Here is a 123,046-nt window from a genome sequence, read left to right as displayed (position 1 = left end):
TGCCCCCGTAAAAAAATGAAAATCAGTAGGATTAAAAGAAAGCCAAAATAAATATTCATCATCATCATCATGGCTGCATTTTCAGTATTGGCCGAAGTAGTCGCTTGTCCACTAGATGGCGATCGTTGCAGTGAGACGTAATTTTGTTGGAAGTTAAAAGTGGGTTGGAAAAAACAATGGACGCTTCATACAAGGACTGTAATTTACCGCAGCGAACATCTAATAAGGATAGGACGATGTTCACATGAAGTGTAATTCCCATTTCTTCTTGAAGCCGAAATAAATCTAAGGATGTTTCTCGGACATGCTTGGTTTTTACTGCAGGTACGTTAATCTTGTAATATCAATAAGGACCTAGGTAATGTTACCGTTAGCATTGGTTGAGTGATGGAGGCATTTGATTGATTGCATTTGTAGAAAACTATAAATGCGGTTATACCAAGCAAATTGATAGCAGCACTGTTTGTATCTTTCGACTGTCATTTATTGCACGTGCTACAAAATCATTCTGTGCAATGGAAGATTTACCAACGTTACACGGTCTGATACAGTTTTGCCTATACATGCGTGAGACTGAGGCGCCTGTTTATTTTGTTTTTAAGTGCGTGCAGGGTGTGAGAGGGGAATCGATGTGCTTTGATTACAGCTTGGTAGTTGTAGTCTGTGAAATTAAAAAAGCACGTGTGTGTGAAGTATCCAAACAATGACACCTTCATTTCATTATGGCTGCTTTAGCAAAACACCTTAAGCTACTGTGTAGTGGGTCCAATTTAGAAGTGGCTACTTCATTCGCTTTCCTTGACTCATGGAGCTGCGTGAATGTTATTACAACTTTTCAGCCCGCGATATGACAGTTTAAGTCCGCTTTGATACTGTAAAGTAAGCCATTGGTTTCAAAGGAGATTTTATTTGTGTCGCCAGCATAGCCTATTGACAATTTATGTTGTCAATAGGCCTACCTTATAATCCTACCTGTAGCTTAGGGAAGCTAACAACTTTCTATTAGGATCTAGTTTGTTAGTTACCGTTTTGTCATAACTTCCTGATGCATTTTTGCATTTAGAATAGCCAGAGCGTGTATATCTCAATCGGAAAATTAAACAATATCGGGTGCCTATGGACTAGGCTGGGTGAACCCAGCCTGATCTGCCCGCTATTTATTTTTGATTTCTTAAAAGATTGAGCTTGGTCTGATGAAAGCCAGACTAGCCATGGACCTCAGTTAAACAATGCAAGGGAACATGAATCAGCCTATATTTGCACTAACAATAACGGACAAAAGCTTTTCAACTTTGGCCCGTTAAAATGTGTATGAACAGCGACGCATTTCATCAAGGCCCATTTGGACATGTCAGTTATTTGCACCACTGGTTAGATGTAAAACAGCATTTCGTTTCAGACTAGGCTACTGTTACTTAATTTGTGCATTAACAATAACGTTTCAGACTACTGTTACTTAATTTGTGCATTGACAATAAAGTATTACATGAACTAAAGATGACTAAAATCTTTGTAAATGTAGAAGAAGAAACATTCACAAAAAATCCATCCATCCAAAAATGACCTTTGTTTTTGATAGCTGTTGAAAACGGCATGGAACTGACAGAGATGTTTTTGTTTATAAATACATAAAAAATAAATAAATAAATAACATTATGCTGATACCTTTTGCTTTTCCCAAATACAATGTAGCCTACAGGTGTAAGTGACCTTTCATCAATCCAGTTGCAATAGATGAACTGTGATGAACTGCCCTACTTGTGATTGTTTAGAGATTTTAAAGGTTTTATAACAATTCTACATCTTCTTTGGCTATTCTACAATCTACTCACCTTTTCAGCACCAGTAGGGTACTTTCTGTGCAGCCGCTTTTACACACACTCAGGCATGCCAAACAAGCATACACAAAAGTTTCAAGAGTGGGGGATGGAGTAAAATATGGAGACAAATTGAAGTGTGATTTATTTTCGCGGAACGGATTGTAAAAGTTGTGTAATGATAAAGACAACAGAAAGAGGGAAAATTAGTTTCACAACTAATTATGGTAGCTGGCAACACGATTGGGCATGAAAAAGCATCCCAGAGAGGCAGGGTATCTTACTGTAGGAGTGAATATGGGTATTCCATCACTCTGTGTAAACCTGTGTGCACAAATTATGAAACAATGTAATTCTATTGTTTCTTAACATGAAGTTCATCTACAGGACATAAAACATTTAGAGAATCCAGAGAAATCTTTGCAAACAAGGGGGATAGAGCTGAAAAACAATATTGGATGGCCGTGGTCTTTTGGACCTCAGATAGCACTGCATCAAAACCAAACCTGTTTCTGTAAAGAAACTCATTGTATTGGATCAGGAAAACCTCTGATAACCATTGTCTATGTGCACAGCTTGATCAATTCAAAAACTTTAAAACAGGGGTGCCCAACCTTTGTTGAACCAAGATCTACTTTTAAAGTTGGCAGTATCCTGAGGTCTACCAAGCCAAATATAAAACCATAAGCAGTACCAGTACTTAGATAATATTTAATATGCACACAATAAATACAAAAATAATCCAGATAATATAGTAATGTAAACTCATGTCCTGGGTTTGTTTACTTGTGGATCCCTCCCTTGACGTCCTTGTTTCATTTCATAGTAAACAAGAACATGAACATATAAATCTCAACTGAAAGTGTAAACATAAATACATGTCATGGCAGCCCACAGTGGGCTGCATTGTAAAACAGGAGATTTTTTTTTGAGTCCAGTGTGTAGGTGTGATACTTCAGTAATCAGTACATAGTCCAACAAGTAGCTGGATGGCTATAGTATATAAGCTTACAGTAACAAATAATAAAATAACTGTATTTATTATTATGAGTCCAGTGTGTAGGGTGAACTCCGGTAAATTGGGCCACTTTTTAGCAAAATTTAGAAAGAGCCATACAAATATTAATAAACAAATGTAAAACCCCAAAACAGTTTTGTTTCACTAAATGTACTTGTTGGCTATAATTCTATGGTAACAGTGGTTCATTTTGTCAATAGATATATTTTTTAGAAGTGTTTAAATGTCAGATGCCTCCTTCTGGGCAAAACAGATCACAATCAGGTAAAATGAGCCGCATGTTAGATGGGCCAGTTGATAACAGTCCACTTCTCCTGGCCATTTTCTCTGCAATGTAATTAAATACATTTTGAATACATCTTATACACACTCAACTTACTTTGAGTGTGTGTGACTAGCCTATGATATGCTATGCTAAGCTAGCCTATGCTAGCCCATGATATGCCTATAGCATGTCTATTTGTACGTGCATATTATAGGCCTACTACATCTTTTAACTCACAAAATAGCTTTCAATCAAGTGTATCTTCTTAAAAATGGCCAAATTGTTGTAGAAAATCTTAAAATATTGAAATAAAATTACTAAAAATGCGTGGCCCATTTTAGCTGAACGTGGTAGCCTGTTTTACCAATGTGATTTCAGCTAGAATGGGCCGTCAAGTCAAATGGAATTTTAATGTATTAAGGTTTTGCACCTACGTCATAATGTCATGTGACCGTTTGTTTACAACTAGAGTGGTAGGCAAGAATGGTAGGCAAGGCACTGCAGAGAGTGGTAGGCAAGCCTACAACAGTCGGGTTGCATAGGCTACACATAGTTACAAATAGCTTCAAAATTGAAATTTTAATATCAAATATTGACCGGGATGCCGACCACTTGTGTAGGCCCTAACAGTTGGTTTTACAATAAGAAGCAAAAAGGCTTAATTTAACGACCGTTTAGCCTACCTATCCTCATGGTTGTGGAGGATGATCGTTAGCAGCTGTGAAGTCTTTTATTCTCAAGATGGCCTAATGGTGTAGCCTACTGCCTACGAAGACGTAGGTTAAAATACAACTATCTACAGTCATCCAAAAATGAATTGCCAGAGATGCTATGAAGGGAAAAAGTGCAGCATTTCAACATGGCAAGATTATTTTTACCGGAACAGTTTGTTCTAATTTGTCTCGTGAAATTCGTGCTTGTGGACATCAATCACCTATCTTCTGTCCTTCTATTTCAAGTTATCATGAGTGTCATTTGATTATAATCACAAAATAAATGAAAACAGAATAGGCTTATGTGCTATAGCCTACAGCTCAGTTAGGCTAACTCCCGTATGTCAAAATAAACTGATTTTTGAGCTGAACTTAACACAGCAACCTCAAACACTGTTGAACCTAGGCTACATGCTTCAGTCATGTAAGAAATAAGCAGTTTATGAATTATCTTTACCCGTTTAATCAAGTCCACATGACTAAAATAACAGCATATGGGCTGAGCTAGCATAACAGCCTAATATAGCCGATGCTGCAATGAACTAGTAAAAAAAGTTTCATACAATTAATGAACTTTATCACTCACATTCTGAGTTTTTCTGGGTGGTTATATATCCATGCAGATCGTCTTCAAATGAGTCATCGCTGTTTAGTGCGGCAGATTAGTGAAATAATCGTTCACTTTGTGATACAAGCATCAAACTTGGCACAAATATTCTTTGGGACCCACTTTATACAAAAAGCACATTAGCCATGCAAAAAAATCCAATATGGCCGCCATTTTCCAAGATGGCCACCATTGAAAGCCATTATACTTGGTTTTTGACTTGGATTAGGATTGGATAATCACATTTTGATGATCTTGATATCTAAATATAGGTAAAAGGGTCTGGACTTTCTAATTCTACGATAAATTGTCAAAGAATGTGTTAAATTGTGAAGATAGACGCAATTAATGGGAATCATAGCACATTTTAGTACTAATTTTAGCATAACTAAATTGTTTTTTGTTAACATATGTTGGTTAGGTTACTTCAGCAGGGGCAGGGGGCTAAGTAAGTGCATGTTCAGCAGGGGCAGGAGGACTAAGTAAGTGCATGTTCTTTTTTCAGTTTAATATATATGTACTTTATATTACAGGAAATTAGCAGGGCTGGGTTGGGAAATGATCACTAGTTTAAACTGACCTTCAGCCGGGGCAGGAGGGCTAAGTTAGTGCATGTGTTTGTTTAAATATATGTAACAGAGGTCGTAATTCGTCCACCGCTCATGGCCCTCGAACCCGCAACCTCAACACACACCGGCATGGGAGTCGAACGCTCTAACCACCGAGCTAAAATCCCAGGCTTCCAACTCAGCGGTTAGAAACGTTCTTAAGGTTAGGGGTGGGAGGATTTACACACGCAACTAGCATGCTAGCTCAGTTCGCCTCCGTTACACTCACCTCCCTAAATCCTCACTCCCATGATCCGGGTCTACGGCACCACTGTAACAGAGGTCGTAATTCGTCCGCCGCTCACGGCCCTCGAACCCACCACCTCAACACACACCGGCAGGCATGGGAGTCGAACGCTCTAACCACTGAGCTAAAAGCCCAGGCTTCCAACTCAGCGGTTAGAAGCGTTCTTAAGGTTAGGGGTGTGAGGATTTAAACGTGCAACTAGCATGCTAGCTCAGTTCGCCTCTGTTAAATATATATATATATATATATATATATATATATATATATATATATATATATATATATATATATATATTACCTCAATATAACAACAAAGACTAACAGGAAATGTGTGGGAAACAGAGATAGGGCTCCAGTAACGTCTAGTGATGCCTCTGCTCTGTAGCTACTGTAGCCATATCAGAATGTCTGCATTACAAATTAATTTAATCGTTGCATTTGCAGGCACACAACGGATTACACTCAAGACTAATGCGGTACCATTTACATCTTCCCAGACATTCAATCTTGACACATTTAGTCAATTGTTGACAGCTCTCAGCAATTGGTGGGAGTGTCATCCACACTACTTGCCAAATGTCACCTTCTTTCCTCCAACCCCAGTTGGCAGGACTCTCCATATTCATTTGATATATACTTGCCTGAACCCAGATACAGACAGCTTGATAGGTTGCACACTTCACATGCTTAGCAAGAGATGTCCTTGTTGGTGGAATAGCATCATAGGACCTCTGCTTCCGTGCAAACAGGTCAAGTCTTGTTTCATCAACTCCATCAGCAGTGCTGTTCTTGTTGTACATTGCTATGACAAACTTCAAGTGTGCTGAGATCCACATCATCTGTTACTGGTGGGTATTGACTGAGCTTCTCAAAGACATTAGACACTTCAGGGCACACTCTCATTGCCAGGCAGTCCATTTGCCTCTACTACGAAAGGCTAACACAACATCACAACCAGTGAGGGAATGGACAAAAAGCATGCCATCTGACAGACTTACCATGACCAAATTCAATCCACAGTTCCTCAAAGCCTGCATCCCGTAAAGTCCCAAAAACACTGAGTGCAATAGCAAGAATATCCGTGTCACAGGCCTTAATCAACACAGATTTCTTCTGTTGCGCATGTAACGGACGCCAGCTACCTTAGCTGTGTGTGTGGAACGTTGGGAAACCTCACTCCCCGACGTCTTAAGAGTGCTGCTGGCATGCGAGTTAGTAGCCTGGGCTCAATTGTCAGCACGCTCGACTTCCAATCCGAGGTGCTGCTGTTCGCAGGTTCGAGTCCGGGCGTGTGCAGGGCTGAATCGCGCAGGTTCAACACAACGCAGGTTATACGCAACTGCATGAAGGGCATGCAGAAAGATTCTAGTGTCAGCCTCTTCATGGTTACAAGGACTTACGCCTTCCAGGCTGTCAGGTTTATGCAAAGAACATTTTCTTCTCTGGTCACAATCACCACATTGTCTGGACAGCAGGTCACTATTAGGTAAGCTAGAAACCCAAAAAGTTCAGTCTTTTTCTCATTGTCTCGCAGGAAGCTTTTCCAGTTAGGTGGTACTTTGGTTTTGTCAGACACTCTACGTCTGCCGCCCTGCCTCATTTTGATCTTGTTTCAGCCTTCAGACTGGAATTGCAGTAGACATCAAATACGATGTCTGTACTAGCATACTTTGATAGGCATGTACCTTTGGAATAACCTCTTAAACAGCATATTCTTCAAATGTCACTGATGCCTTTGGAGACAATGAATAAACAAGAGAAGACTCATCCTTTGTCTGGACGAGAAATAAGAGTTTCCAGAATGTTGACAAGCTTCGACTTCTGACCAATGTGGAGTTTCCCGGATCCGCTCAATGATGCAGGGAAAGACCGGTTTTCATGCTTAAAGAATTTGCTTCTTACAGTCACCTGTACCTGAGTCTGACTCTTGGCAAAAGAAGTCAGTGTTGTTCTTTTTAATTGGTTTGTAGAAGGAAGCCTAATCACCCAAACCATTGAAAAAGTCTGAAAGAAACCTTACCTTTCTCAAGATGAGGGCCAACAAGCTCAGCGGCACTATGGTGTGCAATGGCTTTTGACTCTAGCGTGAGAAGATCTCTGGACTCCTAAAAAGGGTTGCCCAAGTCCTTCATCACACCAAAACAACTTCTGGCACCACCATCACCTTTGACAATTGCATTGGCCTGTTCATGGGCTTGATCAAAAGCCAATCCAGAAAACTCTTTGTGGGTCTTGTGGACGACAAAGTTCCCTTGCTGAAATTCATTGGCCAACTGAGGATGTCTTGTAAAGAGACCATGTCTCTAAGGTGTATGGAAAGCCATCTAGCATAGTTGACATTATTGTTTGCAAAGAGGAAGGGGATGAGTGCAGACAATGATTGACAATACAAAGTGAAGTTTGCTTTTCTGAAAGACCTGATCAAAGAGATCACCAATTGCATTGACATCACAAGCTCCCAGAATTGAAACTGTGGACTCTTCATCTGCCTCTTCTCACACCAGTCTTCCCAAATTAAAGAAGTATGGCCTTGATCGATATTTGAGAGAGAGAATAAATGATTTTCAAGTGAGAAAGAGGATCAACGATATTCGAGAGTGAGCTTCGATAAACAATTTTCGAGTGCAGTCCAACTATTTCTGGCCGCCATCTTGGGAACTAGCCTTGAAATAGATTTCTTTCTTTGCACCATTTATTTTGCCATGTTAAAATACATACAAATTGATGCCTAGATCATGTAAATACGTCCAGCCATTAAAGTTCTACAGCATAAACGTTTTTCTTACATTTGATGTGGCGGCCATCTTGAAAAATGGCCGCCATGTTGGATTTTCAGGTGGCTAATGTGCTTTCCTCAAAAAGTAGTGATTATTGATGCCAATTTTGGTGCTTGTATCACAAAGTGAACGATTGTCCTGGAATATGGACTTAACCTGCCGCACTATTATGTTATAATATGTTACAGGATTCATGACTTTAACGACATTAATGTTACATGATGCTGACTGACGCTTGCTATGTAGGCTACCGTTTTAACGTCTGCTGAGTCTACTGCCTACCAAAACCTGTCGCTGTTCAGTTCAAGTTAAATGATCAAATATTGTTTGATTTTGTGTCAACTTTCAGAGGGAAGACGTGTTCCTTTCTGGCCAAATTTCACAGCTTCTAAGAAAGTCTATCGTCTTCGTGTAAACCGAGTTTTGAACAGAGAAAAAAACTTAGGCTACCATAGGCTGCCGGTTCTCCCATAACGTTATCGATAGGCTACAGATCAATGCACCAAATCAGGGCGATTTTAGCGGAATAACGTTCCTGTGACAGGCTATCAAATAGTGAACAATGGGATAACGTTTCATCATCACCTTTATTGATGCCTGAAATGTTGACATTGCTGAAATACAGAGATGTACTGAGAGGCAGCTGCAGACAACAATGTTCAATGGGTTCAACTTGCCCATTGCCTACCAGGTGGATGTAAACAAAGCTATAGAACCTAAAATACGTCACATGAAAAACGTATAAAGTGCTGTCAAACTCAGTGGACATCTTTTTAGGTTGTGATACTTCCCTTCTAGCAGTAGATTCCAGAACTCTCCATTCTTGCCATGTGTTGCCCTGGATTTGATTTCAATGTAATTTACTGTAGCAAAGTGAGAATCTCATCCTCAACAGCAGAGCTCTCCAGGTGGAACAGTAATACTAATTTTAAGGCAATACTATCCACATCGAACTGAATGGAAAACACATATAGCTGGCAACAGCAAGCTCGATGGATGCAAAGTCATTAAAGCGCCTCTCAAATTCTGACAAGATTGTCTGAACTTGCTCCTCATAACGTGCACTGTCACTCTGCACAAAATCTTTGCCCTGACGCTGAAGTTCTGCCTGCATGTGAGGAAAGTTCAGCAGGTCAGTGTTGCAGCCTACTTGACATCAGTTGTAGCTTGCTTTTAAATGTGTTCACTGAACTGATCATTATATGTTTGTTTAAAATGGACTGAGGTCTCCTATTGCTCAACTGTTAACTGGATGTTAAGATGTGGGCTGGAATGACTTGTCTGACTGATCATGAAAGCAAAATTTTGAGACACAATTTTTGACAATGGCTACAAGTGATGACTGAGATGAAATGCAATGCAAAATTACCAAATGTTTTGGACATTTATTAAAGGCAGATAATCAGTGGCGGTTCTAGACTCAATTACTCCCCGGGCGAGATCCCCCCGAGCCCCAACAACAAAAAAATCTTTTTTTTCAAACAGTCATTTTTTATTGAGACATTTTAAATGTCATTTTAAATGTAATTTTTAAAGCAACAACAGGCAATTCTGCACAAACAAGCAGATGGCAAACAATGAGATGGCAAAATACTGCTTACAGCATTGCCAAATGACAATGAGGCAATTCTGCACAAAACCGTATTAGAACTTAAATAAATACACAATAGGCCTATATACATAAAAGTGGCAAATATAACTTACAATCAAATATAAAAGTAGAACAGCAATAATATTAATAAATATTAAATAAAATCACACAAATTTGAAAATATTCACTATAGACATAAAGTGTCAAATATATAGGCTTATTCACTATAGACATAAAGTGTCAAATATATAGGCTCACAATAACATTGCAAAAGATTGCTTACAGCACTGTCAGCTGACAATTTTGACAACTGTTTGCTGCTCAACAAATCAATCAGCTCATTCTGTATATGATGGCCCAGGTAGCTGTTGACTTGCTGTTCCTCTTTCAACACGGTCAAGGTGACCTTTCATAATGGAATCAAATCTGGCCATAAGTTCGACCTCTTTGAGAAAATTCCCATTTGATGGTGTGAACAATGTTTCTGTGTGTCCCCTTAGAGCCAAATTTCGAACTGCTAGTGACTGCACAATAGCAATGAGACGTGTCAGCACTGCTCTCCATCTCTTCCTCTCAGCCTCCAGAAGTGCCATCTCCTGCTTATCAATAGTTTTCCCACTTCTTAACCTCACTGCCAATTCCTTCCATGCTTTCATGCAATTGAGATGTTCTGGACTGTTTTCATGTGATGTGAGATAAGAACTTGCATGTTTCCAATCGGACAATCCTGAACTTATTAAATGAATGTTCCTCTTGGAAAACAATTTGCAGCAGAAGCAAAAGAGGCTATTGTTCTCCATGGAAAATATCAGCCAACTTCTTGCCATCTTTTCACCACTAACTAATGTCTTTTTAAAATAGTGGTGGTGGCAACTTCTCCCATCACTTTCACTCCTTTGGAAAACAAAATCAGGAGGCAACTTACAGGGTCCTCTGCGAACCAGTTCAGTCCGAATCCTGTCCGTCAGAAGCGTAGGCCATTTAGCAGGGTCAGTTGACAGAGGCTCCTCAGCAGTGGGGCATTCAGCTCCAGGCATTTCTATCAGACAGCATATTGTCACATTACTCAAAGCACACAGCAGAAGAACATAACTCATAGCCCTACTAAGAAATTATCAAAAATCTTATGACTACATTAAATTACTTGTTCTTGTTGCCTAGGCATACCCCCACACACACACACACACACACACACACAAGGAATGAGAGAGAGAGAGAGAGAGAGAGAGAGCGAGATGTAAAAACCCACCTGAAGGCTCATGCTGAGGAGAAGCAGACGTAGAGGGAGATGTTTGTGGAGACATGGATTGGTGCTCATCCTCAAGGACAGGGACCACCTCAGAAGAGGCCTGTGCATCTGATGAGGTTGATGGCTCCTCCTCATCCTGTGAAACAGGGGCTGTGGGTGGCTCATCTTGAGCAGTGGCAGAGGATGCTCCAAAGTATTTTAGAAGTGCCCCTGAAATTGCAATTGAAATTGTCATTAAAAGACTTCAGGCTACAATTTAGCTCTTATACAAAACAAAACATCCATTGATAGCACATTTCATAAACATGCCCTGAGGCCTACATGCTAAATGCCTGCTGTCATATTAAATTAGGGAGGAACAATTTGTTCTTTGGCTACTACTACTAGGCTACTATGCTTTGCACTCATGTTGCAAATGCCAAGTGTTCGTCTTTGAAACTAGCCTGCCTACCTACCTTGGTTACATGAAAATTGCGTTGTCTAAACAGCAACGTTAACCAAAATGATGGAAATAAATAATCAGAACTTTTGAGGTTTTGACCGTTTTGTTGCAAAGCATAATCCATCTCATGGTGAAATTAGTTGTTGTGTTTGTTAAAACCGAATTATTATTTTATAGGCTAAGCATAGGTATCATTGCAAGATGGCTAACAAACGTAAAAGTTATACTAGGCTAGGCCCTATCAATTAACATTGACGTTAGCCCTTCACTCATGACATGATACTGTTATTATTAGGACATTACATACCTTTATCCTTTGCTCGTTTCTCCTCTTCTACTTTTCTTTTTTTTCGGAACTGGGCACCTAATGGCTTTGACCGCTTTCTGTCCATCTTGTTTGGCACTCGACAGTCGACAACAATCCACAAATTCCCATGATCCACTCGCGACCACAGTCAAGACCAAACCAATTCACCTGGGTGACCTCTTAATCGTTTTGTCACTTATTTTTATTAGCCATTTCACACAGTTAATTAAATGTGCAGGAATCATAGGTCTGCATTCATAACATTATGAGATGTGCGTTGTTTGGAAGAAAGTCAAGGTGTGACTGATTTTAGCCCACTAATAGACTGTTGTAGGCTACTATACAGTGGATCCCCATTCATCCCCCCTTTCCCGTTTCATTAAGGAGACCCAGAGGTGAACTGTCCCCCGCAAACCCCTCCCTTCGCCCCTTCCTCTGCACAGTGCAGTAGGCCTACCTTCTGAGCAACATTCCCTAACTCCTCACACAAGTGATGGATACTAGAAAATCGTTTTGCGACGTTTATTATTATTATTCTTTTTTTTTTTTTTTTTTTTTTTTAAAGCGCTCGTGCCGCCCCCTACAAGATGCCGCCCCGGGCGACCGCCCGGTTCGCCCGTACCTAAAACCGCCACTGCAGATAATACAAATATATATTGATGAACAACAGCGCTGAGTATGTGGGTTGTATACATGAAAAATTTGCCAAATCTTCTCTACCAATGCCAAACAGCTTATTCTGCCATTGACTCGTTTGGTGGATTGGATGATTGAAGAAACAAGACATTGGCAATCTAACAATTTATTCATTTCACAAACAGGAGCCTCAGTAGCGTGTGGAAGAACCATCTACGTGCTGACAGGGTGAGGAAATGGTCTTCTTGGGGTGTCGTCTTCTTGGGATGCCCACTTCGCGGCCTGTCTTTGACATCCCCCGTTATATATGGAACTTGGTCTTCAGTTTGTAGATGGTACTAGGGCTAACTCCAAATAATGCTGCAACTTGGTTTTGCAGAACACAAGCTTGAAGTTGCCCTATCGTAAGGGCCCTATCCAGATCATTCAAACGCAACATGCCGATTCTTGTAGCAGACACCTGGGGGTACCAGAAGCTCAAAACAAGTGTCAATAGCAACAGCAAAATAACCTGTTGGGCAATGGCAGAGAAGATTTGGCAAATTTTTCATTGGCGCAACCCACATACAGTACTCAGCACTGCTGCTCATCCCACAAATGCATGGGGCACCATTTGAAAGGGAAACAGGCTTTACAATGGTATACGATTTATTGCCAAAAAGCATTGTTACCACAGAGAAATAATCTACCAAACACAAATGTCCTTACTTTTTGTGCTAAGTTTATAATAACATGATCAGTGATTAGCTTCTAATAGTTAAAGAGCCCAATATATAAAACCTTATTTGTCCCAATGTACCTGACTTCACCCTAGTGCAATGTACACAATAGTATACAGTAGACCATCACATCAATCAAAACAGAATATGACACAATATGCTACATATGCATAACATGATGCTACATTTATTATGTGTATACAACTAAAGTGCAAACTAACCAAGGGTGCAACCTTGGTATAACCCCCTCCATTTTTTTTTATTCTGATAGAAATGTGTCTACAATCACTGCAAGCAAATTGCTCATTTTCAGCACTGACCTTTTTTGAGACACCAGCATCCAAGAGATGACTGTGTGTATGATTCAGTGCCTATTCACATCTCAATCTTGCACAAAGAGATGGCTGTGTCTGAGGGGTAGAGTGTGAATGCTGCGTACAGTGGCTGGTTAAAGGTGGTGTACTTTGTGTCCAGGAGCAGTAGGCCGTCATCAGACGAGACCCTATAGAATGACACCGAACCAGTGGGCCAGTCCAGAAACACCCCAACCCTATTGCACCCAAAGGGGGGGAAACCGATCTCGGTCTTCTTCTTACCATAGTACACAGAGTAGCTGTCCTTGTCACAGTACAGTGCCACTGATTTTAGATTGTGTCCTAGCACAACGTCGTCCCCACCTCCTTTCCTTCTGATGTCTTTGTAAGCCAATCCAATGGCAGCTGTCCCAGTCCACTCGACCTCCCAGTAGCAGCGTCCGGTCAGAGGCTCCCTGCACAGCACCTGGGGCCAGCAGTCAAAGCGCTCTGGGTGGTCTAGGGAGGGCTGAGCAGACGTCCTAGTCACTCGCTGGTTCCGTTCAGACAATGTTAAGTTTTTATGAGCCGTGTTGGGGTCTAGATGCAGCTTGTAGAAATCTGTAGAGAAAGTAGTAGAAAGTTTACTGCTAAGCCTTTTGGAAAACACACACACAACTGTATTATAGCCTACAGCAGATGGGCTATACATATAGACACCTGTGATTAGCTGCATACCCAGATCTATAATCCTGATCCAAATGAAATACTATGATATCAGAATGTCAGAAATAAATTAATGCATTGCCTGCCTTTTAGGTAGTTGGCTTGTTAGCTACCATTTTTGATGATACAAACATGTGAAAGAGGGACAAGCAGACAAACTAACTACCTTCAATGACAATGTTGCTGAGGTTTGCAAAGCAAATCTGTTGGCTGTCAATTAGTTTGCTAGTTTTAGACCTATTATCAACACACAGCATACTTACATTTCCGTGGTGCTGGCAGCAAACGATACCTTCCTGCATGCTTCACACTAAGAAAAGTTACATCAGAATTAAGATGAAGAAATGTAACATTCATGACATTAACACAACTTCATCAACTTATCTTGTACGTATGGCACATGATAAGAGACATACATCTGGAATTACTTCTCACAATGTGCTTATGTTGGAGCACAACCATTTCCCTTTTGAGAGGACTGGTATCATTGCTGACTTCAACCTCCAGATCAAACTGATGTTTCTCTATTGCAAACCCAGGAGACAAAATAGACTATATTGACAGGACATACTTGAGCATCTCCAGGGCACAGTCAGGATCTTGCTGTTTAGCTGAGAGCTGCTCCACCCCAGAGGTTCTTGGGTAATTGTAGCTCAGGTCCAACTCTTTTAGGTGAGAGGCATTACAGCTCAGTGCTGCAGCTAGGGCTTCAGAGCCTCTGGTCGACACACAACATGATGATAACCTGAACCAGAGACAGAAAGGGGCAGAGAGCATCAGATAGTTTTATCCGTCATGCTACTATAAATTCTCCCTTTCATCTTATCACAAGGAGTGTACCAAAGTGTATGCTGATTCTGTGTGAGTGATTCACCTCAGTATGTGTACTTTACAGTTCTGATGACTTAAACCAGCTGTGAGGTGTTCCAGTCCTGAGTCCTGTAGGTCATTGTCGCTCAGATCCAACTCTCTCAGAGCTGAGTTTTCAGACTGGAGGACAGAGGCCATTACCACACAAGATGCTTTTGTGAGGTGACAGCCAACCAAACTGCAAAAACACAAGTCACAGTTTTACCTGCTGTAAACCTGTAGGCAGGGCTGTAGTGGAGGCTAAACGCAAGTAAACACAGTTTAGCCACCTCTGAAATTTGAGTTTATTCACCTCTTATCAGTTTATCCACCTCTCAAAGCAGTTTATTCACCAATTGCAACTTTTAACATTCAAATATCACACTGTATTATCCACATTTACATTATGTACACTCATCAACACTCAAGGAACCATTTAATACCACTTGTATCGTTATAAACTTAAAGGACAATAACCTCCTTAGTCCACCTTACCGTGATCACAGAATTCATAGTTTACCCATCTCTTATTTTACCACTACACCCCTGCCTGTAGGTGACTTCCTGTCTCAAAAGAGACATCTTTAGTAGTAACATTGTCTGAGGTTATGAACCTCGTGGAATAAATGAGCCAAAGGTTGATCAAATTAATTTTTAATTAATTAAAAATACTTCTCTATTTGTTGTTTTTGCTGATTACCTGAAATGCTTAGCCTATGCCAGTGTCCACAAAGCTAAAGTCAAAGTGAAGTGACAACACAATTATATGGTATTTTTCGTGTCACACCTGAGTGTCTGCAGTTTGCAGTGAGGACTCAGAAGCCCTTGAGTGAGCAGCCCAAGGCCCGAGTCCTGCAGGCTGTTGTAGCTCAGGTCCAGCTCGGTCAGTGGTGACCCCAGTGACTGCAGACTAAGGACCACTGTCTCATAGGCTTTCACTGTCAGTTTACAGCAGTCCAGCCTGTAGAAGGACACAAGATGGTCAGATTAAGGATTGTAAAACAATTTAAATGACATGATCAACATGGGCAGCATTAAACAGTTCTGTTAAAACGTTTTAAACACCCCATAGACGCTTTGGGTCAGACACCCTTCTTCACTGTGCATGATTTAAAAACTTTATAAGATTATGGATTGGACAGTTGGTATAATAGCTTTACTTAATGCTCCCATTTTAATTTGTCAACATGTTTTTCTAGTTTAAACTAGATGTACCGCATAGCGGTACAAAATATGACCGCCGCTCAGTCCTGTACATCCGTTCCGCGAAAATAAATCACACTTCAATTTGTCTCCATATTTTACTCCATCCCCCACTCTTGAAACTTTTGTGTATGCTTGTTTGGCATGCCTGAGTGTGTGTGTGTGGGCTGCACAAAAAAGTAGCCTACTGCTGCTGAAAAGGTGAATAGATTGTAGAATAGCCAAAGAAGATGTAGCATTGTTATAAAACCTTTAAAATCTCTAAACAATAACAAGTAGGGCAGTTCATCACAGTTCATCCATTGCAACTGGATTGATGAAAGGTCACTTACACCTGTAGGCTACATTGTATTTGGGAAAAGCAAAAGGTATCAGCATAATGTTATTTATTTATTTATTTATTTATTTTTTTATGTATTTTTAAACAAAAACATCTCTGTCAGTTCCATGCCGTTTTCAACAGCTATCAAAAACAAAGGTCATTTTTGGATGGATGGATTTTTTTTGTGAATGTTTCTTCTTCTACATAAGATTTTAGTCATCTTTAGTTCATGTAATACTTTATTGTCAATGCACAAATTAAGTAACAGTAGTCTGAAACGTTATTGTTAATGCACAAATTAAGTAACAGTAGCCTAGTCTGAAACGAAATGCTGTTTTACATCTAACCAGTGGTGCAAATAACTGACATGTCCAAATGGGCCTTGATGAAATCGTTAAGCTAGACTGTTCATACACATTTTAACGGGCCAAAGTTGAAGAGCTTTTGTCCGTTATTGTTAGTGCAAATATAGGCTGATTCATGTTCCCTTGCATTGTTTAACTGAGGTCCATGGCTAGTCTGGCTTTCATCAGACCAAGCTCAATCTTTTAAGAAATCAAAAAATAAATAGCGGGCAGATCAGGTTCACCCAGCCTAGTCCATAGGCACCCGATATTGTTTAATTTTCCGATTGAGATATACACGCTCTGGCTATTCTAAATGCAAAATGCATCAGGGAGTTATGACAAAACGGTAACTAACAAACTAGATCCTAATAGAAAGCTGTTAGCTTCCCTAAGCTACAGGTAGGATTATAAGGTAGGCCTATTTACAACATAAATTGTCAATAGGCTATGCTGGCGACACAAATAAAATCTCCTTTGGAAACCAATGGCTTCGCCTTACAGTATCAAAGCCCGGACTTAAACTGTCATATCGTGGCGAAAAGTTGTAATAACATTCACGCAGCTCCATGAGTCAAGGAAAGCGCGAATGAAGTAGCCACTTCTAAATGGGACCCACTACACAGTAGCTTAAGGTGTGTTGCTAAAGCAGCCATAATGAAATGAAGGTGTCATTGTTTGGATACTTCACACACATGTGCTTTTTAATTTCACAGACTACAACTACCAAGCTGTAATCAAAGCACATCGATTCCCCTCTCACACCCTGCACGCACTTAAAACAAAATAAACAGGCGTCTCAGTCTCACACATGTATAGGCAAAACTGTATCAGACCGGTGTAAAGTTGGTAAATCTTCCATTGCACAGAATGATTTTGTAGCACGTGCAATAAATGACAGTCGAAAGATACAAACAGTGCTGCTATACATTTGCTTGGTATAACCGCATTTATAGTTTTCTACAAATGCAATAAATCAAATGCCTCCATCACTCAACCAACGCTAACGGTAACATTACCTAGGTCCTTATTGATATTACAAGATTAACGTGCTTGCAGTAAAACCAAGCATGTCCGATAAACATCCTCAGATTTATTTCGCTTCAAGAAGAAATGGGAATTACACTTCATGTGAACATCGTCCTATCCTTATTAGATGTTAAAACGCGATAAATTACAGTCCTTGTATGAAGCGTCCATTGTTTTTCCAACCCACTTTTAACTTCCAACAAAATAACGTCTCACTGCAACGATCGCCATCTAGTGGACAAACGACTACTTCTCGCCAATACTGAAAATGCAGCCATGATGATGATGATGAATATTTATTTTGGCTTTCTTTTAATCCTACTGAATTTGTAATTATGTATCGGCCGCTCTAATACCGATAGTATGTGGGTGCCTGTGTGTGTGCATGTGTATATGTGTGCACCGCCATTTACAGGCCAATGAGTGTACAGTCACTAAATGTACACAACCTAATTTTTTAGACCCCCCATGGATGAAATTCTCTGAAACTTGGCATACCCCCGAGAATGCCAGGTCAATCATACACATAAAATTTGGTGCAGTTCTGAACATCTTAACTGAAGATAGGGGGCGATTAAAGCAGAATAATATTGCATTTTCATTTTTACGGGGTGGGGGTGCAAATCACAAATGAGTGATTATGAGCCAGGTTGATGTGGGCCCTTGAGACCAATATACCATAAAAGATTCTTCATCCTCAGTGCCACGGTTCAGGTAGTTATTTAGGAAAAACTGTTTTTTTTTTTTTTTTTGGTTCAGGGGCCCAGCACGGGGTGGGGGTTGGTGGTGGTCGAGAAATGAAATTTTTCCGTAAAAGTCTAGTGGGGCTACATACCCACCAAATTTCATGTACCCGGTGGTTCGTGTCCCGGGTATCAATGACCAAAAATTCAGGGAGTAGATGACGGAAAAATTCTTGAATTGTGTGCATGTGTGCGTGTACAAATTTATGTTTATGTGTGTGTGTGTGTGTGTATGTGCGTGTTTGTGTGTTTTTGCCTGCGTATGTGTGTTTGTGCATGTGCATGCATGCGTACATATGTCTACTGTGTGAGTATGTGTCATAATTATGATTACTGTAAATGTATGTGTGTGCGTGTGTATCTGTTTATGCACATGTGTGCACATGGAATGGGTTAACATGACCCCTGGAGGCAAACATCACGGAAAAAATTGGTCATCCTAGGCCCTACAGTTCTCAAGATATTCACAGAGAACTGTGTCCCCTACCCTCCTTTCGGGGTCCAGTCCAGCGGGGGCTACAGATCAAAACGAAGAATGACGGTTCCATGCTATCCATGTGGGGGTACATGCCCACCAAGTTTTGTGTACCCGGTCTTTCAGTGTCCCGAATCCTTGTTGGTATGCGTCACTAAATGTACACATAAATTATTTTATTGTAAGGCTCCCCATGAACGAAAGTACACAAAAAACTTGGCATGCATTCGGAGGGTGTCATAATGATCCTACACTTTTAATTATGTGCAGTTTTGACCTTGTCAGCCAGAGATATTGTGATGAAAACACCTAATTTTTTGCTTTTTAATTTTTAACTAGGTGGCGCTATACATGAAATAAGTGGTAATGGGATGGGTTGACATGCCCCCTTAAGACCAACATACATAAAAAGGTGGACCTCCTAGGCCCCACGGTTCTCGAGATATTCACAGAAAACTGTCTCCGGCCACCTACAGGCCAGTTGGTGTATAGTAACATAAATTAATTTATTGTGTGGCCCCCCATGAACGGAATTCCACAAAACTTGGCGTGCATACAGAGGGTGTCATAATGATCCTACACTTCCAATTTCGTGCAGTTTTGACTATGTAAGGTCACAGATACCTTCAATTACAACACCTCATTTTACTTTTTTTGTGTTCAACTAGGTGGCTATATACATGAAATGAGTGGTTATGGAATGGGTTGACATGGCCCCTTGAGATCAACATACAAAAAAAAAATGGTCCTCCTAAACCCTCACGGTTTTTCGAGATATTCACAGAAAACTGTGTCTGCCCTACCCTCCTTTCGGGGGGTCCAGTCCAGCGGGGGGGCTACATATCAAAACGAAAAACGATGGTTCCTTGCTATCCATGTGGGGTTACATGCCCACCAAGTTTCGTGTACCCCGGTCTTTCAGTGTCCCGGGAATCATTGACGAAAATTTGGGCATGCGAAAAAGAAAAAAAAGAAAAAAAAAAAAAAATCTGACTAAACCTATATGACCGCCCGCCAAGCTCTTGGCGGTCATAATTACATGACCTCAAAGTACACTGGGTATCACATTACTGCTTTCCATAGGCAAGTTCAATTGTTTAAGCAGAAAAAGAAGCAGCCTTGTGCAAAATAACCACTGAGTGGTTAAATGTATTGAAGAATTAAGGGTTGTTCACACCAGGACCAATAACTATAACGATAAAAAGTTTCCACACGGACCAATGCTAAGGAAAGTCTCTATAGTTTCTATATTTCTATAATTTGATGGTTTCCGATTGACTGTCAGCTTTTTACCATTCTCAAAATCACTCTGAAAGTGATCCCCAACGATATCGTTCTTCATCATTATAGTTTGCGTATGGAAGTCTTAACTGATATTAACAAGAACGATAATTTTATGTCGTTATCGTTATAGTTATCGTTCTTGGTGTGAACGGCCCTTTGTGCTTACGGTTAAAGCTGCAGTCAAAGTACCGTGCTCCCTCGTTATGACCGCCCGTTTGCGGCGGGTCATATAGGTTTAGTCAGATTTTTTTTTTTTTTTTTCGCATGTCCAAATTTCCGTCAATGATTCCCGGACACTGAAAGACCGGGTAGACAAAACTTGGTGGGCATGTAACCCCATATGGATAGCATGGAACCATCGTTTTCGTTTTGATCTGTAGCCCCCACGCTGGACTGCACCCCCCCGAAGGGAGGGTAGGGCAGACACAGTTTTCTGTGAATATCTCGAGAACCGTAAGGTTTAGGAGGACCATTATTTTTTTTTGTATGTTGATCTCAAGGGGCCATGTCAACGCATTCCATAACCACTCATTTCATGTATAGCGCCACCTAGTTAAACACAAAAAGTAAAAATGAGGTGGTGTAATTGAAGGTCTGTGACCTAACATAGTCAAAACTGCACGAAATTGGAAGTGTAGGATCATTATGACACCCTCTGTATGCACGCCAAGTTTTGTGGAATTCCGTTCATGGGGGCCACACAATAAATTAATTTATGTTACTATACACCAACTGGCCTGTAGGTGGCCGGAGACAGTTTTCTGTGAATATCTCGAGAACCGTAGGGCCTAGGAGGTCCACCTTTTTTTTATGTTGGTCTTAAGGGGGCATGTCAACCCATCCCATTACCACTTATTTCATGTATAGCGCCACCTAGTTAAAAAAATTAAAAAGCATAAAATTAGGTGTTTTCATCTCAATATCTCTGGCTGACAAGGTCAAAACTGCACAAAATTAAAAGTGTAGGATCATTATGACACCCTCTGAATGCATGCCAAGTTTTGTGTACTTTCGTTCATGGGGGCCTTACAATAAAATAATTTATGTGTACATTTAGTGACGTACACCAACAAGGATTCCCGACACTGAAAGACCGGGTACACAAAACTTGGTGAGCATGTACCCCCATATGGATAGCATGGAACCGTCATTTTCGCTTTTCATCTGCAGCCCCCGCTGGACTGGACCCCCGAAAGGAGGGTAGGGCAGACACAGTTCTCTGTGAATCTTTTATGGTATGTTGGTCTCAAGGGCCCACATAAACCTGGCTCATAATCACTCATTTGTGATTTGCCCCGATAAAAAAATGAAAATCAGTAGGATTAAAAGAAAGCCAAAATAAATATTCATCATCATCATCATGGTTGCATTTTCAGTATTGGCGAGTAGTCGTTTGTCCACTAGATGGCGCATCGTTGCAGTGAAACGTAATTTTGTTGGAAGTTAAAAGGGGTTGGAAAAAACAATGGACGCTTCATACAAGGACTGTAATTTACCGCAGCGAACATCTAATAAGGATAGGACGATGTTCACATGAAGTGTAATTCCCATTTCTTCTTGAAGCCGAAATAAATCTGAGGATGTTTATCGGACATGCTTGGTTTTTACTGCAGGTACGTTAATCTTGTAATATCAATAAGGACCTAGGTAATGTTACCGTTAGCGTTGGTTGAGTGATGGAGGCATTTGATTTATTGCATTTGTAGAAAACTATAAATGCGGTTATACCAAGCAAATGTATAGCAGCACTGTTTGTATCTTTCGACTATCATTTATTGCACGTGCTACAAAATCATTCTGTGCAATGGAAGATTTACCAACGTTACACCGGTCTGATGCAGTTTTGCCTATACATGCGTGAGACTGAGACGCCTGTTTATTTTGTTTTAAGTGCGTGCAGGGTGTGAGAGGGGAATCGATGTCCTTTGATTACAGCTTGGTAGTTGTAGTCTGTGAAATTAAAAAGCACGTGTGTGTGAAGTATCCAAACAATGACACCTTCATTTCATTATGGCTGTTTTAGCAAAACACCTTAAGCTACTGTGTAGTAGGTCCCATTTAGAAGTGGCTACTTCATTTGTGCTTTCCTTGACTCATGGAGCTGCGTGAATGTTATTACAACTTTTAAGCCAATGATATGACAGTTTAAGTCCGCTTGATACTGTAAGGCGTAAGCCATTGGTTTCAAAGGAGATTTTATTTGTGTCGCCAGCATAGCCTATTGACAATTTATGTTGTCAATAGGCCTACCTTATAATCCTACCTGTAGCTTAGGGAAGCTAACAACTTTCTATTAGGATCTAGTTTGTTAGTTACCGTTTGTCATAACTCCCTGATGCATTTTTGCATTTAGAATAGCCAGAGCGTGTATATCTCAATCGAAAATTAAACAATATCGGTGCCTATGGACTAGGCTGGGTGAACCCAGCCTGATCTGCCAGCTATTTATTTTTGATTTCTTAAAAGATTGAGCTTGGTCTGATGAAAGCCAGACTAGCCATGGACCTCAGTTAAACAATGCAAGGGAACATGAATCAGCCTATATTTGCACTAACAATAACGGACAAAAGCTCTTCAACTTTGGCCCGTTAAAATGTGTATGAACAGTCTAGCGGCGCGCATTTCATCAAGGCCCATTTGGACATGTCAGTTATTTGCACCACTGGTTAGATGTAAAACAGCACTTCGTTTCAGACTAGGCTACTGTTACTTAATTTGTGCATTAACAATAACGTTTCAGACTACTGTTACTTAATTTGTGCATTGACAATAAAGTATTACATGAACTAAAGATGACTAAAATCTTATGTAGAAGAAGAAACATTCACAAAAAATCCATCCATCCAAAAATGACCTTTGTTTTTGATAGCTGTTGAAAACGGCATGGAACTGACAGAGATGTTTTTGTTTATAAATACATAAAAATAAATAAATAAATAACATTATGCTGATACCTTTTGCTTTTCCCAAATACAATGTAGCCTACAGGTGTAAGTGACCTTTCATCAATCCAGTTGCAATGGATGAACTGTGATGAACTGCCCTACTTGTGATTGTTTAGAGATTTTAAAGGTTTTATAACAATTCTACATCTTCTTTGGCTATTCTACAATCTATTCACCTTTTCAGCACCAGTAGGGTACTTTCTGTGCAGCCCAGACACACACACTCAGGCATGCCAAACAAGCATACACAAAAGTTTCAAGAGTGGGGGATGGAGTAAAATATGGAGACAAATTGAAGTGTGATTTATTTTCGCGGAACGGATGTACAGGACTGAGCGGCGGTCATATTTTGTACCGCTATGCGGTACATCTAGTTATTATATATGAATAATCTATCATGAAATGTGCTTTGCTGGAATTCTGCTTTAATAGATAAATAAACATTACAACTCAAAGTCCTACCGGGCCTTCCTGCACCACCGGACAGCTGGCAATAGTCTTTTGCGGCCCTCATCTGTGGTGATGTACTGCCTCAGATCTAACTCCTCCACTGCCTCCTCGGAGATCAGGAGCATGTATGCCAGAGCCGAGCAGTGGGCTGGAGAGAGGCACTCCATGCGCCTCTCAGATCTTAGATACTCTTGGATCTCCGCCTGCATGCTAAAGTCCCGTAACTCAATCAAACAGTGGAAGAGATTGATACACCTATCGGGCGAGAGGTTCTGCTGCCTGAGCTCTTTAATGTAAGTGATGGTTCTGTTACGTGTTTGTGCCTTCAATCTCTGGTCCATGAACTTTTTTATGTCCAAGGGTCGGTTGCGTGTGCCTTTGAGCAGGTTTTGTAGGAGCTTCTGGCTGGGGTTGAGCGCAAGTCCCAAGAGGAAACGGAGAAAAAGATCCAGATGTCCATGTTCGCTCTGTAAAGACTTGTCTACTGCAGCCTTCAGCAGGCTATACAGTTCCATATTCTTATCGGACACGAAAACATGAAAGGACTCCAGAGCCTCTGTGTTCTTGGTGACAAAGGAGTGGATCACAAAAAGAGCTGCTAGAAACTCCTGAACGGTCAGATGCAGAAAGCTGTAGGTTCGCTTTCCATGACCGATCAACTCCTCTTTCAAGATCTCTACACATAGCCCTGAGAACAAAAAGGCATCCCTTGAGTTGATTCCACACTCGCTCAGATCCTCCTCATAGAAGTTAAATCGCTGACTCTGTAGATGCGTGAAGGCCAGTTTAGCCAGCCTCCATAAAGCCTCTTTACTGGACTCTTGTGATTGTTGTCGTGTTTTGATCTGTGAGATGATAAACTCTGTGAAGAGTTCAGTCAGGGTACTAGGGGTGTCCTTTTTGGACTTTTTGTCCAAGATCGGCTGGAACATGGTGGCAATGAGCACACAGAAGACAGGGATGTGGCACATGATGAAAAGGCTGCGTGTTGCCCGGACATGGGCAATGATTTCATTGGCCTGCCTTTGGTCTGCAATTCTCCTTCTAAAGAATTCCTCCTTCTGTGTGTCACTAAATCCCCTGAGTTCTGTCACCTGGTGAATGTACCGTGCAGGGATCTGATTGGCTGCTGCTGGCCGTGAGGTCACCCAAATGAGAGCAGTGGGGAGAAGGTGACCTCGGATAAGGTTGGTCACCAGCACTGAAACCGAGGTTACCTCATTTACATCACACACCTCTCTCTCCAGGAAGTCAAGGCAGAATTTAGACTCATCCAGGCCGTCCAGGATGAACAGCAGTTTGCATTCCTTGTAAAAACCCACATATTCCAAGGCTTGGAGCTCTTCAAAAAGCTCCAGCAGAAGACCATGGAGGCTATGTTTTTCACCACACACCAGGTTCAACTCACGGAACGGAAGCACAAGCACGAAATCCACATCCTGATTGGCTCGCCCTTCGGCCCAATCTAGAATGACCTTCTGCACGGACATGGTCTTCCCAATCCCAGCAATGCCTTTGGTCATGACGGTTCTAATGGGCCTCTGCTCTCTGCGTAGGGGCCTGAAGATGTCACTGCAGTTGACCACCTCATCTGCAGGCATTGCCTGTGTCCGGTGCAGCATTTCGATCTGCTGGACCTCGTGCTCTACGCAGATTCCCTGACTGTCTCCTACTGTCATGTGGAGCTCTGTGTAGATGGCATGGAACGGCACAGAACAGCTGGATTTACTGGACCCTCCAGACAGGACCTCAAACTTCTTCCTCAAACTGGCCTTATGGTCGTCTATGGCTGTCTGTAAGTCTCTGATTTCTGAAATACAACACAGAGAAAAATGGCAGGAAATTACAAAGGCTACACTGCTTCTCCTATTGCTTAGATTAAAGATAACTACACATAACTACTTCTGAACTGTGTGTGTGTGTGTGTGTGTGTGTGTGTGTGTGTGTGTGATAAAATGCATTAAAGGATTATGTTTGTGCACAGAAGTCACTCACTTGCTGAGGTGTTTTGTGAGGGGACTCTTCTAAAAAAACAAAGACAAAAGCATGAATATGAAACCGTTCTAGTTCCATCTCATGAAAGTGATATCAAAGTTTTCCACATCACTTGAAGTCTGAACCAATCTGGATGACAACTACCTCATAACTACATAATCTTACCCTTATTTCTACTAACTACCCACCCACCATAAACATTCAACATGAGCTAAGAACAAGACATCACTGGCCACTGCAACGTAAAGGGACTTTCAGGCAAAATATGCTGGAGAGACAGTATTTCTCTTGTTTTTTTTTTAAACTTTTTTATTATTTACATTTCAGAAATTATATTTTGATGAAATCAGCCTAAATAATGTACGACAATATTGCAGGTTTCATATTTTAGTGTTAGACCTAAACCAGCACCATTTTCAGGATTTGTTCTGTAACCATGGACACTTACTCTTCCTGTGGGATATGAGGAGGTTGCTGTATGGACCCACAACTCCAAACAGACAAAGAGGACAGACGTCTGCCAAAAACATGAAATACAAGACAAACACAGCTTACGACACAGCAAAGCACCGTCAAAAAACAAGTTTGGCTTCTGGCTTTATCTTAGTAACACTGTAAAATGGACACAAACATAGTTGTAGCCATAGCGATGCTAGTAGGTAAGAATCACTCTCAAGAAGGGACAGATAACTGGTAAATGATAAACAAAGCCACAGAATACACAGAAAATAAGCTCTTATCAGACGTGAGGATGTTCAAATAACAATTACAAAGTGCAGTAGCTGATATTATGTTACCTTAAGACAAACTTATGTTTACATATAGTTTCCACAGTGACAAGTCAGCATAGTGATCTTGTACCTGGGGTAATGTTGTGATGTTGGTTGGTCAGAGTTGAGAATCCTTTCCTGGGAGGTGTCACTCTCTGTAGATGTGTGGCTGGGACATGGTGAATGTGGCCTATACCTAGAGCGCCTAACACAGCAAGACCAGAGAATATATGAGCACTAATCACACAGTAGCCCACAGAGTTACACTGACAAACTGCACAGACTGATCAACACAACCAGGTCTTATGCCCATAGAGTATTTATAATGAGCCCATATTTCCATATAGTATTTATAGGGGAGTATATATAATTCAGTGATACAATATTTTGATGCACTGAAAGACATGAAAAGACATGTACCATATTGATTTATTTGAGCATAAAACACTATTCACTGTGAACTTATAATGTCCTGTAAGGAGGTTTCCCATACTAACCTTTACACTAAAACATTGTTTTTAGTGATAGTGTTTTTGCACTGAAAAGATATTGGTTTCAATAATTGGCATTATGATATGAACAAACCTTATCACAAATGACACCATGTTGCATAACCTCAAACCACTTCACTAACACAGGCCTCACCTCATGGAATAGGGTTCTGCTCCCGCTCCCTTGCTCAGAGGGTCTTCCACTTGCAATCTGATATTACAGAGACAAGCGATTTCAGTACAGTTTTGCCCATTAAGAACACCTTAACAATATGGAGTTTTTGCGCAATATCCTCAGACTTACAATTGCTAACTTATGTGAATGTTGTTAAGAGAGAGAGAAACACACAGCCCTCACCTGGTGATGGAGGGTCTCTCTCCTAAACATGGAGGCTGTTCTACTGATTCTTCAGACTGTGCTGATACACAGCTAGACACTGATGGTGATCGTCTTCCTGCATGCACCCTGTCAAAATCACACTTTTACTGCATGGACTGAAGTAGTGATATGCACGCCATGTTTGTATTTGGGTTAAATAACATAATCTCCAACTTAACAATATTTCACTGATCTTGCAGATAGTTTTGAAAAACAGAAGGCGACTTATCTACATGTAGCTTTATGAAACCTCAGAGTAGCTTGTATAGGGTGACCAGATGAGAATGGGTAAAATTCGGGACGAGGTGCGGGGGGATTCATTTTTTTTATTCCAAAATTGAACTGTCTGACTGTCAGTATCATGTGAACTCGAAATTAGAAATAATAATACATCAAGTGTCATTATGAAATGCGCTTCTGTCCAGAAGCCTCGTTTCCTAGCCTGTGACTTGAGATGCCTTTGCTGCTCCGGTCCGGGTTTTCCTTCTGCCTTGGCTTTTGGTTGACTGACAAGGGAGGCGTCCAATCACCTGTGTTTGATCTGCTACACCTGCTGCCACTCTCCTCGTCTGTCATGGCTTTTAAGCCATGCCATGTGGAACACTCTTTGCCAGATCGTCAGGTCTTTCAGTGTGGATTCTTGCGTTGTCTCATGTTCTTGCTGGATTTACTGTTTTTTGACCAAGGCTTGTTTTTGGACTTTGTGATTTTTGCCTGAACCTTTTTGGAAACCTTTGCTTGGACTTTGCTTGCTCTTTGTTACCGACCTCTGCCTGTTCTGACATGTGAGTCTTGCCTAGCCCCTTTGCTTAACTGCCTGCGGCCTACATGTGTACCGAACTCTGCCTGTTTTTTGCCACTCTGGAGATCTGCTTGAGCCCTGCCTATACTGCTGCCTGTGCTTTTTTTTTTCACCTACTAAGTTGACTCTGCCTACCAAGTGGTTTTGCCTGGCTGCCTATTTTTGTGTTCTTCAACATTAAAACCTAATTAACCTTTTAATCAGTTTCTAAGTCTGCTTTTGGTTCCACAGTCCCTTACCTGGCCTCACCGGCCCTGACCACTTCAACATCGAATTAAATCTCCCCGTGGCAGCTTAAATAACAAATTGTTAATTATTTTATTCAGAAACTGAACTGTGTGACGGTATCATGAGAACTCTAAATTAGAAATAATTGAGCTTTTTTTTTTTTTTTTTTTTTTTTTTTTATCAACTCATGTCATTATGAAATGCGCTGCAACTTCGAATCAAATCTCCTGGTGGCTGCTTGCGCGTGCACTCATGAATGAAAAATAGCAATACGTGTTTTCAAAATTCGCGCCTTGCCACCTACGTAGGGCCAGTAGTTGCCTACTGCTTAGTTGTCGCTACCTTATTTTGTGTGTGTGTTCTATCAGACAATAACTACTCGAGAGTCTGCTTTTTAGACTTTGCTCTAATTTTCGGGACAATTGGGGCAGGATTCGGGACAACTGCTTGGCTATCGGGACTGTCCCGAATTTTTCGGGACGTCTGGTCACCCTAAGCTTGTAGCTTTACAGGGACCACACACACACAGCCCTTACCTTGTGATTGAGGGTCTCTCTCCTCAAACATGGAGGCTGTTCTACTGATTCTTCAGACTGTGCTGATACACAGCTAGACACTGATGGTGATCGTCTTCCTGTACGCACCCTGTCAGAATCACAGTTAACTTAAAACAGTCCATATGCATGGAACATTCACTCTTACTAGTGTTAACGTGCACAAGACAGAGTGATCTTCCAACTGTAGTGATTGTGTGGACCTGCTTGTCCAAAGTGGATAATGTTTACACACGTGCGCGCGTGCGCACACACACAGCCCTTACCTGGTGATGGAGGATATCTCTCCTAAACATGGAGGCTGTTCTACTGATTCTTCAGACTGTGTTGATACACAGCTAGACACTGATGGTGATCGTCTTCCTGTACGCACACTGTCAGAATCACACTTTCACAGTTAACTTAAAACAGTCCATATGCATGGAACATTCACTCTTACTAGTGCACAAGACTGTAGTGCTTGTGTGCACCTGCTTGTCCAAAGTGAATAATGTTTTCAAAAGAACACGCACGCGCGCACACACACACACACAGCCCTTACCTGGTGATGGAGGGTCTCTCTCCTAAACATGGAGGCTGTTCTACTGATTCTTCAGACTGTGCTGATACACAGCTAGACACTGATGGCGATCGTCTTCGTGTCCGCACACTGTCAAAATCAGTTTCACAACAACATCCATAAAATGCAGTTATGTACTATGCCTGCGCCCTTGCAATACAGCGACTTTAACACAGTGGTCAATACAACAACACTGGCTTGTCACAACTCACACCACATGTATCTCAGTGTTTGTGTGTGTGTGTGTATTGTATGTGTGTTTCAATAAACATTTAAATTCATACCTGGCACTATCAGCACCGTCACATGTTGAACATACTCTTCCATCTTTTATATGGAGCTCTTCAAAACGTTGCTCTATGGACATGTCACTCTGACCAGAGCAGCTGGATGATTCCGATACATATCTTTGTCTCTGAACACTGAAACATCAGAAAGGAATGAAAACACAATCAAATTACATAAGTCTCACTTCATATACTAGAATACTACAGAAGTCTTACTTGATGTAAGATTAAAACAAATGTTTTGAGTCATTCAAGCTTTGTCACTTCAGTTAAGATAAGTTGACTAAATTACGCTGTGACCAAAACACAATTTTACTCTTCTTCAATTTGATATAGAACACACAGCATAAGTGGGGTCAGAGAATCACGGGAGGAGTCAGGATACTACCTTATATTAATTTTATTACAATTATATTACCTTAGGGTAATGTCAGGGGTCCGGGTGGGCTGAATGCGCCACCGTCTGATTTTCTCTTTCCCCATTCTGATGGTCCAGCAACACCAGTGTAATGAAAAAGAAAATAATAACCATTTTTCACCTCTCCCTTTCGGTCTCACGGACAACAGAATTCATGTCTCCCCATATCAACTTTCTGTTTTCACTATCAAGCAAAGACACTTTGGACATACCGTGTGGTGTCAGTGGCAGGTTCTTTACTGAAGTTGGGCGGCTTTTCAATGGAGTCATTGCTCTGCATAGATGCATAGCTGAGTGTTGAACCTCTCCTATATGTCTGGCCTCTGCAGAACAACGTTGACAAATCATTGTGAACAACACACGCAATCTACAGTAGACTTGATCAGTACACAGTTCAGTATATCTCAATACACCAAATCTGTGCACTAGATCAATAAGCAGTAAGACCTGAGTCTTGAGTTGCAATTCTAAAAGTTATTTCAGTCTATCTGAAGGTAACAGACCATATTAATTACTAGAACACTACAGACCAGAAAGTGCCCTGCATACACTTCTGAGGCCATTTTAAGCAAAGATTTTGCAAGATTCAGCCATTCAGGATGTCTACCTGTAGAGATATGGAATGGAAATATCACCATCAGAGACAAAAATGCACTTTCCAAGATTGTGAATGTGGTCAGTAAGATAGTGGGAGTGAAGTTTGTTAGTCCCACCGAATATTGTAAATTGTTATTATTGTATAATAATAAGCAGGTGTTCAACAAAGCTATACAAATTTATCAAGACACAGGCCATCCCCTGTATTCTGAATATGTGCTGCTGCCATCTGGCTTGCGTTTTAAACCTCCTATTGCTTTTAAACAGAGGTACAAAAAATCCTTCATCCCCTTTTCTATCCAAGTACTGAATGCACTCAACAGGAAAATATAAACTTGTCCATTTAGTGACCCCACCCCCACCTCATATTCTTCACGTCCTCCTCTTATATCTAACTTATTTAATGACTTTTTATCTTGGTTTTACTGACTCATCTTTTTTAGGCATCGTCAGACCTATTTATCACAACTAAATTATTATTTTGTGCATATCTGTCTGTATTGTAGTGTGTTGTATTGTTGTGTGGTATGTGATCCTGTCTGCAATCAAATTGCCCATTTGGGACAAAGAAATAAATTGAAATTGAGACATCACAGGGTCATCACTAAGAAACATAAAACAGATATTTGTATTGTTACCGACTGCCAAATAAACCCCAGACAGTCTTGCTGGAAGCTAAAAACTGACACATAGATACGCAGAGATAAATTATAGTTTCACTTAACTGGTTGTATGTCTAATGTACTAAGCAGACTTAAGGTTATGTGCAGAACTATTCAGAACCAGAGTGATCACAAACCCTATTCAAATTCCATAGAGATCTGTTATGACCAGACCGAGATAAAACACAGGGGTATTATGTACACTTTACTGTCATGTTCACCCCAGATAAATAGAGAGAATAGAGAGAGCATGAAAAATATTTTGTATTTTGTAATATTTTATAACATCTGTTTTATATACACCACCTCTCCAGCAATTGACAAATACTGAATGGAACTGAATAACTTTGTTATTAAAGAAAATGTAAATAAAACACCATAAAATGCAAGGATCGCACTAATCATAAGAAAACAATAAAATAACCAATCCAGATCTGGTGCGGGAGACAACCTCTCTAAAGTTAGAAGACTGCTCTACAGAGACATAACACTCCACAGACACAAAACGAATAGATGGAAATCTACAAGAATGAGTGCTAGACATTCACTAGTGGGGAAGGTCATAAGCTCTATGCACAATAAATGTATTAACACATATTTAGCAGATGAACTTTACACGGCTCTAAACCACACTGCCAATTTCCTATTGCTCTCACCTCTGATCGACTTGGACTCTCCACTCTAATTCTCCACGGTCTGTCCTCGAGGTGCCTGTTGTCTTCCCTCTTTCCCCAAAGACATGTTTCCTACTGGAGTAAACAACCCCCTCCTCTGTGTCTCCAGGAAGGCTGATCTTAGTGGGAGTCCCAGACCCCACTTCTCTGAGAGAATCAGCCAGATCCATTTCTCCTCTCTTTCTCCACAGGACAAGGACAGAGTCTCTACAGTCTGCAAACAGACACATTGTAAAGTGAATAATTGAATAACTTTTAAAACCAGGAAGCTGTGAAATGTATTGCTACATAATTCTATTATTGTGTCCTGTCATTATCATATGACATACAAAGATTTAAGGATTCGAGGATTCACAAAACATTATTGAATAGAAAAAGTTCTTGATTTAGAGGCTCATTGGGATTTGGCTACACTGAATAAACTAAACAAAACTTTGTAAGAAGTTTACTAACCATTTTCCAAAAACAGACACAGCAAAGACAAAGACAATACAATTATATTGATACTTCATCGATGCATATTGTCATGAAGCAACATTCCAAACAAGAGGCAACATCCCAAGAGGCAACATCAATATCCCAAGATGCCCATATCTAATTTGACATCATGTGAATATATTAATTTCAAAATAAAACATAAACAAATTAGATAAACTGACCTTTTTTATATTTCCCATGAACCACAAACAAAAATCACTCAATCACAGTAAAGATTCTCCCAATTATCAATGTGTTAACCAGTCAATGAACCAAGCTACTTAATCCTTCAGAAGCTCTTAATGTACATAGTAATGACCAAATAGCCTAGAAAACTATTAAAAGAAAAAAGATCATATATGCAGTGATCTGACTGAAAAAATATCTCAGACTTGTCTACCAGATCATCTCTTTGTTTTTGCAGCAACACACATGAACCCATTCTGTCATTCCAAAGAATCAAAACACAAAAGGTAATTCTAATAGAGACATTAGTAGGCCTAAACTAACTATGATACAAAACTTTGGCATCTTGACAACCCATAATTAAGATGATCTCTTTCGAAAAAGGACAGCCTCAGCGATCACTGTGAATATGAACTTAGACTGTTTCCCAAAGTTTGAAAAGAAAAACGTTTTAATTTCCATATCAATAAATTGAGCCCAGTACATGAAACAACATTTGAGTGGTTACGTGTTCAATCAACACGTCAATATCAATATGCTGTGAAAAATTATCCGATATTCTTACCTCAACCTCACTACTACCCACTATGCCATTACTTCAGTAATAAACCACCTAGGAAACAAAGATATAGCGTCCTTACGGAAAGTGATGTCAAAAGTGAGAACTTTGAGCATGCACACGCATGGGTGTGTGTGGGTGTGTCTGTTTGTCTGTCTATCAAAGTGGGAGTACCTGTGGGAATGTTTCAGGAAGTGTTGTATGTAGACAAAAAGAGACAAATGTAAAGAAGAGTTCAGTGAACCGATATCCCCTGCAAATTTATATGACTGTGAATAATGTAGCTGTGCTTCAGGGACCAACCTTTGGTCTAGCAGGGGGAAACAATCCTGCTGAAACCTTAAGGTATAATGTCAGATAACTACAAAAGGTTCCAGAGATAGTAAGACTTTGACTTTAGACAAAAGTGTGCAGAAATTAAAGCAAAAGCCTACCTCAAGTCCCAAAGCAATTTTTAACAGCTTCAAGATGAATACAGATGACCACTGCATTACAGACAGACTAAAGAGAGGTGCACTTCTCTTCTCTGGACATATCAAAGCAATCACCTTATCTCTTAAAACTAAGAGAGTACTGACCTACTGGCAGTTCCACTTGTCCCACTGTAGGCCAGGCCTATATTGAGTAGGCCTAGCCTACTTTTCATTCTTGTTCTTGTTTTGATAAAACAAACAATTTGACAAAATTCTGCCAAACTTTCCAAAATAATACAGCATGTAGGCCAATATGTTGGGATGTTGCAGGATAGGCGCCAACCAATGATTCTGAAGTGCTATCCACTACTCTCCATTCTATCTTAGGTTGGAACTTTAACTGACCAGGAAAAGGATTCTACACACAGTCACACATTTGTTTCTGTGATCCACAATGAGCTATTGCTGATGTATTTTTTCTGTGACAAGCTACCCACAACACCGTGTAGGAACGTTCAGTTGTAGTCGCTGTTTTACACGGAAGGTATTTGGTCGAACACATAAAATGTGGCGTGTGTTACTGATAATTTGATAGAAAGCAAGGTTTTTTTTTTTTTTTTTTCCCCCAGGAATTTCCCCATGCTTACTACGTAGTCTACTCTTTTTGAAATGGAGAGCGATGTATTAGATGCTCTTGATCAACTTGGGTAAGGACAAGATAGGTGAACGCCGACCTGCATGATGTATGCGATGCATGGTTGCTGCTGAGTGTGTCCTGATGACTGCTCATGTTTACTAGCTGATAAGGCAAATGCTAGTTTATGTTAAGATTGGCTAATTGTGGTATACACAGCAAGAGTTGTTGCTGTTAGGCCTACAGCTTGCAACCTATTCATTCTGTCGGTTTTAATTATTGCTCATTCGCGAACTGACTACTAGGCCTATTCCTTTCTTTGACCGCCATCATTATTTTTTGCATAATTGGATAAATGCCTGACTTATTGTCTTCACTAACGTTAATAAAGTTAGTCTCTTTAATTTGCCTGCAGATACGATGGACCTCTCCTTGACGAGAAGGCTTTGTCAATGGCATCCGAGGAAGGCTTGTCATCAACCGAGTATGTCAACCTTTGTGTCTGGTTGATGTCCCGAATGAAACCCTCTCAAGAGATAGATGCACCCCTGATTTCACGTAGGCATTCAACGTAATCGTTAAACGATATATTTGTCTCCTCATTTTTCTACTCGTGTTTCATCAACACATGTACTAAAACTCCATATTTGTACAGGTGGAGATGGCTATCACCTCGAAATTGGTGCGCTACTGAAGGAGATGTCCTGCCCTTACATTGGCATTGTCTCTGAGTTGTTGGAAGGGAAGCTCAGCAAGAAGAACGATTGCCTAAAGCTCCTGCGTATGTGTTGTGTATGTGTTCGAGTTTTACACAAAATATACTTTTCCATTGCTGTAAGTACTAAATGTTAATTCTGCTTATTACGCAGTGTATTTGGCATCTGAGCTGCAAGCAGCACAAATAGTCCACAGCAAACCAGTCAAGCATGTAGACCATGAATTTAAAGACTCACCAGCCAGGGATATCCAAGCCATCTGCAAAACACTGCAAATGCCACATCAAGACGCACATGAAAATGTCTTTTCCATAATAGAAGAAAAGGTGAGATCAGAATTTGTAATGGTTATCAATGTCACTTCGATGTTACATGGGAAAAATCTTAATGAATCAATGTTTTTGTTAGTGACATTTGGTGCTCTGTTGGGTAATACATCATTATTTTTGTAATTTCAGATTAAATCTTTGCTTAAAGATGTCCCAAAAGATCACATTGGAAAACCAGTATTCAAACATTCTTTCAGTAATGAACAGTGGGTACGACTACGCTCTACTTAAGAGGCATACCACATATTATGTTTTAGTTCCATTAAGCACTGATTTGTTTTCATAAATCATTTCCTTTTTCCTGTTTCTTCAGATGAAGTTGGAAAAGATCAATGCGCTTCTTTCCTCTGAGTATCAGTGTCGTCGCAGAATGCTGATTAAACGGCTTGATGTCACTGTACAGTCATTTGGCTGGTCTGACAGAGCAAATGTAAGATCTGTATTTGAAAGTGTGTAGACTAGCTTGGAAAAGCAAGAGGACATTTTTCATGCACCAGAACATGTTCCTTTCTTGTCAAAGATCTTAACTAGAGCACCAGTTATTTAAACATAATGGTGTTGTTTATTTTTGTCAAAGGAAAAAGTTGACTGTATGGCAAGAGCCTATCAGCCAAAGAGACACTCCTTACAGCTGAAGTCCTCAATAGATGTGGCTCACCTTCTCGCTGCAAGAGAGGATATCTGTAATGTGGTGAAGACCAGCAGTGGCTCGTCACGAGAAAATACGGCATGTGCCGTTAACAAGGTAGGTTCTGCCACTGCTGAATTTGATCACGGCTGTCTACTCTTTGCAGAGAGAAGACAGACCTGGAAAACTATGTAGAAATGTTTACAAGTTGTCTAGTTGCTGGTGGCATGCAGTGTGTTGATGAAAATATTAGGCAACTAGATGTACCGCATAGCGGTACAAAATATGACCGCCGCTCAGTCCTGTACATCCGTTCCGCGAAAATAAATCACACTTCAATTTGTCTCCATATTTTACTCCATCCCCCACTCTTGAAACTTTTGTGTATGCTTGTTTGGCATGCATGAGTGTGTGTGTGCGGCTGCACAGAAAGTAGCCTACTGGTGCTGAAAAGGTGAATAGATTGTAGAATAGCCAAAGAAGATGTAGCATTGTTATAAAACCTTTAAAATCTCTAAACAATCACAAGTAGGACAGTTCATCACAGTTCATCCATTGCAACTGGCTACATTGTATTTGGGAAAAGCAAAAGGTATCAGCATAATGTTATTTATTTATTTATTTATTTATTTATTTTTTATGTATTTATAAACAAAAACATCTCTGTCAGTTCCATGCCGTTTTCAACAGCTATCAAAAACAAAGGTCATTTTTGGATGGATGGATTTTTTGTGAATGTTTCTTCTTCTACATAAGATTTTAGTCATCTTTAGTTCATGTAATACTTTATTGTCAATGCACAAATGAAGTAACAGTAGTCTGAAACGTTATTGTTAATGCACAAATTAAGTAACAGTAGCCTAGTCTGAAATGAAATGCTGTTTTACATCTAACCAGTGGTGCAAATAACTGACATGTCCAAATGGGCCTTGATGAAATGCGTCGCTAGACTGTTCATACACATTTTAACGGGCCAAAGTTGAAGAGCTTTTGTCCGTTATTGTTCGTGCAAATATAGGCTGATTCATGTTCCCTTGCATTGTTTAACTGAGGTCCATGGCTAGTCTGGCTTTCATCAGACCAAGCTCAATCTTTTAAGAAATCAAAAAATAAATAGCGGGCAGATCAGGCTGGGTTCACACAGCCTAGTCCATAGGCACCCGATATTGTTTAATTTTCCGATTGAGATATACACGCTCTGGCTATTCTAAATGCAAACATGCATCAGGGAGTTATGACAAAACGGTAACTAACAAACTAGATCCTAATAGAAAGCTGTTAGCTTCCCTAAGCTACAGGTAGGATTATAAGGTAGGCCTATTTACAACATAAATTGTCAATAGGCTATGCTGGCTTACACAAATAAAATCTCCTTTGGAAACCAATGGCTTACGCCTTACAGTATCAAGCGGACTTAAACTGTCATATCGTTTAGCGAAAATGTTGTAATAACATTCACGCAGCTCCATGAGTCAAGGAAAGCGAATGAAGTAGCCACTTCTAAATGGGACCCACTACACAGTAGCTTATGGTGTTTTGCTAAAGCAGCCTTTATTGAAATGAAGGTGTCATTGTTTGGATACTTCACACACCGCGTTTTTTTAATTTCACAGACTACAACTACCAAGCTGTAATCAAAGCACATTGATTCCCCTCTCACACCCTGCACGCACTTAAAACAAAATAAACAGGCGTCTCAGTCTCACGCATGTATAGGCAAAACTGTATCAGACCGGTTAACGCGTTGGTAAATCTTCCATTGCACAGAATGATTTTGTAGCACGTGCAATAAATGACAGTCGGAAGATACAAACAGTGCTGCTATACATTTGCTTGGTATAACCGCATTTATAGTTTTCTACAAATGCAATCAATCAAATGCCTCCATCACTCAACCAACGCTAACGGTAACATTACCTAGGTCCTTATTGATATTACAAGATTAACGTACCTGCAGTAAAAACCAAGCATGTCCGATAAACATCCTCAGATTTATTTCGGCTTCAAGAAGAAATGGGAATTACACTTCATGTGAACATAGTCCTATCCTTATTAGATGTTCGTTCTATGTAAATTACAGTCCTTGTAGGAAGCGTCCATTGTTTTTTCCAACCCACTTTTAACTTCCAACAAAATTACGTCTCACTGCAACGATGCGCCATCTAGTGGACAAACGACTACTTCTCGCCAAAACTGAAAATGCAGCCATGATGATGATGATGAATATTTATTTTGGCTTTCTTTTAATCCTACTGAATTTGTAATTATGTATCTGCCGTTCTAATACCGATAGTATGTGGGTGCCTGTGTGTGTGCATGTGTATATGTGTGCACCGCCATTTACAGGCCAATGAGTGTACAGTCACTAAATGTACACATAACCTAATTTTTTTAGACCCCCCCATGGATGAAATTCTACGAAACTTGGCATACCCCCAGAGAATGCCAGGTCAATCATACACATAAAATTTGGTGCAGTTCTGAACATCTTAATTGAAGATAGGGACGATTAAAGCAGAATAATATTGCATTTTCATTTTTTACCGAGGGGTGGGGGTGCAAATCACAAATGAGTGATTATGAGCCAGGTTGATGTGGGCCCTTGAGACCAACATACCATAAAAGATTCTTCATCCTCAGTGCCACGGTTCAGGTAGTTATTTAGGAAAAACTGTTTTTTTTTGGGGCCCAGCAGGGGTGTTGGTGGTCCCCGGGGACAAAATGAAAATTTTCCGTAAAAGTCTAGTGGGGCTACATACCCACCAAATTTCATGTACCCCGGTGGTTCGGTGTCCCGAGTATCAATGACCAAAAATTCAGGGAGTAGATGACGGGAAAAATTCTTGAATTGTGTGCGTGTACAAATTTATGTTTATGTGTGTGGGTGTGTGTGTGTGTGTGTATGTGCGTTTTGTGTGTTTGCCTGCATATGTGTGTTTGTGCATGTGCATGCATCGCATTATATGTCTACTGTGTGAGTATGTGTCATACATTATGATTACTGTAAATGTATGTGTGTGCGTGTGTATCTGTTTATGCACATGTGTGCACATGGAATGGGTTAACATGACCCCTGGAGGCAAACATACGGAAAAAATTGGTCATCCTAGGCCCTACAGTTCTCAAGATATTCACAGAGAACTGTGTCTGCCCTCCCTCCCTTCGGGGGTCCAGTCCAGCAGGGGGCTACAGATCAAAACGAAAAATGACAGTTCCATGCTATCCATGTGGGGGTACATGCCCACCAAGTTCGTGTACCCGGTCTTTCAGTGTCCCGGGAATCATTGACGGAAATTTGGGCATCTTAAAAAAAAAAAAAAAAAAAAAAAAAATCTGACTAAAGCTGCGCGGCGGTCATAATAATGTGTAGGTTGGAGTTTTAGACCGTCAACAAGACTGGAGTCTTTCAAAAGTGCTTTGCTTTACAAAAATGTCAACAAACTAGTGTGAGGCTTCTACAAAAAATGTCCATTTTGATTCTTTGAAGTTGTTAAATGCTTGTCCTAAATAATACCTGCCTTAACACTCTAGTCTACATGTCCCTCAGTGTTACTTTCTATTCCCCAGGTCCTGATGGGCAGAGTGCCGGACCGTGGTGGGCGTCCCTCTGAGATTCAGGCCCCACCACCAGAGATGCCTCCCTGGCAGAAGAGGCAGGATGGGGGAGGAGGAAGAGGTGGGAGAGGTGGTGGCTATGGAGGAGGGGGTGGTGGATGGGGCGGAGGCCGAGGTGGTGGTGGAGGAGGATGGGGTGGAGGCGGTTGGGGAGGGGGAGGGGGTGGAGGCGGTTGGGGAGGGGGAGGGGGTGGAGGCGGTAGGAGTGGAGGAAAAGGTGGTTGGAGCCATAGTGGAGGTGGAAAAGGCTACTGGGGCAAGGGAGGGTATTAGTTTTATATTTCAGTGCATTTTTTAAATAAGATAGACACCCAGTCTCAATATGAACACTAGGTGAAACTTGTTTGAAGTGAAATACTTTAACATATACTGTACATGCATTGTCATTTCTCCTTTTCAATGCGAATTTGAAGTAACTGTAGGTATTAGATGGCTTGAATTACTGTATTATATATTTTTTCCATTTCTTATGTACGTACCACACATATTTGCAGTATTTTAAATGCTTGAGAAGTGACCCTGAATGGCTTAATAAATTCCGTTAATTAAATGTTTTAAACATTTGTTCCTCACTGGGCTCTGATCCTGCAACCATGGAGGATTTTGCTCTTGTACATTTGCATGTCAGCCCCTTAGAGACACTTGGACATTTGAACATCAAAAGTGTTTCTACGTCCACTGTCTAAGGCTTGTAGGTATTCATGAATTCACAAGCAATTGTTCATGTGTTTAAATACATGTATGTACATTTTTACTAATATAATTGACATTTTTAGGGCTATGAGAGACAAGTTGACCTCATTCTTCAATGAGCATTTTTAACAACCTGGGGGGAGGAGAAAGAAGCAAAGTGTGTTGAGTTCTGGTGTATTTGCAGTATGTTATATCAACACAAGGGTCTTACTAGCCTAAATGTTACTGGATGTAGACCTCCTTCATTAGATAAAGTGGGATGAATGAGGTGGATGAAGTTTGAATAAACTCCATAGTGAGGACAGTAGTTCCAGTTCGGTGTTTTGATGAGGAGTACTAGCTTTGCAAGAAGGAAGGCAAGTGTCTACTCAGTTGGTGCTCTACAAGAAGAGCTGAAGAAGTCTCATAATTGTCCAGTAGATGGCAGACGAGGGTTAAAAAAAACAACTTAAGGACACCAATGAAACACCACAGTCCATATCTGCAAATATTTATTTTTAGCAAAAGTTTCTTCTAAATAAATTTGTTTACAGTAGAATACCACTTTGTTCATTTGATAATTTGTACATTGTTTCACATCACTAGTGTGATGTTTAAAGCTGAGGATGTTTTTATAGTGTAACAGAATCTTAAATCAAATACATCACAAGGGTATTTCACAAAGGAGGATCTCTGTTGGAGTTCAATAGCGGTGCCAAGTGGAGCACAGAGATCCAAAACACTGACCAAAGCCAAAGGTTGCATTGGGGATCCATTCTGCCGTTATCCAAACAACTCTGATCCTCTTTGGGGAAATACTCCCTTGACCTTAGCCAAAACTCTACAGTCAGTAAGCAAATTAAAAAGGCTGATATTCAGTAAGACTTGATTCAACAACCTGACCAACGCATTCTAAGTAATGTAAAATGTAGGATGGTCCTCATGGACTATCAGGATCCAGTTATTCTTAGCCCTCAGCTAGTCCTTTTTTCCAGTTTCTCTCATGACAAATTACAAACAGAACATCAATTTACTCCTTCAAATAATAATAATAATAATAAAAAATAACAAAACAAAATAGCTGGCTAGGTAGGATTAGGCGTACTGTATTTAACTGGGGTGAACACACCTGTGGGCTATACCTTGATTACACATTCAACTGTGTAGCAACTGATGAGGGTTTCTCTCTCTTCACAATGTTCTACATTTTAAGAAACATTTGTGGAAATCGTATGAGTAGGTCAGACAGAGGAGGATGGCCTACTAGTTGCGCCAAGTTAGACCACCCTACTAGTTGGAGGCTGGGCTGAACAAGATGTGCCTGTACTTGCAACAGGGAGGCCAAAATGTATTATGTCAACGATACAGTACACTAAAGCAAGGGTAAAGCAAACTACGTATTGCACGCGGGCTGGGTTAGCCAATCATAATCCACAAATCTCAAAACCAAGGCACATACCTTCTCAGCTCCTGTCAAAACAGCAGCAGTCAAACTGAAATCTGTGTAGCTAGAGATTTGTTAGCAGTCTCTTAAAACCTTACAATTTGACTCTGTGCTAGAGTCTAAAAGAGGTCCCTGAAAATCCAATGAGTGTTTGCTTTATGCATACGTCAGAATGATTCGATGAGGAAATACAAGCACAAAACATGGCATCTTGATATCAAACGATTGTCATTCAATCTTTTGTCTGTACGAGAATCAATCAAATTTGAAAAAAAAAAAAAAAAAAAAATATATATATATATATACAAAAATAAACAGGCACTTTTCAAGACGGAGACTGCATGTAAATTATATACGATTACACCAGTTTTATCTCAGAGTGTAGTGTAAGCTTGTGCTATGACAATCAGGTTTCTCTATGCAACCTGTAGTCTGAGTTTTAGTGTTAATGATTCATTGTGATGCTCAGTGTCCAACAGCGGTCTTTGAGGTGTGACTAGAGTTCAGATAAAAGAACATTTTTGAAAGAACATTGAAGGTGATGGTAAATGAAGGCTGGAAAAGATTAGTGCTTTTTTTGAAACATTAGCCTTCATCATGTTGTGGCACGAGTGATGAGTGCAAAAGGGCTCTCGTTAGCCTTACCCTGCGCTTCATTTCTGAAATTGGGATCAGGCCATGCTGTAGTGTGTGCTGCACACCATGCCACACAGCTCCATACCATCTCAACAACTGCAAAACCTCCTACTAAACGTCTAAAGTCCTTCTCTCATACAGCTCGGCGGCATGTCTCTTTAGCCTCAATATATGTTCTGCAGTCAAGAGTCTTTGGTGGATTTGGATTCCAATTGATGCGACTAGTCACTAAGGCCTTCAGTTAGGAAATCAGAACATGTGTAATGTGTCGGACATCCAAACTTCCCAAAATGCACTCTTTGGTTGCAAGTCCAAGAGCACTCCTAAAATGAGATCACAGCTTTACAAATTAGCATTTGTAAAAATATATATATATATATGTTAAAAATTTTAAATGAATGCAATACTTTGTTTTGGAGGTCCAAATGGTAATTGGAAGCTTTGTTCTAGTTTACAAAAAAAACAGAACACATACAACCTACACAGCAAGCCCTGCTACATGAGTCTTGAGGGCCAGTCCTCTCTGGGTCAAGCAGACAAACGCGCAGACATACACATGCACGCACGCAGATACGCGAGCACACACACACACACACACACACACACATATACCTTAAGATAAATCTCAACTTCCTCTTGCATCGTCATCTGAAATATATACACTCGTGTCCTTCATCTGAACCATTATTACAAAGTCAAAAAAAAAAAAAAAAAAAAAAAAAAAAAAAGCCCCCAAAAAAAAAAAAAAAACAGTTCTTCAATCTCCTCCAATATCAAGCATCAACCATGATCCGAGAGAAACAACATTTAAAAAAGTCCTGCAGTAAATAGTGTTAATATATTTATCCAAATATAGATTTTTTTAAGAACTGCAGCTTCAGCATTGTTTGATATTTACAGCAAAAGTGTAAAAGTGCTTGGGTGTTTTGCAGCTGTAATGGTATAGTGTAAAACGCCCATAGTGAAATCTCTTAATACTGATATTTAAAATAAAATAAAAACACTCTGTGTCTACCCACTTCACATCCAAGTCCCACCTTTTCCTTTAATACTGACAGGGAGAGCCAGCTGTGGAAGTGGCTCCCCCATTCTCCACAGTCCAATGCTCGCATGGAGCTCCAGGCTGCACTTCTGCAGCCGAGCTGGACCAAGCACTGGGAGGTGTCTCGTCAGGCTGCAGGAAGGTGTCTCGTCAGGCTGGAGGATGGTATCTCGGAGGGCCGAGTCATTTCGGACGAGGAACTGTCCCAAGACGCACGTCCCCTAGGTGACAGCGGTGCTTCAAATGAGTCTGGAGTTTCGGAGGAACTGGATGAGCACCTTGTAGATGAACGTGTACTGCGAGGCGGTCTGCACCATCATCATGCGCTGCTGGCGGAGCATGTTCAGAACCGTCGGGACGTCCAGCATCTGAGCGATAGCCAAAAAAAGAGGGAGAGATATGGTCAGGGTCAACTTATGGCTTTCATACTTCTAGGCCAATGTTCTACCAGAGAACAGAAGAGGGAACAGAGAAGGCAAACTGGCTGGCAGATCAAATGTCATTGGCTTATTATTTTCCTGAACAGCGCTCTATGGGAACTGGTCACAAAATGTCCAGTTTTGTCAATACACAAATTGACAAATTCTGACAACTATCTAAATCACCTTTTTCATTCATTTCAATTAGAATATAATGAACAGTTTTAGAGGTGTGGGTTTGGCAGCCAGGCAGCTATGAGACAAGGGATCTGCATACAATTTTTGCATATAGTCATATTTAACACACATGTGCAACTGCAAATATCTACTGAACCAATACTCCAAAGATGGCTGCCAGAGGACACACAAAAAGACAATGGTGCTGGCAGCAGCTAATCCAAACCAAACCAACGGCAGCCCTTAGAAGACAACTATGTAATCGAATCTGGTGCTTGACACAACCACATCTAACCACGAAATGTTCTCCCCCACCATTCTCCACGTGTGGCTGGTGTAACGTGTGCCACAGAAAACACAGTGCAGATGTACCTCGTTATGTTCCAGACAGGCGATCATGATCTCAGACAGGATGACCACGCCTGTGCGGCCAACCCCCGCGCTACAGTGCACCAGGACCGGCAGGTTTGTGTTCTTTGGATCGCTGGTGCTGTTGGTGTGCCGTCTCACAGACTGGATCTCCTCCAGGTACGCTGGGGAGGAGGAAGGAAATGGATGGATTAGACTTGCCTTGATTCCACAGCCCATTGTGGAGTGGAGTTTCCATTCGGCTCATTCACATTCTGAGTGTTCATGAAAATACGGCCCAAGAAAATGTGTATCTGAGTGCGTTTCCCTCCCTCTATTTTCAGAAAATTAAAAATGGGCGTTCTGGGGCAGCCGCACTCACAAAGGAAGCCCTTGAAGTCCTCGGGACAGCCGTGGTCGGGCCAGTCGGTGTACTGCAGGTGCCAGACGGTGCGCTCCTGGCCCGTCAGCAGGTGCTTGATCTTCAGGCCTGTGGTGGCGTAGCAGCCAGAGTCGGTGCGGAAACGCGTGGTGATCTTGAAACGGCCGTAGGTGACCGTGTTGTGGCGCGAGCCCAGCCGCGGCCAGTAGCGGAAGCTCTTCTCACGGCCGCCCTCCTGTGTGTGAGGTCAAAAGGTTGTGAGGCACAGAAAAAACATAATAGTGGGTAGCGTTACAAAGAAATTGGGGTGAGGTGAGGATACAATGTGTCGTAATGTGAGTCATATGTACCCAAGCATTCATTACACACATAAACAACTCCGTAATAAGCACGTCACTCCAGATGCCCGTAAAATGAAATACGCACCTCCTCAGCAGTCACCATGGCGATGATGGCCACACCCGCCTCCCATACCATCTGCCAGAAGTCCTGGCATGTGTTGTTGAGGGGACCCTGGGAGGCAATGTAGCTCCACTCATCTCCTCCCACCGTCACCTGAGGGGGAGGGGACACAGGCCACACAGGCCAATCAGTTCAATCCGGGAATGCAGGGGGAATTCTACACAACACACCCCATCTGAGGCTGTCAGATGCTATAAATAGCCCATAAACTTCCAGACTGAAGTTCAAGCATCACCAGTCTGGAATGAGGACCTGTTGCTTTTTATGTAATGAAACCACCCGCAGAGCTCAGCCAATTACTGTCAATATCTGTGGCTGGAGTGTACGTACCGTAAATCCTCTTACCAGCTTCCAGACAGAGACTGCATGAGAAGTGAATAGACCAATGCACTGCTATCATTCTAGCAACACTTTGTTCTTCACCCATTTTAAGCCATTAAAGAATTATTGAGACAAGGCCAATAATTACCATCCTTAATACACAAAGTCTTGACATTCTATAAGCAAAATCTAAGGAGACCAACAGAATTTAACAATGTCAAAACAGTTGCCATGTGCCATGATGGACACAACTGTGGACCACCCTGTGTGAAGCATGCTGTGCTGTAGTAAGAGGCGTATTCTCCTTTTAGAATCAGAACCAATAATTAAAAGGCATTAGTTAAAGCAACACAACTCTAAAAAGGGACACTAGACCCCTCACATCCCTGGAGCATGGCAACATCCCAGGGCTCACCCTGATGTGCGAGGCGTTGATGTAGCCGGTGTTGTTTTCCTTGGTGGGCACCAGCTCCACGCGCGTGTCGTCGTAAGGCAGCACGTCCTGGAAGCGATTGCGCTCGCCATTCTCGGGCAGCAGAGCGAAGGTACAGTCGACGGCTGGCCGGCCCTTGGGCACCTGATCGTACTCGGCGAACAGGTTGCCCTGCTCCAGACGCTGCTCCAGGAGCTTGCACTGCAGGGGGAAGGATCAAAGGCAGGAGGCCGGGATTCGACCTTTAACTCTTCAACTGAGGCAACGCAGGCAAACATACAATGGTTCTGGGTTATCATTACGTTTTTTATTGTTTTGTGTTTGCTTTTCTAAAAATGAATGCTGTTCTAAATGACACAAATGAAACAAACACATCCGTAAACACCGTGGACAAAATTCACAGAAACAAGACGATTTCATGAAGAAGCATTTAGCGTGATGAGGACATTCATTTTCCAAGCCTGACAAGGCTGCAGGTATTCCTTCTAGGGCACAACCCTGAGCCACTGCTGATCCATTCCAGCAAAAGTGCAGACTCAGTCAACCAAACTGAGAAAGCACAACTATGCTTCATCTACAAATGCACAACAACACACACAGCTGAACTGCCCCTGTTATTTAGGACAGTTGACTTTCCTACCTTAGCTGTATATTTAAAGTTCAAAGTTGGTTCAGTTACATTTTCAAGCAGATTAAAATCACATTAATCTGCCCTTCCATGTAGAAGTAGCTTGTCTAATGAATACAGTCCTTACCCTCTCGTCATTAGATGCCCTCTCCGGCTCGTCCTTGGCTTCGTCTTGTGTGGCGAAGCGGGTGTGCGCCAGGCCATTGAGCGTGCCCAGTTTCAGCTGGCCCATCTTCTTTGGATCTGTTCGCGAGCCCCTCTTCATGCCCTTCATGATGCCAGGACAAGAAAAGGAGAGAAAGAGAAAGAGTAAGAGAAAGTGATGAGAGAATAACGCTGAATAATGTTTGCAGAGACAGAGTGTGTGTGTCTGTTGTGAGCAAGTGTTCTCAGGTAGGTGTAACGTCAAAGCAGCAGCCCCTGCTGGTATGTGGACAGTCCTGCCCAACAGGTTTGGCCGTCACATTCCTGCTGCGGTCATGCAGACAAGAGAACCAGTCTGCACCGCTCATCACACCAGATGGTGACAGGCGCACAATGTACAAATAAAGACAGAATGAAAAGAAAAAAATAGTTCACTTATGTTTTGTCCTAACTCACCAGACTGACTAACCTGATGGAATTTCACTGATTTCTTTTCACAGATGTAGCCATTCAAAACAAACTCAATGCATCAAGCTTGTGCTAAATTAGCTTACGGTACTCCTACTACTACCCTACACTCCTACTATAATGTAATAAGAGCATTTAACATAATGGAGGAGATAAATGCACTTAGCCTAAATGTCATGATCATAAATGTCCTCAAGAAGTCCTTGACTACTATCAATTCATCAATTCTGCAAATGTTTCAGGATATTACTTCACCGAGCAACGTATGTATGAACAAGCAATGTTATATGCACGTGCAATGCATACATTGTACATTGTGATTGTAAAGGTCCAACTGTTTAATCAGATGAGCCATCAATGGCATCCTTGTTCTCTTCTGTTCCATCTAATATGCCAATCATTTCTTAACAATATCTAATATCCACAAGTTTACACTAATTTGCCTCACTTGTGACCATCAGATGCATCCAAGCATTTAAGGCATCACACTTAACCCAAATGTCACTAAAATGTGAAATGTAATTAGGAACACTTCATAATGTCCATGCTGACAGCTATGAAAGATGGTCAGTCTATAACCCAACTTACACCAGAAGCGCCCATCTTAAAATAACTTGTATAGAACGCTGGTCGTTATCAGGAAAATAAGTCCCGACAGGGAGAACAGGACCCCCACACGCAAGTGGAGGGATCTTGCTTCGTCCTGAAGGGACTTATTTTCTCGATAATGACTGGCGTTCTATACATTATCCCGCTTATTACATGGCTACTTGCCAAAATGAAACAATAAACTCCACATGATATGACTATACATATATTTGTTACCGTTTCATCATGGCTTTTTCTGAGAAACAAATAGTTCGCAACACACACTGAACTTGAATCAAACATTCTTTAGAATCACAGCTGATCAAACGTCTGCTTTCACTTTCGAATGAAGTTCCATTGCAAGAAGTGACCGGATTACTTGGGGAGTGATATGAAAGACATGAATAAGAAGCACAACACCCATTTTCCTTGAAAGCGGTCTGTTATACTTAGCAACGGTCTGTTATTGAGAAATATCAGACCTCTGAACAAGTGAATGGAGCATTCTGCAGCATTATAAAGAGCAGTGTAATAAGACAGCATAAATGTCTATAGGCCGAATTGCACTGCAGGTTTTGATTACAATACTGGTCTGATTTGACTACTGTACTTTGATGCATGCAAGTGATTGTGCAAGTGAAGGCATTTTAAATTTACACTACACTGCTCTTTCACACTGTTGCCCCTCCACAATATCATTTTAACTTATCCTTTTCTAATACTTAAAATCAACCAGCAGTTTACTTGTTCCATTTCTGCTGACTAACCCAGGCTAGGCTACCCAAACCAACCATGTCCACAGCTAGTAGTGTGACCACAGCCCTACAGACCTGCTGATCCAATCCCACCACAGGCATTTGATCCTCAGTGCCTCACATGAGGGTTGTCTCCTCCAGGAGGATTGCCCACCCCTTGCCAAGACCCCAGATGGCATGGTTAGGAAAGAGGGGAACAGCCTGCCAGGCTAAATCTAGTCTGCATTACAGTGGACACCATTCTGGAGACGCGACCCTTGCAATATAAGGTCCCTTCACTTCACAACGATCTTCATTATGCATATTTGGAGGGTTATAGGGCCAAGAATTCTGCACAATGATCCCTCTCAAATTCAAGTATGAAAATAAAAACTCAACTGCCAGACAGCTGCAGCAAGTATTTTTCTGAACCAGAGAACTGTGTGTAGACAGACAAACTAATCTGCAACTGAAACCATGCAATTCTTAGAATGTTAAGAAGATGAAGCTCCCACACATACACATAAACACACACTACGCAATTGTTCTCTCCGCCATCACAAGACCTGACTGCCATGGAAACTACACTGTCGACACAGGGAAAACAATCAAAGAGGCGGCTCACCGCAGGCGGCAGGCCCTCGATCAGTCTCCTCCCGGCGGGCACGTCCGACACGGGGCGCTTTTTGGGGACGTCACGTTTGGCTTTGCCTTTCCCAGGGCCGCCGAGGTCTCCATCAGACATGGAGGGGATCATGGCGGTGGGGTCCCGCATGGTGACACGATCCATGGGCTGGTACAGCGGCTCGGCTTCAGCCTCGTGAATGGGAGGGTGGGGCTGGTAGTTCATCGGGCCAGACAGGATCTGGTCGAGGGCAGTGGGGAAGGGGTAGGCGGGAGGGGGTTCCCGCGGCGTTTGTCCCACACCCAGGGCCGCCAGGTGTTGCTCCACCTGCACCGGCACTCCCACACCCACCACGGCATCCTGGGAACGGGGCGTGTGCCGGCCGCCCTCGTCATCAAACTCCTCTTCCTCGCCGCTGCTGCTGTGCACCAGCATGGTGGCGTCTGACAGGGACTTCTTGTGGCCGTAACGCACGTCCTCCTTGCTCCCGGCCTCCTCCTCGTCCTTGACCGTCCTCTCCAGGAGGGCGTTGAGCTCGGAGGCCGAGGAGGCTGGGTTCGGAGCGGGCACCTGCACCTGTTGCGGCATGGGGATGTCGGCGGCCGAGGCGGACACGGTGCGCTCCTTGATGCGCATGCCCTCCAGGCCGTAGGCCAGGCCGGCGATCTCGATGGAGTTGCGCTTCTGCATGCGTGGGTGCATGCGCGGCGGCAACACCAGCGGCTCGCTCACCTCCTGCAGCGAGTGCGCCACCGGCAGGCTGTCCTCCTGGAAGGTCTGCACCGAGTGGTGCACGCGCCGCGTGATCAGGTCCGGGTTGCTGCTGCTGACGTACAGGTGGCGCGACAGGTCCGGCGTGCTGTTGGCCGGCCGCGGGTGCGCGTACGGGTAGGGCGGCGGGGGCCGGTACACCTGCGTGCGCATGATGTTGGGCGCCTGGTACTCCTGCTGCGCCTGCTGCAGCTGCACGTTAGTCAGCTCGGGCACGCTGACGGCGCCCACCACGGGCCGGCGCTCGCCCGGGTACGGGTACGGGTGCGACGGGCTGTGGAAGCTGTAGTTGAGGTGGAACGGGTACTGGCCCCCGGGCACGTGCTCGCGGATCTCCGGCTGGCTGTACACCAGCGGGTCGGGCCGGCTGTAGGCGTACGAGCTGCCGATGTTCAGGTTGCGCATGGAGTGGCTCTGGCGCTCCACGCCGTGGCCCATGTGGCGCGGGCCGCCGCCGCCCGGCTGGCCCTTCTGCCGCATGACCGTCTCGTAGTCGGGCGTGGCGCGGTAGGACGGCGGCAGCAGGGCGCTGTGGCGGTGCGAGGGCACGTAGTCGGGCCGCATGACATCACTGCCCGTGATGCTGGGGTTGGAGGACATGGGCGAGGGCTGCAGGTAGTGCTGCGGGTTGTTGAGCGAGCTGGTGCTGTGGGCACTGTACACGCTGCCGTTGCGCAGGCGCCCGTTGTACTCGTGTGGGGAGCGGTCCAGACTGGTCTGGGAGTGATAGTAGTAGCCATTCTGGTTGTTCATGTAAAGGTTGTCTGCAGGACGAAAACAAAACCAGCAACATAAACAAGTCAAAGGTTAAGGGTGGTAACCAGGAACTGGCAATAAAACAAGCCAGGATGTTTCCATGGATGTGTCATCTAGTAAACTTGTATTGTCAAGACACCACGACCAAAGTATTTTTATAGCTTTGTAAGATCATTCTTATTTTCAGTGTTCGTGGTTGAGGGCTTTACCTTGGGAGGATGTGTAAGGCTCAGTGTAATGGCCATTGTAGTGCAATTGTGGGGGCGCCATCATGTAGGGCTGCTTTGGCTTTAAGAGGAGGAGGGGGGAAAAAATGGAAACCATGTTTACAACACAAAACAGCAATGTTGGGCTGTGGTGCACATGACCCATTTTAGAAATAGAACTGAGAATTCAATATAAAACCAAGAGTAGACGGAGAGAGCGCTTGTTATGAGCTTCCTTCCACAAAATGAGAGCAGAGCAGCCAGAGAGAGAGAAAAAAAAAAAAAAAAAAAAAAAAACCTCACTCACCAGAGACATTCTTGTGGAAGATCGCCGTCGCACTGGATTCACAGTGGTAGGCTGTGTTTGGCTGTCAAACACATCAGGCAAGAATTAGATTGAATTGAATTGCACATTGTATCCAGAGCATTCTCTTAACACCAAAAGCATTCCTGAGAACAAATCTTGTATATGGAATCAACACGTGGCTGACTTGAAGCCATCTCAGTCATCCTGAGAACCATGCTTATGCTTGATTACTTTATCCTGATAATATAGAGCTCATGGTTGGGATGTACATCATCCACTTTGGTTTACCATTGAGCTACAAAGTCTTGGGCTGACTGAACGGCCTTACTTAAATGTAAAGAGTGGATCTAGAGGATCCAAAAAGTGGGAAGAGAGCCCTCTCTTTCCTCTACTGTGCTAAGGAGAGGCCCAGGTGTGCTACGCACAGGAGGCTGTGGAGGCAGCCGCGCTCACCCCTTATTAGAAGGCAGAGAGGGACGAGAGAGCATTGGAAAGCGAGGAAAGGAGAGAGTGAGAATGGACTTCTGCCAGCCCTCGGGAGGCGTGGAGTCCCCCTCCTCTCTGGAGACAGGAAAGGGAGAGGAGTGAGGCGACAGGTCATGACACACACACCCCCACCCACCCACACACACACACAGAAGAAAAATTACGTCCAGACACAGGAAAGAAAGAGCAAAGTGGACAACTTACAGGCTGCTCTTGTTAATTTTGTAAAACTTGTGTCGTGCCAGGCACATTCTGCAGACATACTTGGAGGTCTCCATATCCTCCTACAAATTCAAGAACAAAACAAAAGCAGCATTATTCACCTAATTCTCTGAAGTAAACTACAAAGCAACACTAGAGGGTTTTATATGACTAGTGGGGATCTCTGTGCCAGACAGACACAAAAACAGCAGCCTGCCTATAAATAAACACACATACGCATGGACTCAGCAGACACCACTAGAAGGCCTAGCTAAGGGCTAATTCAATCTTTGCACTATTATAAGTCCCAAAAAGAGAATTCAAAAACAAGCAGGATGATGAAGACCATGAGCTAAAGCTTTTGTAGACTTACAGTCTGGAACTGAATTGTGTCCTCCTTATTGGCTAGCTCCAATGCAAAGAACGACTTGTTGTGAGTCATGTTGTTGATGTCATTCCACCTAGACGTGCAATTGGAAAATAATTAATAGGAGTGTTACTGTAGGCATACAGCAACACTGATGTCACCAAGCAAATAAAATAGAGGGTACACCTACGTGGAGGAGGCTGACAATTAGCTGTGGCACAACTCATGTCACACCCACTGTATTTGAGGTTAAAGCTTCAACACCTACCATTTTATTTTCAAACCCACACCCAAGTGTATCTGCTTACCTGAAAATGAGAGGCGGCTTGCCATTCTTATGTTTGACAATGATCGCATCGAGACACGACACAATGAATATGTCCGTGCCTTGGTTGTCCTGTGGCAGGAATAACAGTAGAAGAGCACATGGGTGAATAGAGTGTTTGAGAGTGGGTAGATACAGACAAGAAGGGGACCAGGCAAAGTTCTGTAGATGAAAAGCGGTCAGTCACTGAGCTCAGCAAAGGGGTCAGTTTTTTCCTCACCTTAGCTTGATATGTCTCCTGGCCATACCCTTCCATCTTCTCCACCTCCTGCATGTACAACAGCTCTGCTTCCGGGGCTGGTAACCCTCTACACACACACAGACACAGACAGTCAAAAACCACAAACAATTGAACCACTATCAGATCTGTCATCACTGAAACGTCACAATCATCCATTGTCGTACTAAGAAATGTGAGGAATCCATTTCATGCACACAATCTAGATTTGCAAGTGCTTCTCTGAACTCAGTCACCTCACACCTGAAACCCAACACAGTTACACTAGTATTCTACCCCTTCTGGGCAGGACTCAATCCAATAATGCCCAATGCCATGCCCATTCCAGACACATGGGATTGAGAAATGTATGAATCTGAAGAAAGAGTTTGCCATGGAAAGAAGCAGGTGTCTTTGAACCGTATCCCTTCACAGCTTCTGGCCTGCTGCTCATATTGATTTGTTTTATCTGCCTGAGTAATAAATCAGCCCAAACTCAAACTCAAACAGATGGTCTTCTACACTGTTTTAAATGAAGCCAGATGAAAACATTAGAGGTGGTTTGCAGTGAATCCCAGTGGAACAGAGCATAACCCATCGACATGCTTATAAGAGAGAGGAATGTAAAATGCCCAAATGCTAAGTGTCTTACATGTAACAACAAGAATCTCAAGGGAGAAATGAACAGTGTATGAGCTTACCGATAGTTTTGATAGAGCATGGCAACTTTCTGAGTGGCCTCCTCCAGTACTCGCTCATCCTGAATCCATCCCTTTGAGAAACAAAGTAGTTAGACCACAAGGCAACATAAAAACCACATCAGAGAGTATGGAGCGGCATCATGACATGTTTATAAGAACTCAAGTAAACTGCCAACAATGTCTACATAGACATAACATGCCTACACAGACGCAACACTAACAAAAAAATAAAAACGTTTTTGTTGTCTGATAAAATGCCAAAGTGCTTCATGTTAGATCTTGTTTACTTACAATGGGGAATAGAACAAACTTCTGGAGAAATTCCTGGGACTCATAGCGGTTATAATCTCCAAAATCAGCTAAGGTAGAGGGGGGAAAAAAGGCATCCATGATCAGGCCATTTTCTTCAATAAACACAAACTTTATTTCATTGCCATGAACACATAAGGCAGACTTCATGATCAATGATTTGATGATCAGCAATGATCCATTCTATGGGGGCAACGAACAGGACTGCAGAGCAGGTGGCCAGTGTCGCACTGCAGGGTTGACTAAAACTGGCCACTCGTGTTTGGAATAGCATGACACATTTCTGGAGAGCTGCTCAGCGTACAGTGACCAAAGGGGCTAATTTTAGACAACCAGAGGTGGTGGTTTTGCTATGGCTGGAAAGTGATTCAGCATGTAGTCCAACATTAGCACTAAACTGGGTCTGACTGGCAGAAATATTCACAGCTATGTAGGGTATCCTGGGCGGTGGTGGTAGTGGTGGTGGGGCCCCAGGCTGAAAACAGCTCTTGGACCGCCTGAGGGGTCCCTGCCTTCCGCCACGCGTAAGGGGAGCGAGTGTGGCTGCGTGCGTTGCATGCTTGTCGACTGCGTGAGATCCCGGGCAGGCCTGCAGATGAGGCCTGGTTGCAATGAGTGGGTGATCTCAGTGGCTCTGCAATGCTAACACTGGGCCAGTAATGCCGGCTGCCAGATATATCTTTGCCGGCGGCGTCTGAGATTCTTCTGCTGGAGGCGGACATGTCGAGGGCTGGAACACGGGTCCAGTAAACACTCCTGCACTCTGGTGAGAGAACTCCAGCCACCCCCCTCCCCCCTTGTGATGTGTGCCTGGTTTAGGTTGTGCGAGCATCAACAGCTTTGCCATACCTTGCACGGCTAGTCCAGCCAACCGGATAGCCTGTTCGATGGAGCAGGGAATCCTTCCCTCCAAAATATCCTTCTTCAGCTGCAGATAATACTGGTAACTGCAGAGATGGAAAGAGGCGCAAAAATGTTAAGACTTCTTACAGTGACACAGATAAAAGAATGTCACTGCATAGAGTCATTAGTCACACAAGCAATTCCCTGAGAATAAATAACCACTGCTTACCGTGTGATTTCCTGCTGAAGCTGGGAAACAGTCGGCACGTAGAACACCACCCCAAAGTAAACCGTGGGCTCCAAGCCATACTTGTCTAGCTGTTTCTTCAAAGGCTTCTCCAGGTCGATCCATCTCTGCTGGTTTTGTTTGTTGAAGTACCAGAGACTAAAGTATGTTATCTGAAACAGACCATGTGACGCAATTTCATCAGACAACGGCTATTTTTAAAGGATGACGAGTAATTCCTCACAATTCAATGTCTTATTCGGGTTGCAATTCGGTGCAATAAGCTTCTGTTGAAACAAATGATATTACAACATATTAGTCATGAGACTGTACAGGCAAAACATACACTCTTCACACTGTGTGTCAGGCTTGTCTAACCACTAGTTCACATTTTACTGGTTGGAAAATGGTACACAATAGGGAGATAAATCTATTTAAGGTGAGATGATTAAAAGGAAAGAGTTCTAACCTCAACACAAACATCATTAACAGTTTTGAGAGCAGACATTCACATAGGGATCAAATCATGCAAGCCATTTGGTATGGTACATCCCTGGAGTACCATTCTGAACAATTCACTGTGGTAGACTCTTCCCATGATAGCCGACAAAGCACGCTCAATCTCATGACTTCATTCATCTAATGCAACTGAACAGCAAGCTACATGAACACCACTTTGTTATTACATGATGCTGAAACAAACTTTGTTTTAAAACAGCACTTCAAAACAATACGTACCTCTCGTAATTCGAGTCTCTGCGCAACTGCTTCCAGACATTCCTGGCCGGTACCTTCCACAGAAAGTGTGTACTCGACGAATTCGCCATTTAACAGCTGAATGCGTGTGACAAGGCAGCTCTTGCTGGAGACGGTGTATCTTCGCGTTCTTTTTAGTTTTAAGCCAAAAGGCAATGGCATATTTTACAGTCCTTTGAGATGGTGTTAATACTTGGAAGAATTTTGATGTATTTTCTTATCAAATAATGCCCATCTGTCTGAGATTGTAAGAGACAAGGGTCCAAGGTTGATGCATGTATTCCTAAAGGGATGGGGGTTACAGGTAAGAAGTCAAAAGTACAGGTAAGAAAAGTCCAACGAAGCATGTGGTGGCCTAACTTAAAGTGTTGACAGTTCCTTTGACAGCTCTGAGCTAACGTTTAACTGAAGTTCACAGTTCAATAGTGTGAAAGCTTTACACGAATTTAACATAACTAACGTTACATGCAACACAACTTAGCCCACAGATCTGATAAGTTCCAGAAGTCACCCACGTTAACTGCGCTTTGGACAAATGTGAACAGTAACGTTACTGACCACCATCACTATTGATTTAGTTAGTAAACTAATCCACCCCTAAATCCGTTTTGGCTGCTTTCCTAACTGGCTAACGTTAAGCAAGTTATCTGCCTAGATAAAGTCATATTAATGCAGAACAGATTAGCGTTGCAGAATAACAAGCTGAAACAATGGAACTGCTCGCAACACAGGACTGTAAAATGCAATGCAAAATCTGACCAATTTCATGTTGCGAATAAGTCACGTTCATATCAGTTGGCCTGAGGAGCCCCCAAAACCTTCCATGTAACAACCTTCACAAAGCCTGACAGCATTGCTGTCATTAAAACAGCCAATACCGTAACAAACCAACTAACGCTACATGGAAACAGGAATCATGGATACTCACAGTACATGTATTTAGAGCTAATGTAACTTACTTAAACAAGCGAAACAATCAGCATAAATTACCAATGTTAACTGGGAAAATGGCTATGCCTGACTCGCAATGGAGCAACAAGTGCCAAGCTTGGTCTCGCAAATCAATGTTGTTTGAATAAACAGTGGCGTTAGGTAGAAGCTACCTAACGTTACGTACCCCTTGGTTGGGTTACTCCTCCAAACTCTTACTGTACAATAATAGCTGTCTAAATAGGTTTTTAAAAGTACTCGTAGTGAGGAACGGATAACCCTAAATATGACAAATCCGAAATACAAAATGCCAACAGAAAGCACTGGCTAAGGATGGCTAACTCATCGATACCGTCTCTGCTTCATTTAACTGAACAAACTATCGAGCTAACTAATAGCTAAATACGTAGCAATAGCTAGCTTTCATGCTAATGTTAGCCAGCAAAAAGACCACAACAGAAAACTGTTACGTTAGCGTTCCTTTTAAATTACTAAACTTGAGTAAGCAGGAATATCATAGTAATTACCTGTTGTTAGAGACCATGCACGGTCGATACAAAACCACTGTAATACAATTATATCCGAAAGCGAATGTGCAACGACTTTAAAGTTGTGTTGGTAATCCAAAAAGTTTTCTTCACCAACTAGCTAGTTTTAGTTCTAGCCTGGCTAGGTAAATGCATGCCGAGATATTCCTCGGGTCACTCTCGGAGCTCACAAACTTCACTTCCTGCGAGGACAGGCTTACCAGCAATAAACCCGGCGCGTGATGCACATCCGCGGGTCTATTTTATGCGTTCCTCGTCGGTGTTATTTTTGTCAGACATTTTCCATTTTCACTTCACTATCGCCAGCGTTCTGTATCAAAAAGACAACTCCTTAATATTGCTGTAGACTTCAGGCCCTTCTTGACAGACGGTAACGGTAACTGTAGTTTAGAGCATTGATTTTCTAGAGCGGCTTTATACAAACCTGATTCAGAGCCCATTACATCAGACAGCTGGAATGCCTGGCAGCGAAAATGCAAAGAATGGGACAGCTGCTCTGCTGATCGAATGAGTAGCCGCAAAGTTCGGGTAAAGTTAGGTACACAAGAGCAGTCAGAATTTTGCTTAGTTGGAAAATTGACTCTTTCCTCACAGGTTTTCATTAAGAATAACCTCATAACTGTATACATTAACAATAACAACATACTATAGCTGATGGGATTAAAATACGTTTGAGCTACTACACGAGATAATACACATCTCAAAATTGACTACATGTGTCATAGTCAAGTTGATAGCCGAAATGGCAGACCTTTGTTAGCCATACTATCTGATAAAGTGACCACGATATATGAATTACATTGTTATTACAAACGAATCACCACCACCACTACAAACAGCTATTGAGACAACAGAGCAGACGTTGCCCCCTAGTAAAGATATAAGAAATTGCAGTGCAGGCTGATGGCAAGAGAAAATCATTTCACCTGTAGGCCTGTACCTTTCCCTGTATCTATAGTCCCCCACCATCTTTTTTTTTATATTTAACTGATAATCGACAGAAGCATGCACATATATTAATTAGGTGGTTACTGAAAATGTATGTTCTGTTGAAACCAAAGGCAGCAGAATCAGAGATAACTAAAATATAAAATATTTTATTTTCCTGTTGACATGAAAAAGGCTACAAAAATACTACTATCTCTTGGATGGCTAGAGATCCACATTCAAGGTGAATAAAGTGAAATAAAACTAATAAGCTGTGACGATGACACACTGTTCATGTACAATACATTTGTGTTGTTGCATACAAGCACTGTCCTCTGTAGGCTACTCATGGCCGTAGTGAGTGTATAATATGGTTCATATTATACTAGTACTGTGGATGTCAGAAAACTGTGGGGAAAAAAATACTAACTCCAAAACTGTGTGTGCTTTCAGTGCAGTGTTGAGTTGACCTAATGTCTGCTACATCATAATACCTTAGTCAAAACTCATCGTCACTAAATATGCTAAAATCTTGTTCATCCTTAATTGTCTTGGGTGGTGTCTGGGACACATGCAAAGACTCCATGTTTAATCCAAGTTCCTCAAGCTCTCCAGAGAGTTCGTTATTGTCCTCTGTGGATTGAAGAGCTTCATTCTCCTCAGGAGTCAGGTGGTTGTGCTCAGTTCCAGGTGACAAATCATCTTCTCTGATATTTTGCTGCTCTTGACCATCTTCTGTCTCCCCATCTAGACCATAGTTTGTTGGGCTACTTTTCCTTGGACAGTCATCTGTCTCTCCATCCAGAACATGTGAACTGTGGCTATCGGGGCTATATTGTAATAGACCATCTTCTGTCTCTTTGTCTAGAACGTCTGAACTGTATCTCGCTGGGTTAAAATCTAACAGATCATCTTCTGTCTCTTTGTCCGGAACGTCTGAACTGTATCTCGCTAGGTTAAAATCTAATGGTCCACCTTCTATCTCTCTGTCCAGATCATGTGAACTGTAGCTGGTTGGATCAAATTTGAACGATCTATCTTCCGTCCCTCTATCCAGAGCATGTGAACTGTAGCTGCTTAGGCTATACCTTAAATTACCATCTTCTGTCTCTCCTTGCAGACTATAGGAAGTGTTGCTGGTTGGGCTGCGCTGCAAAGGAGTGGAAACTATTAAATGATTTCTCTTCCCTAGTGACTCAAGGTCTCTGTCAAACATAGTGGAGGAGGAAGGTCTGTGAACTAATTTAGGCTGTGATTTTAAATCGGAACTAAAGCTTGGGACGTCTTGTGGAAATGTGTCCTTCTCTCTATGCTTTTTTGCAGGGTGTACACAAAAAGTGGAGGCATTTGAGGGACTCTGAATATCGTGATGCAAAATGTCCAGAAGGTGGCGCATTTTATCCTAGAAAGAGAGAGTACAGTCAAGACATCTAATGGTACAGCAATGCTTGGATTTTAACAGATGACTCTTGAAAACTTAATGGTAGGTTTACCTCATCCAGGTGATGTTTATTTGTATCAATATGACGCTGAAATACCCTTCTCAATACTCTGCAATACAAAAACAATTTTGTTAGGTGTCTGTGTATCATACACTATGATACATACATACACATAGTACAGAACAGTTGATTCCTGTGCAGTTCTAGTCTTATGGCAGGTCATATCAGACTAAAATTGCCATCCCACTGACTACTGCAACTACATTCACTGACAATTAATAATAAAAAAAGAGAGATGCAGTTGCTCAATTAGGCTGTGGCAGTGCCACCATGTTGTGCAATGCCCAGACTTAGTCCTCCGTTCAGTCAACACATGGTGCCATTAACCAGTGCACAATTTAATGTCTACAGAGACATGGAACATGGACAGAATAGCACCAAGCCCTTATGTTACGAGGAAATTAAGCCAAAACTGGGGGCCTTATTGGGAAGATTTTGGTCAGAGTCTACGGTGTAAGTGATTTTGCAGCCATAGCATGCAAACAGAAGCTCAGTCAGGTCCAGAACCGTCCATAATTAGTTAAAGCTGTCACTGTTTAGTTCCTTCTGGTGGCCTCACTTTTGGGCAAGCATACCCCATCCATGTTCTTTTACAGTCAAAGCAGAGGCCATGATGGTTTTAATCATGTGATATGGTATGTGCTGCACTGGTTTTGTACACTGGGCCAGTGCAACCACAGATTTGTGTTTTTCATCAACAGACTTGGTAGGGAGGGAGGTGTTTTGTTGCCAACCATCCGTAAGATGAATGCAGTGTCCTGATATTACACATGAGCCACAGCATTGATCTAATCTGTTAAAGGACTTTTCAGCTGATTGATTATTCACCGTTATACACCATTGATTTAGTGATAAATTCTTCTTTTTTTTTTATCTCCAACCACTGAAATACCACATAGCACGTCAAGGTGCTGCGATCACACTGATAAGCAGTGATAAAGCAGTATAAACAATAGTGGATGATTCTCCGTAGAATGTCCAAGAAATAGTACAAAGTTGTTGACAATATCACCAAGCAACCAGATGGTTAATGGGCTGCCATTAGCTCTGCCCAAGCGTGCCCACAGCTAAGGTGCCGCTGCCTTGTTGATGCCAGTCTGCTTGGCAACTAAATTGCTCTTGCTGGTTAGCTTGGCATCTAAACCTCCCTGCCTTTGTCAGCCTGTTTTTCTCAGCAGCACACATAGACGAAATCCCTAGAAGAAGAGCCAAATAAACTGGCAAATCATTTTAGATTGGGATAAAAAGAGAGGAGAAAAATCTGGACAAACCGGTCATTGTACAGCCCCAATGTCAAGATTTCATTTGTCACATCTGCAATAAACTCCAGGTAGAGCAACTCTTCTTCCCTATGGAAAATTTAAGCGATAGAGATTATACATATCTAGTTCCTGTACATAAATGGCATTTAATAATACTGGGTTGAGCATATACCAAATTAATCAATAAATCAATTTTCTTACTCTTCATTCACCTTCCGCATGATGGGAGACTTGATTCCATCTGGAGACATTCTGAGACATCATGTAAGAAAATAGAGTGTTGGAGTCCAATTAGATCACTGTAAGCACGTTATTCAGCTGAAAAAAATTAAGGCTGAAAAAAAATACCTGGATGAAGAAAGAAAACTGCTGCCTTTTGTCTTGTTCACTTTACTGTGTTTCCCATTTGGACTGGTGTCTTCATCAAATATTTCAGACTCAAGGTCAAATGTCTTCAGTAAACAAAACATGCAGTATTTAATAAAACAAAACAAAAGAGTATTTAATTTCCTGTCTCTTCACATTCATTATAGATTACATATATTTTGGTTTTGCAATCAGTACTGATAGACTGAGCAAACAATGACATAATTTGGCTGAAATCCTGACTGACAGCCTTTTAAATCCTGCCAGTTCAAAATAATCTACATGAATGCAAAAGACAGAAATGAATTAAGTCATTCTGTCTTTAAATTCTTAACCATCCAGGCATTTGCCAAAACCACAGTCAACACAATCTCATTATCAGTCAAATCCTTTCTCACGTTTATCTGGCATTTTCACATATAAAACAACCTTTTAATACATCAATATTAATTGTCAATAATAATGTCCAATGATAAAACTAATCAAACTTACCTGTGGCAGATCCCATTCTGCAGCAAAGTTGTCCTTGGGTTCAGAGCTGAGAAGGAATGCAATAAAGTTTTTTTTTTATTTTCAGATAACAGTTTTCAAAATTCTGCAGACAAACACATCTCATCATCCTTCCAATGTATACCTGCATAAAGGCATAATTACATCATTTTGAATGATAACCGGATATACGCTACTCTTACCTTCCACGAGATGAGTCCTGCTGCACCAGCCTTGGGCTCGTCTCCTCTGACGCTTTCCTCCTCGGGGGGGTGTAGAAGCGGTACTGGGACAGGTAGGACTTGCTGTCCTTCTTCAACGTGCGGGGTGTGAAGGGCTTTTCGGGCTTGAAATGCTTGGAGTGCTTGAGCATGAGGTCTCCGCTGTACGTCTTCTGGACTGGGTCCTGGAAAGCTTTGAATGCGCTTTGGCTGCCAGTGGTACCACAGGACCGGAGGAACTGCTGCTTCTGAGGGTGGGGGTCTCGGTAGTTGAATTCGGAGGCATAGCGATGGCAGTTGTGGGTGCTCCCAGCTGTGGTCGCTCTTTGGGACGGGTATGCAATCTCTCTGATATGGAATGAAGTGTTGAGCCTAGGCGAAGACATCACAGAGCCCCCCAAGTAATGGCAGCCATCCTCGTCTGCTTGGAGAGAGGTCCTGCTCTGTGTTAGGATAAACAAAAGGAGAACTGAAACACTGTAGTGTGTGAGTAGAAATGTACAGGACAACATTCATATACCACATACCCAGTATACCATGGCCTGCGGCAAAAACGACAGCTCTCTCTGTGGTATGGCAATGTGAAAACAAAAATAAGTGGATGTAAAATGTGTAGATTTATGGATGTTTTGTGGATGGTTGTTGTCGTTGTCAATATAACATTTATAACACAGAAGATGTGGAAGGGAAAAGACTTAAGGGATGTTGGGAGATCCCTTACAGCTTTTAAGGAGCATGATTCTCTGGTGTTATCCAGTCTGCTCCTCAGTGACCTGGAGGATAATGAACGCTGAGATGCCTCCCTCTTCAACCGCTCTCGACGCTTTTGGTCAGAGTCTGTAAGGGTCAGGGCAGACACCAATTACATACAAGCTGATTCTATAAAATGTATACAACACTGATACTGCAGCCCATAATATTCCAAACACATTAGAACTCTTACATTTGATGCTACTTTGCATGCTTTTTGGTGCTGAGGTATCCACAGCAGCTGAAAAAAGAAAGCACAGCATATCAGTGACAAAAGAGGTATACTGTATGTGTGTGCCCTTGTCTTTTCAGAAACAAATACTGAGTTGGAAGTACTGTATATCTCATCTAAATCTGACTTAATCAAGCATGACAGAACTGACTTCTCAGTTAAATACATAAGCTGAATCTCAAAGTTCCATAGTCTCTCTGGCTGTTTTGTACAAGATTCATGATTATGTATTGTTGATCCTGACTAAAAGCTATGTTGATGTTTTTTTTTTACCACTGTCATTCCCTTTCAATTAGGTCAGGTTAGATGCATGTTGTATGACTTTTCAACACAAAGCAAAAGAGGGCTCCAGAGGAGTACGTTCACAGAATTCACAGGCCACGTTTCAGAGAGACAGAAAATGAACAATAACCCTTACCCTTAGCAGTATACACCTTCCTGTAATGTGCAAACATGTGGTCTTGAACGAGACATTGTTTTGTCAAGTTGCCTGAGGCTCCAGGGCAGTATGCTAGAATATAAAGCAAATCGTTACATATCTACTTAAAGTACAAATGGGATGTTTATCCTATACAAGTAAGCTAACTACAGTTACATTAGGAACATGGCAGTATTATTGGTGCCCAATAAACGAATACTAGTTCATTAACTTCAACAATTAGGCTAAAAGGCACTATTCAAGAATAGAATGTGTGGTCCTTTCACCCTAATCCTCAACAAAATGCAGAAAATATAGTGTGGCTTGCTTGCACAGCAGCAGCTTCGTATTCGGATTATACGTTAACGTTGAGGTTAGCTATCTCAATAGCTAATGTTGCAAAGACAATCAATTTAACTATCTAAATAAGATTCAATGCATTCTTCTCTGTTATACAGGGAATTCGTTACTTAGCTGACTGTGACTAAAACGATAATTAACTTTGTGAAGCGAAAAGTGTGTACAAAAGTTAACAGTATGCATTACCATCGCAAGCAAGCAAGCAAGCCCAGGTCATTAGCTAGCTAGCATAAGCAAGCTAACATATTACCTACTGGACAACAAAGTCGACAAACGGTGCCTGTTATTAACAGGCTACTTGCCTTTACCTCTCTTTGCATCCATGGTGGTATTATTTTTAAATCCCATACTTGTTGTAATACTATTTTATCACTTCCATAGTCATCTCAGAGAGAACAAATGTTAGCTAAACTGCCTGACATGTCTTTGTAACCTCTCTTAGGCTTCCTCGTCGCCATGATGGTTGCTAGGCTAGCGTCATGACGTTTTACGTGCTTGGACTGCGTAGTTCCTGTAAGCAGGTGTTGGTGTACTTGGTTGGTGGTGCTGATCCAGGGGGCAAACAGCTGAAATTTGCTTATATTTGGGTACCCTAAGCTTTAAGAAAATAATTGATTGGCGCGTTACAGTTGGCATGCTTTGTCTATTGCTCCACTTTTTTTTGCATAGTATTTACATGATTTTCATAAAGATTCAGGGACTTTATTTAGGCCTAGTGAAATGAAGGTGGACTTGCAGTATGCAAGAATACAGGTTTAAACCTGTGTATAAATAAATATAAAAATAAATGCGACAAAGAGATGTAGGATACTTATTGATGTCTACTAGTAAAATGTGATTTATTTGTAATATTTGGGGAAATATACTGCCACAGGGCCAGAAAGGCATGTCTCATGTCATTTCTTGAACACCATTCTATTATTAATACATGCATGCATGGGGCTAGGGCAGAAATCATCAATATTTAAACAAGGCATGTCACTGATTGGTTGAAGTGTGGCATGCTGGCAGGAATGACATCACCTCCCCTATCACCCATTTATGTCGCATATGCATTAAACAACTTTGTCCGATTAGTTAAAATGTATTAGACAGACTAAGTGCCACCAGGGAGACAATATCCATCCACTGAGTCATAATCAGTATGCCTAATATCAAAACATCTAGCTGTGAATAAAAAAAAAAACAATTCAGTTCAGTTTTTTCCAATGCTTAAGCATGTAAATGTCACTTCTTAATATACTTTTATAACAGTCCCACAGCAGGACTCTCACAATGTTTCAGGACGTTCAATGCTCAGGTTTTTGGTGACTCTCTCAGACCAGTGGGTGATCAGTAAACCTCACTCCCTGCATTATGTGAGGCTTGTTGATGTTGCAAATGTCTTGTGACAACACCACACACACACACACACACACACACACACACACAGGAGCATATTGCTTCTTTGACACACACACACACACACAGGATCATTTTGCTTCTTTGACACACACACACACACACACACACACACACACACACACACACACACACACACACACACACACACACACAGGAGCATTTTGCTTCTTTGACACACACACACACAGGAGCATTTTGCTTCTTTGACACACACACACACACACACACACACACAGGAGCATTTTGCTTCTTTGATGAGTGCAGTTCAGTTCATTTTAGGCTAATGGTCCAGAGTGAACACTGTCTAGTCCAACATGTTCACTGTCTTCGTGATTTCTGATACAGAAAATAGACATTCACCTCTGCCAATCACATCAATAGACACTGCAGGGCTTCGCCAAGGCTTTTTAAATGCCCAGTTGGGTTACTCAATTCATGGTCAACAGTCAATACAGACCTAAGTTATGTTGCCGTCATGCCGCTCCTAACACTTGGCAGCGGGAGTTAATTTGCTTCCTTGTATGTAGAGTATTGACTTTGGGAGGATGACTGATCAATCCTCTCTCAGTCCAGTTACTCACACAATGTAATATAGAATTCTTAAAGCATTTTAATTAAATTTTCTCCTTTAATTAAACATTCTCCTGAAATAATTCACTCTGCATTTATTCCTAAATGTTAGAGACTCTCCCATCATTCCAGCTGTTATGTCATGAAAAATGAATCTTCATGTGAGATAAATCATTCATAATTTCAGTATTCCACAGGAATGATTGGTTAACTGGGGCATGCAGGAGATCCCCCCTCTTAGCCATTTGCACAAGGGAAAGGTGTAGTAAATCCAAACCACGCAGAGGACCCCACCTATCAGTAAGTGTTTATGTGTGTTTCATCAGTTTGGAACTGCCTTCAGGAACTGGTCATCAACTGGCCATACAAAAATGATAATAATAATACAAGCTCACGAAATTCGTTTTGTGCCTACACAAAGACCGGTGCTTGGAAGAACGTGTGGGGGGTTGGAAGTCTGGGCAATCTTCTTGGGATGAATTAATCAATGGTTATAGTGGGCTACTCAAATCTGCACGTCCTAGGTTAACGTTACACTTTAAGGTGGTGTCAAGTGACGAAGTGGACCGTATTCTACACGGGTCGGGTCGGGTGGTACTTAAACTGAGAAACAGCACGACGTGCACGCTTATGCTCATCACTTTGTCTCGTGCGCCTCGCATCCATTATGCGCGGACCTAGCCAAGTGCTAGTCTCCAACCGAATGCAGACAATGTGGTTGTGCTTCTACTACGAGATTTTTTTTTCTGCCAGTGACCACAAAATGAAAAAGGTTACTGAAGGGCGTCGCTGAATTACAAATGTATTTTGCTGTTTTGTTTCATCTCTACTCTATAGAGATTTCTATTGTCTTTGTTATTTGAAACAATCACGATGAAATTTCCGATAGACAATCCAAGGAAACAGGTAAACTGGGATCCCGAACAAGGTTTGTACATTGTTTTAGTGAATAAATCTTTTTACACGGTTGCATTTAAGTTTTTGCATGTTTTTTATTTACTTTCTCATTTCTGGGGACTTAACCGGAGACTCGGTTCATCTGGCAACACACCCTATCAACGTCAAACTATCCATTTGCGTTTTTTTGAAATTCTATTATACTGGTTGCTTGCGGAATTTTATTTAAACATGGCAGAATTATGAGATGGAGTATTACATTGGTTTGCAGCAGTGTGCAGGCAAATTACGTGTCTTCGGAGAATGAAATTAAAAAGAGATGCCGGGAAGTGGAGTGGGGTCTTGACCACGCTCTAGAGCTCAGACTCGCGTTTGATCAGGTTATGTTGTGTCATAGCACTTTCATTTCGTCGTTTGCTTTCAAAAGCCGTAGCCATATCGTTGTGCTACCTATTTTGAGATTTATAGTCACTTTGTCTCACTCACTCTCCTCATCATCATGTTCATCATCATCATCATCATCAACGCCACCACCACTACAATCATCAGCACCATCACCATTGTAATCACTACCACAATTATCAATCTCACCAATACCTCCTTTTAATCCCACATCCCACATTCCCTTAAAAAATATAATACTTACTAATACTTACTGATCTTGGAAAGGGAGGTGACTAGTGTGTCACTGAAATTCAAATGACGGTTACATGAAGTTGTGATTGGTTAGGACAAACTACTAGGTTTGAATATCCTGGAATTATTTCCTTATTTCCATATTGTGAAGCTGAAATTTGGCAAACTGGTAGCTATTTTTCTTGATAAAACCCATCATTTAATTATTGACAAAATGCTTAGGTGGTTCTAGTAATTTTCCTTTAATATTTATGTCTTCTAGAAAAGGGTTGGCAGCAGTTTGGTTTCCCGGACACCCGTGAGTCATCAAGCTCAGCCAGTATGACTAATTAAGAGCAGGGCATATAGACTTCCCATCAATTGAACCCCCCAGGTGGTTAGGACCACTAGACAACAAACCTAATTTGCAAAACAGTTTGACATGTTTTTATACATTTCTTGTAACTTGAATCCAATCAATGTGAGAGACATTCCGCAGACCTATCCTGTAAATGGATCTGGTGTCAGATTTCAGAGTGTTTAAAAGACAGCAGGACACTTGAAGATGTTTATAAAAACAGTAGGCCAGACAGCACCCCTCTTGAAACATGTCATGCATAGACAAAAAGGGGATTACATCATTCTAGGACTATGGCTCCCGCCCACTTGTCCCCCACAAAGGCGGATGTTTCATCAGAGGTAGATAGGAGTGGGTCGTAATGTGTGTTAGAAAGTATGGATGCATCCTTGACTCTGTCCATGACCCAGGTTCATCCTGAGCCAGACACTAAATTTTATTATCTGGTCCATTAGGAAATCAATGGTCCTCTTGCACAATCCCATTGAAAGAGAGGTGGATGGGAATACTGAACACTGTACGTTATTCATAGATTCTGCTGCATTCATTTGAGGATTTCGTCAAGAGGGTGTATGTGCTTTCTCGATTATCTGCCAGAAAGTATTGCATAGCACATGATTGCTGATCATGTAAGAGCAAGAGCAGTTTCGTCTGGTATAATGTGCTTTTAGTGGATACAGTTCAGTTATTTTGTAATGGCAGTGCATTACACACTAATGACATTGTCTCTATTCCATCTCTATTCCGTTGTTGCCTGGGGTTATAGCCATACAGGCATGCCTACTATTACCGTATGCCTCTCCCTCTCGCTGTCTGTCTCTTTCTCTTTCCCTTTCTCTGCACCTTTGCTCTTTTTTTTCTTTAAACTGCAAATAGCTGGCCCTGTGTACCTATTTTATGGCAACTAAAATACCCCTCTGTTCATCCTACTTTCCAGTGGCGGTCCAGACTAACATGGTGCCTCCGAAGAAGGAGGATCCTGATGTGGTTCAGTCCTCCCTCGTTCATGCCAGCGTCTCGGCCATGCAGAACCCAATGGGCTGCGACGTCAAGTTCAGCGGGCACTGCCCACTGCCCAGGCTCTCCATCTCCTCGCGCTCGGCCAGCGTCGTGGCCAGCCTGGACGCCAGTGTGGATGGCTCGGCCCTGCACTCTGTGATGAAGTGGAAGACCGTCGTTGCTGTGTTCGTGGTGGTGATGTTCTACCTCATCGGTGGAGGGCTGGTGTTCCAGGCTCTCGAGAGGCCCTTTGAGACCAACCAGAAGGACAGCATCACGCTGAAGAAGGCCATGTTCCTGCAGAATCATTCGTGTGTCTCACCTGCCGAATTGGAGGATCTGATCAAGGTAATGCATAGTGTACCGACAGCGTCATGTGACATTGCTAAGTCAAGACATGAATCTCCACAGATCCTAACATTTCACTACCTTTCTCAATTGAGAGGCACGTTGACGTCAAGCAATGTGTGTAGCCTGCCTGTTAATGCCTGTCCGGAGCTTCAGAGGTTGACTAGTATTCAATTGAAGCTCAAAGCTCTTTTAGAAAAACAACACAGTAAGAGTTAACACTACCACATCATATAAATGCTTATCTTTCACATGAATGCAAAACACTACAGCTAAGGCCATCAAAACTGACAATGATGGAAACAGAAATGCCCACTAGAAGACTTTTACACTTTCAGCCATCTGACTAGATAATTAGCACTTGTCTAGCTGTGGCCCTGAGTCTTGTGGTGTCAGTTAGGGACCCCCTGTCTCTAGGCTGTCCATTAGAATGGATGTCCTGCTGACAGCCTACTGCGAGAGACCATGGGCAGCAGCTAATCAGGAAATGTCAGGTGTCAGCTCACAAACCACTCCATCAGTCTGCAGCGAGTGCTCCAAGTCTGCAGGGAATTACTGTTAGTGTCACTAAAAACTTGTGGGCTGCAGAGACACTTCAAAAAGTGCAAGAGTTCATTGTCATCTTTCCGATTTTCAATTCTGTTTGGTTTTATTTATATCACACCATAACAGTACGCCTCAAAGCGCTTCGCAGGCCCCAACTTGGACATGAACCTTGATCAATGCAGTCATCAGCCAGTTGTGTTTTATTACATGAGAACAGTACCAAAAGCGATAGCATGGAACTATTGTGTGCAGGGCTGTAGTGGAGGTTTAACGCAAGTAAACATAGTTTATCTTCCTCTGAAATTTATGAAAATAGAGTTTATCCACCTCTCAAAAGAGTTTATTCACCAATTGCAACTTTTAATATTCAAAAACCACACTGTATTATCCACATCCAGAATATGTACACTCATCAACACACTAAGAACTATTTAATACCACTGGTATTGTTATAAACATTGAACAATAATCTCTACCATCATCAAATGTTCTGAATGCCTTTTTAAAAAATCTGATAGCATGATGCAGTCCACCTTACCATGGTCACAAAATTCATAGTTTACCCACTTCTTATTTTAACACTACCCCCCTGATTGTGTGAATAATTCAAGTCTTGTATTGATTTTTTTCCGGCACACACTACAACCACGCACCCTAAACAATGTCTTGAGGGTGTGATTGACGTGGAAAGGATAGTGCTGGTTTTACATAACTGGCAGAAAAAGCTGCTGAAGACTTTTGCAGTGAAAAATCACGGACAGTAATTGTTCACACAATTACATGAAGTATTAATTATTTGACTTTGCCTTCTTCGCCTTCTTGGTCACGGTGTGCTCTTTTTTATTGTTGTATAAGAGCCGAAACTAATGGTTTTATAATGCTGATTCATAATCAAAACAGAACATTATGGGCCCCTGCAACATCCTTCAGTGTCACTGACAGTTTCACCCCTTCAGAAAAGTTATTTTTACAGCGGCCGCTGATGATGGGCACTTCTGCCAATGAGGGCCCAGGGATCCATAAAGCTCCGGAACCAGATGGACACAGTCTGTTCCGTAGCACACCCTCTCTATGAGACTCTGTCATCTTCAAATCCCACTTATGACAAGATATGGGTGTCTAGGGCCAACAGCATGCAGTGCTCTTTGATGAAATGTTGCCATATGCATCACCTAGAGCTGTAAAAAGCCTCTGCCTCTTATTCTTCAGCTTGTCAGCTCAAGTAAACGTGCCTTATAGCATCTCTGGAGAATGTGTAACTGGTTTGCTCCAATTTTCCTTTGCTGGTTATGTCTGTAATACTAATGTGGTGCAAAATAACGCCCACCTAGCACATGTCCCTCTCTCCCTCTGGTCTTTAGAACATCTTAGTTGCCCTCATTACTTCAGTAGCACAAACTGGACGTTTTGAGGAAATCAATGGCTTTTATTTCCCTGGAAGGAAGGGGACTGATGTAAACCCTTTAATACAATGTGTGCTAACTGGTTCCGTGGGAAATCAATTACTCATTCAATTCAGTTCAATTCAATTTAAAAATTCATTGGATGTTCCACTGGTTTCAAGCATGCCCCCGCCTCAACATGGACTCTTGGTTAGGGATTGTGATGGACCTTCTCAACCTTGATTGAATTCTCATGGCGTGATAAAACACTTGCCAAGTTGTTGCCATAGCATCGTCCCTCAAACCAAATCCATACACATTCTCTTGTATATAATATGTATTTACACTACCGGTCAAAAGTTTGGAGTCACTTAGAAATGTCCATTCCATTTCATTGCTGAGATTATTTGCATTGTGTTTTTTTTAATCAGGGCAGCAGTTTCAGATTACATGATGTGCTTACATAATTGCAAAAGGGTTCTCGACTGTTGTAGAAAGAAATGGCTGATCTTTAATGCAATATCTACATTGCCCATTATTAGCAACCATTCATCCAATGTTCCAAAGGCACATTCTGTTTACTAATCTGATATCATTTTAAAAGGCTAACTGAGAAAACATAGAGAGAGACCCCTTTTGCAATTATGTAAGCACATCATGTAATCTGAAAACTGCTGCCCTGATTAAAAAAAACAATGCAACTGATCTCAGCTGGTATTTTGTCTATAATGGATTGGAAAATATTTTTTTAAGTGACCCCAAACTTTTGACCGGTAGTGTATAAATATAGTTTAGAAAACATTATGTTCTGCTCGGATCTGAGAAGCTTCCTTTTGTTTTGAAAGCTCCCTTGACTGTCCATATCCATGCATATCCATGACTGATATAGGACCCTCTCCAGCAGGTCCCATATTTACTGCATTAGTGCTTTGTCACGCTGTCATGTTGCTGTCCGTCACCGCTGGGCAGGGGGCCAGCTGAAATCACGCCTGCCCGTCAGCAGGCAGTTCCGAGGGGCTGCCCTATCGGGGGTGGCGGTTTTGATGGCTGCGGAGTGTGGGTGACTCAAGGGCTCTGCCAGCCTGCTGAGAACACATGGGTACCTGACTCTGACAGCCACGATGACTAAGTGCGGATCGCGCTAATACAATCATAGATGTTTTTTAAGATGTGCCTTTCAGAACCCTCAGCTTGATGCTAATCAATGTGTTTACACAGCGAACTCTGCTGCTAAGAGAGGGGCTTATTGTCATGTAGCACTTGTAACTCAATATCAATGTGATGCATGAGTAAGTTGCAACACTGTTTTTCTTTTCTGGTAAGCAAAAGCATGTCCATTTAATGTGGAAGGTAAGTGTAATCCACTTTAGGAAGAGACAGGCCCTATTCCATTTCATGTGGGTTGTGCTCTGCATAACCTCTAAGACTGGGCCAAACTATAAGTCAGCCAAGTCCAGTTTCTGTAGCCAAAATCAGTTGAAAGCCCCACACATGTGCCATAGATGGCTTTGCTCCAGTAAATTGCTTCATTTTCACAGTGACATTGACTAATTTCTGACACATTCAGACCCTGCAGTAGGTCTAAAATTAGTGTATTTACTGCGAAGGCACAGGTCATTGCATGTAGGCTATAGTGGCTTCAATCCATAAATTCAATACACTGTTGTTGCATCTTCACTATTACTGTTTCCGTGTGATATGTTATCTTTTGTAACATTCAATAATTTAGCTCACTCAATGGACTGGACAAGGAATTAATTAGTTCAGGTCTCTTCAGTCTGCAATCAAATATAGATAGATAGATAGATAGATAGATAGATAGATAGATAGATAGCTACTTTATTGATCCCCAGGGAAATTCAAGGTCTCAGTAGCATACAGACAGACAACACACACACATTCACTAACAGCAGAAAAAGTAATTAAAAGTATATAATAAAAAAACACAACTAAGCAATAAGGACAGTAGAAGATAAAGAATATACTAAATATACTATACTAAAATACAAATTATACTAACTAACACTTAATCTAAATCAATTCTAAAAACAGTATCCACATAGTGGTGATTAATCAATCAAGAGGCTTTGCAATGACTGAGGGCAGGGACTGAGCCTGTGATTCTCTGTGCATAGTAAGGTAAGGTAAGGTGCTCTGTGTGAGTGAGTGTCACGGTGATAGTGCAATGGTGATAGGGGTCATGGTGATAGTGCAAATGAGTCCAACAGTGCAAGAATAAGTCTATATATCTATATATTTATATATATCACTATTTTAAGAAAAGGTATAAGTGTGGCCACAGTTTGGCTGTGGCATGGAGGGAGGGGTTATGCATATGTGCTAATGTGCTAATATAGCAAGCAAACAGTGAGGCAGAAAGACAGTGGTAAAAAGTGGCTAGTGGTAAGACAGTATCCAAAATGGAGGGGGTGAAGAGGCAGACAGACTATGCAGAGAGGTCTATCTCTCCTCTTCCCTTAAGTGAAGCATTGAACAGTTCAATGGCCCTGGGGACAAATAACTTCCTCAGTCTGTCTGTTGTGCAAGGCAGTGAACGAAGTCTCCAGCTGATCAGGCTCTTCTGCTTAACAATAGTGCTGTGGAGTGGGTGACACTCATTGTCCAAGATGTTGATCAGTTTGTTCAGGGTCCTTTTGTCAGATATTGAAGTGATGCATTCCAGTTCAGCTCCCACTACAGAGCCAGCTTTCCTTACCAGCCTGTCAATTCGCCTCGCATCTTTCTTCTTTGTGCTTCCTCCCCAGCATACCACTGCATAGAAGAGGACGCTGGCAACAACAGACTGGTAGAACATCCTGAGGAGCTTGCTGCACACATTGAAGGACCGCAGCCTCCTCAGGAAGTACAGCCTGCTCTGCCCTTTCTTGTAGAGTGCATCAGTGTTGGCTGTCCAGTCCAGTTTATTGTCCAGGTGGAGACCCAGATACTTGCAGGTGCTTACCACCTCCACATTGACCCCATCAATGGGAACTGGTAGCAGAGTGGGCTTAGACCTGCGGAAATCCACCACCATCTCCTTGGTCTTTGAAGTGTTGAGTTCATTGAGATGATTGAGTTTGCACCATTGCAAGTCCTCCACCAGGCTCCTGTACTCCTTCTCCTGCCCGTTCCTGATACACTCCACAATTGCAGTATCATCAGAAAACTTCTGCATGTGGCATGACTCGGTGTTGTAGCAGAAGTCAGATGTGTACAGGGTGAACAGGACTGGAGAGAGCACAGTTCCCTGTGGCGGTACTGCTGATCACAGTGTCAGAGAGACAGTTCTTCAGTCTGACGATGTCAGAACAGCAACATTACATTTTGATGGATCTGTGAACGTAGACTGATTTTCTAGGAGCTGTAGTCTTTTGTCTTTTTTCCATTATAACTTGTGGCCTCACCTCGTGGCCTCGGTGTGCTGAGCTAATTCTCTAAACAAGCGCTCCCTCCATGTTCATGTGTGCTGATGTAGCCTGCGGAGTGGAGGCACAGGAGCGCTCTGGCAGCAGCAGCGACAACAGCCGTCACCATCACTGCACCTGACTCACGTGCCGGGGCAGCAGGAGGGCGAGCAGCCGCAGGAGGAGGGGGTGGGAGGAGGAGGGGTTGGGAGCGGCACCTGCCGAGGGCCTCGTCATGAGCTCATGCCAAACGAGACCTCCCGGTTGTCCCGCGTGAGCAGCCGCGCTGCCACTGCAGTGTTGGTGACACAATTTAGCAATGTGCAGAAATATGCAGCGGCTCTGGGAAAAAGCAGGGATATTCAAAACAGCCAAATGGAATCAAATTTTTGTTAAAAAGATACAGAGAGAGGGAGAGAATAAAAGAGAGAGGGAGGGTGGCAGCAGTTTCTCCTTGTCACGCCATTTTGACTGATGTTTGCAGTTGGCTGCAACAGCAGGTGTTCTAAACAGTCCTCCGTTCATAAACGTGTGTACATCTAATTGATTTAGCATCTCTGTTTGTCAAACAGGGTTTCCACAGAGTCGCCTTGTGGAAAAACCGACAGGCCTGTAGGATTGGGCGGCCACTGTGGGAGGACATGCTAATCAGTGTGAGCAGATGCTCCGCTGCTTTAAGAGGCAGTGCCCCTGCCACCTCACTGAGTGCAACCGCTTAATATTTTATAAGTCAGGCGGGGGGTGCTTGACAGCACAGACAGTTTGTTTTTTCAGACGACAGGAATTACTGTACATGGAAGGAAGTGTTGCCATTCACACACTGAAATACCTTGGTATAGACATTAAATATGCATTGCTCAAATTATGCCAAGATCAACTAGAGAAATAGCCACTTGTGTGACTGTAGGCACCAGATTCACCGCTGATTCATTAAAGGGTTTGTTACAATCTAAGAACAAATGATGAGGTCAGATGCAAAAGCCTCTAAACGCCACCTCCTGTCAAAAATGAGATAACTATGGTGAGTGAATGTTCTCCTGCAAAATCTGCTAAATACCACTCTCTTCCTGGTCTGGAATATCGATTTGTAGGCAAAAACCTAAAGGAGCTTGATAAAAAAATGCTTATTTAAAAGAAAAGTGGTGAGGTTTGGGTGGTTACAAAAGGAAATGAAATGAATTACAAATGATACTGAAACTAAAATAGGGGAAATAACACCTGCAGATTCGACACACTTTCCCAGCATGAGATGTAGGTGTAGATGTGCAATCTTGTTAGGACAGGAAGCTGTAGTAGCTGTGAAAATATACAGGCCGCAGGGTGCAACTTCTGCATCTGATATCTGAGAGTGGGAGGCTTGGTGCTAAAAATGAAACAGTAAATTGTGCTTTTTGAAGGTACGGTTGACACACTGGTACCTGGCATAGCATATACAAAGTTGTCACAGTAGCATATAACAGTGTATTGTAACTATACAGTGTATTGAACATGATATATACACTATATCATATGTATCTAATTTCATGTAGTATCATAGTTAGATACTATTCAATGACAGTTTACCTAATGGAAGTACATGTTTAATTGAGGGTCATCATATCGCCTAATGTTCATAACCTTCACAGAGGTTACATTACCAGGCGTTGCACAGTGCTTCCACTGTGTGCTGAAATTATAATGTTAGGGTTCAGCCTTGGAGCTGAAGAACATAAGACAACACCTCCTGTGACAACCCCCAGTTCTCTGTTGTCAATATCATGTGATATCCATGTGATCATATGGACAGTCATTGCACATACACAGTACTTTAAATATGGAAACATTATTTATGGTGTGTGCTGTGTATTTCGGATGCAGGCACACAACAGCATGTTTATTCCATCTCTTTCTCAGTCTCATTCCCTCTCTGACTCTCTTTAGAAGCATTATGTTTCTTTGATCTGTCCAGGCAGCCATGGATAATGCCCTGGCCTGCAGACATTCGAAGTGAAGTCGGAGAATTTCACCTAATGCCCCCCCCCCACTCTTTTTGTCTCAGTCTGAGAACGTTTTTTGTTTGATCTTTGATCTAACAAGACATGTTTTCAGTTAATGTTTGGCTCATGTTTTCATACTTTCTTTCATTTGTCTCTCCCCGTCCCTGTACCCTCCCTCCTCCAGCATGCCATAGAGGCGGTCAGTGCCGGTGTGAGTCCAATCGGAAACACGTCCCACGACTCCAGCCACTGGGACCTGGGCAGTTCCTTTTTCTTCGCGGGGACGGTGATCTCAACAATAGGTAACCTTTCTTTCATCCCCAAAGCATCTGACCTTCAGTGTCCGGCTTTGTATGCAGGCTGCACCCACAGCGATAATCAATAGAGATGATCGCCTTTTTAACAGCCTGTTCACCTGACCCATGCATGTCCTCTCCGCCACTCTGAGGAGTAGGAGCGAGAGACACAGCCATACACTGCTACTGTATTCAGTTTAATGGCTCCCGCCATCTGTTAGGGTGAATTGTAAGAAGAAGACTGCTCTCGTGGGACTGAAATCTATGGGAAGAGTAGGCTTGCCCTGGTTGACAAATCATGCAGCAAACAAGCTCCCAATACAGAAAACTGCTCTTTTTGTCTCTTAAAATGTAAAAAACTCTTTTGTATGAGAGTTGTTTTGTTATGTTAAAATTTGTTATGAATGCCCTTACATACGTGCCTCTGAGAGCTTTAGGAGAAAGACATGACATGTCATCTGGAGAGTAGATCTCAATTACACACTTGTCATTTAGGTATGAGCTACACCAGGCGCGTAACTGAAGCGTTCCGTTTGCGACACGTAAAATCCATTTTAAATTAATTGGGTTTTTTTATTTTCGAACGTACGCGCCGCTGTCACGTCTGGTGTAGCTACTTCCATTGATTATAGTGGCAGCTAATTGTTGCAGCAGACTATACGCGAACAGAACGCTTCAGTAACGCGCATGGTGTAGCTCACCCCTAAGGCTGATGGATCAGCAAATATACACCTACCGGTAATTTGATATGTCATGTATAGTAATAATGTAGAAGAGCATAATAATTATGTCTAGAATGATGGGAGAAAAGTGATGTTTGGCATAGTTTGCCCTCTCTGTCTGTCCTTCATGTGCTCTTAAGCCCACACTATTGAGAGATCAAATTAATCTCTGCATCATTTGCATACACCCTTAGCATATACATTGATTTCTACCTCCCCTTAAATGGATTTTGTTTTGTAGAGTTGCATGTCTGAGTTGGTATGACTATAGAGTTTTTGTGATGTTGCAAATGTTACTGCAACATTGCCATGTCTATTCCATGTACTTTGCTACAGGTTATGGAAACATTGCACCCAGCACAGAAGGTGGCAAGATCTTCTGCATCTGTTATGCCATAATTGGCATTCCTTTGTTTGGGTTTCTCCTTGCTGGAATTGGTGACCAGCTTGGAACAATCTTTGTGAAATGCATCTTGAAGGTGGAGAGAATGTTTAGGGTAAGCTTCTACATAATTGGCACCAACATTGTTATTTTCATCTCATCACTCACTCTGGCTAAAAGACTCATTGATGTCTGATCATGAGTCTTTTAGCCAGAGGCAACTTTAACATTTATTAAAGAGCCTTTTAACTGTAATAGGTTCATTGAAAGTAAGGTGCCGTTGATGTGCTTTGGTTACTAGCTTTAGAACACAGCTTTGTCTTGCTATTGATTTGAATTAGTAATTGTGGTTGGCTTTGATTTCCATGTTGAGTGTGAAGGCTATTAAGTAATTTCAGGCTTCAGTGCGGATGAACAGTGAACAAAATACCACCTTGTAGTGTTATTGCAATAGACATGAGAGAGTAATAAAAGTAGAATAAACTCATGGAGCATTTCTCAGATTCCAGACACCTTATAGTAGAATGCTCATTTATTTATTTATTCATGTCTGGATTGATCATTGAACTAATACATGCATGTTGTTCGCATTGTAGCAGAGACACAGACAGATCAGCCAGACCAAGATCCGAGTGACCTCCACCATACTCTTCATCCTGGCGGGATGCCTAGTCTTCGTCGCTCTCCCGGCACTTACCTTCAAAAACTATGAGCGATGGACTGCGCTGGAGGCCATTTACTTTGTAGTCATCACTCTCACGACAGTTGGGATAGGGGATTATGTTGCAGGTAAATGCTGGTACCCTAAGCATCTTTTATATCATATGATACTACTTTTGAACATCACAGTATGCATCAGGCGTGCCTGCAGGTGTACGGCTGTACACACTGTGTGTACCATCAGCTACTCAACAACGAGAGAGATTTTCCCCTGTGTGTGTATTCACAACAAGTTGGCCAACCATAACTTCCCAACTCAGCACAGTATCCCATTAACTGCATGACAGCAGGCTATTTACAATTTTCTGTAAAGTAAAGCTTGTAAACATATTATCAAAATCAACTTAATGCAGAACACGCACACCTTTTGTTTGAGCAGGAGAGAGAATTACAACGCACAAACGCAGCAATTACAGAAGTTGTAGGCTAGGCTACTTGTTGCTTTCTTTTACTGTCTATGGTTGCTGGTTGTCAAGGCCATCATGGATATAATTTTTTTTTTTAAACAACAAAAACAGAAAGGATAGAGGCAGTAAAGTTAAAGGAGTTATTTCAGATGGGCAAGAACAAGGTAGGCAAAATTGGTGTGTTTGTCAAAACGTTAGCATTCCAACTTAATTATACTGAATAATGCTTACTGATGTTACAGCGCACACACTGTTTAAAGCCATATGTAAACTTAAACAAACATTCTGTAGATGGGTGTGTGTACCATAGCATTCATTCCTGCAGGACCCCCTGCTATGCATAGGCTATACCTATGCTATATTCCCTCCAGATTTCCTGATGCGGTTTTTTATCATTATACTGTAAATAAAGCTACCTACTAAAATGTAATTTTAATCAGTTCCATTGTTTTTCTATTTTCTATTTTGGCCTTATCACAAAACTATTTTCATTTGTCTCTCCCAGAGTGCAATTTGCTTGGTGATGTTAAAGTGAAATATACAGTATAGAATATCAGAAGGTGTGCTTAGTGTGTTAACTAGCCTCTCCAACCAACACACAATCATTTCAGGCAGTGAAAAACCAAATTCACTCAAATTGAATTTGTGTGGGGAGTCACCATTAATTCAGAGCTGTGCCTGCTTACCGTTAATGCTATTGATTTTCATTCCACTGTCTCTGGCAATCCGCAGAGACAAACGTTCAGGAGCAGGCTATTTTTAGAATCACCATCTTAAATGAGCTGTCCTCATTCCTCACTGTATTGCTCCTTAACCCTGAAACCATTTGTGCTCAGGTGGTGACCGTGAGACCGAGTACAGGCAGTGGTACAAGCCGTTGGTGTGGTTTTGGATCTTGGTCGGGTTGGCCTACTTCGCAGCTGTCCTCAGCATGATTGGAGACTGGCTCCGAGTTCTTTCCAAGAAGACGAAGGAAGAGGTGGGGCCTTCCATGATTGCATTACTTTATTATTACATTAGACTGCTGGGAAAAGGTCCTCTGACCTTCATCTTATGTAATGTCTCATGAGTAGACCTTAAGGCATGGAAGTCATAACTAAGATAGTTGTGGAGTTTTAAAGGTGGTCTGTATTGAGGTCTAAATTAGTAAGCAAAGAACGAGGCTGTATGCCATTAACTTGAGCCGATGAAATCAGAGCCATAGAAAATGTGCTTTACAACACAAATGAGTTTTGCGATGTACAGGTAAGAGTTTGGCCATTGCTTTTTATATATATTTTTTTTGGGGGGGGGGCTTTTATGGCTTTAATTGACAGGATAGTGGAGAATGACAGGAAGTGAGTGGGAGAGAGAGTCGGGGTGGGATCTGTAAGGGACCAAGGGGCAGGAATCTAACCCGGGTCGCCGGCGTATGGTTCAGGTGCCCCAGCCAGTTGCGCCACGGCTGGGGCCTGGTCATTGTTTTGATTGTGATTGATCCATGATTTGCCCCTAGCACCTTACTGTCTTTGTTAATTCTATGTTATGGGTGGAGGAGGAGGAAGAGGAGGAGGAGATGGAGATGGAGGAGGAGGAAGAGGAAGAGGAGGAGGAGATGGAGAGATGGAGGAGGAGGAAGAGGAGGAGGAGAGATGGAGGAGGAGTAGGAGGAGAGGAAGATGGAGGAGGAGGAAGAGGAGGAGATGGAGAGATGGAGGAGGAGGAAGAGGAGGAGAGAGATGGAGGAGGAGGAAGAGGAGGAGGAGAGATGGAGGAGGAGGAGGAGGAGAGGGAGATGGAGGAGGAGGAAGAGGAAGAGGAGGAGGAGATGGAGATGGAGGAGGAGGAAGAGGAAGAGGAGGAGGAGATGGAGATGGAGGAGGAGGAAGAGGAGGAGGAGAGATGGAGGAGGAGGAGGAGGAGAGGAAGATGGAGGAGGAGGAAGAGGAGGAGGAGATGGAGATGGAGGAGGAGGAAGAGGAGGAGGAGAGATGGAGGAGGAGGAGGAAGAGGAGGAGGAGATGGAGATGGAGGAGGAGGAAGAGGAAGAGGAGGAGAGGGTGGAGAAGGAGGGCGACACAAGCCTCAGTGACGTTCCCCAGTATACTGACAAGCTCAATGTGCCGAACGGTTTTGTGCCTTCTCAGGCCAAAGAGACAAGAGCATCAGCCATAGGGATGTCATAGAGATCAAACTGTGAAAGGGTTTCAGGCCAAGGAGATCAGACATGTCTCAAAATGTGCCTTTCTGTTTTTGTACATCGTTACTTTTGGACATATGGTGACTGGACAACCATGAACTATGAATTAGGTCAGTCACGCCCACATTTCACCATTTCTGTTGCTGAACAAGTGAAAAGGTCACCAGACACTGTCCAATGACAACTTGCTTATCGCTCCTTTGAAGGACAACTTCAAAGGGGCTTTGGGTTCTCTAGAGTATGACCTGGCAGAATATCATCATTAACTGTCACTATACATGAAGAAGTGTATGGATGATGTCAACTTGTGCTTTGACTGTGTGGCATACATGCTGATTGAGCAAGTCAACAGCCAAAGTCAAAGTCGACTTTATTATCTGTCTTCACATGTTCCAGACATACAAAGAGATCAAATATTCAGTCTGTGAATACAATATCTCATATCCTTGTCATGCTGAGAAATGTTGTACATCGTAATACATTTGATCACAATCACTTAGATTTATACAACTCTTGAGTTTGATTGGAAACTAAGCCATTTAGGGTGGGTGCAGACATTGTCTGGTGGAGGAACTAAAGTTTATCACCAATCAAAGCCTTTGGGAGCTGGAATTGCCAACCGTTATCATTTTTGGAAAAATGAGACAGTTAATCTCATCACATTTAATCATGTCCAATCTTAAGAATATCAGAAGTGGGGAGATATTTCCATGCGGTCCATTCCCCTTCTAATAATGGCCTGTGGGAGTGGTCAGCTGCTTTCCCTGTGTTTCAGGGGTGGTTCTTCTTTCTAGATAAACACAAAAATATGATAAATAACGGACTGCCAGCATTCTAAATGGTGGCATTTTTGTCTTCCCCTGTTACAAGTATATCAAATAATAATTATTTGATATTAATAATAAATTGGCAAATCTTTTTAGTTTCTAAAATATACTTGGACAGTTCAATACTAACTAATCTGAATGTTCTCTTCAGTGTAACAGCTGCTTATTGTTATGAAGTATTGCCTGTGACAACAGAAACTGTCTCATTTAACACTGCATGCCGTTTTGGTAGACTAAGCAGGTGTAGAAATTGATGGACTTTGACTAAGTGCTTTGAAATACTGATGGAAAGTGCCACAACTTGGGCCGTGTTGATCACAATAGTTTTTTGTTGGGCATTACATGAGACTTAGTGAGTGCCTTTTGAGAAATAAAGGAAAAACACCAAATGTTAAATAACCCTGTCCTAAGACGTACTTCTTTGAGAACACACCTTTCACATTTCTCCCTGTGCCACCCACAGTCACAGTGAGTTCTAAAATGTTATTTTATGAAAAGTCAGTTTTCATAAAACGATACCAAAAATAATGGACTAAACCTTTAAAGAAAAGCAGAGAAGCTTTTCAAACTTCATAACAACCCATAATTATCAGGATAAATAAAGACTGAAGTGTGAACAAAAACAATGGATGCAGTGATGAGACTACAGTTGCATGCGAGAACCACTCACAGCCTGGTATAAAAGGGTTGGGCAAAGCAACATTATGTAATGGATGATAAATAGTGTTCCCTGACACCTGGTTCTCTGGAAGGTTGGTACGCATGACTATCTGCCAGCCTAACTTCAAAAAGGTGGAGGGCTCAGCAGATCATTTTGCGGTCAGCCAGGTTCATACAATTTGACTTGGAGCGTAGAGCTGAAGCCATCTCACCGATCACGCGACAGGAAATTAATCAAAGCACAGGCAATGAGAGGAGAGAGAGGGAGAGGAGCATAGTGAGCACGTGCGAGAGACCAAATGACAAAGACTAAGACAGCAATGGTGATGAGAGAGGAAAGAAGATAGTTGGATAGAGAGAAGAGTGTTGGGGTGGGGTGGTAATGGAGGGAGGGAAGAGAGGAGAAGACCGAAAGAGACAGAGGGAGGAGGAGCGATACATTTTCTCTATTAGAGTAGCTATCTATTAGAAACAGGGCTGCCTCCAAGGTTGATGCAACCTCCACCTGTCTACCACGTCTTGTTGTCTTATTGATGACTCATGATGGATGGGAGCACGTGAGCACACACAACCTCCACACAACCCCCACATAACCCCCACCCCCAACAGCGTAAACTTGCATTGCAACGTGGAGGGCAGGCCATGAGCATGTTTACGTCCTGTCTGCAGTTAACGACGAAAAGACCGCAGTGCAGCCCTCCTGCCAGTCGGACTGTAAACAAGCCCATGTGGGCCATAATAGACATGAAAGTATTACATCATAGTGCTTTCCTCTCTCAGGTGCATTAGCTAGACTTGGAACGGAGAATGGTGTAAGGTGCAAATTAGTGTTTGTCAAACGGGAGGGATGTATTATTGACTTTCTACTTTCTTTTCTTTTCTTTCTTCTTTCATTTCTGATGATACCAATATGAGTGAATTACTTACTCTTCAATAGCAGGCAGTTGACGGTTGAACACTTGCAGTCCTTTTTAATATTCAATGTAACCTTCATGTAACTTTTCAAATGATTTTGCCTCCAAAAACATCATGAATGTTCAGCTTTCACATACCTGTTAGTTAAGACTTCAAAGCTCACTGAAAGCACATCTGTAAAAAGCATTTCAATGCACCTAATTGTTCTTAATGAAGATGAATAATTTTGAAAAGGATGAAAGAAATTCATTTTAACCTGAAGCAGTGTTGCTTTGGCTGTGCAGTTTATTCCATTTCATACATGTACTTACAAAATACCACAAATACCTGCAAATGCACCATCAAAAAGCAGTGAGAAATTATACAGCAATTAAACCTATAGATCTTACTAATTTTTTTTCTCTCTCTCTCTCTCATTCTCTCTTTCTCTCTCTCTCTCTCTCTGCTTTCTTTGTCTTGCTTGTATGATTAAATGTGTGTAAATGAGTTGTGAGCTGCAAATGAGCTTAATTGTGTTTCTGCATGGCCCATCCTGTTTCCAATAGCGCTCTCTCCCACTGAGCTCACTTTTGGTTATATGATCAAGAAGCTCTTGATTGACACCACTTGATAGATTGAGTTCATAGTCATTTATCCTTGCTCAGGAGTGAAGCCAGTGTTGCATTAGGAAAAGTCCATTAGTGTAAAAGCTGATATTCTTTAAAAGCTTCCTTGGGCATCTGCAACATGCCGTAAAAACATGGGGCCAGTTTGCAGTGGAATCACCATGGAAACTGTCATTTATTTGAAGCGTACCACGCATATCCCTCCCACTCTGTTTTTCAATGTTGTTGAAATTTTTGGCAAGAGGGAGTAGGAGTCTGGAGAGGCACAGGGACAAACAGTCTAAAGTCTGACTTAGTCAAGGCCTCAAAAACACCATGGTCTCCACACATCCACACTTTTACTCTCTCTCACACACACTTTCACTCTCTATCACACACACTTTCACTCTCTCTTAAACACACATTCACTCTCTCTCTCACACACACACACAGATAGTTTGCATGCGTGTGTGTCTGTGTTAAATCGCTGATGGTGCAGGTTTGTGCAGCTGCGGAGGCAGGCTGGAAGTTTGTATACATCTTACAACAAGCGTTCTCTGCTGGGTGGAAACGGAAAGAGGAAGAGCCTGGGGGGAAAGACACCCAGTGCAACAGACTTCCGTCCCCAGCACCACTTCAAAAGGAGCCAGATGCGTGGCCAGGGAGGGGAAGGAGGACGTGCGATGTGCGTGCGAGGAGCACAACGCCACACGAGAGGTGACGGGCGCCAGGTCAGAGGTGAGGAAAAAATGGCCCCCGGGTTCTGTGAAAAGCCAAGCGGTTGGTTCCCACATCATGCACTTTCCAGAAAAAAAAATATGTAGGGTAAAGAAAGTCGCACAGCTGACACATGTCAACGAAGAAGGGAAGAGAAAGTAGGCGACGCCCGTGACAGCGACGGTAACAGTCTCGAAAAGACACTTTGTTGTTGGCTGTGGAAACAGGCATTGTCTATTTTCAAAGTGACTTCTGTGTCACCATGGGATGGTTTGAACCGCAGAAGAAGTACTTGAGAGAGATGAGTTGAGATGAGTTGCCCCCCTGCCCCCCTACCCTCCATCATTATTGTGAGTCATTATTGGAGTGATTCTGCCTCCGCCGTGACAGACGTAGCTGTCGGTTGGGCTGACTCATCTCATATCTAATAGCAATGTTGGCAGCCACAGCAGCAGCCAGGCCTGATTTCGGAGAACTTCCGTACAAAAGTGTGTGTGTATGTGAGTGTGTGTGTGTGTGTGTGTGTGTGTGTGTGTGTTTGTGTGTGCAGGGGAAAGACAGGGAGGGAAGGAGCTGGAGGGTAGGAGCTAGTGAGAAGGCTAGGATGAGATGGGGGGAAAACATACCCACAGCAACAAGGTCTAAGGCGTTCTACCCAGTCTATAAACCTAAAGAGCATACTGTAACAGTTAACATGGTTTACAGTACAAATGTGAAAACACACACACACACACACACAGAGATGCACACAGAGAGATGCACATACAGATACAAACATTCACATTCATCAACATACATGTGTGTATGCTAACACACCACACTGTACCGTGCACATCTGCCTCCTTTAATCTCCTGTATTTAGCTTATATCACATTAGTATACAGTAGTTACGTAACACTATTACCTGGGCATTCAGTGAGCATTTATATTCCAGAGCCTTGTTTCCATATATAACTTTGTTGTTTATTTGGTTCAGTGTCTCTGTGTTGCACGTGGCAATGTTGTTGTGTGTGAATGTTGTTGTGTGTGAATGTGTGTGTGTGTGAATGTGTGTGTGTGTGAATGCGTGTGTGTCTGTGGTCGCCTGAATGCATGTGACAATTCCCTATAGTCCATGGGCACAGCTGCCATGATGGGTGTCATGCAACGCACCTCATCCTGGAAGCAGGATTTCTCCCCCCTTTTTTTTGACGAAAGCTCCTCTGAGAGGCCACAACAGCGGTTCCCGGGGATGAACTCTCCAGCTGACATGTCACCCCTGCCCACACCCACAGGACGCAGTCAGAGAGTAAATGCATGGTGCTTTCTGCTCCCAGTTTTTAGAATTTCTTTTAGGACGGCATGGTTCATTTCATGACACTGTTGAACCTCAGCGTTCTACTCTGTTTGACTGAAACATGGAGCTCAGGCGATTCTAATGCTGAAGTAATTCTTTCAGCAGATTTGTTCATGGTTTTACTTAAGTGATAAGTCATGAAAATAACTTTCATTCTTGATATTCTATTAGTCTTTATCTAATAGTTTAATATCAATATGTCATTTAATGCTTTACACAGTGGTCTAAGAGGGCGATTGGATTTTTGGTTGGTGCCTGTAATTAGTGATCTAAACCTTGCCATTAACTGCATCTTGAACCAACAAGGAAACATCTAGCATCTCATGTGCAAGCAGTATCATTTACTTGTCATGAAACCTATTATCACTACACCACAACTGAGTCAGTGGGATGCTAAAAATAAGGCAAAAACAAACACTCAAATTGGTTCTCTGAACAAGTTGTCTGAACAAGTATTCAGACAGATGTGCACAGCCACTGCAGCAACTAGCAACATCATGATATCATCTTGTGGATTTGTATAGGTTGGACAGGAATGCACAGCCCCCACTTCTTCAGATGACTCAGTTAATACATCAGCCTTATAACTATCTAGGCTGGTTCTGGTAGAAGTTGAGACAAAGGCTTTCTGTTATCAGGAGCAGTGTGAGCAAGAGAGCTTTGACGAGGCACCTCTATTTATCACTTTTTGATTCCCACAGAGATGTCTGCTCTGTTTTGCAGTCGAGGTCGGTAGACTTCCTGTCTATGTTCCACTTTGTTTTCACAATACATTAGGGAACCTGTTTTAAGTCCTCACAAACGACTTGCGGCCCAGTGCAGTGGTAAAGTATGGAGAGTGTGTACTGATCTGTTGAACTGAGCTCTGTGTGTTATTTCTTGAAGCACATCATCAAAACTCAAATAGATCGTCAAGGACGACAGCATGCAAATCCATCATACACCTCCCTTTTGCTGCCATAGCAGATATTTGTCATTTCATTTCCCTCCTGACAATTTATTATGACCGCTGCTAGCATAGGTATCGAAGGTATTATAGGTATTATAGGGATTGCAAAAAATGCAGTTTTTCCTAAATAACTACCTGAACCGTGGCACAATCATGCATGCACACACACTCACATCCACAGGCACAGACACACACATCCACATGCACAAATGCACACACATGTACGCACGCACACATACACACACAGACAGAAACACACGCATGCACACACACACACACACGCATGCACACATATACTCATGCACACACACACAGGCACGCACATACTATCGGTATCGGCAATTATAACGGCCGATACATAATTACAAATTCAGTAGGCCTAAAGAAAAACCGAATATTCATCATCATTTAGGCTTCCAGTATTGGCGTTATAGTTTGTCCACTAGATGGCGCAGCGTTGCAGCAAGACCTAACTGCAGGTAGAAGTGCGGGGTTTTTTCTAAAACCGGCTGATTTATGTTGTTTACGGCAAAGAATGTCTAATAAGGGTAGGATTATTTTCACATGAAATGTAATTGCCATTTCTTCTTGAAGCCATGTTTATCAGACATGCTTGGTTTTTACTGCGGGTACGTTATTGTCAATGTCAATGTCAATTTTATTTATATAGAGCATTTACAGATGGCTTAGCCACACCAAAGTGCTTCACAGTAAAGTGCAATAAATAAATACAGGAAGGCACAAAAACAAAAAGGGCTACAGTTAAAATAATAAATACAATCAAATACAGGCTAAATGTTATATGAATAGCCTAGGTAAAATAATGTTACCGTTAGCATTGGTTGAGTAATGGAGGCTAGTTTGATTGGTGGTGTATTTGTGGAAAACCAAATGCGGTTATACCAAACAAATTGATAACAGCACTGTAATTGTATCTTTCGACTGTCATCTCATTCTTTTCTGACCATAGCCTAACAGGAGCTAAGTGAGTTAGCCACAACGCGTTTGCTAACGCGATTGTTTGCTAATGGGAAATATACCTGAAAGATAACCTGTCTATGATGCATCTTAAACACCGGGCTGGGACATTTCTGCTGTTGATTTGCTCACAGTTCTTGGTGGCCCTGTCAGTGCTTTGTAAAATGTTGCATTAAGACCACAAAAAGTCTCAAAAAGCATCTGAGCTAACATTCATTTCCAAACACCCTAAATCAATCTTCTGTTTTCAAAGGTGTTTCAAATAAGGAAGAGCATGGCTCAAAGTAAACTAACTAGGGTTGAGACGATTAGTCAATGCAATCGACTATATAAATTCGTCAAAGTGAATCATTTGTGTCAACTCGCCGCAATGTAGATTTATTAACGCACCCGTGATGATCTACATCTCCATTTAAACCAAATATTTTAGAGCGCAGTAGGAGATGGATACAAAGTGATATCCATCTCCAGTCATTTAATCCAGTGTCTTCCATATCGTTAATCCTGCTAGTCATAGACCACTTGACTGAACTGAACTAGGGAAAACAGCGTCGGAAAGATTCAGTTACTATTAGTTGATAACAGACATCTTCGCATTTAAATCTAGTGGTATTTATTTGTGGATCTTGGTGTGCAGTAGGAATGTCTCAAAATTACGTCATCGACATAAAAGCAAAAAGGAGATTCACAAATGCAGATTCCAAATACAAAGTCAAGCATATTTATTTTCAAATCTCGAAAATATATCTACAAAGACACGTTTATTTATATAAATTTGTTTATTTATTTGTATGCCACATTTTTATATTTGTATTTTGTATTTGGATATTTATAAATGTATGTATATGTATATATATATATCCTTTTATATATATTTAAATCATTTTGAGACAATCCTCACTCCATATGCACTGCCCATTCAGTCCCACTTGATCGTATTTGTCCCACATGATACACAATATAGCGTTAAACATTTAGTGATGCTATAAATAAATTATTCTATATATGAAAAAAATATCTTTTAACATTTATATTTTAGAATAGGTAAAACATTACATTGGAATTGAAGCAAACAAAGAGTTTAATGGATCAAGTAGAAGTAAAACTGAGGAAATCAGTCTAAAATTGTAAAATTGTAATGATTTTACAAATATGTCTGAAAGAAACACAGTACTAAAGACACTACTTTTGAAAGGCCAGTCACAATGTTAATTTTGTGTATTCATCAAAAGATGCCCTCTGTCTCATGATGTAAAACTTCAGCATTCAGATACTCCGTGTTGTGAGAATGAGATGTTGCATGTATGTAACCTGCAGTAAAAGGTTCACTGAAATGCAGTAATGATACACATTGCTGTTTTTCAGTCTTTTGGGGTCCTATCATGGTTGAGGTGGAAGAGGTTCTTTTGGTTTTATGGTGTTTTAAGCCCCCAACGTCGTCTTCCAGGCAGTGCTGCATTGAAGGCATTGGGGTTAGGCACGGGTTATGTTTAGGGTTAGAGTTAGGGTTAGTGCCTTGAAGTCAAGGTTCGCAGCGCTGCCTTGAAGTCGATGGTGGGGGCTTACAACACCATTGAGCGTTATTTTGGCATGTGATGCAAGATTGGCACCATCTAGTGGGCTCACACCAGCACAACATAACTCCACACTCAAATGAATGAAGGAGTTTCAAGCATTTTGCTCAGTTTCTTGCTTTATGTAGCATTTATTTTGAACCATTAAACCACATTTGCTCCGAGCACCCTTTTCTTGATACTGCAGAGCCAGTCTTTAAGAAGTCCTTTCAGGATGAGGTATGACGAAGATAAAAATGTTCCATTTCACGATCTGAAAGGGTAACCCCAGTACAGTAGGGGTCTATTTTTGGACTATGAGTGTAAACCATCTTGTACCCGGAAAGACCTCAAGATGATGAATTGCTACATGCTAAAAAATAAAATTCTGGTTTTCACAAGTTGCTGCAGCTCATGAAGAAAGTCTCTTTCAAAACAGTTTCTCTCTTGAATAGAGACTATTGCAGTAGTTTTTCAACAGCTTATTATTCAAATAAATATTTACTTCAAATAAATATTTTATTCAAATAAATATTTATTTAATGATGCCAAAATATTCAAAGAATAAGGCTAAACAAATGTAAAGGCAGAAGATACATACATTCTAACAAAGAGGCTCAAGTTAGTCAAGTTAGTTAAGAACCTACCCACTGCACAGCATGGCACCCATTAGTGGCCTGCACCCAGGCCATGGTGAAAGTCTATTGCTACTGTAATTAAGGGTTGTGAAACTGCTGTTTCAGTTCTCCCTCTGAGCTGTTGCCCATGCTCTTCCTCTGAAGGAACAGGAAAGCCTTGCTGACACTGGCTCTCCCTGACCGGGTGATGAAGCAGTAGAGCAGAGGATCGGCCAAACAGTTGAGGGTGGCCAGGGCCGCGGACACTTTATAGGGGTAGTATAGCCAGGGTAGTGTTTGGCAGTCCTCCAACAAAGCCCTCAGCAGAAGCATGATGTGGATGGGGCCGAAGCAGATGACCAGGGTTAGCTGGACCAACCTAAGGAGCCGGCACGTGCGCTGACGTTCCTGTTTCTCGGTGGCGCGATTGGACCGCACCTCTTCACTGATCTTCCAGTAGCAGAACCCGACCAGCACAGATGGCACGAGGAACCACATGAAAAAGCGAGCAATGTTGACTTGCCTCTGCGTGTCATGTATAGGGAAGGTGTCCAGGCAGATGTTGTACTTTGCGTCATACACGTTCGGTGTGGACACAGTGGCGGCGTTGAAGATTATACTGCAGGTCCACGAAAGCACACAGATGCCCATGGCTGGTCCCAGATTTCGGATGAAAGGGTACTTCAGGGGGTGAACCACGGCCAGGTAACGATCGACAGCGATGCAACACAACAAAGACACGCTGGCATAGAAGTGGGTGAACAACAGGAAGACACACGCAGTGCAAGCAGTGCCCCCATGGCGCCAGTCGTCATTCAATGAGTAGTCCGTCCAGATGGGTAACATCATGATGAAGAAGAGGTCTGCCAGGGCCAAGTTCATTAGGTAGACTCCCAGCTCATTGCCCTGTCTTATGTGCTGGTAGGAGACGAACACTGAGAAACAGTTGGAGGGGAAACCAAAAATTATAACGGCGATGTGCAGAAAGACAAAGGATTTCTTCATCTCTTCAGGGGGATCCCAATCGTCAGTGCTGGAATTCAGCGTACAGTTATTCATGTTTTCTCTACCAAATAAAGACAAAGACAAGACAAGTCTCACTTTCACTTTTTTGATTGTCAATTAATACTCTCTCATTACATAAAAACAATGTTGGGAGTAGTGAACTGACAGTTTAATTACATTTTGCTGGGAAATGGAGTATTTTTTTCCATGTTTGTGCAATTAGCTACAGAAACTACAGTTATAGTAGTATAGCAGTACAATCTTTTATTTCAATTTTACTTAATTATGTATTGCATCTTCACTGTAATTGAAACTCCTTTGACAGCCCTGCTACCAACGCTGTTTTTTGTCAGTTTGTAAAGTTTAGGTGAAGTAGGAAATAACATCAGGAACCCCTGATCAATGTGATTGGTTTGGACCAATGAGATCAAAGTTAACACTATGTTTATGCCCGTCACCATGCTAACATTGTAAACGATTCCCAATCGCTAATGACCAGACTCTATTCACTTTGTGAATGAGTCTTGCTTGCCTATACACGGGTTTCCCTTTTACCAACAAAACTAGATGCGCGCGAAGCCGTGAGGCAGAAGACGCTTGATGGCCGTCTACAACGTTATAAACTTAACCTAAATAGTCGGCTGCTGTAAGCTACAATCGGATTTTTTTGTATACCCCTGTTGTCTCAATGATAATAACATTTCATTTCAGACTATATGTCAAAGTTTGCCGTTCATTTGCATTATTAATATAACATCGTAACATAGACATGCATTCCGTTAGGGATATTGAACATATTTAACATTCTCTAACCATCATGATTTCGAATTGGTGCAGTTTTCAGCACAAAAACTCATTTTATTCCTTTGCTCTTTTGCATTGCTCTATGCTGTTCTATGGTGCTTTCTGTCTCTTGGTTGCGCACGCATGTTTTCGTGACGTTGCATAGAAATCTATGTATGCAGCCAGCACCACACACTTTATTTGGTGGATGCACAAACTAGTACCCTGGGAATCCAGAGTTCTCGCGGGAGCACAATATCAATTTGCTTAGCGAGAGACTCTGGCAATGAGTAATGATGCATGTTACTTTTGCCCCTTGCATCGCGGGGAACCAATCACATCTGTGTAGCTGATATAGGCGGGCCAGAGGCGAGCTAAACAGATGACAGTCGTAGTGTTATCCAATTGCGTCAAAGTCCGGAATCAGTCAGTAAACATTGGTCGTATAGTGTTATCCAATTGCGAGCAGTGAGATTTTCTAATGCATGCTTGGTGCCGACCCCTCGAGTTGGGCCATTACATTATTCGTGGCCAGACCATTAATCTTTTGGATTTGGGTCTGGAATCTCCAGGCTAACAAACTTGATTATTGCTATGAACAAATAGAGAAATTATTGCATCTTGCATGCTGTTTTAGAAGATACCAGGCTAACAAAACAATCCTGCTTAATACAATACCCCGCCTGGACAATACTTTCTAAAAGGCAAGTGTCTGATGGGCAATGCATGCTGGTGTTCCTTGCACTTTGCCACAAATAATATTTGTTGTTGTTTATTTATGACTTCTGAACAAGTAGGCACAAGTAAACTCAGATGGCATGTGACATTTGTATGATTTTATTATGGGTGGCCTGTGGCATGTGTTGAAAGAACACAAACTGTGTCGTCCCTATCTGGACACAGAGATGTGTTAAAAAACAACGCAACTTGTGTTACTTTCTACATTTATTGTGTAACAAATAACAAAAGCAATAGAGTACCAAAGCCATGACGTAGAGTTGTCAAGGCAGAAATTTCATTGGATCTAAACAAATCAATCTAACCATAGTAGTCACGATAGTGGTGGCTTTCTTAATCTATTTAAATAATTTTACAACATTTCCAAGACGTTAGGCCTATATTTTTTTTACACTGTAGGAATCACATACTGCAACATATATTCATGCCAACACGATCAAATTTGTTACTACAGAGTTTTATTTTAGCATGGGTTTCCTCCGTAAAAGACACCTGCATGTAACTGCACAGCATGTGGTTAAAATCCTTAAATTCATGGACATGTCTTTATTTTTGAGGCAAAAAACTTCACTCAACAGCCGTCAGCCTTTGATAAGACATGAAATATCCACTGGAATTTTGTTTCTTTCAATTACACCTGCCAGGGAATCTGTGTTATGTGGCTAATCTGCTGCCTAGCAGGTAAAACACATTGAAATGTCTATAGCCTGCATTTAAAACAATGTATTAGCTAGAAATGATGCCACATGTCTACATTCAATGCTATTTAAGCCACTTTGAAACTTTGTTTAGATCAAGTGATACTGCCGTCATGGAAATGGAACGTCACACTTCAGTACCAAAGTATAACATTCGTGTATCAAGTAGCTTCCCCAGGTGCATGTAAAACATTTAAGTATCATGGAAGAACAATGGAGAATTTGTAAATGTATTTCAAAAAGTGAAACTGTCATATGATCTATATCCATTATACATGAAGTGAAATAATTCAAGCATTTTTTGTTTCAACATTGATTAATTTAATCTTGATAATTACGGTTTACAGCTCATGGAAATCCAAAATCCAAAATCACAAAATATCAGAATAAAGAATTTATAATACAAAATTATCAACCTGAGAAGAGCTCTAATCAGCTAATTAAGTCAAAAAATCTTTCAGTCTTGGGCAGGGCAATGGACTTTTCCATGATATTCTATTTTTTAGATGCACCTGTACATAGAGGATGTGTATATTCCTAACAGGCCTGATTATCAGTAAACAAATTGATTTTCACATGTTTACAAAGCAGGTCATCTGTTCATGAATACTATTTTAAAATATGTTTTACTTACACTGTCAGCTGGACTTTCATCACACCATAAGTGGTCTGCTTAAATAATTTTTAAGATGCAAGTGTTCCAGGTATTCCATCCAGTCAGCAACCATAGGATACAATCATACACTGAGATATTTGTTATTTATCTCGAACTATGGCACTACTGGTAGCACCCTCTTTGCTTTACAGCTTGTCTTGTGCATTTCACGAAACAGGAAGCAGGGCTCTTGTGTGATGGCAAGAAACTACGCTCATGGTGTGAAAGAAAGAGGAACAGGAAGGGCATAATCTATACTGGAGCAACATCTCAGCAAAGTGTTAATGCTCAGTAAACATTTTAATTGCATCACAATATATTGGAAACAGCATAGTTACAGTAAATAGGCAACACTTTACTTGAAGGTATCTACATAAGAGTGACATGACACTGTCATGAACACAACACTGTCATGACACATAAACCCTAACCCTAAGCTTAACCCTCTCTCTCTAACCTCTAACGCTCTAAAGCTCTAACCCTAAACCTTACTCTAACCCTAAACCCAACTTGTCATGACAAAAACCGAATGACACTTAATGACAGAAGCGTTAGGCCTATGTCATAAATGTTTATGACTTGTTTATAATGTTTGTGACACGTTCATGACTCTAATGTCACTCTTATGTAGATACCTTCAAGTAAAGTGTAACCTTACATAGCAGTGGTAACCCAAGAATAAGTCCATTATAAACAAAGGAAACTGATCAGGACAATTCCATGTCTGTTGCTTATAGTTTAGTGGTTCATTAATTTAGTATCTCACAATTTACATGTATTATTATAAGACATAAAAATGCACAGATAAACAATTCAATCAAAAATGACAGTGTTCCCTTTCAGTGAAACTACTTTGGCAGAGCAGTTATGCAACAGAGGCATCGGACGTGTCTTTTGTTTGGAGCTTCCTCAGTGTCACCCTTCCAGTCCTCAGCATGGCTTTCAGTTCTGTCTTGGCGCTCTGGCTCATAAGGCAGTAGATTATGGGGTCTGCCACGCTGTTAATTGTGGTGGTGGCGACAAACACCATGTAGTAGTCTCTGAGGAGGGTGGCATAGCCACAGTTTCCTACCGGCTCCAGCCCTGCACGCAAGACCATGACGAGCTGATATGGGGTGAACGCCACCATGTAGGTGATGAGCAAAAGGAGCAGCAGGTTCCGGATCTTACTGCGTTCGTCGTTCTCCAGTGAGGCACTGTTGTTGAGGGCTCTCATGATCTGACAGAAGCAGAAGATCATCAAGAGCAAAGGCAGAAGGAACCCAAGCGTTGCTCGAACGATTGCCACAATGGCATCCGCAGGATGCATGGGCATCCTCTCCTCGCACAGACGTAAGGCAGAGAAGGACTCCAGGGCACCGGAGTGGGCCAGGAGGCTGGCATGCACCAAGAACTCAGCTACCCACACCACGGCACTTACCAGCGTGGCCGTGCGCAACTCCCTCACCCACAGGAAATGGAGAGGGTAGAACACGGCCAGGTAACGGTCCACTGAGATGCAGCACAGCAGCCCGGTTCCCACATAGAAGCTGTTGTACATAATCAGCGTGATCAGGCTACAGAGCGTGCTGTCCACTGGCCATCCAAGGGAAAGCTCAATCCACACGGGCAGCGTGATGGTGTACAGGAGGTCAGACACAGACAAGTTGACCAGGTACACTGCTATGGTGTTGCCCTTTTGCATCAGTTGGTAGGCAACATAAAAGGAAAGGCAGTTGGCTGGAAATCCTATGATAAAGAACACTGAATATGCAGTCGGGTACATGAACCGGTCCACTAAATCCACTTTGTCACAGTTTTTAGGCATGCTGGCATTGCTGGCATTGAAAAACACGTCCGGCTTCATCGTGGCTGTGACTCTCACTGACTGGACAAGTATTTCAAGCATGGATGGGACCATGCAAATCTAACACATGTAAATCATGTTCTAGATATATCCCAAAACATTTGTGGGATTTGTGTTAGCTGAGGAGCTGTATTGGATTGAGCAGGGACCACACACATTCAAAGATATACAGTCCATAAATTCACGCTTGAAACCGCACTGGAGGGGTGACGTCTTAAAGTCAGCAATCCCTTATTTAGTGAATCACAAGTCTATTTGTTTCAGAGGTCATAATCCTCTGCTATTTCTTTCGTGAGGTTTTCCAAAATGAGCAAGCATCTGGGTGAAAACAAGGGCCTAGTGGGTAACAAGTAAGCTAGTGGGTATTGTGAGTGTAGAATTCTCGCTAAAATTCCCAACCTGACTAATTCAAGCTGGCCATTTAATCATCCCCTACTGTAATTGGCTCATTCCCTCATTCTCAACCTCAAGCTGCTGTGTGGTGAGTGTTCCATGACGGCTGCAGTGCTTCACCCAGACACATGCCACACATTGATGGGGGTTAGCAAGGGATTTCCCTTTCACTTTAAAGCACTTTGGATGCCTTGATAAAGCTCTATATGAAGCATTTCCTGTTTATTTGTTTATTTCCTGTTTTAGCCTCCTTACTTCACCATGGGGTCGACCTATGGTCACACATGGGTCAGATATTTGATAACCAAATGTGTTTTATGTTGGCTCAATAGGATTTATATGGAAATTTCCTCAAATGCATAAGACGTTAGGTTGTTTAACCTTTAGGTATACCGTGGTATTTACATTTGTTCTGGAAACAGCTGATAACTGTGAGCGATACAGTTGTTTTGTCACACACAGAAAACAAATGACAGCACCTACCTTCATGAAAAAGATCTGATAATATGATCTGCCCATATCCTCATGTCCACAGTCACCATAGGTACAATATCTGGAAAAACTGAGCAGGAAGAGGGTAACATACCAAAAACAATGATGTATGTGTATATGGAAAGCTAAAACTATACCAAAAATGTTCCATTATGATCTATTAGAGTTGGTTAGAGCTACAAAACAGTGTAAATGTAAATGTAAATCAGGTTTATAGGCCAAGTATACTTGCGTATACAAGGAATTTGGTCTCTGCATTTATCCCATCCATGAATTAGTGAGACACACAGAGCACACAGCGAGGTGAAGCACACACTAACCTAAAGCAGTGAGCTGCCTTGCAACAGTGGCGCTCAGGGAGCAGTGAGGGGTTAGGTGCCTTGCTCAAGGCATATGTGCCAACTCTCACGCATTGGCCGTGAGACACACGCATTTGATTGGTTTCACACACTCACACGCCACACACGCCATCTACATTTACACGGTTATGCTTTCAGAGACGGTGAGAGGGTTCAAGAGCACCCCCTGTCTGTGGAATTTTATAAATTTTCTCTCATTTGCGATGCTACTTCAGAAGCCGTCCCAGGCGCATTCCCCCCGCATTTCCCCGGCTTCAGGTATGCTTTGAGTATTATTGAGTATTTTTTACGCTGAAGTGTCAACCTGGTAGGTCAAATACCTGGCAGATGAGGTTCAACTAAACTAAACCTATACAGTACATATGATATCACACATCAGGTGAACGTGCGGAATCTAAGCTATTATTAGCGCCAAGTTGTGATATATGGTTCGCGAGAAAATTAACATTGAACCGACGTGCAATTTAGGCTAATCATATTTGCATTTTGCACACAGTGCACACCCATTACCCATTTATATTTTACTAACCCTTCACACAACACGTGGCAAACCCAATATCACAATAAACAGCAAACCGTACCGAATACGAATATTGTAAAACATGCCTTTGTGCAATAAGTGGTTCCTGAGTAATCCGGTTTTGAAATTGCAACACATTTCTACATAGCCTCATTGGGGCGAAATTATAATGTATTCTAATGTAAACTATTTGTCAGTAGGCCTACATACATTTTTGTAAATTGCTCAGCCATAGATTATCCCACTATCGTGGTTCTTATATTGTCAGGTTCCAGCCAATCCCATTACAGATAAATGAATATATTTATATTACCATGCTTCCTAGTGACATTAATGCAAAAATATGAAGAAAATCAAATAACGAGACACAAATATTTATATAAAGCCTGACATAAGCCATATGCAAACATTCACATCATGCAGATATGGGTACATCCTGAAAAAGGAATAGCATGTAGGCTATAGGCTATGGCCATTACAATGACCAATATATTATCTTAAATAAACTAGCTGAATAACACAGGTGACCACTTCTGCATAATTTCATGGAGTGCTGAAATGTCAACACATTTTTTAACATTTCTAAACTGTGAAATGTAGCATATGTTTTTGTGGTTGTGAACTTATTGCAATATCACCCTAACTATTCCACCTGTGAGTGCATGGTTATAATTCTGAAGTGCAAAATAGCTCAGGCTACAGCACAAATATTTCCATAAAAATAAGCAAGTCTGACCTCTGAATTTATTTTGAAAGTGCACCTGATTGATGCATTTAAAAGTTAAAATATACAAACATTTCTTAAATTCTTACAAAACACCCACCCACTTTTAAAATGGTTAGTTTGGACCCCTCACTTTTGCCGTATTGAAATACCAGTGCTGTTTTCAGCATCTGTTTAGTGCTTCATTGTCATTTTCATTGGATTCACGGTTTAGTTTGATATTTAATTTACTTTTGACTGTTTGATTATATTGTTAAATGTTGGGACTGATGGGCACTGAAATCTGGGGTGGTATTTGATGATCACTATTACGCTCCATGTAGTTGAAAGAGTGTCGGGATTTCAAACAAACCATCTGCTTTCATCGCTCATTGAACGCTCATGTGCTGTAATGGAAACCTTATTATGCAGCCAAGTAGCCTATATTGAGTTAGTTTTAAATTATGCATGATTTACTTTTTATTAATTTCAGTAGGCTGGCTTTATTTTGTTATATAGAAGTATCTAAATAACCTGTTAAAATGTACCAGAATTCAGGAAATTGCATCTAGTCCAAAAAAAAAATTTCTGGGGAGGACCCCATACCCCCCTCTCTGAAATGTCCCACCCACTTTCACAATGCCTCCGACGCCCATGGTCCTAGTAGTAGGCTAGATCCCTTTGATACCAATCATTCATTTAACTCTGAGACCCTGGTCCCAGGGATGGATTACTGCACGGGCCTTCCGGGCCCAGACCCAGGGGCCCAAGGTGTCAGGGGGCCCTGAAGCCCAAGCCTTTGCATGGAATCATTGCCTCAATATCAACACATCAGGATGTAGGCTATGAATCTGATTGAATTTAGTATTGGCCATCCCCAAAATGCTAGCCTGACGAGCCAGACCCACATTAAAACGTTCGCAGTGCTCGAGGGGCGGGATAATCGGTTGTCTTTCAAATTCCCTCTGCACGCAATAGACAGCACTGAGTCCCATGCTTTCCCACCAGCGAGCTAGTTGGCTAGTTCAAACTTTTGCCATCTCAAAACAAGCTTAACTCGTGGTTACACTGTTGGCCAACAGCAATATCCATCTTCTTTGTTTTCAAGTAGCAGGAATTCAAGCCAAACCGCTGCAACTCTGCCATCAATCATTATGTTATGCCCCCTAACGACTCTATAGACGATTTGATTGGCCTGATAGAAGTTTAATTTTTCGAGCTCACAAGCCAACGGAGAGTTGCTAGACTAGCCCTGGAAGCAAATGTAATTTGATGCCGCTAGGGTGTGTCTAGATTTCTAAGCTACCAAAATGCACCAGAATACAGGAAATCACATCAAACAAATGAAAAAAATTCTGGGGGAGGACCCCCAAACCCCCCTTCCACATATGCGACAATTAGTGGGGAGAAGGGTAACTTGGTAGCAATACAAGTCTCATAAAAAGCGTGAATGATGTTTTTGACTTTTAACTTACCTTCGGAAACATCAGGTCGGGCAACCTTATTAAAAAAGTTCCGAAGGTCTTGCTGTCCTTTGCGCCTGGCCATCCTCATCGTCCCCAACTAAAAACCTGGAACGCTGCTATGCTGCTGCTTTAACCTGGCAGCTCGGGGTCGGGGGGAAGGGTGATTGATGCTGGCAATATTTAATACCGGTTAAACATGGCGGTGATCTGACATTCAGCCATTCGTCCCCATAGAAAGCAGTGCCAGTGGTCAACGCTGCATGGTTTCATATCTGGAAACAACTGACGGAGAATCCATGGGAGATTGACTGCCGCAATCTCTGAATGAATATTGTAAAGTGTAATATCGTTGTGTTGTTAAATTACAAGGCTTCCATGAGAAGTGGCCGTTGATGAAACTAATGAAATGAAAATTAATTTTAAGTGGGTATACTGAAATAACCAAAATTTTGAGGTAGGTATACGGCGTATACCTGCGTTCTACGTAGACTACACCACTGCTGGTAGTAATATTAGTAGTGTACATAGAACGCCTACAGTGGGAAACCCTACTCATATCACTCTTATCTGTGATGAATGGAGAAGAGTGCACAGGAAGGAAACACAAACACAGACTAGACCGTTTCTAAAAAAACTCTCCCAATGCAATTATGTTGAGTGTTTTGTGTTGCCTTTCACCAGCATACAAACCATTAATTGGTCTAGTTTTCTTGTGCTGTTATTGCACTGATGCTCTTGTTTGTGTGCCTCAGCAACCACAGACAGTGGAAACAGGAAGCTAAAATATTAGACATCTCACAAGCTTACTCTGGCTCGCCACATCACTTTGTATATGAAGATAAGAGAGATCTTGCACAACTCTAAGTACTTGAGTAAAAAGGTATGAACTAATCTGTGACAGCATAGACAAGCTTATCTTCCCAAAAGAGTAAAACAACACGTGAAAAGTTCTTATCACATACGTGCAGAGTAGCATTGGCATGATGGCGCACTCCACCATACTGCCCACAAGGTGGCAGCCCCTTTGACCTATAATTTACACTTTGATCAGCGTTCTGGTTAAACATGCTGAACAGCCTCTGTGGATCTGTCCAAACAGAAGAGCACAACAACACTGTTAAACACATTACATTTGTTTAGAGACAAATGTTTCATATTCTCCATAGAAGTTTTATTTAATAACAGTACTTACAGCTGTTCACCTATACAGAGAGATTTAAGATACATTTTCACAAATTTTATATATTATATATTATAATTTGTATGTTTCTTCTTGTGTCCTGTTTTCAGGACAGGAATACAAGAATATCTGTTCTATACAGTATCATTCTATGGTTGTGGTTTATTAAGGGGAGAGAATCTGGCCTATCTGAATTTTCAAGTAGTGAAAGTACACGAGTTTGAGAGAGACTGAGTCAAATATGCAGGATGTGGAGGAGTGATCATAAACATAGGATGAGGTTTAAGATCTGTTTTAAGATACCGTGATCTCTGTACAGCTCAAACAGCAAGCTTCCCCTCGGAGGCCCTGCACTTTGTCACATAAAGCCGCTGAGCTTTGGCTTTAATGAAACTATTTACAGAAGCGCACACATCTGTGCTTCTTCTCCACCCCTCCAACAGCCAGGAGAGATAAGCTAGCATGCTCCTGAAAGACTTAAAAACACTCACAACAAAAAAATAATAAATGATGGAAAAAATATTTATTCTGACTCTTTATTACAGAAGGGTCCATTGTTAATAAAGAGTAAATTGTCACAAGAATCTAATTTAAATAACAGGCATGCTTGATGTTCATGCTTTGGATATTTTTCATGGTTTTATATTAGCAAATGGATTTTGCCTCGTTATTAAATTAGCTTCAGTTAGACTTAGACATAAAAGTTTACACTTTGCCCATCATTCAAATTAGGGCCCACAGATTGAAATAAACTTTAAGTTATTTTTCACTGTACACCTATTGGCCTGAAAACCCACCCTAACTACCCAGCTCGCATCATGCTCTACTCACTTGATAACTTTATTAGACAACAGGCCTGATGTGATCCGTTTTGTGCAGAAGCGTCGACACAACTGACCGCTGCGTGGTCACGTCCGATCCTCTGGAGCGCTCATATCTGCGATAGATCTCGCTGAGTTTCCTCCTGAAGTACTGCCCGGTGCAGACGTACAGCACTGGATTCAGACTGCTGTTCAGGAAGGCGAAGTACGTCGCAAACTGGTTCCCGATGGCCGTCACCTCCTGCCATTCGGCCACCTCCAACACCTGGAAGTCGCACAGCAAGTCCAAGAAGGTGAACAGGTGGAACGGACCCCAGCAGACGAGGAAGAAGAGCGTGACGGCGTACACCAGTGTCGTGGCCTTCCTGTCCGACCGGTCCGAGCTGCACGCGTTGTCCCTCCTCTGGTTCAGCGCTCTGACCACGTTGACGCTACAGAAGGAAATGGCCAGGAAAGGCAGGGCGAAGCCCATCAGGTTGAGCAGCACGTGGTGAGCCACCCTCCAGGAGTCGTGCGGGTAGTCGAGGAAGCAGGACATGACGCTGTACTCGGGGTCGTACTCCAGCTTCCTGTGGGGCAGCACAGGGGCGCACACGGCCACGCCGAGGACCCACAGGACGGCGCAGATCGCCTTGGCGTAGCATGTCCGCCGCAGCCAACGGGCCTTCATGGTCTGCACCAGGGCCAGGTAGCGGTCCACGCTGATCATGGCGAGGAGGAAGACGCTGGTGTACATGTTGGTGGTGAGGGAGAGGCTGACCACAATGCACATGAATTCCCCAAACGGCCAGTTGTAGTCGTTGAGCACGTTGACGCCCCAGAAGGGCAACAGGGCCAGCATCACAAGGTCAGCCAGCGCGAGGTTGCCCAGGTAAATTTCCGGGACGCTCCACTTGGCCCTCTGAAGCAGGAACACGCCAAGAACAAAGGCATTTCCCAGAATTCCCACCACACTGAGGGTGAAGATATAGGGTGGGAGGATAGCATGGACCAGGTCCCAGGCAGTGTCATTCTCTGCCATAGTAGGGAATGTGGGAATGCTGATGTTTGGGGTCTGGTACATATCCATACTCACTTACCGTAATGGCTCTGCTATCTACTGTAGAAAGGCAAAACAAAGCGCAGCTCTCAGAAACCATTTCCAAAAATCTGAGTGAAAGCTGTATTTACACTACTGTCTGGGATTTTCAAAATCTTGTCTAAGTTTTCTCTAGGTCCAATAGGTCCTATCTGACTAAATCAGCTTATCTTTTTCAATTTGAAGACATAATTCAATTATGCAACATAGGCTATTTAAAAATCTGTGAATTCTGAAGATTAATTTGTGTGCTGGGATTTTAAAACTATTCTAAATCTCACTTATGCCTCAACAAAACCTGGCCGTTGCCTGCACTGAAGTTACAGAATTACAAACATCATCATAAAGTGAGGATCAACACAGAGAATCTCACAAAGTAAAAAATGACGGGCCATTCGAACACACCATGATAGATCATGCGGTGGTTACCACATAATTTTAATAAGCTAAAAAGCCAACTCACAACTCTTCTAGTTCCTAAAGTAGCATGCATGATAAACAAACAGCGGCATACCTGGAGATTTTTGGGGGGACAAAGTTCAGTGTTTGGTTGAAAATGAAGAGCCTCTAATTCACATTCATTCCTCCTGTTCAGGCAGCTTACAGAGCGGAGCTCAGTGTATACAATGTAGCATTCCTCACCCCAAGCCTCAGCCAGGCTCGACTTGCTTGCAACTCAGATGTATCTTCTTGTTTACTGGATAGAGACTGTGGCCTAAACACTTGAGGGGCGGTACATACGCTTTAACACTTAAGGAGTTATCCTCTGAAGATATCAGTCTTTAGACAGGGCAAGCCTGATTGTTGTTAACATAATGTGAGAATATTTAGGACATATCAATTAAGATTGGTATGTGTGATGGTTCACTCTTATCAGTGATACATTTTATGATACAGCATTGAAATATCATGAATAAACATGGTGAAGGAATGCACACCCAAACAGAGGAGTTGGCTAGAAAGATATCATTAATAAAGAGAGCCATGCTACTCTACTCTTGAGGCTACTCTTTCTTTCTTTCTAACATTGAAATATAACAGGATGCTGTGTTGTAGGCTACTGATTAACTGTATTCTTACATTGACTTTGAATCAAAATCATTACATGGATACATAAAGCACCAGTGAATCATTTCCCTTCACAAGGCTTAGTGTAAGTCTAGGAAAGTTCATGGAAGTACATCTACACACTGTACTGTAGGTTAGTGTGTTAACGGGTAGGTTGATCTGCTTTTTTGCTTGTTTTTGCTTTGTTTTACATAGTTGTGTGTTTGTTAGTACCAAACTGTTTGTGAAATGACCTTGGGTCATTATTTATTTATTTATTTATTATTGTTAGAGCCATAGATAAGATTTCATATTTGTTTATTTGTGTATGAGTATTATTGTAATTTATGTATCATTTCATGAAAGAAAGCATAATCTCAGTCTAAATTAATAGTAATTTAAAAATTGAGACTTTTATTTTGATAGCGTGTGTAAAGACGCATTTTGGGCTTGAAGACTGGTAGATGAGAGATGGATGGATTGGGGAGCACGGATGCACACAGTTTTTTGACCGTGCTTGTCGTGTTGAGAGCTTACTGAAGGAACTGTAATAGGAAGAAACCTTTTATTATTGTTTATGTAAATTGAAATAGACATTTTCTTAGATAAAGATTTTTTGTTGAAAACACGATTTTTGCACGCGACCATTACTTTCCAGAGTGCTTTCCTAATTCCTGAATGACACAGATACTGGATCTGCTGCCATAACAATTATGGTGGTTTCAGCTGAGTAAACAATGGATAGAATGCCCGCTGAAGAGCTTGAATATGACTGATGAGTCTAAACCTGAGGCATATTTCAATGATGGCCTGGTGATGGGGTAATAAGAATTGGGAGAATGTGGGTGGGGGAGGTTATGTTGGACATCAGAAATGATGAATGAATGGACTGACATGGATAGTGGGAAATGGACAATTGATATTAGTGGCGGAAACCTGATAGGCATCTGAGGGTGGGCATAGACTGGAGGATAAGTGGGCTGACTAAGGGGGTGCATCAGTGGCGAGGGTAAAAGAGAGTGTAGACTGTATTATATGGTAGACACCATGGTGACAAATTACAAGACCATCAGTGAGTGAGAGGGAGATAATGGATGTAAAAGGGCTGTGTGGTCATTGTGGGTCCTTTTAGATTTGTATTCCTGTACATTACATTACAGAATATTATCAACAGTTATGTACATGTGTTTTACAATCACAAATATCTTTTAAAATAGTGGAGAATACCTTTTCATGGAGATTTATTCAAGTGATGGAAAGTTTTCAATCTGACAGACATTAAAAAAAGAATCACATAACAAAGTAACAAAACAGATACCTCAGTCAGATATGCAGAGTGGCAGAATGGTCTAAAGAGAAAATGATATAGTGATTCTAAGGAAATCAACATGAATGGAGGACTACAACGCAGGAATAGACCTCGTCCTCTTCTGAAACAGGGCTTAGAGCAGCACGCAGGCAAGTCAGATGATAGCATAAAGTCAGCAGAGCACTCACAACCACAGAGAGAGGGCATGTGTTTATAGCTACTGTATACTGTTTGAGATGAAGAAATGTCCCCAATACACATATGGAAGAAAAATAGTGGTGCAGCCTGACAACAGACCACCACAAAGACGCCTTCACTCAGTGCACCCAAAATATTATAAAGAATGCTGGAGAGACTCCAGAAGTAGAGGTGGTGTTTATTTCCGGCAGACGGATGTATGTAGCTGTCACACTCAGTAGACACAGATAAGCAGAAGAACACAAACAGTCCTACAACATGTCATGCGACAATGACAGTTTGCTAAAGTTTGCTGTGCTAGGGAGTTGGGGCCAGGGGAGATTGCAGTAGGAAGCAACTTGCTATACACTGGACACCAGCCACGGTAATGGCGCTGGACAGCAACACATGGTCAAACTGGAGAGCGGAGACTGTTCGGAGAGAACCAGAGACACTTGGGGCCCTATCTTGGCGATCTGAGGGTCATGGGTGTGTTTTGGGCATAACATCCTTGTTTAAACCAATGAGAATGACATCCGTCATTCCCTTTAAAAGGGCAGCAGCGCAATATCAAATTTGGACAGTCAACGCATCTGAGGGAATCTGCTTGTTAGTTGCTTTACTAAAACCTGTGTATGATTAGCAGAGTATAGCCTACAAGGGCTTCCGGCTTGGAACCGGAGGGTTGCCGGTTTGATCCCTGACTAGTGGGAATGGCTGAAGTGCCCTTGAGCAAGGCACCTAACCCCTCACTGCTCCCCGAGCGCCGCTGTGGCAAGGCAGCTCACTGCTCTGAGTTAGTGTGTGCATCACCTCACTGTGTGTTCACTAATTCATGGATGGGATAAATGCAAAGACCAAATTCCTTGTATACGCAATATACTAGGCCAAGAAACCTGATTTACATTTACATTTACATTTACATTTACATTTACATTTACATTACATTTACATTCACCGTGACCTCATAGTCAAGTCAAGGTCTCACTGTCTCATGGCAAGACAGTTCTACACAGTTATTTACTTTCACTATTGACTGACAAGGGGTTACAATCGAAAGCATAGCCTGAAAAAAGCAACACTTACTCCAGCCAATAATGTTCAAATGACTGAATAAAAATCCTGAGGATATTTATCCTGCAGAGGAATTGTTTGGGACTGGTTGCTAAGGGTTGCTTACATCTCGTGACAGTGTGTCTGCAGCTTTGCTTTACATGCGACTTTCACTATAGAGTGTAATGCGTCACTATCAGTGGCGTAATGATTTTTAGAGTGTGTAAGATAGCGATTTTTGGATGTGCCAGACCACACCTTACGTTGTTAATTGGGTGCAAGGTTTAATCAAAGTGGAGCACATGGCAACAAATTCATCACTAACTGGGTGTACGATATGAATAGGACTTTGCGTCACACTTTGTTCCACGTTGCGCCAGGTGCACGATAGGGCCCTTGAGGTCACTTCCAAGGGACTCACCTAAGAGATGGGCGGTGGTAGTGTAGTGGTTAAGGAGCTGGGCTAGCGTGCAGTAGCCTGAAAGTTGTTGGTTCAATTCCCAGCTTCCACCGTTGTGCCTTTAAAGGAACTTAACCCCAAGTTGCTCCGGAGACAATGTAATCCCTTGTAATATAGCTGACATATGTAAGTTGTAACTTGTTTAATATGACCAACTTAGTTGGTTTATCCTAGTTTAACAATACACTGTCTTTCTAGTTGGAGAAAAAGGAGGGATGGTACAATGTGTGTTGTTAAGGAGAGTCAGAGATAAAGTGTAGAGATGCACACTAGCGAGTCTCTCATTCAAGTTTCTAATTAACCGAAAAGAACATTTAACAGCTAGTAACTTTGTTTTAATTCTACATTCAAGTTCATATATAATCCATCTGTTATTTAGCATATTTGGTGTACAGTGGGTGCACAAACACGATATGAAATATATACATAATAGATACGATATACACAAAAGTATGTCTCTTAAGAAACATTACACTTATGCAACCTTAGTCAACTGTTACAGTATTGATTACGATTTAATTCAATTCAATTCAAATTCAATAATGCCAGTAAAATCACATTGATGTCTCAGAGTATCTACAACTTACTGTTTGGATAGGAAATATCGTTCCAACAAACCACAAACTGTAATAGAATTGCAAGGTATTTGGGTCAACAGTCATTAAACATTCATAGTCATTAACAGTCATGAAAAAACGTGAAATGCTTTTCAAGTAGTGATGAAGATATAATGCAGAACAATATAAGGAGCAGAGATCACACCGTGCTGCACTCAGTGTATTTAGACCTTACACTAGATTTGTCTACAAAAATGGCCTGTCTGTTATCACAGCTCAGGACTATGTTTAAAAGGGTGTCAGCCCTCTGCCTGAAGTGTTTGCCAACAATCACGTAAAGGAAGGGGTTAATGGCGCTGTTGCTATAGCCAATGTAGGTGGCCAGTTGGGTCCAAATGTCCAAGCTGTGCTCCAGGTGACAACCAGAGATGATCTCGTAGTAGTGCAAGGTGTCCAGGAACATGACCAGCTGGAAGGGCAGCCAGCACAGGACGAACACAGCGAGCATCACCAGCACCAGGAAGGCAGCCCTTCTCTCCACATGACCCGTGGTGCTCCTGCGCACACGTTTGTCGTTGAGGATGCGCACGATGTGATAGCTGCTGAACGCCACTACGGGCACGGGGATGACGAAGCCCACCAGGTTGGCGGTGACGTTGAAGCGGATGCGCCAGCTCGGGTGGGGATAGTCCAGCTGGCAAGCCTCCACGCCCAGGTCGGGGATGAAGTCCACCGAGCGGTAGAGGAGGGCCGGGAAGCTGAGCAGGCCGCCCAGCGCCCAGACGCCGGCGCACACGGCCCAGGCCACGGTCACGCGCCTCCTCGGCCGGTGGGTCAGCGGCTTGGCCAACACCGCGTAGCGGTCAACGCTCACCACGGTCAGGAAGAGCACGGTGCACAGGTAGTTCATCCCGATCAGTAGGCCCACGAGCTTGCACGCGGCCGTCCCGTAGGCCCAGTTGAAGTGGTGCAGGATGGTGCTGATCCAGAAGGGCAGGCAGCAGACCATCAACAGGTCGGCCACGGCCAGATTGCCCAGGTAGATGTCGGCCACGGTGCGGTGCTGCCGCTGCAGGCAGAGGACGGCGAGGACGAAGGCGTTGCCAGCGATGCCCAGCGTGCAGATAGCGCTCATGTAGGCCGGCTGCATGGTGTAGACCCACTCCCAGGCTTCTGTGTGATTGCAGTCGCCCTCGTCGCCGTGGACGATCCCAAACAGCACATTCTCAGAGGCATTCAATGTCATGCTGATACTGCTTCAACAGAGAAATGATGGGTTTTAAAAAACAACTCCTATCATACCTCTCATAAACAACTCCTCAACAACCGTCATACAGTATAAAGAAAAGAAAATAAATCACTTGTTTTTGCACTGACCCCTGTGCAAGGCCTGTTACCGAGCAACCACAAAGACTGTGACTTACTGCACAATTTACTACATGCTCTGCTGAAGAGGACCATTTTTTCCACTTTGCTGAGCAGTGGGAGCAAATGGAGGTGGTACGTGAGGTTGCTATCACCCTTGGACCTTTTAAAATAAAATAACCTGATGATTTGTAGATAGGCTCAGAGGCAACAGATGGCCCATGTCTGTTCGTAAACCGCTCTGCATGTTACACAATGCAGCCCCTCCCAGTCTGATGAGACCACTCTGTTACCCTGCTCCAGTGCTGCAGATCTAAGATTAAAATACTTAAACCACAACCACGGTCAAATGAAAAGAGAAGAACTGGTGACACCACTCCTGGAGAGGGGCTTTATTAGAGATAAAAATACATAAGAAAGCAATGGCAGATGATTAAGTATGTTTTTTATATGCCCACACATTGGTTAAAAAAATCTGACACAGTCAGAAGTCTTTTCCTGTCTGGCAAGAAGCATGAATCTGCGGGCCGACCACATGTCTGGACGCCTGTCTGACCGACAAACAAAAATAAGGAGGACAATTTTCAAAGTTTGCTGTTCCAGACCCAAGAAAAATCTGTCTGTGTCACTAGTGGAAACTCTGCGACATACTCTTTACAAGGTACCAGCAGACTGTGCCGCAAAAACACCCGGAAATTGTTCCCGGAAAAAAAAACACCACATCATGACTCATATTGTCTTTAGATACATTTAGGCTTGTTCACCACTAAGTATAGAGTTTTCATTTTCTCAGATGGGATCTGATCATGGTTTCCTTCATTTCACTACCATGCTGTCAAAAACTGTTTATTTAAAACTCAAAATGTCAAAAAATGGCAATGATAATCAACTGACATGAACAGATACAGTACAATACATACATAAACAACATTTTGTTATCAATGTATACTCTCTTGTTTAGAAAATCTTGATAGAAAATATACAGAGACAGTATTATTGTTATTAAATCACCAGTAACACTGATATATAATATTTCCGCTAGTACTGTAAGTAACAATTCCACAGTCCATTTAGCAAAGTGATAAACAACAACAACACATATAATTTTGAATGAATGCAAGATCCTAATATTGTTGACAACAAAAACACATGAAACTGTGCATCAATATATCAATAGGCCACACATCTAGTTAACTGAGGTAACATTGGAGTTTAGAAAAGGCAGAGCTGATTGAGACACCCTTGAATATCATCATTGTCGTCACCTTCATCATCATCATCATCATCAACTCACGAAATGGTCAATAACTGTTGGACCAGAAAGAGACAGGGATGCCGGGGTGACATACTGGCATTGCGAGCTTAAAAGAAAAAAGGCTATCCAGAGCAGGGATATGATGACTAAAACAGAATTTATGTCATAAAAATGGTCATAAAAGACAAGTGCCAACCATAAGGGCAGTTACCAAATATGTGCAATTAACTCTTAAAGCCAGCTTAAAGACTTTTAAATGTAAATTGTACAATTTTACGGAACTACATACAGTGCAATATGTTTTGCAACATCTTGAAAACAATTCAATACTGTTCAGTGTTTGTTATGTAAGACTTTTGATCATATCATATTAATACTGAAAAATGGCAAATCATTTGCAGCAATCGGGCAGATTCCTGTCAGCGCAAAGGACTGTAATCTACATCCAACACTTTGCTTGGATGTATCTTTGAAGGTCACTTGATCATTCAGCATGCTGCTCATCAATTTGACGCAAACGTTTTCAGCGTTGACAGCTGTGACTTGGTGGAGCCGGCCTTCTTCCTAATCAGGCTGATCTGCTTACCCAGCTCGTAGACCTTCTTCCTGAAGTTCTTCCCCACGATCACATAGAGGATGGGGTTGAGCAGGCTGTTGCTGAAGGCCAGGTAAGTGAACAGCTGGCTGCAGATGTCCAGCGCCTGGTCAAGGGCACAGCCGCCCACCATGCCGAGGCGATACAGGATGTCCACGATGGTCAGCAGGTGGAAAGGGATCCAGCAGAGCAGGAAGGCCAGCAGTACGGCGAGCACCAGGAAGGTGGCCTTGCGCTCGGTGTTCTCCGCGTTGAAGCGCTCCACACGCTGGCCATGCAGTGCTCGGACGATGCGGTACGTGCAGTACGAGATGGCCGCCAGGGGCGCCACGAAGCCCAGCAGGAGGAGTATGGCGTCACAGGCAAACTCGACCTCCAGGCTGGGGTACTCGATGATGCAGGCGGTTACGTTGTACTGGGCCAGGTAGCGCACCTGGCGGAAGTTGAGAGTGGGCATGCTGAGGAGTAGCCCCAGGCTCCACACGGCCAGGCAGCTGAGTTTGGCGTAGCGCGGCCGTCGCATGCGCCCGTGCGACATGGCGTGGACCAGGGCCACGTAGCGGTCGCCGCTGACCAGGACCAGGAAGTGGATACTCCCATACATGTTCATCTTGATGCCGGCGTTGACCAGGCGGCACATGAGGCCGCCGAACTGCCAGTTGAAGTTGTTGGCCACATTGGCCGCCCAGAAGGGGAGACAGGAGAGCAGGAGCAAGTCGGCCGCCGCCAGGTTGCTGAGGTAGATCTCGGCCACGGTGCACGGCTTCTTATGAAAGCAGAAGACAACCAGGACAAATACGTTTCCCATAATGCCTAGCACGGAAAGGACGGCCATGTACACCGGCTGCATGGTGTACAACCAATCCCAGGCCTCGGAATCTGGACAGTGGCTACCGTTACTGGTGCCATTGCTCCATATGTTGTCAGGGTCAGTTAAGGGCAAGACTGAGTGGGCTGGTGTTGTATAGTTGGTATCCATTTGGAAGCTGTCGAGACACAGGTGTTTCATTGTAACCGTGTTCACGGGGTGAGATAAACAACATACCTTATGTCCATACAAAGAGGAAAAGGAAATATGACTGAGACAGTCACAGATGAGTTGTGTTAGTAACACAAGTTGTGAGTTGTGAGTTGTGTTAGTAACACAAGTTGTGAGTTGTGAGTTGTGTTAGTACATGCTGTTTATAGAAGCAACCAAAACATGCTGTATAAGCTGGAGAAGTTTCAATGTGCCAAACATTTATTGAAAAACAAAACAGGATGAAGTGCTTAAATGCAGGTGTGCTTATAATTCCTAAGTATATTTCACTCATGCGTGTTAATTCATCTTATCACATCACAGTTAAAGAGGACTCAGTGAGCTCACAGAGACACTTTCTGATTAACTGTGTGACAGTAACGGCTTACAAACACACAAGATTAGCTCAGTGCAACATATCACATGACGCATAATGTAGTGAGCTTTGCTAAGTGACATTTCTGTTCTCACATTAGTGAGATTAGTTTGATGCCTGTTGAATCAAACATCTACTCATGCACCAAACAGACTGTTTATTCACTGAGAAGACCTGTTGAAGATATTTTTCATGACCAAGTAAAAGCTTTCACAAAAAAAAAACGTGACTACTGGGGTTATTCTATAATAAGTGTTAGTATACTGTACATGCACACTGATTTAATCGTTCATGCATTCAAAGGCCAGATTTGAAAGTCATGCTGGCATTTGGTTAGTCAGATCAGCGATAAACATACCTAGCAGACTGATGAAGTGGAGCAAGTGGAGAGCAGCCTTCCCTCTGTCCAGACTCTGAGCTTGTGGAAACACGCCCCTGAAAGGCTCACTGGTTTTAAAGACAGGATTTTAGGGTGTGACATCATCCAGCGGAACACATCCTTTCCCTCCTACATACAGTAACACCCTCTCATGTCTCTTCCCTCTCAGTCTTGCCTCTCTCTCTCTCTTTCACTCTCTCTCTCTCAAATCAAATCAAATCAAATGGTGCTTTATTGGCATGAATGAGTAAAGTCATTGTTGCCAAAGCTACAAGTAGCCTATAACATGTTAACAATCAATCAATGAATAATAATAATAATAATAATAATAATAATAATAATAATTAAAAGGATAAACGGTAAATGGTATTAAAAGGACAGTAATAGCTTCAGCAATAATGCTATACTGTAGAAAAACAAAACAAAACAAAACAAAACAAAAAAACACATGTAAACACATATTATATGCCTACACTTACACACATACATCTACATAAATCAATTTTAATTAAATAGCTGTACACAAAGAGGATAAACTCATCAATATGCCACATACCGGTACATGAAAGTTACAACTTTTCTCTTGTTTTATGGCAGGTCATAATATAATCTGCAGCTAGGCATGAGCAGTTTGGTTCTCTCTCTCTCTCTCTCCCTGATTTCTCTCTCTCTCCTCTTACTTCTCTCATATTCCTCCTGAGTCTGTTCCTTTAAGAAAGGAAATCATCTTTACCACAACCTCATGCATGAGGGATCGTGCAACCAGTTATTTCAAAATGCTAGAGGTTGGTTGACTGTTTCCTTGTATTGTTGCAACCAAACCTTCATTCAAAGACCTGGATTTGTGCCCATAGCAGGCTGGAGAATTGCAGCAGGATGGGGAAATAGCACTCAACAATTTTATTCAAGGAAGTAAATGGATTCCATTTGTATTGTACTTCTCTCCAAAGTGCAATGGTCACTCAGGATGCAGAACACATACTGATGATTAAAGGTTGCCATGGCCCATGCAAGGCGCCGCCAACCTGCGCATCAGGAGCACTATGGGGGTTTAGTGTCTTGCTCAAGGACACTTTAACAAGGTCAGGGGGAGCTGGGCCCAGACCTGCCACCCTCCAGTTGCCAACTGTCTCCTCTACCTCCTGAGCCACTGTCTCTTGGTGTGATGGAGAGCAGGGACGTCATTAGGCCTATTTTGGGCGGGCTAAAGCCATCCTAAGATGATCAAAGGCCCCCTAAAATATTATATGAATTATATTAAATTAATTCTCTGTTGAATTGCTCACAGAGTACTTATCACACATAAATCACAGAAACCACGTGAAAGAGCAGAACCAGAACTTCCCAATGATATTGAGCTAGGTGCTTATAAACAGTTGAAAATACATGAAATACGTGAAAATACATGAAATTTCATCATATTTCCTTATATTCCATTCTTCACACAGCGCTTTGTCCATTTCCACCCATTACTCTCAGTGGTATATCTCCAGTGTTGGGTCAGATTACTTTGAAATGTAATCTATTACTGAGTACTACATGCCAATAACATAGTAACATAGTCCATTGGATTACAAAAATAATGTAACATAATCTGAATACTTTTGGATGACTTTTGGATGACTTGAAAATAAAAAACTCAAAAATGAAATACATAGAATTAAAAAGACATTCAATCAAGATCATTTTGATGCTACACTGATATGTACGGAGAATAGCATGTCTGAAATTGCCAATGCATGCCCAGAATGCCTTCTTTAATTTCATTATGTAATGTCATTCTCACAGGTAGGAGCATGACTTTTTTTGTCTGGCTCAGACGAATTGATAGAGAAAAAAGTGTATTGAAAAGGCCCTTGACTGTGTGTGTTTTCGAGTATGTGTTGGGGGTGCAAGATGGCCTACTTGATAGGTAAAATACTGCCATTGTGTCTTCTATATTCCGTGCCCGTTGGGTTTATCTTAATTTTCCGACTGTATATTCACCACATGATGTAAAGCTATGTTATGTAGTCAGGGATGGGCAGCATACTTATTTCAAATACAAAATACTATTTTGTAATTTGTACTTTATTGGGTTGAAGAAAACTACTCATTGCATTGCATTCTCCACATTTTTAGCAAAATTTTCATATACCACATCAGCATTTTTGTTCAGTGAATCTTTTGTGAATTGCTTTTAATAATTGCTTTTTTAATTGCATTTTAAAAATACTGCCAATCTCTGTGATGTCATAAAAGCACAGAATTATGCATGGAAGCTAATTGGTGCTAACTTATGCCAGGCAGACACTGAGATGTTGACCTAGCCTAGAAATCTAGATCGCGCACCTAGCTGGCGGCAAATTAATTTGCTCAGCCTGTACGCCTAGTATCGAACCATAGGGATTTCTATTGGCTTAGCACCGTGGATGTTCTCCAATCACAGCTCTATTTTGTTAGAGAGTCTTAAGGCGGGCTTAACAGGATAACGACAGTCCCAAGACTGTGAACAACAAGGAAGGTGGCTATGGCTGAACTTAAGAGCGGTTGTTTGAATCGGCGTTGGCGTCAACTTTGGAGGAGTTGGACTTGTGCTTTTCTTTGAAAGTTGAGCAACACAATGCACTTAAATCATTACTTTGAAGAAGGATGTATTTGCCGTTTTGCCGAATCGGATACGGATATGGTCGTGAAGCGCTGGCCTATTGCATGCCTAGGCAGTTTGAAAGACAATTCTCTGCCCGCCCCTTGGATTAAGCGAGGTGAATGGTTCGATGCCAGACTATACATCTCAATGATATAGGATGGCCCCGCCAGGCTAATGTTGACCTGATTGTAGCCCTGAATCAGTTGGATCCGACAAACTTTTGAATCAGGTTTGTGACTGATTTGTTGTGTAGTTTGAGCGGGCTCACAACTAGAGACCGATGGAATGATTGAATCGTGTGCTGATATTGCCGATCTATCAGTATGTGAGTTTGTATAGTCTGCTAATTATTTTAAAATTAAGTAAAATAAAAAGGCAAATATTGATCCTTCATTTAAATTTCCAGTATTGTCTTTCTAGCTTAACATTACGTCCAACAGTAAAATAATGTTAGCTACTGATAGTAGCTAAGATAGTTAGCCACAATGATAGCATTAGCTAATGCCATTGTTTGTCTAGGGTGACCATTTGTCTGAATTATACGGCTTGATGGTCTTTTGGGCCCCCACCGTTGACTTCAAGGCAGCGCTTCCACCGTCGACTTCAAGTCAGCTCTTCCATACCTAACCCTAAACCTAACCCTTGCCTAGTGCCTTCCAGGCAGCGCTGCCTTGAAGTCGACGGTGAGGGCCCAAAATTTGTCCGCCCTGACGGATCAGGACCAGAGCCAGGTCCGATCACTGCTGCTGAATTACAGTTCCGTTTTTGCTGTTCATGAAGGGGATTTGGGTTGCACCTGCCTCATTACTCATGAGATCCCACTAGTGGACGATGTCCCTGTCCGGCAGCGTTACTGCCGGCTTCCCCCGTCCGAATAAGTGGTAAAGTCTCACATCCAACAGCTGCTTGAGGCACAGATCATTCGGGAGAGTTGCAATCCCTATGCGTCCCCAATCGTCCTTGTTAAGAAGAAAGATAGGAGCCCCCGCTTGAGTGTGGATTACTGCCAGTTAAATGGGAAGACATGTAAGGATGCGTTCCTGCTTCCTCATATCTAGGAAATCTTGGATGCTCTTTCTGGGGTCTGCTGGTTCTCCACTCTCGATCTGGCAAGCGGATACAACCAGGTACCTGTTGCAGAGTCTGTCAAAGCTAAAACTGCCTTCTGTACCCCATTCGGTCTCTTTGAGTGGAACAGAATGCCGTTTGGGCTTTGTAATCCCCCTAGTACTTTTCAGAGGCTTGTGCAGTGAATGTTTGGAGTTATATTTGGATGATGTGGTTGTTTTCTCTTCTTCTATCTCGCAGCACCTGCAGCGTTTGGAAGTGGTACTTGGCCACTTGCAACAGGAGGGCTTAGAAGCTAAGCTGGAGAAATGTGCATTTTTCCAGAAAAAAGTGGGTTATCTGGGTCACGTAATCTCCAGCCAGGGCATTTCAGCTGACCTGAAGAAGGTAGAGGTCGTAGCTAATTGGAGGACTGCCAGAGTCAAGGCAGGTCAGCATTCCAACCTAGACCAGCAGGAGGGGCTGCATTGGGGGCTATTGACTCTCCCAAATCTGTGCCCTAACTCCTATGCTCTTAGTCCATCGTCGGGGCGCCGATGCAAAACCCAGGGGTAGATTGTAGTGGGGTTATATTGCTCACTTGCTCACTCTGAACTTTCCTTGCTTGTCACATCACTATGAGCCTAATTACTTGCCAATCCCCCTGATTAGCAGCCACTGCCCAAACACCTTTAAAAGACCTGGAAGTAGTGAGTGACCAGCTTTTGTAATTCTTGCTCCCCCCTTGTTGAGATGGCTTCCTGTCTAGCGTGGTAGGTCTCTTTTCTTAGCGGATTGTGTTGGCTTTTCACACTTTTTGTTTTATGGGCTTACCTTTAGTTTTGTAGCCTCGTAACTGCAGTTTGCCTCCACCACCACTCCTGTTGAGGGTATTCCTATTTCCCGCTAGCTCAGGTATGCTTCTTAATGTTAGTTTATGCAACACAGTCGCTGCAAGTTCATACATACTGATATTTTAACTATGTATTTATAGTATAGTGGATCTGTGACCTCACCGCCACCACATCCGGAGTCTGGTTGGTGGTTACCCTAGTTCTACTACATTATAGCATACATGTAGCCTTTACTATCCCTTTTAACACAAATTATGACTATCTACTGCTCTTGTATTTCTGCACAAAACCACTCACATGAAGAGGAAAAAATAGGCATCCATTTTATTCTTTAGCTGGGTTGTGGTTGGTTGTGCTAAAAGGCAATAACACCTTAAATTTTGACTATTGGCAAGTTTTGTGCAAATAAATGACAGATTGAGACTAAGAAATATAACTATCATCACATTTTAGGCATCTTGCTGTGAAAAAAGATGGCAATTACAAAGCATGATTATCACACATAGCGTGACCTGTGTTTTTTGACTGAGGGGCCCCGTTTAGATATCAGTGTGAATATAACTTATGTTATATGATTGAGGGTGCTGTATAGGTGGCGATTCAGATCTAGTGTAACAGGTACCATTTTACTTGCTGGAATAGAGTTTAGTAAGTAGAGCTTTAGTTCCAGACAGTTTTTGTATAACAAGAAACAGTAGAGAAAAAACATGCATATATCCTGTATTCCAAAGGATGGAAGGTCAGAAAATGGATCCCTGGCAAATGTCCCAAAAACACAGTTTGTTTGTCTTGTTGGCAAGAGATAACCTACAGAAGCGATTTCAGAAAATGTTTAATTTTCCATGCAGAAATACTCATCTTTGAGAGACAGTAACTGATTGCTTTTCTGTTGTGTGAATTTTCCCTTTTAGTGAGGAATGCTAATGGCAGCACACTGTGAAGGATGTGAACAATCACTCTTTGTTGATTCTGCATTAAGACACATGGTCCACACTGCCAAAGATAATTATAACAGTAACATAAACAACTACAGTTTTAATGATTTCTCTTGCTTAAAAGGATGACAGCATTCTCACTGGCTGCATACTATATAATGACAAGAAATGAGGAACGATATTTGAGATGACTCTCAGAGCATCCCAGAGCATTTTGTGAATGACAGACACACCGACAGTCAATCAGAATCCCCTGAAATGAACATCAATGAATATCAACAATACTCCTGAGACTTTCCTTATAATTGGTCAGTGTGGATATTCATATTGTTATAGTTGTTTTTCTGGTCATCATTAGCAGTGTGGACAGGCCTTTCATCTCAGGACCAGACATGACCGAGGCTGAATAACCATGATGGCTGACCATTGGCTTCATCAATTCATTCAATACCTATTCTCACAGCTTCACAAAGCATCAGTCACTCACCGCTTTGTGTGTCATATCAACTGGCCATATCTGGGAATTTCAAATAAAATTGTTTACAGTAAATTAGATCAATGCTACAGTAAATTAGTTGTTTTAAATGATAAATCCCTATTTAGACCATGGAGATAAATTGCAGGAAACATAAGCATGCCTAAAATGAGAATTTCACTTTCTTTAGAAGCATTTGTTGAGTGATGAGATTATTTCCAACAGTTTGTTCTATACAGAAATATCATTAATCATGCCTTCATTTCAGTTTAAGACAGTGTATCAACAACATTGGACATAAATTACAACTGGGAGTAATGCTAAGAAAATGACTTTGTTCCACCACAGGTTGTCAAACTGGTCCTCATCAAGTCTCAAGAGTGATGCTGATGGCCTTTCGTCTTTCCCTCTGAAATGCTGCCCTTTGCACTGACGACTGTCCTAGTGGAGAGACAGTGGCTACTTTCAGCAGGTCCCGAGAGAGGACTTAGCATTTGTTAGTGGTATTGATGATGTCTTGTGTCACACAATGAGATCGTTCTGGCGCCAATTTACTGGAGACAATTGGAGACAATTGTTGGCTTATATTGTTATGGGTGCCATTTTGTTCTTTAAATTCAGCTCTTTAAGTTCTTTAACATCTTTTCGCTGTATGCTACATATATAGCTGGGCTCTCTTGAATGATGCCTATAGGTTACTTTAAACTGTCTCATTAGCAACTAGCTCAGCGTCAGGTGAGGCAGGGTGGGTTTTAGTATATGAAAAAAACAAATATGTAAGGACAACAGTTTGCCTCCACCACCACTCCTGTTGAGGGTATTCTTATTTCCTGCCAGCTCAGGTATGCTTCTTAATGTTAGTTTATGCAACACAGTCGCTGCGAGTTCATACATACTGATATTTTAACTATGTATTTATAGTATAGTGGATCTGTGACCTCACCGCCACCACATCCGGAGCGGGTGCATGTAGCCTGGTTGACTGGAGGGCTGGTCTTCACAGGTATTGCTATTGGAAATAGCAGGCAGAGAAGTTCTACCTGCTACAAGTAACTTGTCATATAACAATATTTAATACAAATATTTTTGTATTTTCCTTAACCCATTTGAGTCTTTCAGGTTTCTCCATCGTAACAGTAAAAAATAGACAATTTGTCCTCCTTTTCAGAGTCTGGTTGATGGTTACCCTAGTTCTGCTACATTATAGCATACATGTAGCCTTTACTTCCCCTTTTAACACAAATTATGACTATCTACTGCTCTTGTATTTCTGCACAAAACCACTCACATGAAGAGGAAAAAATAGGCATCCATTTTATTCTTTAGCTGGGTTGTGGTTGGTTGTGCTAAAAGGCAATAACACCTTAAATTTTGACTATTGGCAAGTTTTGTGCAAATAAATGACAGATTGAGACTAAGAAATATAACTATCATCACATTTTAGGCATCTTGCTGTGAAAAAAGATGGCAATTACAAAGCATGATTATCACACATAGCGTGACCTGTGTTTTTTGACTGAGGGGCCCCGTTTAGATATCAGTGTGAATATAACTTATGTTATATGATTGAGGGTGCTGTATAGGTGGCGATTCAGATCTAGTGTAACAGGTACCATTTTACTTGCTGGAATAGAGTTTAGTAAGTAGAGCTTTAGTTCCAGACAGTTTTTGTATAACAAGAAACAGTAGAGAAAAAACATGCATATATCCTGTATTCCAAAGGATGGAAGGTCAGAAAATGGATCCCTGGCAAATGTCCCAAAAACACAGTTTGTTTGTCTTGTTGGCAAGAGATAACCTACAGAAGCGATTTCAGAAAATGTTTAATTTTCCATGCAGAAATACTCATCTTTGAGAGACAGTAACTGATTGCTTTTCTGTTGTGTGAATTTTCCCTTTTAGTGAGGAATGCTAATGGCAGCACACTGTGAAGGATGTGAACAATCACTCTTTGTTGATTCTGCATTAAGACACATGGTCCACACTGCCAAAGATAATTATAACAGTAACATAAACAACTACAGTTTTAATGATTTCTCTTGCTTAAAAGGATGACAGCATTCTCACTGGCTGCATACTATATAATGACAAGAAATGAGGAACGATATTTGAGATGACTCTCAGAGCATCCCAGAGCATTTTGTGAATGACAGACACACCGACAGTCAATCAGAATCCCCTGAAATGAACATCAATGAATATCAACAATACTCCTGAGACTTTCCTTATAATTGGTCAGTGTGGATATTCATATTGTTATAGTTGTTTTTCTGGTCATCATTAGCAGTGTGGACAGGCCTTTCATCTCAGGACCAGACATGACCGGAGGCTGAATAACCATGATGGCTGACCATTGGCTTCATCAATTCATTCAATACCTATTCTCACAGCTTCACAAAGCATCAGTCACTCACCGCTTTGTGTGTCATATCAACTGGCCATATCTGGGAATTTCAAATAAAATTGTTTACAGTAAATTAGATCAATGCTACAGTAAATTAGTTGTTTTAAATGATAAATCCCTATTTAGACCATGGAGATAAATTGCAGGAAACATAAGCATGCCTAAAATGAGAATTTCACTTTCTTTAGAAGCATTTGTTGAGTGATGAGATTATTTCCAACAGTTTGTTCTATACAGAAATATCATTAATCATGCCTTCATTTCAGTTTAAGACAGTGTATCAACAACATTGGACATAAATTACAACTGGGAGTAATGCTAAGAAAATGACTTTGTTCCACCACAGGTTGTCAAACTGGTCCTCATCAAGTCTCAAGAGTGATGCTGATGGCCTTTCGTCTTTCCCTCTGAAATGCTGCCCTTTGCACTGACGACTGTCCTAGTGGAGAGACAGTGGCTACTTTCAGCAGGTCCCGAGAGAGGACTTAGCATTTGTTAGTGGTATTGATGATGTCTTGTGTCACACAATGAGATCGTTCTGGCGCCAATTTACTGGAGACAATTGGAGACAATTGTTGGCTTATATTGTTATGGGTGCCATTTTGTTCTTTAAATTCAGCTCTTTAAGTTCTTTAACATCTTTTCGTTGTATGCTACATATATAGCTGGGCTCTCTTGAATGATGCCTATAGGTTACTTTAAACTGTGTCATTAGCAACTAGCTCAGCGTCAGGTGAGGCAGGGTGGGTTTTAGTATATGAAAAAAACAAATATGTAAGGACAATTATAGGAAGAGGTGTTGCGATATAGGCCTATCCAAAATAGTGCAGTCCACCCTTAATAAATCAGCTTAGTCATCAACTTAGTCAACAATTTAGTCATCTGCCGGCCAAATACAAAAACACCCTCCCTTGAAAGTAAGTGTTCCTCTTATCCAGCTCCACACGCATGGCATTAATGTTTTTCCACTTCAGATGATTTTCCTTCATAGAGTACACAAGGATGTTTGCACGCTTGACACGAAAGACGAATAAAGTCTGCACGATACAAATGGACTCATTAAAAAGGTCTTTAGAACTCTAACATAAAAGAACTCAAACGGAAAGGAATGCTTTTCAATTGTTCTGCTAGGATACCTCTGACGTTTTTGAAAGGGAAGTCAAACATTGCAACATTATTTTAATGGGGATGGTTATTTATGGGCCTACTGTGCAATGTGAAAATGTGTTTAGTATCTATGAAGATACTGATCACATTTTCCAATCTTCAAAACAGTCAGAAAAACACCTAAAAACAGAAGCATGAACTGTGCGCATAGGTTCCTGCTTTTAGACAAATCTATTTTTAGTGTAATGTCTGACTCATAAAAATCTCTCAAAATAATAGCCTATGCAAAGACAATCAGCCATGGCTATGCCCTCAAAGGAAATAAGTTGGCTATGAGAAAAATACTCTGAGATAGTGATCATGTTACACACAAGAGAAACTTCTTGGTTTTTGTTTTCTTTCAAAGAAACAATGGTAACGTTAAAGGCATTTTAGTTCTTACCATGTCCATTCTCTTAAATCAAGGCTGCATATTTGGCTGCACTGTGCAACCCAATGGGCCGCGCCCTAATTTGGTAGACAGGCAAGACAAGGCTACACCGAATGCGCAACTGAATCATGGGCGGATTATGAACTTTCGGGTTGTATTAAGGGCCCCCACTTATTGTCGTATATGTGTGTGGGGTTGGGGGTCCTCCCCCAGAACATTTTTAATTTGTTTGATGTAATTTCCTGTATTCTGGCGCATTTTGGGGATGGCGAATACTAAATTCAATCAGATTCATAGCTTACATCCTGATTTGTTGATATTGAGGCAATGATTCCATGGCTTCAGGGCCCCCTGACCCCTTGGGCCCCTGGGCCTGGGCCCGGTAGGCCCGTGCAGTAATCCATCCCTGAACTGAATTGTTCTGTTCTGTTAAAAGTTAAAATGTTTGAATATGTATAGGCTATATTTACCCGGCCGGCACTGAGAATTATGCTTGGTAGATGTATTTGGCACATCTTTCAAATAGGGTCCAATGCATTCCATGTCAGTTGAGTTTGTATTCTACAACATCCTGTCTCAGGCTCATGTTTACATCATGTCATGTAACATCAGTGATCACATAATACTGGACCAATTTAATTGCCTGTCAACCTTGAATTTCATGGAAGTAAAACTTGCTTTCAACCGGTTCACAACAATCTCCACTGACAAATGAGTTTATTCTCTCTTCACCTTTATCTGTCTATTAGAGTTTGGGCTCTAATCTAAAAGTACACCTATTATATAGGCCTAACATAAATCTACTCTTCATATAATGCAAAGTACTCAAACTATAGACACCAAAACTTTGACTACAAATATCAAC

At 42.0% G+C, this 123,046-nt stretch overlaps 11 protein-coding genes across 17 annotated transcripts; 2 read left to right on the top strand and 9 right to left on the bottom strand.

Annotated features, from left to right (window-relative positions):
• Nucleotides 1–9,863: 9,863 nt before the first annotated feature.
• Nucleotides 9,864–12,081, bottom strand: LOC125284557 (zinc finger MYM-type protein 5-like). The gene is made up of 3 exons (XM_048228541.1): nt 11,642–12,081; nt 10,893–11,102; nt 9,864–10,682 (listed from the first exon to the last, which is right to left on the bottom strand). The coding sequence occupies exons 1-3, from the start codon at nt 11,724–11,726 to the stop codon at nt 9,982–9,984; spliced, it is 996 nt and encodes a 331-aa protein (XP_048084498.1). The 5' UTR covers nt 11,727–12,081; the 3' UTR covers nt 9,864–9,981.
• An 830-nt stretch (nt 12,082–12,911) lies between these two features.
• On the bottom strand, nt 12,912–33,384 carry LOC125284183 (NLR family CARD domain-containing protein 3-like). Its single transcript, XM_048227987.1, has 16 exons — nt 33,304–33,384; nt 32,058–32,289; nt 30,355–30,465; nt 30,143–30,208; nt 29,722–29,859; nt 29,420–29,527; nt 27,070–27,126; nt 26,516–26,629; nt 26,103–26,171; nt 25,655–25,683; nt 23,672–25,469; nt 15,652–15,825; nt 14,890–15,063; nt 14,587–14,760; nt 14,279–14,325; nt 12,912–13,910 (listed from the first exon to the last, which is right to left on the bottom strand). The coding sequence occupies exons 2-16, from the start codon at nt 32,243–32,245 to the stop codon at nt 13,372–13,374; spliced, it is 3,786 nt and encodes a 1,261-aa protein (XP_048083944.1). The 5' UTR covers nt 32,246–32,289; nt 33,304–33,384; the 3' UTR covers nt 12,912–13,371.
• An 854-nt stretch (nt 33,385–34,238) lies between these two features.
• fam98b (family with sequence similarity 98 member B) lies at nt 34,239–40,191 on the top strand. The gene is made up of 8 exons (XM_048227600.1): nt 34,239–34,417; nt 34,760–34,902; nt 35,000–35,125; nt 35,214–35,386; nt 35,519–35,599; nt 35,703–35,819; nt 35,967–36,134; nt 39,585–40,191. The coding sequence occupies exons 1-8, from the start codon at nt 34,380–34,382 to the stop codon at nt 39,903–39,905; spliced, it is 1,167 nt and encodes a 388-aa protein (XP_048083557.1). The 5' UTR covers nt 34,239–34,379; the 3' UTR covers nt 39,906–40,191.
• Nucleotides 40,192–40,799: 608 nt separating this feature from the next.
• On the bottom strand, nt 40,800–57,591 carry ptpn21 (protein tyrosine phosphatase non-receptor type 21). Of its 4 annotated transcripts, XM_048227597.1 has the most exons (21): nt 57,529–57,591; nt 57,305–57,414; nt 55,609–55,909; nt 54,874–55,043; nt 54,651–54,748; nt 53,784–53,851; nt 53,493–53,563; nt 52,795–52,882; nt 52,558–52,646; nt 52,256–52,343; nt 51,886–51,965; nt 51,649–51,756; nt 51,196–51,256; nt 50,892–50,970; nt 49,156–50,690; nt 46,724–46,864; nt 45,951–46,169; nt 45,179–45,307; nt 44,753–44,987; nt 44,395–44,555; nt 40,800–43,794 (listed from the first exon to the last, which is right to left on the bottom strand). In XM_048227597.1, exons 3-21 carry the CDS (start codon nt 55,786–55,788, stop codon nt 43,666–43,668), a joined length of 3,729 nt encoding a protein of 1,242 aa, XP_048083554.1. In that variant the 5' UTR covers nt 55,789–55,909; nt 57,305–57,414; nt 57,529–57,591; the 3' UTR covers nt 40,800–43,665. The 4 variants fall into 4 exon arrangements, with proteins under 4 accessions (XP_048083554.1, XP_048083555.1, XP_048083553.1 ...); XM_048227598.1 differs by lacking the exon at nt 57,529–57,591 and having other exon boundaries at nt 57,305–57,421; XM_048227596.1 differs by lacking the exons at nt 57,305–57,414; nt 57,529–57,591 and adding an exon at nt 57,084–57,287.
• A 590-nt stretch (nt 57,592–58,181) lies between these two features.
• Nucleotides 58,182–64,091, bottom strand: spata7 (spermatogenesis associated 7). Of its 3 annotated transcripts, none has more exons than XM_048270771.1 (12): nt 63,934–64,091; nt 63,272–63,364; nt 62,815–62,862; nt 62,593–62,708; nt 62,399–62,437; nt 61,854–62,314; nt 61,654–61,699; nt 61,144–61,247; nt 60,997–61,047; nt 60,805–60,882; nt 59,525–59,582; nt 58,182–59,433 (listed from the first exon to the last, which is right to left on the bottom strand). In XM_048270771.1, the coding sequence occupies exons 1-12, from the start codon at nt 63,977–63,979 to the stop codon at nt 58,531–58,533; spliced, it is 2,043 nt and encodes a 680-aa protein (XP_048126728.1). In that variant the 5' UTR covers nt 63,980–64,091; the 3' UTR covers nt 58,182–58,530. The 3 variants fall into 3 exon arrangements, with proteins under 3 accessions (XP_048126728.1, XP_048126729.1, XP_048126730.1); XM_048270772.1 differs by having other exon boundaries at nt 63,940–64,091; XM_048270773.1 differs by lacking the exon at nt 62,399–62,437.
• Nucleotides 64,092–66,055: 1,964 nt separating this feature from the next.
• Nucleotides 66,056–81,191, top strand: LOC125312366 (potassium channel subfamily K member 10-like). Its single transcript, XM_048270874.1, has 7 exons — nt 66,056–66,533; nt 68,413–68,822; nt 76,315–76,432; nt 77,485–77,645; nt 78,127–78,319; nt 79,494–79,636; nt 80,685–81,191. The coding sequence occupies exons 1-7, from the start codon at nt 66,479–66,481 to the stop codon at nt 80,820–80,822; spliced, it is 1,218 nt and encodes a 405-aa protein (XP_048126831.1). The 5' UTR covers nt 66,056–66,478; the 3' UTR covers nt 80,823–81,191.
• An 8,720-nt stretch (nt 81,192–89,911) lies between these two features.
• LOC125284269 (G-protein coupled receptor 4-like) lies at nt 89,912–96,628 on the bottom strand. 2 transcript variants are annotated; one of them, XM_048228152.1, is made up of 2 exons: nt 96,574–96,628; nt 89,912–91,038 (listed from the first exon to the last, which is right to left on the bottom strand). In XM_048228152.1, the coding sequence occupies exon 2, from the start codon at nt 91,029–91,031 to the stop codon at nt 90,072–90,074; it is 960 nt and encodes a 319-aa protein (XP_048084109.1). In that variant the 5' UTR covers nt 91,032–91,038; nt 96,574–96,628; the 3' UTR covers nt 89,912–90,071. The 2 variants fall into 2 exon arrangements, with proteins under 2 accessions (XP_048084109.1, XP_048084108.1); XM_048228151.1 differs by lacking the exon at nt 96,574–96,628 and adding an exon at nt 93,831–94,245.
• Nucleotides 94,717–95,697, bottom strand: LOC125312365 (G-protein coupled receptor 4-like). The gene has a single exon (XM_048270873.1). It carries the CDS (start codon nt 95,695–95,697, stop codon nt 94,717–94,719), a length of 981 nt encoding a protein of 326 aa, XP_048126830.1.
• Nucleotides 96,629–101,359: 4,731 nt separating the features above from the next.
• bdkrb1 (bradykinin receptor B1) lies at nt 101,360–103,333 on the bottom strand. Its single transcript, XM_048228558.1, has 2 exons — nt 103,224–103,333; nt 101,360–102,727 (listed from the first exon to the last, which is right to left on the bottom strand). Exon 2 carries the CDS (start codon nt 102,698–102,700, stop codon nt 101,654–101,656), a length of 1,047 nt encoding a protein of 348 aa, XP_048084515.1. The 5' UTR covers nt 102,701–102,727; nt 103,224–103,333; the 3' UTR covers nt 101,360–101,653.
• A 4,178-nt stretch (nt 103,334–107,511) lies between these two features.
• LOC125312364 (B2 bradykinin receptor-like) lies at nt 107,512–108,558 on the bottom strand. Its single transcript, XM_048270872.1, has one exon. The coding sequence runs from the start codon at nt 108,556–108,558 to the stop codon at nt 107,512–107,514; it is 1,047 nt and encodes a 348-aa protein (XP_048126829.1).
• A 505-nt stretch (nt 108,559–109,063) lies between these two features.
• On the bottom strand, nt 109,064–112,322 carry LOC125284204 (B2 bradykinin receptor-like). Its single transcript, XM_048228035.1, has 2 exons — nt 112,280–112,322; nt 109,064–111,513 (listed from the first exon to the last, which is right to left on the bottom strand). Exon 2 carries the CDS (start codon nt 111,504–111,506, stop codon nt 110,436–110,438), a length of 1,071 nt encoding a protein of 356 aa, XP_048083992.1. The 5' UTR covers nt 111,507–111,513; nt 112,280–112,322; the 3' UTR covers nt 109,064–110,435.
• Nucleotides 112,323–123,046: the final 10,724 nt, after the last annotated feature.

Source organism: Alosa alosa, chromosome 19 (assembly GCF_017589495.1).
Source record: "Alosa alosa isolate M-15738 ecotype Scorff River chromosome 19, AALO_Geno_1.1, whole genome shotgun sequence".
NCBI classification, from domain to species: Eukaryota; Metazoa; Chordata; class Actinopteri; order Clupeiformes; family Clupeidae; genus Alosa; species Alosa alosa.
This window is presented reverse-complemented; position numbering and strand designations above follow the sequence as displayed.

Coding starts and splice junctions, on each gene's coding strand:
- LOC125284204 (XM_048228035.1), bottom strand. CDS start 111,506: ATGGATACCAACTATACAACACCAGCCCACTCAGTCTTGCCCTTAACT.
- bdkrb1 (XM_048228558.1), bottom strand. CDS start 102,700: ATGGATATGTACCAGACCCCAAACATCAGCATTCCCACATTCCCTACT.
- fam98b (XM_048227600.1), top strand. CDS start 34,380: ATGGAGAGCGATGTATTAGATGCTCTTGATCAACTTGG. Junction 35,600..35,702: donor CTTTCAGTAATGAACAGTGG/GTACGACTACGC, acceptor CTGTTTCTTCAG/ATGAAGTTGGAAAAGATCAA. Junction 36,135..39,584: donor CGGCATGTGCCGTTAACAAG/GTAGGTTCTGCC, acceptor TCTATTCCCCAG/GTCCTGATGGGCAGAGTGCC.
- LOC125312364 (XM_048270872.1), bottom strand. CDS start 108,558: ATGACATTGAATGCCTCTGAGAATGTGCTGTTTGGGATCGTCCACGGC.
- LOC125312366 (XM_048270874.1), top strand. CDS start 66,479: ATGAAATTTCCGATAGACAATCCAAGGAAACAGGTAAACTGGGATCCC. Junction 68,823..76,314: donor AATTGGAGGATCTGATCAAG/GTAATGCATAGT, acceptor TCCCTCCTCCAG/CATGCCATAGAGGCGGTCAG. Junction 79,637..80,684: donor CCAAGAAGACGAAGGAAGAG/GTGGGGCCTTCC, acceptor GAGGAAGAGGAA/GAGGAGGAGAGGGTGGAGAA.
- spata7 (XM_048270771.1), bottom strand. CDS start 63,979: ATGGGATTTAAAAATAATACCACCATGGATGCAAAGAGAGGTAAAG. Junction 63,365..63,933: donor GGATGCAAAGAGAGGTAAAG/GCAAGTAGCCTG, acceptor TTTATATTCTAG/CATACTGCCCTGGAGCCTCA. Junction 59,434..59,524: donor ATAAACATCACCTGGATGAG/GTAAACCTACCA, acceptor CTCTCTTTCTAG/GATAAAATGCGCCACCTTCT.
- LOC125284269 (XM_048228151.1), bottom strand. CDS start 93,850: ATGAAAGTCCAGCTGACAGT. Junction 91,039..93,830: donor ATGAAAGTCCAGCTGACAGT/GTAAGTAAAACA, acceptor TTTATTTGGTAG/AGAAAACATGAATAACTGTA.
- LOC125284557 (XM_048228541.1), bottom strand. CDS start 11,726: ATGGACAGAAAGCGGTCAAAGCCATTAGGTGCCCAGTTCCGAAAAAAA. Junction 11,103..11,641: donor GAAACGAGCAAAGGATAAAG/GTATGTAATGTC, acceptor TTGCAATTTCAG/GGGCACTTCTAAAATACTTT. Junction 10,683..10,892: donor TCCTCAGCATGAGCCTTCAG/GTGGGTTTTTAC, acceptor GCTGTCTGATAG/AAATGCCTGGAGCTGAATGC.
- ptpn21 (XM_048227597.1), bottom strand. CDS start 55,788: ATGCCATTGCCTTTTGGCTTAAAACTAAAAAGAACGCGAAGATACACC. Junction 54,749..54,873: donor CTTCAGCAGGAAATCACACG/GTAAGCAGTGGT, acceptor CCATCTCTGCAG/TTACCAGTATTATCTGCAGC. Junction 44,556..44,752: donor GGACTTCAAGGGCTTCCTTT/GTGAGTGCGGCT, acceptor CCTCCTCCCCAG/CGTACCTGGAGGAGATCCAG.
- LOC125284183 (XM_048227987.1), bottom strand. CDS start 32,245: ATGGATCTGGCTGATTCTCTCAGAGAAGTGGGGTCTGGGACTCCCACT. Junction 25,470..25,654: donor CTCACAAAACACCTCAGCAA/GTGAGTGACTTC, acceptor GTTGTATTTCAG/AAATCAGAGACTTACAGACA. Junction 15,826..23,671: donor CGGTGGTGCAGGAAGGCCCG/GTAGGACTTTGA, acceptor GTCCTTCTACAG/GCTGGACTGCTGTAAACTGA.
- LOC125312365 (XM_048270873.1), bottom strand. CDS start 95,697: ATGAAGCCGGACGTGTTTTTCAATGCCAGCAATGCCAGCATGCCTAAA.